The sequence below is a fragment of the Rhamphochromis longiceps genome, linkage group LG5, assembly GCF_057381845.1.
Source record: "Rhamphochromis longiceps isolate RC_006_pf linkage group LG5, R_longiceps_female_GT1.1, whole genome shotgun sequence".
NCBI classification, from domain to species: domain Eukaryota; kingdom Metazoa; phylum Chordata; class Actinopteri; order Cichliformes; family Cichlidae; genus Rhamphochromis; species Rhamphochromis longiceps.
Window position 1 is genome coordinate 28,882,785 of NC_140561.1, and position 116,108 is coordinate 28,998,892.

The 116,108-nt window shown below is 39.3% G+C and overlaps 6 protein-coding genes and 1 long non-coding RNA gene across 8 annotated transcripts; all 7 read left to right on the forward strand.

Moving 5' to 3' along the window:
* Positions 1-16,271: 16,271 nt before the first annotated feature.
* LOC146670275 (H-2 class II histocompatibility antigen, A-U alpha chain-like) lies at positions 16,272-22,672 on the forward strand. Its single transcript, XM_085407996.1, has 4 exons — positions 16,272-16,406; positions 18,832-19,089; positions 20,733-21,014; positions 22,219-22,672. Exons 1-4 carry the CDS (start codon positions 16,346-16,348, stop codon positions 22,338-22,340), a joined length of 723 nt encoding a protein of 240 aa, XP_085264122.1. The 5' UTR covers positions 16,272-16,345; the 3' UTR covers positions 22,341-22,672.
* Positions 22,673-22,912: 240 nt separating this feature from the next.
* ccndbp1 (cyclin D-type binding-protein 1) lies at positions 22,913-32,772 on the forward strand. The gene is made up of 11 exons (XM_085407102.1): positions 22,913-23,045; positions 24,896-24,955; positions 25,199-25,278; positions 25,507-25,588; positions 26,843-26,939; positions 27,760-27,833; positions 29,287-29,363; positions 29,687-29,946; positions 30,232-30,292; positions 31,824-31,870; positions 32,206-32,772. The coding sequence occupies exons 1-11, from the start codon at positions 22,964-22,966 to the stop codon at positions 32,312-32,314; spliced, it is 1,029 nt and encodes a 342-aa protein (XP_085263228.1). The 5' UTR covers positions 22,913-22,963; the 3' UTR covers positions 32,315-32,772.
* A 6,378-nt stretch (positions 32,773-39,150) lies between these two features.
* LOC146670277 (protein-glutamine gamma-glutamyltransferase 2-like) lies at positions 39,151-42,402 on the forward strand. The gene is made up of 5 exons (XM_085408062.1): positions 39,151-39,270; positions 39,841-40,018; positions 40,666-40,796; positions 41,655-41,829; positions 41,977-42,402. Exons 1-5 carry the CDS (start codon positions 39,154-39,156, stop codon positions 42,141-42,143), a joined length of 768 nt encoding a protein of 255 aa, XP_085264188.1. The 5' UTR covers positions 39,151-39,153; the 3' UTR covers positions 42,144-42,402.
* Positions 42,403-48,779: 6,377 nt separating this feature from the next.
* On the forward strand, positions 48,780-62,850 carry LOC146670278 (protein-glutamine gamma-glutamyltransferase E-like). The gene is made up of 15 exons (XM_085407103.1): positions 48,780-48,869; positions 50,096-50,266; positions 51,676-51,930; positions 52,072-52,190; positions 53,089-53,217; positions 53,464-53,641; positions 53,929-54,064; positions 56,136-56,245; positions 56,377-56,492; positions 56,607-56,733; positions 59,853-59,998; positions 60,881-61,055; positions 61,197-61,360; positions 61,946-62,079; positions 62,552-62,850. The coding sequence occupies exons 1-15, from the start codon at positions 48,845-48,847 to the stop codon at positions 62,697-62,699; spliced, it is 2,133 nt and encodes a 710-aa protein (XP_085263229.1). The 5' UTR covers positions 48,780-48,844; the 3' UTR covers positions 62,700-62,850.
* Positions 56,905-59,835, forward strand: LOC146670279 (uncharacterized). Of its 2 annotated transcripts, XR_014911772.1 has the most exons (4): positions 56,905-58,403; positions 58,484-58,596; positions 58,728-58,765; positions 59,203-59,835. It is a non-coding gene; the product is annotated as an uncharacterized LOC146670279 (long non-coding RNA). The 2 variants fall into 2 exon arrangements; XR_014911771.1 differs by having other exon boundaries at positions 56,905-58,596.
* Positions 62,851-78,495: 15,645 nt separating the features above from the next.
* Positions 78,496-92,819, forward strand: LOC146670280 (protein-glutamine gamma-glutamyltransferase 5-like). The gene is made up of 14 exons (XM_085407104.1): positions 78,496-78,645; positions 81,203-81,457; positions 81,600-81,718; positions 82,140-82,268; positions 82,517-82,694; positions 84,058-84,193; positions 85,003-85,112; positions 85,408-85,523; positions 85,666-85,792; positions 86,447-86,694; positions 87,029-87,203; positions 87,309-87,472; positions 91,535-91,668; positions 92,596-92,819. The coding sequence occupies exons 2-14, from the start codon at positions 81,247-81,249 to the stop codon at positions 92,741-92,743; spliced, it is 1,995 nt and encodes a 664-aa protein (XP_085263230.1). The 5' UTR covers positions 78,496-78,645; positions 81,203-81,246; the 3' UTR covers positions 92,744-92,819.
* A 2,301-nt stretch (positions 92,820-95,120) lies between these two features.
* tomm34 (translocase of outer mitochondrial membrane 34) lies at positions 95,121-106,655 on the forward strand. Its single transcript, XM_085407105.1, has 8 exons — positions 95,121-95,348; positions 96,851-97,000; positions 99,852-99,951; positions 100,249-100,401; positions 101,002-101,174; positions 101,385-101,532; positions 102,703-102,829; positions 104,589-106,655. The coding sequence occupies exons 2-8, from the start codon at positions 96,871-96,873 to the stop codon at positions 104,688-104,690; spliced, it is 933 nt and encodes a 310-aa protein (XP_085263231.1). The 5' UTR covers positions 95,121-95,348; positions 96,851-96,870; the 3' UTR covers positions 104,691-106,655.
* Positions 106,656-116,108: the final 9,453 nt, after the last annotated feature.

Consider the following 116,108-nt stretch of genomic DNA (forward strand, 5'->3'; position numbering starts at 1 on the left):
AGATGGGCCTCACTTAAAATTAAAGAACTTAAAGAGTATCAGTGATGGATTTTATTGAATTAAAAACTTCCGGGATTGTGACCATGGTTGATGATCAGTCATGAAAGATAGGTGTTGCTCACTTCCTTGAATTTCAGCTGGTAGGTGAACATAAGGTTCTTAAAAGCAGAGACAAAAGCATTTACTTTCTCCTTTTTCCACTTTCTCTCAGCCATTTCTGCATTCATTCTTTTGATGTCTTTAGTCCTCATTCAACCAACGAAGTGTGAAGGGCTTCAATTTTCTAAAGCTGACTGGGACTATAGAGTCCAGAATACTTGAGTGCAAGCTAATAAGAAGAAGGTCATCCACATCATGTTCACTGCTGATCAAAGTATTTGTATGAATGGTGAAATTCTGACAAATCTTTGGGTAGAAATCCGTGCCCATGATCAAATTATTGTTTGAGATTTAGAGGGAGAAGTGGAGTCTATAACAGCTCACAATTATGGTTTGAGACAAAAAATCCACTAAGCTTATGTCATCTACATGTTCATCAAACTTGTAGTTTACAATGCAGAATAAGTTGATGCCTAAGCCAAAAACAGTGAATATTACATTACACAAAATCTTAGTAGGAGGACAATCAAACTTGGCACACAGGTTCATCTGAGGCCCCTGAAGGTTCTCATCTATATCAGCTAATATTATGTCATCATACTGCCTAGTAACCACCTACCAACTGGCTATTTGCAGCATTTATGCTGCTAATAACACAACAATAACATCTATTTTAAATCCGCAACACAGTCTTTATTCAAGACATATTGTGATGGCTTGACTAGCAATCACCTAACAATGGAGCAAACAGACCAAACAATACTGTACCATATGCATGTATTAGTGAGAGAAATGTACCCATGCTGGTGGGAGTGGATGTGGCTTTGACAACTTTTTTTTACCAACAGCCAATGGCACCCAGCCTCAGAGGGCTGATGTGAACAATAGTGGTAATATTTATACAATGCAATGTTCTGCTGAGATACCGGGGTTCTGTGTTTATGAAGTTTGACTTTGGCATGCACCACCTATCTAAATATTGTTGTAGGCTGTGCTCAATGGCACTTGCCAGTGGCTGCAGCCTGCCTCTGCAGGGCAAGGTTCCCTGCTACAATCCAAAAACTTCTGAGGATTAGCTTGAGGACAAAATCAGAGGTATCAACCCAGCCTTCAAACTTTGTAGTATTATCAAGCATTCACAAGAAGGGTTAGAATGAGACCTATTCTTGGATGACCAAGCCCGCAACCCACAAGACACAAATCTTCCTGTGGGTTGTACTTTCTGTTGCCAGACACCTGAGGACACGCTCAAAATAACGTGTCCATTTCCTAATGAGTCAGGGGTGTTTGGTTGGACAAAGGGGACCTACACAATGTAAGGCGTGTTCTTTTTTTTTTGCTTTTGTTTGTATAAGTCATCATGCCTTTAGAGTCATCAAATCTGAAGGTTCAAGTCCGTTTTTTGTAGATCTCAAGCCTGCATTGTTCTATGGGTTTTTTTTAATGTAAATACGGTGATGTGTTCCTCCTCCCATGGCACAGCACTGAAATGTGTTGTTGTCCAGCATGTACATGTCAACATTTCAAGATGTGTGTGCCAGAGGGAGGGATCGGAGGGAGTGTCTTTGCTTGCACAGTCACATGGCACATGTCCACAAGAACCAATCACTGACAAGGACCTGCAAGCATATAAGTTATAGTAGCATTAGACCGTGTCTGATGTTGCTTCTGTCAGCTAAAAATAATTCAGGTATAATTTTCCTTCACTTACCAAAGTTGGACAATAGAAGATTAGAAAAATGGGAGATACTTTAAACTCCTCAAACATCTTTCAAATTCCACGGCCTGCCATTGTTTTGCTGACCATGTCCACCCGTTTATGACCTCAGTATAACCTTCTTCTGATGGCTGGTTCCACTAAGATAATCTGCTTTATTACAAACCTCAGATCGTCTCAAACTGGTTTCTTCAACACCAGTAGTGCACCTATGCGATGCTGAAACTACAATTGGCCAACCAAAGCTAAATGGTATCAGTTAGAAGCTCATAAAAAAACCAGAATTTAGCCAAAACATCTGATTTGAGCATCCATAAGACTGTACAGGCCAGCCTCCAGGTACGAAAGTTGTGTACCGTGAAGTCATATTTTGACTAATCCATTTGGTTAAAGAAGGACAAAGTTGAAGATTTTTTAAAGTGATAGCATAATTGAATCATTTACTTTTTTCTGACTACATTTTATTGCCCTTTTAATTTTAGTTTTTGGCGAAACTCATTAGTTCAAAATCTATTACTATAACAGCCACTTATTATGCATGCAAAACAAATTGTCCTCGCAAAGTGAGGATTTATCAGCCTTGTAGGTAAATGCTCCCTTCTGGTTTTTAAAGAGGGCAGAATGGTAAAATTTCAATCATAACTGATAGATATGAAAAGGGCAGAGCCATATAAATAAAACCAATATTGAATAAACTGGAATAATCTTTTTCTTCTGCTCTGTGAAAAATACATTCGATAAAAGCTTGACATTTGACTAAAATCTGTGCTCCAGGATATTATAAACAGATTCCCGTCTGGCTGCACACACACAGTGTCACCCTCTCTTCTCACTGCCGCAGCTGTGTGAGGTAATGTCTGTCTGTGTCTCTGTGCAACACCCTGCAAGAATAACAAATCCACCTCTCTCCCTCTCTCATCCTTTTTCTATCTCATTATCTCACCCTCGGTCTGTCTTTCTCTCTGCCCCCCACCTTTGCTTCCCTGTCTCTCTTCCCTCTGTCTACACTCATCTTTTCCTTGCTCGCTCGCTCGCCCACCCCCTACTCCCCCACTTCTGTTTGAGGCTAGACGCAGTAGACTATTAAAAATGTCCTCTGTCGAGAAAAGATTGTGTTGTAAACAAAGAGAGAAAGGGTGCATGAGGGAAACAGGCATTAGATGGGGAGGGTAGAGAGAAATCCCATGGAAAAAAAAGACACTAAAATCACACACAAGCTTAACAATCTTATATCACTATATTCTGCACTTTTCTTAACCTCTGAAGCCTCAAGCATGTTCCTCTACGCTGTATTCAAGGAAACATATATATGTGTTGTTTAGAGACATTTGCATGGCTGTGTTTTGAAGACCAGACAGAGACAACCACAAGATTGAGGAGCCAAGTACACAGAGGGGTAAATATGGGTCAAGTCAGACTGAAGAGCCCAACAAAAACGGTTTTCTATTATTATTCTCAGTGGAACAAATCAACAAAAATAAAATCCCTCAGCAAACCTTTAAAACCCACAGTGAAATTAAAATGAGCAATAAGGCTTTATTTTTCACTGAAATGTTCTGCATGTATGAGCAGGCTTGATTGTAACCTGAAAAAGACAAAAAAAAAGATAAAAAAATGTTCTGAACTTGTGCATTTGCAAATCAGAAGATGTTTCGTTATATTGAAGTGGCTCTAATCAGTATGTTTATATTAATAATGTTTAAAACACCACGGTGTAAAAACAATGTCACGGTGAATGCTGGCTCTTATAATATTTTATCTAATTCCAAACAGAATTATGGTAAATGGCCTAAGGACCCCAAAGCGCTTCACACTACATTCAGTCATTCACACACACACTGGTGATGGCAAGCTACATTGTAGCCACAGCCACCCTGGGGCGCACTGACAGAGGTGAGGCTGCCAGACACTGGCACCACCGGGCCCTCTGACCACCACCAGTAGGCAACAGGTGAAGTGTCTTGCCCAAGGACACAACAACTGAGACTGTCCAAGCTGGGGCTCGAACCGGCAACCTTCTGATTACAAGATGAACTGCCAACACCTGCTTCTGTGGCTTAAATTGGTTTTAAATTGAGCTGTGCAGTTAGTAACCAACTAATACAGATAGTGGAGAATTTAGCTGACATTTTTTTCAGGGATCAGTACAAACCAAAACTAAAAGGGAGATATTGGTGGACTTACCTGCATTAAATGGACAGAATACAAATTCCACTACAAATTCCTCTGAAATCAAAGGTTTATACTTATAGGTGCAGTATTTAATATTTGTGTTTAAAGCAAACGTTCTCAAATTAAGAATGCTGAAGCCCAACCAGCAAACCAATAAAATTAAAGAATGAAAACCTCATGAAACTGAGATTTGCTCAGAGACGTCACCAAACTAAATATTTCCTTCTTTGTGTTTAAGCTTGGTGAGAGGTTGCTGGCTTTCACCAGATAAAATCTGTAGGAAAGAGTGTGCTGCAGCAAAAACCTCCCTGTGATTGCTTTGGTTTTTAGCAGATTTCCACAGTCGCACATAATTTGCATAGAAGACTGAAAATATTCCACAACTAATCACTGAGCAATAGTGAAACTGGAAAGTGTTCATCTCCAAAGTAAAAGTTGTGGTTTACTGCTACCATGCAAACTACTCTTGATTATATCAACTTGCTAGCAACCAAAGCAATTGCAAGGAGGCTTTCGGTATAGCAACATATATGTCTGTCTGACCAGTTTTATACCAGTGACTTCCAGTAACCCATAGAAATCACTCACCAACCAGTCACAGAATAATTGCTTTTCCCTGGCAATACATGGCTACCAGAGGGTCACTGACCAGTCTCTAGACCTGCATGAATGTTGCTTTAAAAATCAATTTCACACTTTTTGCCAGAACCCATTCACAACTGGGCCTGTCTTGCTGAGCACTGAGATTGTTTCTCCACTAAACTTTCCTTAATTAATTTCGAAATTTTAACCTGTTTCACCACCTTCTACTTCCATACCATATCTGAGACTAACTTAAAGAACTCTTTCCAGCACTAACGTTCTAGTCTGACTGTATCTACTCCCTGCTCAATCAACTGTAATTTAGTATGATAGCTTAAACAGCTGCCCCAATACATAGCAATAATTGTGTTTAGCTTGTGATATAGCAGCTTTTTATTTCCTCTTAAAACCTTAACATTTAATAATTATTATATTTTGATGTAAGGGAGAACATTATGATCAAATGATGAAATACTTTGCTGTGATTACTGGCAGTAAACTGACTAATGGTCACTGTGGATGCAAACTAATTGTAAAAGCACCCTGGCATTAAACTTGAGACATGTTGTGTTTGTTTTGTTACTTTAAGTGAACACTTCTTGGTCTTTATTAACAAATTATTAAAGCTGCATTAATCGTGTTAATCTTGCATTTTTATCCTTTGTAGTGGTCTCAGTGGTTAACGCTTTGAGCTGGGAAAGGCTCCAGCTCCACCACGACCCTAGCTGGATAAGCATTTAGAAAATTACCAGATGTATGTTTATCGTAGGAGGACACAAAAGGATGTGAGGGTGTGTGCATTCGGATTTAAAAAAAAAAAAATCTGTGAAGCCGCCATTTTGCGGTGGTGTCTCCGGTGAATGGCAGAAATACAATGTGAGCAGAGGCAAGGCCGGCAACATGAATTAAAAGACTAAAAAACAAGCAGTCGATCTTCCCACACACACGCACACACAAACACAAACACACACACACCATGAAAATTAAAATCAGGTCACACCGAGACACAAATACACACACACTGTATAAGAAGACTTCACATACACAAATCATTTTTGGACAGACATATCAGGCATTCAAGTTATCCAAGCACAAACAACACAGAGGGTCTCTAATTCAGTGTGTGTCTGTGTGTTCAGACGTGTGTGGTAGATTTAATGGTGTCATTGTATAATCAGGCTAATCTTGTTACAGTGTGACAGATTTGATGCCTTTCAATTTCCTGTCCGTCTATCTTGCTACTTTTCTCTATAAATAAAAAGAAATGCCACTTGGATTGCCTGTCTTTCATATATACAACTTACATTGTAATACAGTTGTCTGACTGCCTGATAGCTATTAATCATACACAGGAAAAAAGTCTAATGTGTTAAGCCTAAATCAATTATATATTGTATTTATATTTTATATAGTATTAGTTGCAATCAGTAGAGACTGCGTCTATAAAAAAGTCATACCCGATAGTCTCCTGGAGCTGCTGCCAACAATCCTGCTTCCTTTAATAGACCTGTTCTCGCCTTTTTCCACTAACATGTTTCTTCAACCTAACGCTTGCAGGTAATATCATATTTGGGTTTAAGCTGACCTAACTTTCATGTTAAGAGGCATCACTGGTGACAAGGGTTTTGTTCCAGCATCACCAGACAGGAGTCTGTAGTGAATGACCTCATAGCCTGTAAGCTTGGAGAGGGTGCATATAGGGCCAGGAATGTGATCAAAGCATTTGAGATTTTGCATCAGACTGGAAACACTAAGTTTGAGTTTAATATTCTGACGTGTCTGAAGAAACAACCAGAATTCTTGAGTTTGTCATTCTCTTGATGCTCAGCTGATTTGTCTGCTTGCAACGTTTTCCTTGATGGGTTCAAGTTGAAGGGTTGTCCCTTTTTTACACAAGATCCAGCATGTGCCCCTATGAATTTAAAGGGATTTATCCAACCATAGCAGGAGTACTGTGAACCTTCCACAAGGAGACTGCTATAGAGAGGATAGCAGCCGCTGATTAATTGGGTATGCTTTTACATTTTAACAGGCATAGTCTCTAAATGTTCTGACTGTGCTTCATGCACCATAAATTAGTCTGTAAGTCCTTTAACCTTTGGCAGTCAGCTGACCTGAGGCCACTCTCAGTTGTCTCTTTGGAGACAGTCATGCTCATGCACTCTTGTCCATATCTATCAATTTCTGTGAGTTTTTAGAGGTGTGACAACTCAGCCTTGCTTAATTTCTTTCCAAGTGGCCACTTGTAGTACTGCAACAAAATATCCCCTGCAAACATTTTCCTATAGATTGATTAATCCTCCAGCTACAAAGAATAATTTTTTTCTGTAATCAGTTTTTACATGTATATCTTCTGTTTCATATCGCCCAGGCCCTATAAACCTGAGTTTTATATTCATAACATCAGCCCAATGTAAAGTCAGTCAGCAGGGGATTATTTGAACCGCATTGCGACAAAAGTTGCTTCAACTTTTCAACTTTTTTATCAGGGTTTTTTTTTGTATTGGGGTTCCCACTGCAACAGAGAGGACTAATTGAAATGATGGTTATATTTTTTCTCACGCAAGGCCTTAAACCCCCAAAAGAAATGTCTGCTTCATCCTGTCCATCCTAAGACTCATAAACTGCGATGCAGACTGTCTCACTGTCTGCCTCCCTGTCTCACGTATATATATATATATTTTCCTTATTTCAGTTATGTGTATAGACAAAATTAAAATTGACAGTCTCTCTCTCACACACACAAGCGTAGGAAGGTTTCTTCAGAAGTCAATATTGTTTTAGCAGATACAGAATATTCTTTCATCCTAAACAGCAAAGAAAAAAGTCCCATTTTAAGGACTGAAACTGCAGCGCTGGATAAGCCTATTATAGTGTGTGTGTGTGTGTGTGTGTGTGTGTGTGTGTGTGTGTGTGTGTGTGTGTGTGTGTGTGTGTGTCTGGGAGGTTTTTTGGACTCGTTGATTACTCATCGCAAAGCTAAGACACACACACACATGCACAAAATGAGTAAAGCCTGTGTGACTGATAGGGTTTTCTAACACAGCAGATCAGACTGTGTCTCTGCTCTGGCTCGATGGTGTCTGTGTGTGTGTGTGTGTGTGTGTGTGTGTGTGTGTGTGTGTGTGTGTGTGTGTGTGTGTGTGTGTGTGTGTGTGTGTTTGTGTGTTTGTGTGTGTGCGTGCGTGCGTGCGTGTGTGTGTGTGTGTGTGTGTGATATGTTCCCTTTAGTCTTTTTTTGGCTCATTCATTTAATCTTTCTTTCTTTGCTTGAATTCAACCCTGTCTTTCCTTTCTCCTTTATACCATATTTTTGTTTTCTTTAAACCTTTTTCCTATTGCATTTGTTCTTTACTTTTTCTCTTCACTTCTTGTTTCCTTTCTTGTTTATGCTTCCTTCCAATTTTTTCTTACCTGCAGTCCCTTGTCTATTGCATTTCCTCCTACTTTTCCTCTCCTTTACACTTCTCTCTTTCTGTCTGGCACTCTGCCTCTTCCTTCTCATCTTCCTCCCTCTCTCTCTCTCCCTCTCCCATTTAATGCTCCATCTATCCCCTCCTCCCTCCCTCTCCCTCATTATTCGGTATAATCGGTTGTCTAGACAGTGACTCCCCACACAGATCACACCTGAGAGAGGGAAATGGAGAGAGAGCAATGGAGGGAGCAGCAGAAAAAAGAGAGACGAAAAAGGAAATGAGACAGAAGAGAAGGAAAAAAACTGGTGATAAAATGATTTGCCTTTTTTCATCTGCTGAACTCGAAGGAAAGCTGTCTGACACATAAAGCAGACTGAGTGAAGGAGGGAGATTGAGAGAGAAGGAATAGAGAAAGACAGATGAAAGAAAGGGGGAGGGAGGCTAGAAAAGCGGCAATAAAAAGACTAAAGTGTATAACACACATGCAGACAGACTTTGCAAAACTGCAGATTGATAGTATGGAGTACCTTCATTAGCTCTGTTCCCTACGGTCTAGACTGGTTGATTTTCTGACGTATGCGTGTGAGTGTGTGGTCTTGCACTTCTATTTTTATGATGATCACTTTGCTAGCAATTTGGAGTGAGGTTTAAGAGGCTTCTTTTGGAAAGTCCGGACATCTGGACAACTTTTATAACTAGATTAATATGCAGTCTGTGTATGAATATAAAACAGGCTCTTAAAAAACAATGAAAATGAACTATTTGTCTAAAAGCCATGGAATATTGTTTTTGCTTTTTTGTTTTTTAAATAACACATACCACTAAGTCACGAAGCTGTAGTTTGAGCATAAGCCAGCAGTTTTTGACTGTGATGAATCTGAATGTCCTTGTTTGTGCTCAGCTCTGTTGCAATTTTTTTAAACATACATTTTGTCAAAGGAAATGTGATGAACTTGTAATCAGTAAATGAAAAGTGTTTACAAAGGCATGGGCAAAGGGCTGTTTGCCATGGATTTTCTGTGTGTGTATATATATATATATATATATATATATATATATATATATATATATATATATATATATATATATATATATATATATCCATAGGTCCCTCATCCTATTCATGTAGCCCCTTCCGCCGAGGGGGCCAAGACCAAAGAGTTGAAGTGTACCTCTGGTGCAAATTACTGACCTCTGTCATCATTTTAGGTGGGGGAACTTGCACTTTGCACTAAATACTTTTTTGCCCCACTGTATATATAAAAAAAAACACCCAGCACGCCCCTGTGGGCGGTTTATCCTTCAAGCTCGGGTCCTCTACCAGAGGCCTGGGAGCTTGAGGGTCCTGCGCAGTATCTTAGCTGTTCCCAGGACTGCGCTCTTCTGGACAGAGATCTCCGATGTTGTTCCCGGGAGCCACTCGCCTAGCTTGGGAGTCACCGCACCTAGTGCTCCGATTACCACGGGGACCACCGTTACCTTCACCCTCCACATCCTCTCGAGCTCTTCTCTGAGGGCTCTTCTCTGAGCCCTTGGTATTTCTTCATATATATATATATATATATATAATATATATATATATATATCACAATAGGCAAGACCCCAGGTGCAGGCTGTGCCCCAAAGACAATCCAGCACATAACAGCAGGGTGCAAGATGCTAGCAGGCAAGGCATACATGGAACGCCATAACCAAGTGGCCGGCATAGTGTACAGGAACATCTGTGCCTCTGGTAGAGGACCCGAGCTTGAAGGATAAACCGCCCGCAGGGGCATGCTGGGTGTTTTATATATATATATATTAGGGGTGCAACGATATTCGTATCGATATTGAACCGTTCGATACAGTGCTTTCGGTTCGGTACGCATATGTATCGAACAATACAACATTTGTAATTTATTTTATCAATTTTCCTTCCGACGATGCTGTCTGTGTTGAGCGCTCAGTGAATCTGCGTTCGACTACTCCGCCTAGGCTGCACTGTCGAGCGCAGATCCACTGAGCACTCAACACAGACAGCATAGTCAGAAGGAAGAGCGCAGGGCAAGCTAGCGAGACAGAAGTTAAGCTCTACTTGCAACAGGCAAATTGAACCTCATTCAGATCTGGCGTTTGGAATTATTTTGGTTTTCATGTGACGTATGACCCTGAAGGTAAGCGAGTCATGGACTAAAGTAAAACAGTATGTTGGATGTGCCATGCAATGCTCAATTACATGGGTGGGAACTAGTGTGTTAGCGCAGTTAGCTCGTTAACGTGTTGGCCGTCTAGCCCCACACACGGGGCGATCGGCGGTAGCTCGTTAACGGAGATTTGCCGTGTTGTGGCGTTAAGGTCATTTCAACGAGATTAACCTGAAAGCACTAGTGGGAACACAACGAATATGACTGCACATTTACGCCGACATCATCCTAGTGCAAAGACAAAAACAACAAGCATGCTACTAACTTTAGCCGAGTCATTTAGACAGCTGTTAGCACATGATTCTCCTTATGCTGCTGAGAATATAGCCCAGAAGAAGCGGATAGTATAGCTTTTATTTTGGAAAGAGACATTTCTCTGTAATAAACTCTCTTTTCCAAAGATGAGTGATTCCTCAATCAGATACAGGGCTCGCAATATCGCTAGCCCGACGTCCTGGAGCTAGCGATTTTTTTCAGTCGGGCTACCAAAATCTATCTCTTCCCTGCCCGTCGGGCTATTGTAGGAAAAATATATGTCAATGCTTTTGCATTCTTTCAGAAATGTAGCTGGGTAATTATGTCATTGGCATCGGTGAGCCACTGTCAATATGTGACATATTGAAATCACGTTTGAATTTGCGCTTGTTTTTTTGCTTTCACTTTGCAATCCCGCGAACTGTGTATAGAGAGCGACAGCACTGATCTGTGAGTGATGATAATTTGTGCACCAATTCCTCTGACATCGTCTTATTAATCGTTAGCTTACTATGCAAACATGACAAGTGAAATCTCCCGCAGCTTAAACATGTGAGAGGTTGATCGCGCAGAGAATCGCTGAGCTTATGTGAGTGAGCGTGTAAAAGCATTTCAGTTCTGCTGAGCCAAATAAGACAGGTCAGGGTGAAGAAGTGACAGCCAAAGAAAAGCTTAACACAAAACGGAGAAGTTATGACAAATCAGACTATAAGGCAAAAAGAAAGTGCAGCTTTATGGTTTCATGGACAAAAGAATTTCTGTGGCTGCAATATGACGAGCTATATAACCAGGGCTGCACATAAGTGGTCCGCAGGTGCGCATTCGCTGTCAAAATAAAAAACGCGCACAAGGGTTAGGGTTAAATTTAAAAACTGTACTTTTGAGTTAAAATATATATTTATAATTTTAATAAATGACAAATTAAAAAGGCATGAACATTTTTTTTGTATCGAAAAAATATCGAACCGTGACACCAAAGTATCGAACCGAACCGAACCGTGAATTTTGTGTATCGTTGCACCCCTAATATATATATATATATATATATACACATATATAATAATTCCCCTCTCGCCCCTGCGGGCAGTCTCTCCGTCAAGCTTGGGTCCTCTACCAGAGGCCTGGGAGCTTGAGGGTCCTGCGCAGTATCTTAGCTGTTCCCAGGACTGCGCTCTTCTGGACAGAGATCTCCAATGTTGTTCCTGGGATCTGCTGGAGCCACTCACCTAGTTTGGGAGTCACCGCACCTAGTGCTCCGATTACCCCACTGAGACCACTGTTACCTTCACCCTCCACATTTTCTCAAGCTCTTCTCTGAGCCCTTGGTATTTCCTTCTTTCTGATGTTGCTGTCATTCGGAACTGCATCTATCACTACGGCTGTTTTCTTCTGTTTGTCTACCACAACGATGTCCAGTTGGTTAGCCACCACCACTTTGTCCATCTGTATCTGTAAGTCTCAGAGGATCTTGGCCCGGTCATTCTCTTGGGGGTGTCTCCCATTTTGACCTCGGGACTTCCAGGCCATATTCAGCACAGATGTTTCTGTATACTGTGCCGGGCACTTGGTTATGGCATTCCATGTATGCCCTGCCTGCTGCTGTTATGTGCTGGATTGTCTCTGGGGCATCTTTACACAGCCTGCACCTGGGGTCTTGCCTGGTGTGATAGACCCCAGCCTCTATGGATCTTGTGCTCAGAGCTTGTTCTTGTGCTGCCATGATTAGTGCCTCTGTGCTGTCTTTCAGTCCAGCTTTGTCCAGCCACTGGTAGGATTTCTGGATGTCAGCCACCTCCTCTATCTGCCGGTGGTACATACCGTGCAGGGGCCTGTCCTTCCATGATGGTTCCTCGTCTTCCTCTTTCTTGTGTTTCTGCTGCCTGAGGTATTCACTGAGCACGCTGTCAGTTGGGGCCATCTTCCTGATGTATCCGTGAATGTTTATTGTCTCATCCTGGACTGTGGTGCTAACACTCACCAGTCCCTGGCTCCTTCCTTCCACTTAGCGTACAGCCTCGGGGTGCTGGACTTGGGGTGAAACCCTCCATGCATGGTCAGGAGCTTCCTGGTCTTGATATCAGTGGCTTCTATCTCCTCCTTTGGCCAGCTTATTATCCCAGCAGGGTACCTGATCACGGGCAGGGCGTAGGTGTTGATAGCCCGGATCGTGTTCTTACCGTTCAGCTGACTACTCAAGACTTGCCTGACCCTCTGCAGGTACTTGGTGGTTGCAGCTTTTCTAGCGGCCTCTTCATGGTTCCCATGTGGGATCCCCAGCTGTTCTCTATGTCTGCAATGTTGCCTTCTGGTAAATGGTAAATGGTCTGTATTTGTATAGCACTTTACTTGGTCCTAAGGACCCCCAAAGCGCTTTACACTATACACAATCATCCACCCATTCACACACACATTCACACACACATTCTGGTAGTTCGATCCCCTCAGCTCTGACTACTTTACCTCTTTTTGTTATCATCTGACTACACTTCTCTTGTCCAAACGACCAGAATCCTGGGACCCAGGATTGACCTGTCAAAGACTCCAATCTGGCCCCACTGGACAGCTTTGGAAAGACATATGTTTTGACTTTAAACTGTATTTTCAGTTTTAAAGTTTTACAACTTTTTTTTTTTTTTTACCGATAGACTTTCCACATGGTCTTTCATAACACAACAAAGTAATTTAAACAAATAAATGATGGAAAAGTTATTTTATTCATATTATCCACTGGAGTAATTTGCATAGCAATTTTAGGGACTCCAAATATTAATATTACAATAAATACATTAAAATACTCTGGGAATACTATAACCAAGTGGGTCCATCTCTGAGTGAGTCTTGGTCAGGAAGAATAACTGAAGGGGATTCAGCTAAACTGGAAATTTCCTGCTAAAATCGCAATTATTTGTCTTACATTCAGATATTTTAAGGACTAAACATGTAACTAAATTTCTTTACAGTGACAGAAAGGGCTGTTTCACTGGTCTGGCTCATGATGTAAAATGCATTTGTGCTAATGCTATGCATTAAGAATTGGTTACATGTAAGTTTTGCTTATCCAACCATTTAATCTCCTATATGCCTCATTAAATGAGAATGTAGATACTACTTCCTTATTTGCTTAGTTTTTTAAATTACTGTAGCTAGCGGTTCATTTGTGTAATATGAAATCTCGTTTGTTTCATAGGTGTGACAAACTGGAATTCTGCATTTGTATGTGAAATATATCTCTAAACTTTGCAATAAAAGGCACAATACATTTCTAACGTGAACTGTGTGCTCCAAATCTCAATACATTAAGGTAATACTGTTTTTGGGCTGTAGTCAGTGTAAGGTTAAGTCAACCATGAGTCCAACATGACTGGAAAGATATGACAACGCCGAGGAATAATGTTTTTTTTACTGTTTAGAGCCAATGATATTGACTTCTTGTTAATGACAGGCAGTACATGAATGAAGTAATAAACACAATAAATCTCTGTTACTAGTTCTGTGGAAATTGTAAAGCAGTTCCTGGCTAGGAAACAAAAATTGTCACGTCCTGGGTCAGTGACCCAGTGTTTTGAGTTTCTTGTGCTTCTGAGTTTTTTTGTATTATGTTCTTAGTTCTCTTTGCTGTCCCAGCTTATTCTTTAGTGTAGTGTCTTAGTTTGGTTTTCTTGTATTCTGCTTAGTTCTGAGTATTTGGTAGCTGCCCTCTGTGTTTCTTAGTTGCTCTGTCTCCCCTAGTCTAGTTTGCATCTGTGCTAATTCCTGTTTTACTTTGAAGGTCTGTGTCTCATGTGAGTGTATCCTACTTTGCTCCCTTGTCTCGTCAGTTCTGGTTTCTCCCAGCTGTGCTTTCCTTCTGTGTCTCATTCCCCTCGTTACTTCCCATTGTATTTAAACCCTGTGTTTCTCTGAGTCAGTGTCGTGTTGTCCCTCAAGCTGTGTGTTTTCTGGTGTGCCTCTCTGCAAAGTGTGAGTTTATATTTTCCCAGTTTAGTTTAGTTTTGTATGCTCGTTTTCTGTGACCAGCAAATAAAGCTGTGATTTTGAATTCATCCCCTGAGTCTGAGTCCTGCATTTTGGGTCCAACTTCTGCCTGCTGCACAGTGATTCATGACAAAAATATCACCATTGCACTCAAATCTGACTGGAAATCTGTGGGAGATTTTCATGAAGTTGGTGCTTGGTATTATCAAATAATGCTCCTTTTAGGGTAAATATTTCTCCGTAGTGTGGCTTATAAGATAATGTTAACAATCTACTTCTGTCACAATGTTGCTTTGTGTATTTGAGAAACACAATACCTTCCAGCTGCCATCCAGTTAGTGATAGGTATCAAACAAACTGCAATAAATCACCTCTGCTTCAAGTTTGCAACACGATAAAGCTTTCAGACACTCCTATGACATTAAAAATTCCAACAGCTGAACAAAACAAGTAGTGTCCATGGAAATGCTTTCTTCCCGCACTCACACAATAGAATCTATTGTGACACCACTGCTGTAAAATGATCAGATTAAGATGATTCATAAACATGTAACCTTATGTGAGCTCAGTCTGAGAGTCTATTACATGTGGGCACGCTGAACACATCTGTGACTGAGCATACAAAGCAGCATTCTCTAATAAACTGCTTTTCTATCATGATATCTGATATGGATATGACTAAAACTAAAACTACAACCGTAGACATTTTTTTTTCCCATTAACTCAACTCTCTTATTTTCTACTCTGCTGAGAACATTATTTTTTGAACCTGATACCTCGGATTAACATTTACATAAGTATCTATTTTTTTTTAAAAATCCAAACCTTTCAAAAAGACCCACGTGCCTGTTGCTTCTGAGTGGTCTTTTTGGTGTACTGCATAAACTTTCTTTCCCCAGAACCATCAATCATCTACAGCATCCAACAGCATTTTTTAACTTCTCCTGTTGCAATTGTTATAACTACTGGAAGAACTTTAAACACTAAGAGAAATAAGAAGGGAGTTTGTGAACAATACAGGGACTGTGGTTTTATGACTTCACAAAACTGAGAGCCGATAAGATCCAGACTGCTGAGATTTCAGTGCAGCTGACCTGAGATCGTAAACCTGACAGTTAATGAGACTCACACGATGAGAAATGACAGGTGACTGCACAACGACGCCCTATCTGAACATTTTTCATTTTGAAAATGAAAACACAAATAAATTTAGGGGGAAGATTAAAAGAGATTGTGATTGTCACTCTTTCATGTAAAACAAAATAGAGACCAAGGGGATGTTAACTCTTTTTGACAAGTGACAGAGGCCAGGCAAGAAACAGTATGAGAACGACTGTCCGAGGAGGAAGAGGAAGCCAGACGAAATCAATATCTGCCAACAGGAAACACCTGCAGTCCTCATGATTAGCATCCAAAGGAGGAAGCTTTAACCTCCTGAGTTCAGCTAATACCCATCTAGAATATAGCAATAACATATAGTTATCCAGTGTGGCTACAATAAATACAACAAAACAATTAGAAATAAAAAAAATACACAATCACAATACATCTATCTATCTATCTATCTATCTATCTATCTATCTATCTATCTATCTATCTATCTATCTATCTATCTATCTATCTATCTATCTATCTATCTATCTATCTATCTATCTATCTATCTATCTATCTATCTATCTATCTATCTATATGGATGGATGGATGGATGGATGGATGGATGGATATAACTGCCAAAAAACAAGCATAATTCTTATAACGCTTGAAACAAAATGTGACAGCTTGGCTGTAGTTTCACTTCTAATTTGACTCTTTTCAGCCCTCTACAGAGCTTGCCCATAACTTCCTGTTCTACCCAAATACAGAGGTGTAATCCTTTCTGCTTGGCTGCTGCACACCGTGCTGTTTATCTTTGGAGCTGCTGCTGAGATACAAGCCTTTTAACAGGGATGGCTCTTTCTGTGATTGCACTGATTTTAAGTGCTGGAGCTGCTTGTGGATATATACCAAGTAAGGCTACGACTGTCACTTGGCTTTTTGTGAGTAGCTCAGCTATGAGAAAGTGGAAGTATCCTGCAGAATTAAAAATGACTTAGTGTAGATGTTTGTTGTTTAAGTTGCAGGTATTGCTGTATAGGTGGTCATCATGAAACATGTTTTAACAGCCACAGTTAGTAAAGGATTACAAAAGGTAAAAACAACAACAACATCAGTCTACTTTAGTTATAGAGCTGTGCTACAGTAGGTGAGAATACAAGAGGAAGAAAAAACAAGAACTTGAATTTAAATATGTCTTTCTCAGGAAATGTTTGCTGAACACCAGTCACATGGTAAAATGCGAGTAGTTTGGAATGTCTTGTTGTAATCTGAGCTCAGCCAGTGCTAGTTAAATTTGATGTTTTAAAATTGACAAAATTACAAACTGTTAGATCAAGATGTCGACTCCAATTCTTACATTTGCTTTGTGTTTACAAAAATAATCTGTTGTACATTTAAATGACATTTAGCAATGTGACATTCAACAGTTTTTATTGCATTACATAGCTGGCTGGAAGTAGCGCCTGAAATTCTGGAATTTTTAAAGAGGATTTTAGGGGATTAAAATTCTGTATTGTGTTTGTACCTCTCACAATACAGATGCTACCAACTCACCTAACAACCATAACCAGGCCCATAACTAAATAAAAATGGAGGCCTTTGTATAAAAAAAGGGTGTAATTCCCGAACAGCTAATGCTACTCTTTTTGTAAAGCCCTGAATTTATTCTGAAAGTCTGCGCTTCAGTGACATCTTCACTGTGGTGGTGTACAGAGGCAAAATGACAGAATCATTGGTATGATTTCCTAAGCTTATTAGCACTTTATCATGAAATGGTAAATGAAGACAGAGTTAGGCACAACACCACTTTCTGTTCACTTCTGTTACATATTTAGTTACCTGCAGACACTAAGGTGAAATATGCTAGATAAAATGTGATGTTTTTGATGTTTTTGTGCATTGTGTTCTGCAAAAAAAAAAAAAAAAACATTAGCAATTTATCATATCAGCACTTATATCCATGTATATCTGTGTCAGGCCAGTATTTGCACACAACGTCAGCCAAACAATATGTCTGCCTGGCTCAAGTTGAAAGGTTAGAATAACTGTCATAATGGAATCGTTATATATTTTCACCTTTAAAAAAAAATGTGAAAAATGCTGTTTGAGTTTAAAGTTTGAAATAAAACAAATGCCTCAATTTTACCAAATGATAACAGGCTGCTGGTTTCTGTTTATGTCAGCATATTGGAGTGCATGCCAGTAGCCTGAGGGGTTGTACTGTGAAGAAAGTGCAGCACAGCCAAGCTCTGTATGCATTAATGGCTTGACCAAACCTAAAACCCCAACTGGAGATAATGTGTGCCATGACAGTGTTCCTTAGCTTTCTGCTTTCTGCTTCAGGTTCTGTGCATACTCATGAAAAGGGGTGTTTGACACATCGCATGACTCTTTCCTTACAAAAATTGATCGTTGTGAGTGCAGCCTACGCTGATCTGCCCCAACCATAGACACTGTCAGATAATGATGAGAAAATGGTGATGAACAACATAACAATGTAATGGTAAAATGCAACACTGTTGCAAATAAGACAGGCAATTAATGCTACAGAAAATTAATAATCAGCTGATTTAGTGCACAGAGTGGTAAAATAAACATTTTAATTCAAGTTAATATATTTATTTTAGTGCTGAGTGCACTCACTGTGCTAAGTGTATTTATAATGTGATGGCTCATTAGAGCTCTGAAACTTTAAAGTGCATACATTTAAAGATTAAAGGGTACTGTCCTATAGCGTAATAAAGGAGACATGGAAAGGTATTTTGTCAGCAGATTCAGGTGAAATTAATATGACTGACTGAACAGGTATTCTGCTCTGTGTTCAAGTAGCTGCAATTGGAGCAGTGTGAAAGAGACAGCAGCAGATTAAGCAGATTGGAGGCTGTTAGCCTAAGTGAAGATAAGACGAGCTGGAAACAGGGGAATACAGCTAACCAGGGTTTGCTAAAAGTGAGTGAGGTCTATCATTCCCAGCTAATCACATATGGACACCTGTGAAGTGCTCAGTAAATATGGTAGTTCAAGCAAAGACACAGTGATTTGGTAAACGCAACGATTTTAGTGCCTAAACCTAAAGAACGAGTGAATACAAAACAACTCTAGAAGAAAAGTGTTGTGTCCTCACTTGACATAGAGTTGACTTAAATTAGCCAGTTAGACAGTAATTCATTAATTAACAACAATAAAAACTACTCTTTTATTTCAAACTAGAATATACTGAGTAGAAGAGCTACACCCCCTACCAGCCTGTTGGCTGCAGTTAAGGTCGGGGAAATCAGTGTGTAGAATGTTTGAACTGCTTCCATCATGTATTCATTTTGCACCTTCTTCTTTTCAGCACAGTCCCACAACTTCCATTACATCTATGGATGCTATGAATCTGATGATGTGCGGGTGGACGTTGTTGTTGACGACGACGTGGTTGCATATGCCGATTTCAACAAGAAAGAGGTAGTGTGGGTGTTACCTCACTTGCCACAACCTGCAAAAGACATCCAGAAAATGGCTTATGAACTCGCCAAAGCCAGCACTGCACACTGTCACAGCGTTTTGGGTAAAGCAAAAAATGCTGATCCCGGCGCTCCCCTACGGCGAGGTACTGATCTTGGCACACTTCATTGCGAGCATTCGTTTAGCTCAGCCTGATCGAGGGGAAGAAAGAACACTGTTGATCCAGCTGAAAGCAGATGTAACCAGAAAGAATTAAGAGAGCACATACCGGGTTTAAAATATCTCTTTTCTGTGACTTACTTACACAAGCTGCTTTGAAACTAAGTGCTCCAGGCAGGTGCTAGACTGGTGGAGCCTTAATTACACAGCTAATCAGTGACCTTCTCTCTGGCTTGAAAAATATATTGAGACAGAATCACCTTTGAAAAGTAATTATATACTATTAAATTAGCTTGAAACTTGTGTTACAGTGGCCTTTCTAAACTACTCTAAGGCAGTCTCCTTCCATAAACTGAACTCTTCTGCTTATGCCAGCATTTTCTTAGAAATTATAGATAAGATGAACAAATGCAATGTGTGTGGTGTCATTTCGTGTGGCAAACTCACAGAGAATAGCTGCCTGACTCTGTAGACTGTTATTTTAGTGTTTGGCGTTTCTCTCAAATGAAAGTGCAGCATAGTTGGTGATGATGAAAAACAAAGCTCAAAGAGGGTCAAGTGGCAATGAGAAAATATTCTGGAGGTCAGCACAGGTACAAATCATTTCTTTTCAATCCAGCCCATTATGTCTGTGAATTATAACCATGCACTGCTGGATATCTCATTCTGCTTCTCAGCACAGATTAAATTAAACTGTCAATAGAGCATTTTAGCTTTGTTATTACTCCGCTGACTGCACAACGTAATGTCTACAGAATAATGACACCATTAATGTTTAGATTGTTTCCATATAAGCTTTACTTTTGCAGTCTGTCTGCCATAGCGTATGAACTTTCCAGTGAAAAAGCAGTCGGTTCCCATCTTTATTTATTACCTTTTTATATTTAGTACCTTTATTTACTTTACGAGTTAATTACACAATATAATTTTAAGGAATAAATGTTCAAAAAACTGCCTGATGTAGCAAATATGACACAAGTGAAAACTCTCATATGCAAATTAATATTTGTTTCTCATCAGAAGGCTCAATAAACACTCAGAATTTTCTGGCAATTATTTCATGGTTCAGCCTTGAAATTAATAAACGTATCAATAAGGCCTCCTCACATCAAAATTCTCATATATTTATTTATTTTTTTTTGGTTGGTTTGTAAACAAAGTATTTAGTTTTTCTTTTATCATATTTTTAAATCAGAAGCCTGGCTTATATTTTAATTTTTGAGTGTTTTTTGTGCCTAGTTTTAGTTGTTAGTTTTGGTTTAGTTAACTGCTATAACTTTGTGATGAACATGTAACCTGCAGAAAGATGATGACAGAGAAGCAACTCATTTAAAAATGCTACAGTCCCATTAGGAGCCCCTCTGGCTTCTACTGGCACATTTGCAGTTTTTTTTTATGGTAATAGTCTCGTTTAAATATTAAAATAACCTCCGGCACCAACAATGTTTGGCAAAAAAAAAAAATGCAAAAGAAAATACAATTTTCATTTTTTTTAGATGCTTAAATGTCTCTGTCAATGTCTTACATTTTAAATCTGTGAATTTGTTATATATTCTTAATTCTATCAAGGTAATATTTCTTGGGGGGGATTTTGCTCTAAAAGTATGAAATGTGTCCCTCTTTGACCAGATCCTCCTGACATCTACATCTATACCCGGTATGAGGGGGAGGCTAGTGTGATGAACACACTCTTTTGTGTGGCCAACCACTTCTACCCACCCACCATCAACTTCACATGGACCAAGAATGGAGTGGAGCTCACAGAGGGCGTGGCAAACTTACGTTATCGTCACAATCGTGATGGGACATTCCACATGATTTCTACGCTTCTGTTCACTCCAAAACCTGGAGACTATTATATCTGCATGGTGGAGCATCAAGCTGCGCAAGTGCCTATCAGCAAGAGCTGGGGTAGGATTATTACCTTATAATATAAAGTGCCTGAAGTAACTGCTGTTGTGATTTGGCACTTCATAAATAAAATTGAATTAAACTGAACTGAACTGTTTTTATGAATAAGCCAAGGACTCTTGAAATTCTCCCCAGTAGACAATCAGGTGATGATACCAATTGTAGAAACCCTCCAGCAATACCAATACTGTGTTAGATTACATTTTTCTTTTTACATGTAAGGTCTGCAACATTATCGCTTTCATACATCCTAAATTTGCAACTAAAATAAAGCTGTTTGAAGCAAAAAGCAGCCTCCTAACATTCATGTTCTGTGAATCGGGGAACCCTCCATCTACCGTCTGATGTCTTATATTTAATTTATGCTTCCTATTGTCATCCTTCTAAGCAGTTGCACATGTCAAAAGTGATATCACAATTCACTTGATTTGTATTGTAATATGGTTTTTGTAAACCTCGTTCTTGGTTGGAGGCATGGATCTATGAGAGGGTTCGGTCATGTTAATGCTGGAGCTCAGAAATATCCAGCTTAGATAGAGGGAAGAGGTGCAACAGTTTAAAAAAAAAACAAGGAACCCTGAAGAAATTTTTAAAACATACAAAGAAAAAATCTCTGTGATTTTTTTCATTTGACTTCTTCTTATTCCACACCAGCGCTGATGCAGAGTTGCAGCACTTACAACTTAGGAGAAAACTACAATGAGTCCAAGCGTGCCTCAAGCAAAAAATATGTTTGGCTTTGGTTGATGACATGTGCAACATGCCAATATTAGGGGCTTTTGGGCTAGGAAATGATTTCCTGTTCTCTGTGCTGGTAACTGTTAACAAATGTAGGTAAAATTTTAAAGGCTAAAGAAAAACTGAGTAGCTTTCACATGAAAACCAGTGTTTTCTTGACTGAAGCATAATCCTTTTTTCACACCTTTACCTGCATACAACCAAAGCCTGCTTGAATGCAGTTTAGAAACATTAAAAGCTTTGCTAACAGATTCTTTGCAGTCTTGCACAGATATCTGTTTATTGTGATAAATGCCTCCTTTGCAGACTCTATATTTAAAAAAGTCATCTGGCTTCCTATGTTTACCTTAAATAACAACAGTCATAGAATTATTACAAGAAGGCCTTTTTAGACATAAACAGATGCAATTTTCAGTCATTTTCAAAATACACAAATAAATTTTTTTTTATTTTTTTTTATTTTCAGAGTTGAAGGAAAATAAGAGGAGCAGAGTGAGCCCTGCAGCCGTGTTTTTCGGTGTGAGTGTCGTTTTGTGCCTGATGGGATTCGGGACCGGAGTCTTCTTTTTCATCAAGCAGCCAAATTAATGTCTTCAAATTTGAGATTGAAATAATTAAATTAACGTTAATCATTCAATCTTTAATCCTCTGATTAACTGGTTTTATATGTACAAGTAAAACACATCAAAAAACATCCAGATTCTTGTGCTTACAGATAACCTCTCTATATCACTGCATTAATGATAAATGACAGTTTGTTTACTTAATGTGTTTAATGTGTACTTACAATTTGTATTGTTTTTCACTTGACGATGTGGTGTTAATATACTTTGATTTTTAATAAATAGATAATTACTGGGGTTGTTATACAACAGTGTATGGCTGTATAGCACACAGACCTACAAAATAATTTGTGTAGAATAATTCATCCCTGCTAAGAATTTATAGATAAATAAAGCAAACATCTTGCACAACTGTGAACTAAAGAGTTGTAATGTCTTTGTTTGTTTGGTTTGAGGTAGGTATGCGGGCTTGTTTAATAGTTTTTGAAGACTAGCTCGTTGGCGCCCTCTGCTGCACTCCTGGCTGAATGGCAGCCGGGTAAGCAGGCGGCGGCGCCGTTGTTTCATTTATTTTTGTCCCCCTATCAACGGGCTCCTCTTATGTAGTTCCACAACACGCATGTAACACGATCCACAAACTCTGGCGACATGAGTGCTGATAGTTGTGGTGGAAAAGTGGCTTTGCGGAATCTGGTTAACTCCATCAACTGTATCCGAGACCGAGTCAGAGGTAACTGCGCCACATTATCTGTCTGTGTTGTCACAAATGAAACTGCTTAACCATAAAAGCTTATGTCAAGCTAGCTAAACGTGCTAATATATGTGCTAACATTGGTATAAACTTTATTGTTAACTGTTGTAGATTTACGAGTTTAACTGTTTGTTCAACTCGATTCGTGAGTTTAGCAGCAGTTAACGAGTTTGACTGCTGTTTGTTAGCAGACAAAGACGGGGATTTAACTAATGTAACATACAGCGATAAAGACATTTGGCACTTTATTACGTGACCCAGCTACATTTAGCTGCTAATTCATGTTCGCTTTTATTCAGGTTTGTATTCCCAGGTCTTGTAGAAAATGGAGGTTGGGGCTTTTTGTCTTGCTTTTTCAGTTATATTATCTTGTCCTCATCTTAACTGACCTAAATGTGACATTAGACATCAGTGTTACTCGGTAGATAGAGTGTGTTTCATGAGTCAGTTTTGTGAACAAAAACAACTGCTTGTGCAGGACATAAGAATACTTAAAGGTTTGCTTTTACAAAAGTGTAAATCTGAAATACGAAAATGACAAAATGGACAATATCAGACATTTTAATACGAAAAAAAAAAAATGTTTATCAAGACAAACATACAGACAGGAACTAAAGCGCCACTCAGCCCTAAGTGGCCCTTTAGTTACTGCCATAAATCCAAAACACCTACTTTGTTGTCGTCATCAAAATATTCAGACATTTCATTATGTCCAAAGCAGTGGCTAGCTAATTGTAGTTGATCATTTAATTATTGAATTTTTCAATCTAGTTTATTAATTATTTAGTATGAGGTCCGTGTTTTTCTGTACATGGGAGGTTTTGGTCTTCCCTCTGAAGAAAACCCAGTATATAAAAGCCCAAATATGTTTGTTTTTTTTCTCCAAAGTAATGTCCAGAAACGACACAGAAATGCACTGACTTCTGTTAACACTTGAGAAGATGAGTCTGATCAAAACTGACAGCTTTAACCCAAGAAACCCTTAAATAATAAAGATTGTAAGAAAGAAATATTTTTTGTGCCATGGAGTTGTCTTTAAATCCTATTTTCTGACCACTTATCCATTTCACAGTGATTTTAAACAGCAATAGAAGCTAATTCTCCTTTTTCAGAAGTTGAAATTAGATTATTTAAAGAATAAATTATTTTAATAATTGTTTGTACTGAAAATAATTCTCTGCACTTTGATAACAGTGAAGTTGCAAGGAGTAAAGGTAGTGAAGGTTAGATGAGTAGGCCTGGGGGTCAACCATCCAAAACAACAGACAGTGCACAAGAAGAGATTTCCAGCAGGCTGGAGATGAGGTGTCATGGGTGATCTTTTGACAGAGGGAGAGCAGCAAGAGTGAAAGGGGAGGTTTACAAGATCATAGTTTGAACTTCTATGATGTATGGGTTGGAGACAGTGGGACTAAAGTGGGGAAAAAACAGGAGGTGGAGCTGGAGGTGGCAGAGTTTAAGAATTTCTTTGGAGTTATCAGTATGGACAAGATTAGAAATAAGTACATCAGATGGACAGATCAGACTGAGCAGCACAAAGTTAGAGAGGCAAGGCAGAGATGCTTTGAACATGTGCAGAGGAGGGATATGGAATATCCTAGGCAAAGGGTGTTGTATATGGAGCTGCCAGGCAGGAGAAAAGGACCACAGAGAAGATTCATGGATGTAGTGAAGGAAGACATGCCAAGGTTTGGTATGACAGAAGAGCATGCAGGGACAGGATGAGATGGAGACAGATGATCGACGGAGCAGCCAAAAGAAGAAGACTCCTCTGCAGTTTAGCTTAAGAACTAGAACCAAGAATTTAGAACATTTTTTTTCCTTCGCAGATGGAGAATCAAACGAGTCCGATGGAGCATTCAACCTCTCCAACTTCTGGGACACTTTGAGTTGAGTATCATGATCTCTTGCTGCTGTTTCAGCTCCTAGACTTTTGAACATCCTTTGACAACTGGATGATGTTCATGTCTCGTTACAGTGAATGTTTTGTGAGAAATGTATTTGCATCGTTTTTATAATGTTTTTGCAATGACTCATTTGATATTAAAAAAAAAAGAAAAGAAAAGAAGCATTAGGAGAATTCCTTCCTTCATGGTCTTGTTGTTACATGATGCAACTGTCTGTGTCAACAGATCAGGCAGTGAAGGCAGTGTCCCAGGAAGCCACTAAACTCAGCCTGGCCTTCTCCAAACCTCCTCTGCCATCACAACAGGTCAGATTATTTCTGTAATCATGAAGGTTTCTCACTGAGCTGATAAACAGATTGTTTTGAAGTCTGGTATAGTGTAAAAATAAGAAATGATGATGATGATGTGAGCTGAGCTCTTACTTGGAGCCATAAATTATTGTCATGTATCTCAGGGTCTTGAATTTCCACATAAACCTTCTAAAGACCATTACATCATTTGTTTTCTGTCTGTTTTTCCTCCACAATCTCCAGGATGGAGAGAAGCTGGCAGAGTCCATCATGAAGAGCATCCTCACACTGTCCACAGTGTATTACTGGCTACCTAAGAGCCAAGGTAAAACCCTGTGAACAGCAGAATAGTTATGTTGTATTCAGACGAGCGAGGTGAATATGTTGCACTGCATTCAGGTTTTTGGACCATTTCACAATGCCAGAATATCGCAATACACTTGTCAATCTAATCCAGACTCCAAAAGCCAGAGCAAGTGCCCGTCTGTGGGCTTATCTATTTACTTCAGTGCGACGCGCTTCTGTGTTTACTACGGTAGTACTAACAGAAGTCTTCACTCACCCTATTTTTTTGGAAAATAGGAACAACTTATTGAAATGTGCAATTATAGACTGCAATACAGTTAATGAGGCAAAAACAGTTCGTATAATTCTAACAAGCATCAAAGTCAGTATTTGGTATGACCCCTCTTATTCTTTAGCACAGCCTGAACTCTCTTAGGCAAACTCGTCTTCTATTTGTCTTGTTTCCTCAGACTTTTTAAGGACACACTGTGCATCTCTGTTCCACTCACAGTGAGACAAAGTGAGAGGGGGGAAAAAGAAAGTATATCCAATGTAGCAACAGCAGTATTCACACTTTAGCTCAGTGTTAAAGTCTCACAAATAAATAGCATAAATATATATTTTTGTTATTTTACTACTAAAATCATGCAATATAAATGAAGCAAACTGTATTCGTGGATACATTTATGTGTCACATTATATTTGACAAATTTAGGAAAGAATAGTTTAGGTTTAACCTGATATTGCCTTAAGTATACAGATTGATTTCTAGTCTTTTCCTAGAGTGGTGTGTGAATGTGAGTGTGTGTGTGAATGACTGAATGTAGTGTAAAGCGCTATACAAATACAGGCCATTTACATTCAAGTGTACAGCTTGATAATTTAACACTGGTATCAGTAGGTATCTGAAGCTGAGGTGTCTGAATCGGACTGGAGAAGATTGATGCGTCCTTACCCACTTATTCACCGCTTTTAGCCACTGCAACCTCCAAAGTACAACCAGAGACTGGAATTAAGTAATAGTAACATCATTTTTGAACTTACAGCCATTTCTGTGTGATCACATGGCACAAATACTTCACTTCACATTTGGTTTGAATAGAACAAGTGTGATTCAGTGGTTGCGAACTAAAAAATAAAACTTATGTACAGAAACAGTCATTGTAACTTTCTTGATGCTGATGCTGTCAACATTTATTGTGTTGTGAGTTGATTTGAAATACATGTAGATCTGTACCTTTATTGCGACTTCAGTGTCAGAGTGTTTTGACCTTCTGTTCTCTCGGTGTCTCAGGGCTGGCTCTGCGCCGACTGGTCAGAGATGCTACTGTCGAGGTTCTAGAGGGAGTTGCACAACTGGTAGAGGTCATAATGAGCTCACCTGTAGAAAGGTATGGACACCAAACCCAGAGTTTTACATGTGGGACCTGGGAAATTGGGAAATTTTAATTTTGTCTTTCAATGATTACAAGGTAAAGAAAATAGCATAAGGCTTGCATCAATGCCGACATTTTGTTGTTTGTTGGTGTTATTTGTTTGCAATGGTTTACGTTCCTCCATGATAGAAATCTGTCAGAATATAAAAATCACACCAGGCAAAATAAACAAATTCTGCATATTACAGTTACTTATGTAAGGACATGAGTTTTAAGGTGAATTAAACGATCTGTTTCACAGTGAGATTTAACCGGATCTCTCCTGGCTGGTGACTACATGGTTCAGATGTAGTAATGGTACTGAGTTTGTACGACCATATTTTTCAGAAATCTGTCATGTTTCTGTCATTTCTGAACATTTAATGGGTAAAAAATATAATTTTTAGAATCAACAGGTAGCACCAAAATAGGACTTGGGGAAATCCCGTGATTAAAAAAATGAGTGCTCTCCGCATTAATGCGTTAATGCACCCATGTAAGGGGTTACTCGGTGTTAGTGCAGACCCATCTGGAGTGCAGAATCGACAAAGCTAGGACAAACTGCCTGAAATGCTGTGACAGAGACATTTCAGGGATTTTGAGTCAGTCTGCGCTCCAGGTGGATTAATTGTTAATCGCGTTAATTGTGATGACAGCGTTAACATGTTTAAGCCGCGTTTGATTAGCGGCTTAAACTGTAAGTTGTAAGGTATTTTCTTTATATTCCCCTTTCTGTTTTATTTTCTTCTTAATTTATCATCTTCTTCCTCGTTCTCTTTCCAACACTTTCTTCCAGCCTCAGCCAGGAACAGCTGATGTCAACAGGAGGAGTGTGGTCTGCCTGCGACCAGTTCCCTCAGTTGTCAAAAGGTCCGTTGACAAAGACAAAACAAAACAAACCAGTAAAATGATGTTTAACTCCAGCCTTTCAGGGAGTTGTTTTATGATACTTTGAAACAGTGGGGTTTTAGGAAAAGAAGCAATGAAACACTATAAATTTGGAAAAATTATGCATGAAGTATCAAAGTAAAAATAAGTATTCTGCAGAAAAGTGTTCCACGTCACTGTTAAACTGATTAGTATTATTGCTGCTTATCTTTAAGGTTGAGCTTATTTAAAATATTTCATATTTAAGTTTAATGTTCAGCATCATATTTTATGAAGCATGTCGTGGCTGTCTTGTGAGGACCACATATTGCAGAAAAAACAAAAACAAACCGTTGTTCATGAGCTCGGAAACACAACCCTACAAGTTGGGGTTTTTTTTAAGTATACAGTGCTAGCTGAGCCAGCACCTGGTTGTTTTGCTTGTTTTTTTAGACTAGATATAGTCAGAGATGTCTGCCTTTCTCCATCATGGTCAGCTTTCCTATCTAATGTACTAAAGGCATTATTAACAGTTTTTTCACTCTTCATCTTCTCTATCTCTATATCAAACATGTTGGCCAAGCTGGTTAGCAAGAGGAAACTATGATGATAAATGCCAGGAACCTGTCTACTTGCCAATGCTAGTTGTTTCCACAGGGCGTGCAGATTGTAACTGATCCCAGAGCAGTGAAAGTGGACCCAGTGACCGCTGTCAAAGATCTGAGGTTTATCCACAATGCATATGTGCAAACCACCAGAGAAAAGGTGGCCAATCGGCTCCAGTCATTGTTAATTGAGACAGATAAACTAATAAAATGGAGACAGCTGCAGTTTCCTATGATTATGAAACAAGTGGAGCTTTAAGCGGTGATAACCAGCTGTGGCCACAAGACGGCTTCATGACAGCACTGTGACATAAAAGGACAGAGATTTCTTTACTTTTGTGTGTTTTATGTGCTTGGCCTGACGGAACGCCACTGCTTTGAAGTTACATGTTAATATTAGAAGCAGGAGATATCTTTACTTTGATAATGCTTTATATGCCTTTACATTGATTATGACAGCAATAGCAGTATTACCATTAAGCCTGCAGGTGGGGATGTTTTTCTCCCAGTCTAACTCCCAGTCTGTGTATCAGTGCCATAAGCTATTTCATCAAAACCAAAATGTCTACATTTAATAAAGAACAGGTGTGAATTTTATCCATTTATATCCATTTATATCCATTTATATTCATTTTTGGATTGTTAGAAACATTAAAACAGAGAAAGTACATTTATCCACAAATTTTTAGCGTCACAGTTAAGTGATCAAAAAATCTGCCGTCAGACGAGTGTTTTAGCTGATACACAAAATAAGAAAACTTTAAATATTGATATAGGATTCTAGTCTTTAACTGGTAATTTTGCTCAAAGTTTTACAAGGTTTTAATAATGGGTGTATTGATCTTCTCTAGATAATAAGGCAGCAGTGGTCGTGGTTCTGTTGTGTGAGGTTCGAGTTGTGAAAGATGCCTTAGAGGAAATTGAACAGGTATACACACACTGTGAATTTCATATTTGCTCTGGTGTTTATAACTAGGCCTTTATTTCAACATTATTATTATCATTATTATTATTATTATTATTATTATTCGTTCAGTTTTAGAAGTTTTCTTTGTATATTTTTTTATAATAATAAAGCCAGCAGTGCCAGAAAGTGCACTTGAAGCTGGCTGATGAAAGAAAGTCAGTCCCCATAGACTCCAACTTTACAGCAAAATTGAATATGTTTATATTCTGGTATGGTTTTGGTCTAGTTTCACCTCTCATAAGAACTGTAATGGCAAAAATATGTTGCCTATCAAATCCCATCAGGCATTAGCTGAGGGTGAAGACCCATTCAACGACGTACTCGATGATGACCAGGACGGAGATGAACCCCGAGGCAACCAGGATATGTACTGGTCAGAGAACGATCGGCAGGTGATTGGTGCGTGCCAGGGACTGATAAAAGCAGCAGCAGCTTGTCTGAGGAAACTTAAATCAGCTGTCAAATCCAACGGTGACTTCAGCACTCCCCAGAACGTGTTACAGCTTGACGACTTGGCTGATATCAGCAAAGAAATCAGCCCTGGGTAGGCACATGCATACAAACATACACACACACACACAGGGGTCAAGACTTCACACTAGTAGAAACAAAAAGAACTAAACAGCACAAAATTTCTAACATTTAGACCCTGGATGCTTATACTTCTTTGGCTAATGCAGACGTTCTTATATGTTATATAAATAATTATGGTTTCCATAGTTTTTATGCAAATCAAAATGTGTGTTTGGGGTCATAATTAAGGTACAAGTTTTAATGATGTCACAGTCATGCAGACTCACCTTTGTCGTTGGTTGTCTTTTCTCCTTAGCGTTGATGATCTGGCCCTTTGTCTCTACCCCCCCATGGATTATAATGGCGTCGAAACCAATGTAAGACACACTTTCATCCAATGGGATTAAGAACGTTTTGGTTACAGCTCTGATCAAAAGTTCACAAAGTCAGCCACCTGAAAAAGCTGAGTGATCTGAGTGTTTCATTTTTTAAATGTGGACCTTTTATAAAATCTCCAAATATTTGGTTAGAGTCAGCTTACTTCGGGTTGTAACATCATTGCTCAGAGTGTCATGCTGTTTCCAGGCCTGTGGTGTTGATCTGCTTGTGTAATTTATGTGAACTGTGCTGGTATGTAAAGTGACAAGAGTGCAGGGGAGTGGAGTCAGATGTGCACAGAAAAGCTTTTAACTTCAGTTGATCGCTGTTTCACTGCCTTGCTTTTTCACAAGACGGCATATAGATAATGTAAAGAATCGCAGGGAGCCAAACAACTGAAAATCCCCCCCCACCTGCTCTGATATGTACTGCTGTAAATGGGTAGGAGAAACTACCATTTGTCCACTGTTGCCCGCTTACACAGTTTTCTAAAAATTGCTAGCTTGCCCCTCCCTCCTGATGACCTCATGCATTTTGTGAAAGAAAGTTTGACGTATAAGGGAGCAGCATTTAATCTGTTATGTCTGACAATCATGAAAAGCGATCATTTTATGACTCTGCAGTTGCACAAGCTAACACTGAGAGCAAACAAAGAAATGTTAATATAAACAGGGCATGAGCATTTCTTTGTGGTCAAGAAGGAATATTCTTGACTTTCCTAAAAAGTATATTTGTGCTTCTGAATTTTCTCAGTTCCCACTCTTTTTCCAAAGTATTGAACACAGCTCAGACTGTATTTTTACTAAACAGCAAATTAAATGTATTGGAACTACACTTTTAAATGGGCCTGTTATAATCTTTATTTATCATATTATGGGCTGTGGTGTAGCCTCTCAGATCATCCTCTGTTTAAAAACAAATCGTTTTATTTTATGACTGCTTTTATCGCAACTTTCTTCTGATTGGCCACATTTTGCAAATAAAAGGTTTGGACAGTAGATGAGTGGGACTTCTGTGATTAGAGTCAGAGCTGTGTGCCTGAGATGACGATATTAAGGATGTCCAATCTCTGACGTATTGATCCAAAAAAACATGTTATGAAACAGAGTGTTTAGAGGGGACTCAAGTCTGAATTTATACAGTTGGGGAATTATTTATTTGATCCTCTACTGAATTTCTAAGTTTGCTTACTTACAAACAAATGAACAGTCTTTCATTTTTAGGGTAGTTTCATTTTAATAAAGAGAGACAGAATGATGAGAATGAGAAATATAGAAGAAAAAACACATTACATAAAGTTATAAAGTAATCTTGCTTCATGGGGTAAGGATGATCTTGAAAAAGGTGATGGATCAGTCGAAAACTATATGAAAGGAGCTTGTTGATGATCCAAAGGCAGCCGAGAGTCTCTATGTTCTTTTGTAAGTTGGCAAACTTAAAAATTCAGCAGGAGATAAAATAATTTCTTTCTCTCTTCATGATATATAAACGTAGAACCTGAATAAAGACATTGTTTTTTTTTCTCAACAGGTGTGTAAATTAGCAGCACTTCTAAAGAAAGTTCTGGAAATCATCAGGTAAGAGTCACTACAGTCAAAACAAAATGTTCTTAGACATTAAGTGACACTACAACATAACATGAAAATAAAACTGGAAAGCAGATTGTGCCTGGTCTAATTTGTCAACCAGTTTCCCTCGGGGAAAGTAGTTGGGTGTGTTAGAGAATGTTGAGAAAGAGGTGGGTGGAGTTTCTGAGAATCTGATCTTATCTGATCATGTTGTGTTACATCTTTTCGGGTTGCATGAACACTGAACATGACTTGTTCACATCAATGTTGGACAATCTGGTTTCTTTCTATGAGTGATGTGAGAGGAAAATGCTCTTTTATTGACTCTGTTTATCATTGTTCAGGTCCAGTCACGTGTGTGGGGAGTCAGAACTGACCTGGGTTCAGTTCTTAGATGGAGCCATCGATCACAACCTGCAGAAAGCCAAAGACCTCATTCAGCAGGAAAGCTAGTGTATCTGTGCAGTTACGCGTGTTTCTGTTGTTTTGTTTTGGGGTTTTTTTGTTGTTGTTGTTTTTTTTTGGGGGGGGGGGGGGGGTATAAAAATGCTATGGATTTTGAAACAAGTATAAATGTGTGCAAAAGAAAAAAATAATTAAGAGGTGGGACTTCTTACACTGTTTTTTGTGAGAACACAATGTAATCTGCATAAAATAACATGTCATAGATCTCACTTACTCAAATAAACAGCATTTTCAGTTCTGTTAAAATGAAAGAACAGCTTCATCAACAGATTATGTAAGCAAAATAAAACAAAATCACTCTTTTTGAATCCTCTACCTGAAAGAATGGGGAATGAAATATAACTTTCATGTTGATGGTCACAGAGACATAAAACAGTCTGAAGAATTACAGATCAAATTTAAGTTAAAATGCTATTAAAATGTTTGGTGACTTTGCCCAAAAATAAGGTTATGCATGTGTCAAGTTACTTGTTTTGATGAGATCTTAGGGATACAGTTGGCTAAGAAAAAACGTGAATGCACTTATCCACAAGTGGATAAGGTCTGAAAGCAGAGCGCACAAACACTGGGAAACGAAAGGTTACTTTTCTCACTGTAGAAAGGTGTGTCTACCAAAATTATGCAGAAAGTAGATGTGAGTCCCTTTAGGGGGAAAATGCCACTGTTACGCCACCAACTGGTGTGCGAAGTCCCGTGAAGCTTTGTACTGTCGTCATCTAGCAATTTTCCCTCTTATTCACAGAAATATAGGTATGGTTCACAGCCCAGGTCCTTATTGAACGACAAGTGGAATGTTCTGATATTAAACTTTTAAAAGATACAGTTTAACTGATTTTTTTATTTTTAGTTGACAGTACTGGAATAACTAAATAATCCATATATCTCCTTAAAGCCTAAAATATAAAATAATTGGAGGAAAATTACACTTTTTGTAAAAATGCAGACTGGACCATCTGACTTTTTTTTTTTTAAGTTAATTTTAATTTCCATACATGACAAAAATCACACTGATGATGTAGAAGTCTCAAAAACTCACAGAAAATCTGTGTGTTTGAAACATGATACACTAGGGGTTAAGGGGACATTTATTGGGTTTTTGTGTAGCCCCTCTATTCACCCTCAGCCTTCAGAGCAGAGTTTTTGGATCTCAGGGATTATTTGTACAGTGCATCTGATAGTCACAATGCTTTACTTGTTCCTATATTTCATCATGTTACAGCCTCATTTCAAAATGAGTTAAATTCACAATACTCCGTAATTACAAAGTCATAAAAAGTTTGCTTGAAATTCTTGCAAATAAATTTTAAATAAATAAATAGTATAACATGAGTTTTCACAGCCTTTGCCATGACACAGTTGGCAGCATTGAGCTCAGGTGCACCCTGTTTCCACTGATCATCTGTCTGACGTCTCTTCAGCTTCGGTAATCGACCTGTGGGCAATTCAGTTGACTGGACAGGATTTGGAACTTGTCTATAAAAGATCCCATACCTGACACTGCATATCAGAGAACAAACCAAGCCATGAAATCCAAATTACTACGGGACTGACAGCCCCAACAACCACAGTGGCCTCCATCATCTGTAGATGGAAGAAGTCTGGAACTAGCATGACTCTCCGTAGAGCTGTGTGTCTGGCCAATATCAGCAACTGAGGTCTTCGTGAAAAGCCTGAGTCAGTCAACATGAACCAAAAGAGAGATGGGATAGTCTGATACAACATTAGGCAATATTATTGGTTAGTCAGCTTTAGATGATTCATGCTAATTGCATCCTATTCATGCGTGACTACATTCACCAACTAAGAAGCTGAACTGCATGCTAAGACATGACACAAGCAGTGCCAGGGTGTTCAAGGTTTTAATTTTTTTCAATTTTCTATTAGCTTAGATTCCACATGATTGTTTACAGCGGTTACAACCCAGTTTCTCTGTAGAAAGGGGATTAACATTAATGAACCAGATGGAGAACCACAGATAGTATTTAATAAGTAAAGCTTTAGTTTACTGGACAACCACTGGACACAAATTTTGAGGAACAAAGACTCAAAGTTACCTGTCTCACGTTTGAAAGGTCTCAGTTCTTGGAAGTAAAACAACAGTAGACCTCTAACAGGTTCCGTAATTTTTTTCTGTGAAATGCAGGGTGTGGGCACCGATTGGAAGTAAGGGTTTGTCTACCCTAATTAATGCAGAAAGTAGTTTTTAGTCATTTCAGAGGGAAAAGTGACACTGTTATGCAACCAGCCTCATGCTGAACATTGTGGCTATCACCATCTTAGCTTTTGAAACCAGGTTTAATGAGCAACATGCAAATTGCATATCACTAAAACTCTAAAGCATACCAGATTTTACACTTTTTAGTTCATGGATCAATGTATTTCCTGAAACAGGAGTCTTAACTTTACTTTGTTTGTTTACTTTGTCTTTGTCTGTCTAGCTTCAACTTTAATGAATTGTCATACTTTTACTGCTGTCATATTGGGTTTGTCTGCTCAGCACCAGTAACTGGTGAACACTGTGGAGAATTTAGCGGCTAAGGAGCCTGATATTGCCCTCAAGAGTTGGTAACACTAAGAAAGATGTGAAATATATGGTTCACGATAACATGTGCCATCTGCTTCATCTGTAGGGGGCTATAATGTTTTTGTGACCTGAAACAAAGGTTTTTTGTAAATTTAAAGTTACCTCGAACTGAAAGGTATCTTTAAACTAACCAATGTAAATGTAGTTTAAATGTAACTAGATGTTGATTTAATATTGTAAAAAATAATATATGTAATAGTCACATAAATTTAAGTACAAATTTATGACAATTATTTTTGTCCAGATTGTACAGTATGTCTAAAGTCAAATTAGTCTTTTTTCATAGTGCAAAAACCAAATAGGAAATAAAATTGTGTAAAATCAAGTCTGCATGTCCACATGTGTTTTGTGGACTTGGAGAAGGGATTTGACCATGTCTGTCAGGGTGTTCTATGGGAGATGGATGGGGCTTGAAAGGGCTTGGTCTGCATAGCTGGCAATAAGTTGGACTCATTCCAGGTGGGACTGGATTCCTTCAAGGCTGCCCTTTGTCACTGATTCTGTTTGTCCACTTGGGTGGTCTCACCTCTGCTTTTGGTGGATGATGTGGTTCTGTAGGCATCATCAGGTGGTGGGTTCCAGCTCGCACTGGAGGGGTTTGCGGCCGAGTGTAAAGCGGTGAGAATCAGAATCAGCACCAGTACCTTCAAGTCTGAGGCCATTGTCCTCAGCCAGAAAAGGGCTGAGTGCCCACTGCCAGTCAGGGACGAGTTACTGACCCAAGTGACGGAGTTTAAGAATCTTGGGGTCTTGTTCATGAGTGAGAGGAGCAGGAGAACCATAGATGGATTGGTGATGCACTGGTCCGTTGTGGTCAAGAGAGAGCTGAGTGTAAATGCAAAGCTCTTGATTTACTGGTTGATCTACGACTCCAACCTAAACTATGATTATAAGCTTTGACCGAAAGAACGTGATTGCGGACACAAGTGCCGGAAATGAGGTTTCTCCGAAGGGTGGCTGGCCTCTCCCTTGGAGATAGGGGGAGTTCAGCTATCTGGGAGGGACTCAGAGAGGAGACGCTACTCCTCTACATTGAAAAGAGCCAGTTGAGGTGGGTCAGGCATCTGACGAGGATGTTTCCTGGGCGCCTCCTGCATGAGGTGTTCTGGGCATGTCCCACCAGGAGTTGGCTCCGTGGCAGACAAAGGACACGCTATCCATCTATTTTTTGAGTAATCCTGCTAACAAAGAAAAAACCAAACCCACTGCATGACTTCACTACAAGAGGTGTGATTATTAGACCTGACTGTAACTTGTGGATTACAGTTTGTGATTACTCATGTGATTTAAAATGAGGAAATGCCTGGAAGCATCACACAGTGGGCACAAACACTTGATTAGATGTTTATGCAGTATCTAGACTCTTGTTGATTAAAGTACAATATGCATTAGTTTAAAACAATTACTCATTGATAATTCACAGGTATATTAGTATAATACATTGCACTAATGTGGCCCAATATACAGTCCCCACCATAGTTTTTTATGATGGGGACTGTGATCCCCCCCCCCCTTCTGAAGGAAGGGGATCACAGTGCATGCTTGCATTCATGGTTCCCTCAATTAACTGTAGCTCCCCAGTGCCAGCAGCAGTCATGCAGCCCCAAACAATGACAACCCACCACCATGCTTGACTGTAGGCAAGACACACTTGTCTTTGTACTCCTCACCTAGTTGCCGCCACACACCCCTGACACCATCTGAACCAAAAAAGTTTATCTTGGTCTCATCAAACCACAGGACGTGGTTCGAGTAATCCATGCCCTTAGTCTGCTTGTCTTCAGCAAACTGTTTGCGGGCCTTCTTGTGCATTATCTTTAGAAGAGGCTTTCTTCATGGACGACAGCCATCAGGCTGATCCTCCACGCCTGGCAGCACTCATACATCTATTTTCAAAAGACAACCTCTGGATATGACACTAACCAGTTTTGGTTAGAGCTACATGATGATCATTTTTGTGCAGTTACAAAATTCACAAATGCAGCTGAGGATTGGCAGACTTCTTTATGCAGTTCTCCAGAGAGCTTACATCACACACGAGCATTGTGTTTATTTGTTACCCTGCCCTTTTGAGGCACAAAACTAAAGTTTGTATAATTTTTCTTTTTATTTTAAGTCTCAGTTTTTAAAGGAGTGAATCTCAACTGTGAGACCAACAACACTGAACATCACACCAAAAAAATCTCAAAGGATGAGCTGATTGTGAGGCGAGGCCAGCCGTTCACCGTCAAAGTTGAACTGACAGAACCTTTCAAGCCTGACTTTTACCCACTCACCATCACTGCAGTGACAGGTTTGTATGTTATTAAATAGTCCATTTTTATTAGACTTTTTCAAAAGCGTATAACCATGCTGAGAAAGGAAATTTTCTTTTTATCATTGAACACATGCCTAAGACTAACACCCTGTCATTCTGAATAACTGACAGAAACCATGGATGTTTAATTTATAATGTTGAATTAACAATTGATTTATTAGAATGAATTGTTAATTCAAAGTGTCTTTGACTCGTCTTCCTCCCCTAATAAAGATAGCTGCCCCTTCCTGAGCCTGGTTCTGCTGGAGGTTTCTTCCTGTTAAAAGGGAGTTTTTCCTTCCCACTGTTACAAAAGTGCTTGCTCACAGGCTGCGTGTAGTATAGTATACTTTAAAAAGAGGATTCAAATACACAAAACCAGAATCAGGTATTCCAAGCAGAAAGTGGGTTTTATTAATGAGATGATCGAATTAAAAAAGAGAAAAATAAATAAAGATCAAGAATAATAAAAACAGGTGAAACCAATAAGGGTGGGGCAGACTATAAGGGTGAGGAAAATCCCAGATGTGACAGGTAAGGGAAAGGCTCTTTTATAAGTAATCTAAGCTTTACTTAAAGGCGTTTGCCAACTAGCACAGTTGGATATGACAGTTGATTTTCTTTTTTTGGGTACACACCTTTCAGTCTTTTGCTGGCATCAGGTTCCAGCTCCATTCCTCAATGAAGCCTGAACTCTCTACGGCAAGCTTTCATTAAATTTCTGTAAATAGTCTTCAATATTAGTTTTCCAGGTTTTCTGAAGAGCATTCAAACCTCTTCTTTGGGTTTTGGCTGCCTTTTGTTCTGTTCTCTCTCAAGATGATCCCAGGCTGCTTGTTGGACCCGGCCGGTGTGACATCTTTGACCAGTTTATGGACCACTGTTTTAAAGCCCTGATTTGTCTAACATGTCAAGGGAACTGACTGAGGAACCGTACTTTTCTAATAGGGACTTGTCAATCACAGAGCAGATCCACCCTCAAACATATCTAGCTTATCATTGTTTTTGACGATAATGAAGAAAAAACGTATAACAGGAACATTTTGTTGGATTCAGTAAAACTTGAACATAGGAACTGAGAGTATAAACTCATTAGAAAAGTGTTTACTTATTGCTGTTTTCTTATACTGTTCTTTGCAACTCCACTTTTTTTTAAGCAGTTGCCCCCTGCTGGCCATTAGAAATAATGCAGATATAACTCAGTTTTTCTTCTTTACATCTTTCATGTAGACTCTTTGGTTAAAATTAGTAGCTTGAAGGTATTGTATTGTTATGTTATTGATCTCTGTGAATCCTCTCTACAGGAGAAAATCCATCTGAGGACCTCGGGACAAAGTCATGCTTTGGTATCCCTGACAAAATCCAGCGTTCACCGTCAGCAGAGGCAGTGTGGAAGGTGGAGCTGGAGAAGAGATCCTATCCACTAACAGGCTCCTTAAATTTGACCATTACCCCTCCAGCTGACGCTCCAATCGGAGAGTACAACTTAACTACCAGATATAGGGACGAGGAAACACTGTTGGCAAATCTGGTAGTGCTCTTCAATCCCTGGTGTCCTGGTAGGTTTGTTATCTTTTTGTCTGCCCACCTGTTTGACTAACTGTCCATCAACACTGTTCATCTGTTGATGGGTTTTCATTAAAAAAAACCCCAAAAAAACAACAACTACCAATCACTGATCTGCCTGTCTCATGTTTTTACCCAGATCCCTGTCTCTCTTTAGATGATTCAGTGTCTATCTGTGATGAGGCACAGACACAGGAGTATGTGATGAATGAACATGGCATAATCTACAAAGGAAGTGGAGACTACCTCATATCTATTCACTGGGACTTTGGGCAGGTATAAATATTTTTTTTAAAATCATGATAATAATCTTCTATGTAATAACCTACAACCCTGCAGTTTAAGATAAGCTGCTCTCTTCCTGTCCAGTTTGAAGAGGACATGGCAAAGATTTGTCTGAAGATCTTAGATGTCAACCCAAAGCACCTGGAAAACCCAGCTAAGGATGCTTCTGCTCACTGTAACCCCATCTATCTCAGCCGTGTGGTCAGCGCCATGGTAGGATATATGCTCCGTGTGTCATTTGCCTAGAACATTTCTGCAAGAAGGTGATTTGAAGTGTTTAACATAAAATATAAGGCATTAGGGTAAAATACGAACGCAATATAAAATGAAGGAATAATTAAAAAGTATAGAAAGAAGGAAGGAAATGAAAAATGAAAAAGGGAGTTAGAAGTAGAGTAAATTAAAGGAAGGAAGAAAATAAGTAAGATGTGAAGATAGAAGGGATAAATAAGAAGGAAGGAAGATGTATGTATTTTTCCCTAATTTATATATTTTGACATAATTTATAACAAGTTGTTGGAAGTACATTTTAATTTTTTCATTCATTAGTTTATTTTACGGTGAGCAGCTTGGCAAACCAGAAGAACAGCTCTTCCAGTATTATTTATACGACAAATTGAGAGCTGGCCAAAGAAGCCAACAAACATAAATGGTCCTGTTTTCATTATATAGGAAATATAGCTTGCTGTTAACTAATGGTTCACAGTCATTTTGAGAGGGGACAATGCTCACATGTATAAATCACATTATGAGAGAGAACTTTGCATTCCTTTTTTCTTCCAGATCAACAGTGGAGATGAATATGGCTTCCTGGGGGGACGGTGGGCAGGTCCATTTTGGGGTGGGGATGAACCCTCTCACTGGTCTGGCAGCTATCACATCCTGAAGCGCTGGCACAACATCGGCTGCCACCCAGTCAAATATGGACAGTGCTGGGTATTTGCTGGCGTGATGTGTTCAGGTATATATACACATGCTCAGTAACACAAACTCCATTATGGCCGGACAGGGTTCTAGTTCTACATGCACTAAACGGTTACTTTGCTGGGTACATCTGATAGACTGTTCGTTAATGCAGATATCTAAGCAGCCAATCACATGGCAGCAACTAAATTGATTTAGGCATGTAGACATAGAAAAGCAGACATGGTAGTTCAAAATGAATCATCAGAATGAGGAAGGAAAGATGATGACTTGAAGTGAGATGGTTGATGATGCCAGAATCGCTGGTTTGAGTATCCCACAAACTGCTGATCTATTGGGATTTTCACACACAAACATCTCTGTTTTATAGAAAATGGTCGGCAAAACAGATAATATCCAGTGCGCACCAGTTTCTGGGAGAAAATGCCCTGTTTTAAGAGGTCAGAAGAGAATGGCCGCAGTGCTTAGTGCAAATTGGAGTACAAAAACAACTAAAATAACCACATGTGGTTATATGTGGTTCTGTCATCTGTCTTTTCCTGACACTTTCCATCACTGGGGGAGTGCAACCCCAGCTAGTGGCTTAACAATAAGAACAACAACATTTAAAAATAAAATGAAAAACTAATGTGCAATTTGAGAAATTTCTCATTGACTTTTTTTTCTTTGTGTTTGTGGTTCCAGTAATGCGTCTGTTGGGCATCCCATGCCGTGTGGTCACCAACTATCAGTCAGCTCATGACAGCAACAAGAATCTGATCATTGATGTGTACCATGCTGACTATGGGGTCAGAGAGAAAGAGACCAAGGACAGTGTCTGGTAAGATGACACAAGCTCATATGGCTTACACACACACACACACACACACACACACACACACACACACACACACACACACACACACACACACACACACACACACACACACACACACACACTTCAGAGTTCCTGTTGTATCACTTCATTAGTATTTTAATATTTACTTTTCTCTCAAAGTGTGAATTTTATGTCTAACTGTTAGACATAGACCTTTTTTACTTTATTTTGAATAAGTTAACCAAATCAGTTAACGAATAAAAGCTCATCCAATCCACCATGTCAGTTTGAAATGTTCTCCCTCATATATGTAGTTTGAGAATCATACAGTCATGTTTGACTCTTAGGAAATAAAATCATCAATCGCTTTTTATACTTTAAAGTAGAGCTTTTCATGTCTGAGTAATGTAAACACACACACTGTATGAAACAATAAAAGTAAACTGGATATGAGCTGTACTGCAGCTGAAGATGACATCAAACCTTGCTAACAGCTGTGATGGTAAAACTGTATTTTGTAATTTTTTCTTGTGCATACAAAAGGCATGAAACACACTGATCACAGTCTGATTATGAACCCCAGACCATTAATAGCCAAAGGCTATAAACTAGCTGTGTTTCATGCTCTTTATATTAAATGCAGTTTGAATAAACAAAAACACACACACACACACACACACACACACACACACACACACACACACACACACAACTTAGTCGGACTTTAATTTTTGGAAAAAAAACAAACAATGGACATTACCTACAAAAAATCTAAAAAATCTGAAGCTAAACATGATGCATATTACACCTGGTACACAAGAACTCATACCTTATTACACTATTTGTGGTGCTGCAGGTATCCAAGCCAAAGGACGGTCAGGACGTGAGTCTGAAGCTGGTGCTGAACAGTGAGAGCAGCACTGCCAGGCCTGTGTCCATCAAAATCAGCGTCCAGGCCATGAGATACAATGGCTCACCGGTTGAAAACATCCAGAGTGAGGTGAAGGAAGGGACACTGCTGCCTGGGAAAGGTGGGTCTCTGGACACAAGTACTTTGTTTAATTCTTAGACTAGACATAGCTCAATACCAGATTGACAGTGAAACGTGAAAATGAATCCATCTGTAGGTCATATGAGACACAGCAACAATTATGAACCTCTCTCTCTATCTGCCCCAGATCTGTCCATCCCTTTTTTATTCCCCTTCTTGGTGTACCATGAGCACATGGTGGACTGTGAGAGCATGAAGATTTCAGCTATGGTCACAGATAAGCTGGAGCCGAAAAATGTGTACCTAGCAGTGAATGATGTCATTCTGTTGGATCCTCCAATCTCCATCACATAGCTGTCACATAAGCTCATTGCTGCTGGTATCTTCTGTTTTACTTGGTTTAATGCTAAATATAAAGATAAATATATAATATAATATACAGAAATATAAAGTAAAAGTCTACAGTTATGCCAGCAGCTGCTTGAGGCTGTTCTTGGGTTTAGCAGTACTTTAAGCAAATAATACATAAATAACTATATTTGGTATGTTAATTTTTCCCAATGAGAATGTATTGATGAGAAGCAGAATTTACTCTGACGCGATCATCATCTTCTCATGTGTTAGAAGGATAAAGGCTTATAAACAAAAACAAAAAAAATGTGTCACTCCTGGACGTGCATTTGAATGTAATTGGGTATTTAGTGTTTTAATGTCCACCAGTGTCCATGTTTATCCATTAAGGATGGGACATTTCAATTTCAATGAGTAAATCCGTAAAAAGTAACTCTAAAAATACTTTAGTAGCTTTAAAAAGCAATGTGATAAGAGATTAATAAGAGATGTTTTTTTCTTTACTTTCATTTAGTGATTTTCCAGAAGAAACTTTTTTGAGACTGGCTCCAAAAGGGAGTCTATCCAAACAGACTACTGTGTTAAATTGTCTGTATCATTGTGGGGTCTTTACCTTATAATGTAAAGTGCCTTTAGACAGCTGTTGTTGTGTTTCATGTGTAAAAAGCACTAATTATACTATTACTGGTTTATTATAATCACTGTTTTTGTTTGTTTTGTTTAATTGCATTAATGGTTAAAGCACTGTTGGATGCAGATCTGTTCAGGTGTGACCTCGCACCACAGGCTTGTGCTTCTGGACAGAAAGTGCATCATTGCTGTTTCACAAAAATGTCTAATTTATTTGTATTATATGTCATCATTGGCACCATGTACACTGTTATAAAAGCTCACACTACTGTTTTAAGCTGTTACTTACAGCAATGCTAATGTCAAAACTAAAGTTTGCATAACATAAAGAATGTGGCTAAACCTGATATACAGACAGCAAACTGAAAAACAGACAGACAGACAGACACACACACACACACACACACACACACACACACACACACACACACACACACACACACACTGCAACAATACAACAGTAATATTTGCTGTCAGACAGGCTTGTCATCTCCCAAAGGAACTGGAGCTCTTAAGTGTTTATTAGGTGCCTCCCTGTGGCTGAGAAGTAAACTGAAGAACTACACCAGTCTGTTCTATTTGCACTGCGTAGATCCCCCCCCCCCCCCCCCTCCCCGAATATATAAATAAAATGAGTATTAGTTGTCATTTCTCTCTTAAAATGTGGACACTAAATTGAAATCTCTTTTTCAAGAGAGACCTGACCAAGATGGAAGCACACCTAGAACAGCAATAAATAAATAAATAAATTCTTTATTTTGTGTAGTATTTTATTCTCCTAAATAACTTTCTGTATATTGTTTATGTGATCAAAATACACTGAAACAATCTTTACAAGTAAACATAACATTTTGATCATTAAGAAAAAAAACTAACTAATTAATTTAATTTAAGTGAAGATTTAAGAGCAATCACATGGGCCAAAAGTACTTTTTTATGAATTGATAATTCATAATAACCAGTTCTGATAATTTCAAGTTCTGGTACAACAAATTTTGATTGGATTTTATTTTGAAGCCATTAAAATGAGTAAATGATATTACAATTGTTCAAACACAGAATTACAACTATTTAAAATTTCCTTTTATTAGTTGTAAAATATGGAGATGTCATGAAAGGTTCAATAAGTCAGACAGGTTCAAGTATATATAAAGCTTCTTCAGTATGATTGATAAATTGACTAAAGGAAGAGGAAAAAATTCAATCTACATATAAAATTAGACCATTTAGACCATATAATTAGACATGTAGACGGTTGGTGTGACAGAGGAGGATGCTGGCGATAGGGTTAGATGGAGGCAGATGATCCGCTGTAATAACACATAAAGGGAACAGCTAAGAAGTCTGTACTGCAGTAAAGTCATTTCTAATTTTATACTAAACTTATACTATACAAATGCAGTGAATAATATTCTTGAATGTATTTATTTGTCCAATTATATTGCAAAAAATTAAGAAAGCTATGTTTATGCCTAAACTGATGTTGCCTTACATAAATAGATTGATTTCCAGTTTTTACCTCACATTCAAGTACAGCTTTATTATTTAACACTGGTATCAGTAGATATCTGAATCCAAGCCCATTATCTATTCATGATTTGAATCCTGGGTTGTGCGAAATCCTAGAAATACACCTTGGGCTACACGGGTATTTTTGAAAACGGAGATTTTCCGTTTTCGTTTAAAAGAAATAATCCTGTCCACACGTAAACGCAGAAATGAAGGAAAACGCTGCTAGGAACATGCCAAAGCAACAGGTGGCGATATATTCCTAACCGTGCAGAAATGTTGGCCAATCAGAAGTCTAGAAGCCTCGGTGGGAAATAGTAAACAAGGATGGGACATAGAAGCAGAACCGAGTCGTATGTGTGGAGGGACAGTAACTGTGTGTATATGTAAGCATTTAAACACTGCAGAGAGTAGAATTAACAGTAACAGTATTGTAGAAATTCATTTCACCGAAACAATAACGTGGCGCACAGTGTAACGTCAAAAAAGGCTCACACCTTTGACGCTCGCCCAGGGCGCCAAACAGGCTGGGACCGCCACTGCTCTGGAGTGACAAATCCTGTTTCTCCATTTTGCAATCCAATGGACAAGTCTGGGTTTGGCAGTTGTCGGAGAAGGGTACTCGTCTGACTGCTTTGTGCCAAGTGTAAAGTGTGGTAGAGCAGGGAGTTAGGATCGCCCTCTTAGTTCCGGTCAAAATGAACTTATAATTCTTCAGCATACCAAGACATTTTGGACGATATCGTGCAACAATTTCATTTCATATCAAATTCCTTGTGGTTATGAAATGACCTGCCACAGTTTGGATGGTCCCTTCCTTTTCCAGCACGGCTGGACACCAGTGCACACAGTAAGGTCCTTAAAGACATGGATGAGCAAGTTTGGCTTGTATTAGTCCTGACATCAACCCAATACTACAGTTTTGGATTAGAGTAGAACTTGTGAGGCAGGCATTCTGGTCCAACATCAGTGTCTGACCTCACAAATGTGCTTCTGGAAGAATGGTCAAAAATTCCCAGCACAACACAAAGTTGCCATATTTTATCAAAGTTATATTATTTACATTCCAGGTCTCCAAAAACCCAGTTTCAAAACACATGAAAAGCTGAAAGGTATGTTTTGTTGAGTTAATTAATTATTGTTAAAAGTAACATTCATCAGTGATATAGTGGTGATTAAAATGTGTTCAGAATTCGCAAATTCATCTCATAAGTCGTTGCACACTAATCACAATTAGCTGCCTGAATAACTCTCGTGTGGCTCTCCTGTTTGGCTTCTCTTGTCCTTGTCTAGTCTTGTCTAACTCTCAGAAACTCTCTCCGTCTTGTTCTCTAAATCACGAAATTATGGATTTGATCAATTGGTCTCTTAACGCAATTGACATTTGTTGCTGGATACACGATGGACAACTGGGAGAAGTAGCAGGTTATGTGTCTGGCAACACTCTCAATGGAGGACGTTGAAGACATCTAGCTATTGGGAACCATGATTATCATGATGTTGATTGGAGCTGGCACGGCCCTGGCTTAACTGAGGTGTGATTATGGACATGACTGCAATTTGTGGATTACAGTTTGTGATTTTTAAAACCTGTGTGCTTACTTAAAAATGTACAGACTACTTGTAACATCATTTAAACAGAGTAAACGCCTGCAAACATCACACAGTGAGCATGAAGTTGGATTAGCAACACTGCCTCATCAATCCATGAGGCAGCGATGATTTTGAACCAGTGTTACCAGATCTTTGAAGCTGATTCAATTCCAAGACATAGTTAGGTTACATATCAACTTGTACTTCCTTGTTCTGAACTGAGAAGAACTGGCCTTTCCTTCCCCTCATCAAGAATTCATTTGCTAAGAAAAAGTCTCTCAGTCTTTCAACATATTCAGTCCAGTTGATGTCTCCCTCAGCGAAATATGTGAGCGAGTTCGATCGTATCCACAGTGCTAACTAACTGTAAACTGCTACTTCAAGCCCAAGCTCACAACAAACTGCTTTTTTCTTTTGTTTTTTATTCTCGTCGTCAAAAAGGTGTTATCTCAGGATAATGATAAATGGAAAGTTATGCACCTTTGTAGAACTTTTAATGATTTTTTTTCTTGTTGCTTCTACAGGAAGCCACATCACTTACAGCTGCGTGCTCTGCCAAGCCCAAAGGTTCCAGGATGCAGCACCCACAAACACAGTCACTCTCTTTATATTGGTAAATAGTCTTCCCAAAGCTTCCTGGTTCCTACTCTGGTGAAGTCAATCACTTTTAAACTTGATCAAACTCCACCTTTTGCAAAGATTGTCATCTAAATCCATCTATTGTTTTGAGTAATCCTGCTAACAAAAAAACCAAACCCATTGTATGAACTCACTACCAAAAGTATAATTATGGACCAGACTGCATTTTATGGATTACAGTTTGTGATTTTTAAAACCTGTGTGCTTACATACTGATTGTAACGTCGAAAAACGCCTGGATCTCCTCCGTGTCTGCTTCATACTCTGGGGGGCAGGGCTACGGCTCCCCACTCCCTCCAGCCGATCGTTACATAGAGAAACCTTCTGAATACAAGCGCGCTCACACACATTGTGTGCTGTCGGTCTTACGTGCTGCACAATAAAATTCAATATTTAGTATTTACTGTTACTTACACTTATCTAGGTTATTGCTGTGGTGTTGTGTATATTGTGCTACTTTCTTTTTGCTTTTCATTTAAATCCAGTTGATTTTTTTTAGTGTCTTCTCTCCCTTTCTTTCTTTCTCCCTTTCCTATCCCTCTGTCATGTCTGTCCTGTCTGCAATAGCTTAAAATAAAGTAAATCAATAAATAAATAATGATAACAAAGGTAAATCAAATGGACTAACACGGCAAGCTCTTTGCTGTAATTCAAATTAAATTTTAAATAAGAGGCCCAAAGAGATGTTAGTGCAAGTGATGGAGGTGATCAGACTGAAAAACACAAATAAATCTAACAAAGAGACAGCAGAAACTTTAGAATTGCCCAAATCAGTTGTTAAAACAAGTTAATGGTATTTACTACCTCAGCAACACCAAAAGGCTTGAAAGACCACGTAAGACAACTAGAGTGCATGCTGAATTATTTCCATGGTTAAGAAAAACATCTAACCAAGTCAAGAACACCCTTGAGGAAGCCTGTGTATCATAGTGAAAGCCTAAAAGTAAGAGAGACAATATATAGATAGTTGAATATATAGATAGTTATCTATATAGATAGATGTAGATTATTATTTTTTAATCCCAAATTTAGAGTCCTGCACAATATATTTTTAATTCCTAATCCTGCCCTCTTCTGGAAAGAGATCTCAGATGTCATTCCTGGAAACTGCTGGACCACTGTTGCCTTCACCCTCCATATTTTCTCAAGCACCTCTCTCAGCTTTTCATGTTCCTTTTTCCTGATGTTGCTATTACTTGGTATAGCTACATCTGTCCCTATGGCCATCTTCCTGTGCCTGTCCACAACTACTATTTCTCATTGGTTAGCCATTACCAGTTTATTCATCTGAATCTGGAAGACCCACAAGATCTTAGCTTGGACATTCTCAACCCACCCTAGTATGCCATTTTGACCTTGGGACTTCCAGTCTATACTTGGCACAGATGTTCCATTGTACTGTGCCGGCTACTTGGTTATGGCATTCCATGAATGCCATACTTGATAGCATCTTCCACCCTTCTTCTATCTGGTATATGCAATCTATCCATCCATAATGGTTCTTCTTCTCGCTCATCTTCTTTCTTGGGTTTCTGCTGCCTGATGTATTCACTAAGCACGTGATCAGTTCTTTCTGACGTACTTATGGATGTTTGTTGTCTCATTCTTGATAGGGATTCTGGCACTCACTATTCCCGGCCTCCTTCCTTCTGCTTAACATACAGTCACAAGATGCTTGACTTGGGATGAAACCCTCCATACATAATTAGTGCAATGTATTATACTAAATTACCTGTGAATTATCAGCAAGTATTTATTTTAAACTGATGCATATTGTACTTAGAGTAAATAAAGCAGCATGTAAAGTTCTAATCCAGGTTTGTGCTCATTGTGTGATGCTTGGATGCGTTGCAGGTTAAATCACATTAGCAGTCACAAACTGGAATCCACAAATTACCGTCAGATCCATAATGACACCTCTGACAGTGAGGTCATGCAATGGGTTCAGTTTTGATTGCTAAATGGAATTTGATTTATTTATTTTTTGCCAGGGGTGCGGTTTGATCTTGCTTAAAAGTTATTAATTTCTGGAGTCGATCCAGGTTTTGGTAAGATTCTTTACCCTGTGTGCGTGTGCGTGTGTGTGTGTGTGTGTGTGTGTGTGTGTGTGTGTGTGTGTGTGTGTGTGTGTGTGTGTGTGTGCGCACGCGCAAGCAGCTTTTGAACAACCAGGAAATGGCTAGTCTAGCTGGTTAATCTAGTTTGTGAAATGGGGATGGGTGTAGGAGTTGGTTTAAAATCCACCATGGTTCAGCGTATCCTGTCAGTGTGCTGGTCAGCGCCTTCCAGAGAGCTTCTCGCTGTACTTAAACTGCTGCAGAAAGTCTAGAAAGATGTCATCGGAGACCAGACGGTCAAGTAAGTACAGCAACTTTTGAATGTACATTAACTGAATTTTACCATCATTTACAATACATCGCACCTTATATATATTGTATGCATGAAGAATGTATTGTTATTTACATTTTCTTTTTAACACAAGATGTATTATTTACATAATAAAATGTATTTACATAATATTATATCACATGGTTTGTTAGAAGCAAAAGCAAAATAAAAAAGAGATTTTTAGAAAAGGTTGCATCTGTGTCAGTTTTTATCTGGTAAATTAAATACAATATCATAAAATGCTTATAGATGATATGACTTCAGTCACCTTTGCAGTTTCTTTAAAAAAGCTTCTGGGGAATAAAAATGCATTGGATTAAAGCAAGTGAAGATTTTTTTGTGATATGCTCAACTTTATCACAATAAAAAACAAAACCCAGACAAAGCTAACGGCGTGCCTGTGGTCATTATCTCACAACCGTGAAAATCCAAAATATGTTCTGTAAAACAAAATTAGGTCCAGGTTCAAGTCAGTTTAAATACCAGTATGCCAGATTGATTTTTATACAGCATGCCTCATTCACACACATTACACAAGCACTTTTTTATGCCTCAGTACTTTCTGTCTAATATTTATACTCTGACGGAGACATCAGAGAACAACTAGGGGTTTAATCTTGTCCAATGTTCTTTGGCAGGCAGACTGAAGCAGCCAGGGATTGAATCACTAACTCTCCGATTAGATGACCTGCTTTACCTTCTGAGCTCCATTAAATTATTGTGCTTACATTTATCCATTTCTTGAGCAGACATCTATAAATAACCTTAGAATGAAACATCTGGCTTTTCTTATCTCAAGACCAAACTTACTTCTTAAATGCTGAAATGTGTTGCTGTTTCTGTTCAGTCATCCTAATTGTCCAATTCTTGCATCAACATCATAACTAAAAAGTAGGACATGTTGGAGGAAAGGGGTTTTCAGATTTGAACTCAGCAAGTAAACTTTGTCAAAGTAAAGGTGCAATTCTTGACAGTTTGAAAAGATGGAGTAAACATATCACCACTGTGGGCTTTAGTCCTTAAGTGTGGAATAGTTAATTTGACATTTAAGGCAAACATATGGAGAGAAAAGGGAAAGGAAAACACACACAGACACACACAAAAGACATTAACAGGATGAAGGTTCCAGTATCCTGGAAAACTAGCCACAATTCTTTTGATTTTGTCTGTTTCAGTTATATTTTTATTTTTTCCAGTTTTTAAAGGAGTCGGTCTCAACTATGAGATCAACAACACTGAACACCACACCAAAAAACTCTCAAAGGATCAGCTGATTGTGAGGAGAGGTCAGCCGTTCACTGTGAAAGTTGAACTGACGCAACCTTTCAACCCTGACCTTTACCCGCTCACCATCACTGCAGAAACAGGTTGGTCTGTAGTTATACAATGAAGATGTTTTTTAAATTGCATATAACTTTCTTTTAATAGATTTTGTTTATTGAAGTAATAAAAGAACTGTTTGAAAATTGATTTCCATGTATCAACAGTGTTTTATGAGGGTTTTTTTTTCTTGTTTCTGTTTTCTCTATTTTCTTCTTTTTCTCTGTTTTATCAGCAATATTAATGTTTCGGAATTCTTAATATGGATGTCTATCAAGACCTTTGTGAAACCCATTAAAAATGAAAGATACATGCGTGTTAGTGTAGTTTAAAAAGAGCTCTTAAACACAGGAGCCAGATATTTCAAACAGAGAGCAGGTTTTATATTTATTAATAGAAAGAGAGATTAAGAGAAATTATGTCAGGTGACAGCAATGAGGGTGGAGCAGACAATTGAAAGGGTGAGGAGAAAGCTAGACATAACACAAAGGGGAAAGGCTCTGTTGTAAATAAACTAAGTTTTACTTCTTAAAGGCTTTCACCTACTAGCACAGTTGGATGTGACCAGAGTTTTTCTTTTGCTTTCAGTCATTGGTTGCAATGTCTTTGTTGGCATGAAATTAAAAAGGGAGGCAGTGACTGGCATGATTGAAATGTGCATGGAAGTACAGTACATAATGCAAATTCTAACAAGTTTGAAAGTTAATATTTACCCCAGCTGTCATAGAATGAGAGGTGCAAGTCTATAATGAGACACATTTACTTGTTCTGTGTTGTACATGTATATGTGGTCAATATCTTAGTAAACATGGCTAAACTTTCAAATGGTAACCTATAATGCTCATTTATAGCTCCATAGATTTATTCTTGGACTGTGCTCAACTTTGAACCCATTTCCCCTTTTAATGCATAATTTAAAAAAAAGAGTAATGATGCATCTTTAAGGTACTGATTTATGTTTATTAAATTCTTTTTTTGGACATGGAAGGTCCTGTCAGGGACCATAGACGGTAAGTTAAAGATGGATCCAGTTGGTGTGACAGTTTCCACCAGTTTATAGACAGTGGTGTTTTAAAGCCTTGACCTGACTGACATGTCAAGGAAAAGGACTGAGAAACATGACACACACCTGCACTAGTGACTTGTCACTCATAGAGCATTGTTTCTGATGATAATGAAGAACAACGTTGTAACAGGAACATGATGTTGCATTCAGTAAAATTTGAAAATAGGGACTGCGACCATAAACCATTAAAGTGCTTACTTACTGCTGTTTTCTCATAGTCTTCTTTGCAACTGCACTTTTTTAAACAGTCACCACCTGCTGGTCATTAGAATTAATGCGGGTTTAAGAAGGATAGTTTTCATAATGTCCATCTTTGGTGGTTAAAACGGTTTGATTGTATTGTATTGTTTATCTCTAGTTACCTATTACCTCTGTGAATCCTCTCAACAGGAAAACATCCATCCGAGAACCTGGGGACAAAGTCATGCTTTGGTATTCCAGACAAAATCAGCCGTTCGCCGTCAGCGAAGGCGGTATGGAAGGTGGAGCTTGAGAAGAGATCTTACCCACTAACGGGTTCCTTAAATTTGACCATTACCCCTCCAGCTGACGCTCCAATCGGAAAGTACAACTTAACTGCCAGATATAGGAACGAGGAAACCTTGTTGGCAACTCTGGTAGTGCTCTTCAATCCCTGGTGCCCTGGTAGGTTTGTTATCTTTCTGTCTGCTGCCAGTTTGCCTAACTGTCCATCAACACTGTTCATCTGTTGCTGTTGTTTTCCTTAAAAACACTATCCATTGATCTTTATGTCTTAAGTATTTATCCCTGTCCTTTTTACTGTAGATGATTCAGTGTCTCTCTCTGATGAGGCACAGAGACAGGAGTATGTGTTGAATGAACATGGTATAATCTATAGTGGAAGTGAGAACTACATCAGATCTGTTCCCTGGGACTTTGGGCAGGTATACACCACACACGCGCGCACACACACACACACACACACACACACACACACACACACACACACACACACACACACACACACACACACACACACACACACACACACACATATGTCGGGTGTTGTCTCATTGACATAATGCTTTCCCTAGCCGCTTACCCTAATCCTAACCATCAAAAATGAATGCCTAACCCTAACCCTTCCCCTAAACCTAACCATAACCCAATTGTAACCCTGACACTAAAACCACATTTTGAGTCTGAAAAATGCCTTCAAACTCATGGGGACTTGGGTTTTGGTTGGGCCCCACAAGTATGGTACATTTTAGATTTTGGTCTACACCAAGATAGGAAAAACCAGTACACACATACAAACACACTTTGTGTAGGTTTATTAGATTTTTGACACTGAGTTTAATAAATAGACACCAAATAGCACCATATTAAAAAGGCACAATCTTATCTTTCAAAATGGTAGCTACTGAATAATGCTAAAATTTTATTGCTACTGCATATTTTATTTTAAGGGTTTAAACACCATTGTCTTCACACCACTATAATATTTTATCTTCTATAAAGCAAAATAAAACTGGTTAATTTAAAGGGGTGTATACAGTATCTAGAATAATTTAAGATTCTTGATAAATGTTTAACACAAGAGAAAGAAGATGTAACCACCATCAACCTTTGCATAAGCAAAAAGATATTTATGTTTGCTAATTGCTTGCAGGTAAATTTTAAGAATGTACTCACACAGAATGACTCAGTGAGTCACATAGATACAATCTGACACTACTGTAGATAATTTTTGACGATAAGTATGAATAGACTTGCTCTGCTATGAAGTATGAATGACTTACACCACTGTAGTTTAAGATAAGCTGCTCTCTTCCTGCCCAGTTTGAAGAAGACATGGTGAAGATTTGTCTGAAGATCTTGGATGTCAACCCCAAACACCTGGCAAATGCAGCCAATGATGTTTCTGCTCGCTGTAACCCCATCTACGTCAGTCGTGTGGTCAGCGCCATGGTAGGATATTTATGAATATACATCTGTTCTGTACAGATGTATTTTATTTGCAAAGAACATTTCTGCAAAAGGGTGATTTAAAGGATTATACTTTAAATATAAAAGGAATCAAGGTAACATGTAGGAAGGAATGGTTTATGGCATTTTGTTAATCAATGTTTTATAACCATTTTGAGGGAAACCATAGCTCACTTGTATAAATCACAATATAAGAAGGAGAACTTTGTTTTCCTTTTTTGCTTCCAGATCAACAGTAATGATGACTATGGCGTCGTGGAGGGACGGTGGTCAGGTCCATACTCGGGTGGGAATGAACCCACTCACTGGTCTGGCAGCTATCCCATCCTCAAGCACTGGTATGACATCAACTGCCAATCAGTCAAATATGGACAGTGCTGGGTATTTGCTGGCGTGATGTGTTCAGGTACTTACTAACTCTGCAAGTCCTTACTCACAGTACAACCGCCAATTTTCTAGACCAAAGTACTAATGTAGGATAATACTAGATGTTCTCTGGAAGTTCATAATATTACTGATATGCAGGGGTCTCATCTGTCTTTTCCTTACTTACAACTTTCTATCACTGGGCCAGCTAGTGGCATAGCATTAAGAATAATGATATTTAACAATAAAATCTAATGTACAATTTGACAAATGCTTCATTCACTTCTTTTCTTTTTTTGGCTGTTTTCTTTGTTTTTTGGGATCCAGTAATGCGTCTGTTGGGCATCCCATGCCGTGTGATCACCAACTTCCAGTCAGCTCATGACAGTAACAAGAATCTCACCATTGATGTGTACCATGCTGACTATGGAGTGAGAGAGAAAGAGACCAAGGACAGTGTCTGGTAAGACATCTATCTATCTATCTATCTATCTCTATATATTAGGGGTGCAACATACACAAAATTCACGGTTCGGTTCGATACTTTGGTGTCACGGTTTGATATTTTTTCGATACAAAAAAATGTTCATGCCTTTTTAATTTGTCATTTATTAAAATTATAAATATATATTTTAACTCAAAAGTACAGTTTTTAAATTTAATGTTGCTGAAACAACAAAGTAATAAAATAATAAATCTATCTGATCGAGAAATTACTCGAGAGTTTATTACAGAGAAATGACTCTTTCCAAAATAAAAGCTATACTATACGCTTCTTCTGGGGTATATTCTCAGCAGCATATGAAACATATCAGGTCCCCATAAGGAGAATCACGTGCTAAAGGCTGTCTAAATGACTCAGGTAAAGTTTGTAGCATGCGTGCTTGTTGTTTTTGTCTGCTTCCACTTGTCTTTGCACTAGGATGATGTCGGTGTAAATGTGCAGTCATATTCGTTGTGTTCCCACTAGTGCTGTCAGCGTTAATCTGAAATGATGTTAACGCCACAACACAGCAAATCTCCGTTAACGAGCTACCACGGATCGCCCCGTGCTTCAGCTGGACGGCGTCAACACGTTAACGAGCTAACTGCGCTAACGCAGTAGTTCCCACCAATGTAATTGAGCATTGCGTGGCACATCCGACATACTGTTTTACTTTTGTCCATGACGCGCTTACCTTCAGGGTCATACTTCACATGAAGACCAAAATAGTTCCAAAGGCCAGATCTGAATGAGGATGGGGGAGGTTCAATTTGCCATGTTGCAACGAGCTTAGCTTCTGTCTTGCTAGCTTGCCTGCGCCTCAGTGGATCTGCGCTCGACAGTGCAGCCTAGACAGAGTAGTCAAACGCAGATCCACTGAGCTCTCAACACAGACAGCATCGTCAGAAGAAAAGTTGATAAAATTAATTTAAAATTTAGTATTGTTCGATACATATGCGTACTGAACCGAAAGCACTGTATCGAACGGTTCAATATCGATATGAGTATCGTTGCACCCCTAATATATATATAGATATATAGATATATTTTTTATTTTTTTTCCCCACTCACCCTGCATGTGAGATTTGTTTGTCCTTTAACCTCGGGTCCTCAGCCAGAGGCCTGGCAGTTTGAGGGACCTATGAAGTCTGTGAGTCTTGGCTGGGGAGGGTCTGGCTTTTCATTTAATTTGTACTTTGCACTGCTGATTTACTTGTGGTTCCTGGAATATTTAAAAGTAGAATGGGAGTCCTCAGCTTTCAGGCCCCTGTTCTGTGAAACCAGTTCCTAGTTTGGAACTGGGAGACAGACACCATCTCTATTTTTAAGATTAGACTTAAACCATTTCTTTTTTATTAAGCATGTAGTTAGGGAAGGACCAGGTGGCCCTGAATCCTCTCTTAGTTACGCTGCAGTAGGTCTAGGCTATTGCAGGGGCCTCCCATGATATCTGGAGGATGGCGGGAGGAAGATCGATAGTAACATAAAACTGACTTTTGATTTTTTCCGTTATGGTGGACTAGGCCAAGAGTTAGGCTTTCAAAATGAATTAAAACTCCATCTAAGTCTATGATTAATTTGATTAATAGATTGAAGTAGAAAAGTAGAAGATTGTTGTCACTCTACCTCCTCATCCTGTGTTTCAAGTTTCTGACAGTGGGATGGAGGGGGTGTGGACTCATTTAAGCTAACATGATATAACCTGTTGTAACCAGGTTTCAGTAAGGCAGAACAAATTAATATGTTGTCAGTTATTAAATCATTTAATAAAAAGGACTTATAAGAGAGAGCCCTAATATTTTATAATTCACATTTAACTGTTTTACTCTTTGGTGCAGCTGAAGATGGTATATTATTCTTTCTTTGTAATTGTCCATGTTTAAATTAATTTGTCAAAATCATCAACAACCCCCCAGTTTTTGATCAACCACTTTAATTTCCTTATGCTGTCACTTAGTCCAGCTCTGTTGACTGTTCTGGACTTTCTAAATCCAGTGTTGAGTTTCCACTCACTCCAACATCAGAATGTTGTGTTCTGTATCTGTTTAAGGAACTTCCACGTCTGGTTAGAGTGCTGGATGACCCGAACTGACCTGGCAAAGGATGGAAAATATGACGGGTGGCAAGTTGTGGATCCAACACCACAGGAAAAGAGTGACGGTATGAAATTTCTTGTCTAAACTGTTTCTTCCTTTGTTTTATTACTTTAATTTATTGATAGTAAATATAAGATAAATTTCTAAGTATTGCGTTTGAACACTTTGTCTGAATGAGCTGCTCTACATATGCAGGTGTATACTGCTGCGGTCCAGCCCCAGTCAAAGCCATCTTGGATGGAGAAACTGATCTCAAATATGATGTCCCATTTGTCTTTGCTGAGGTCAATGCGGACTGCATTGACTGGCTGGTTAGTATACATAGCTCGACTCTATGAATACATGGATATCCCATTTAGAAGGAAGTCTTTGGCAGAAATGTTTTATGTCTAGTTTTGTGTTCTAAATAGTTTTTTTGTGTTCAGTGTAAAGCTGATGGCACAATGACGAAAATGCTCTCTGACACCAAGTCAGTCGGACAGAATATCTCCACCAAGACTGTTGGCTCCAACACGAGGCTGGACATCACAGACAAGTACAAGTACAAGGAAGGTGAGTTCAGCTGACAAACTCAAAGATTTGAGCTGACCATTTCGTCCATTGCCATCCTGATATTATGAAACTATACACACGTGGACAAAATTGTTGGTACCCTTCAGTCAATGAAAGAAAAACTCACAATGGTCACAGAAAGAACTTTAATCTGACAAAAGAAGTAATAAATAAAAATTCTATATATCTTAACCAATGAAAGTCAGACATTGCTTTTCAAGTATGCTTCAACTGACTTATTAAAAAAAAAAAATGCATGAAACAGGCCTGGACACAAAAATGATAGTACCCACAGCTTAATATTTTGTTGCACAACCTTTTGAGGCAATCACTGCAATCAAACGATTCCTGTAACTGTCAATGAGACTTCTGCACCTCTCAGCAGGTATTTTGGCCCACTCCTCATGAGCAAACTGCTCCAGTTGTTTCCAGTTTGAACGACGCCTTTTCCAGACTGCATGTTTCAGCTCCTTTCAAAGGTGCTCAATAGGATTGAGGTCAGGGCTCATAGAAGGCCACTTTAAAATAGTCCAATGCTTTCCCCTTAGCCATTTTTGTGTGTTTTTGGTCATTGTCCTGTTGTAAGACCCATGACCTGTGAGCTTTCTGACACTGGCCAGCACATTTCTCTCTAGAATCGAGTAGTCTTGAGATTTCATTGTACCCTGCACAGATTCGAGACACCCTGTGCCAGATGCAGCAAAGCAGTCCCAGAACATAACCGAGCCTCCCCCATGTTTCAAAGTTGGGACAGTGTTCTTTTCTTGATATGCTTCATTTTTCCGTCTGTGAACATAGAGCTGATGTGCCTTGGCAAAAAGTTAAATTTTTGTCTCATCTGTCCACAGGACATTCTCCCAGAAACTTGACATATTCCAGTCTGGCTTTTTTATGATTTGTTTTCAACCATGGTGTCCTCCTTGGTCATCTCCCATGTAGCCTACTTCGGCTCAAACAACAACAGATGGTGCGATCTGACACTGATGTTCTTTGAGAATGAATCTTAGCTTGGATCTTTTTAGAAGTCTTTCTGGGCTTTTGTTACCATGCGAATTATCCGTCTCTTTGATTTGTCATCAATTTTCCTCCTGTGGCCACATCCAGGGAGGTTGGCTACAGTCCCATGGATCTTAAATTGCTGAATGGCATGTACAACTGTAGTCACAGGAATATCTAGCTGCTTGGAGATGGTCTTGTAGCCTTTACCTTTAACATTATTTTCTTTCTAATCTCCTGAGACAACTCTTTCCTTTGCTTCCTCTGGTCCATGTTGAGTGTGGTACACACTAGTGATGGGACGTTCTGTATCGAGGCTTCGGAGCGTGTGTCGAGTAATGGAGGGGGCGTTTCCGCGAAGCGCGTATCGAGGCTTGCTTCATTTATGGGAGGAGCTGAAAATGATGACGTCCGAAGCCTCGCTGCCCGGCTGTACCACGTGACTGGTTCATGAAGTGGTTCGAACTTTGCCGCGAGATATGACAGATATAAACCCCTCAGACTTCATTCAAAATGTGGGTGTTTGATGGAGAGTTGCGGTTAGTGAGAGTTTGGAGACCGTTTGGAGGTTTATGAGAGTGAGGAGAGAAAGTCAGGAGAGAATGGAGCCAGCTAAGAAGAGGAGGATGTCCTCCCCTGTGTGGGAACATTTTGATCTTATTCCTCCCAACAAGGTATTTCTACAGAAGATGTATTTTCATGATACTGATGGTGCAATACAATTTATGTTGAGCTGTCTTGACTTTTGTACAAGGTGAAGTGTTTGCTCTGTGCCAGGGAGCTGGGATATGACAACAACATCCATGCTTAGGCACTACAGAGCTTTGCATGAGAATAAGGGGAACACCGATTGTGGAGCAAGACCAGGTGAGCCATCAAATGTCATGATAATATAGGATGCAGTAATGTTACTAAATGATATAACAATATTATACAACTGTTATAAGTTACGTGTGTGATATTTATATTTGTGCTTTATCTTTATTGTCTTTCCTCAGGAGAACAATCTCAAATAGATGAAGACCTGGTCAGCATGGTGATTGAGGACTCCCAGCCATTTAGCACTGTGGAGGACAAAGGATTCAAAAGATTTGTTAAATCATTAAATCCTAGCTATGTTCTCCCCACTAAAAAGGACGTAAAAGCAGTGAAAATTTAGTTTTTACAGAATAAAATGTGAACAGGCAGGACTGAGGCTCAAAGCCTCAGTGTGTAGCTGTCCATACCTCAACGTTACAAAAGCACAACCACTGTCCACACCCCCAACCACACCTCACCTCACAGTAAATGATCATGTCCATTTTAAGCATTTCCAAATAATCATTTCCCATACTGCCACTATAAATATACACAGTATACTGCCATCACTACAATATACATGTTTTACACACTCCTTTTGTTGTTGACATTTACAGGCTGTGTGCAAAATGCCACACTCTTCAAATTCATGCCAGCTATTATTTTTACGTCCAGTAGGTGTCCTGCTAGAGCAAATGAAGCTTCATGAAGCTTCGCGTTGGGGTGAACCAATTGGATGAAAAGCTTCAGTGCTTCATGGGGCTTCATCTGCCCATCACTAGTACACACCATATCACCAAACAACACAGTGACTACCTGGAGTCCTATATATAGGCCCACTGACTGATTACAAGATTGTGGACACCTGTGATGCTGATTAGTGAACACACTTTGGATTAACATACATGTCCCTTTGGTCACATTATTTTCATTCTTTTCTAGGGGTACCATCATTTTTGTCCAGGCCTGTTTCATGCATTTATTTTTTTAAATAATTCAGTTGAAGCATGGTTGAAAAGCAATGTCTGACTTTCATTGGTTAAGATTTATGGAATTTTTTATTTATTATTACTTTTGACAGATTAAAGTTATTTCTGTGAATTATTTCATAATTTATGTCACATTTTGTATTATTGGGAATTTCAAAATTCAACTATATAAACCTAATGGAGTAATAGGAATTTGCAAAATATATTGCAGATGAAGATGTAATAAACTTCATCAGTAATGAGAAGGTTCATTTCATTATGGTCTGAACATTTGATATTATTTGATAAAAATTAATTTGTGAATCTTGAACTCAACAACATTTTCAATCCCCACAGGCACTGAGAAGGAGAGAACCGTATTTAAATATGCCCTCTCCAGAAATAAGGAGACAATGGGCAATGAAGGGGCCACAAACAGTACCAATGGAACATCTCCTGGGGGCATCGTTCCACAGCCAAAAATAAACATCCAATTTAAAGAGGTACATCACAGAGTTCCTGTTGTATCTCTTTATTTTTCTATTTAAGTGAATCTTAAATATATTTTAGTACTTACTTGGTGTCTGGATTTTCTAAAAAATTTTATTATTACAAATGTAACAAAAAGTTACCTCTGTTGCCTTTTTAAATTAATTTTAATAATTTAACCAAAACAGTTAATGAATAAAAGCTCATCCAATCCACCAGACCCCATAAAACCATAAAAAGGACTGAAAAAAGCACTGTCAATGTGAAATGTGTTATCTCTTATATGCAGTTCTATACTCGTGTCTACAGTATGACCATTTTAGCACACTTGTCCTGCTCTAGCTGAGCAGCCAGTTAGATGAATAACTGGTGGATTGGCTGTTTGCAGGATCATCATCTGACAAGTTTTCTTTTGAAATGTCATCAGGAGGCCCACAAATAGCATTAATGTTAACAACTGTGGTGGTGATTGGGCCAAATGTTTTTGTTGGAACTAAGGATTGCATTCGTCTTTACTGTATGTGCTTTAATGAGAATGAAAACGTTACATTTTAACTATATCTTGTGCATGAAGCACACTGAATGCTGTCTAATTACAAATCACTCATAGTTTATAGCCACTGGCTGAAATTAGCAAAGGCTAGCAAAGGCTGTGCTTAATGGTCTCTACTGTAAATCAATTTTAACAAAAAACCACCCAAAAACCACAACTTATTCAAAAGAGATGACCATTACCGTTGTTACCTAAAAGCAAAGTGCTTATCTAAATTAAGAAAACTCAAATCTCACAAGCTGTTGTTTTAAGCATATCTTTTTAATCATATTTTAAGGAATTGTGCATAATAAACCTGGTGCACAGGGAATTGTACCTTATTCCTCTATTTGTGATGCTGCAGGTATCCAAGCCAAAGGACGGTCAGGACGTGAGTCTGAAGCTGGTGCTGAACAGTGAGAGCAGCACTGCCAGGCCTGTGTCCATCAATATCAGCGTCCAGGCCATGAGATACAATGGCTCACCGGTTGAAAACATCCAGAGTGAGGTAAAGGAAGAGACACTGCTGCCTGGGAAAGGTGAGTCAATTGGATAGGACTGAAGTGTTTTTTGTGGGGTGGGGTTTATTCTTAGATTAGAGATACCTCAAAGACAGATTGAGAGATCAGGTCATATGAGAGACTGCAACAACTATAATTCTCTCCCTCTGTCTGCTCCAGATCTGTCCATCCCTATCTTGGTCCCCTTCTTGGTGTACCATGAGCACATGGTGGACTCTGACAGCATGAAGATTTCAGCTATGGTCACAGATAAGCTGGAGCCGAAAAATGTGTACCTAGCAGTGAATGATGTCATTCTGTTGGATCCTCCAATCTCCATCACAGTGAGTAAAAAACTACCATCTCTCTCACTCTGTAATCATTCTGTAGCTTTGTTCGAAGAACAACTGACACATTAGCTCACAGCTGTTGTTATCTCCTGCTGTACTTGTTTTAATGATAAATATAATTATGTGAAATGAAATAAAGACTTGCTAAATTAGCACAAAACAAAAAGCACCATCGCTGCCAGTTGACATGTCTTGTATTTAAAAGTAATTGGTCATGGAGCTGGTACAGTTAAACTGAAACTGATTGCTACATGAGGAGTTAGGTCACATTATTACAGTTGGCAGTCTTTAATGTATACCAAATTTCATATTTGTCCTTCGGGATGGAACACGTGAGTGTGCCCAAACCTTTATCTGATATCATGCGCGATGGTCAGAGAGTGAGTGTTTTTCTATGTGCATGACTGTGTATAAAACATGCACCTCCTGTATCTGTGGTGTTGTATGATGTGGGCTGTCATATTTATAGCAGAAGTTGCATAAACTGAAAGTGATATACGTGTTGTGGTTTCTAATTTTTGGTTGGGAAAAATATTGCATATGCAAAAGTTTTTGAACTGTAAAATCTTTGTCTTTTAGACTCCCAGTCTGGCAAGCGTGAACCAAAGCACAACTGCTGAAGTGGTTTTCATGAACCCAGTCAACAAGACACTGACAGATTGCACTCTGACTATTTCTGGAAGTGGTCTCGTGGACGGAGAGCAAAATTGCATGTAAGCGTGTGTGCATAATTTAAACTTATCTGGATTCTAAATGCTTGTGTACAGTTTTACACAACAAGTGTTGTGTGCACCAGTTTTTCCTCCATGTAGCAATGGCATTATTTCCGTCTTCACACCACCTGAAATGACACAGGCTCACTAGAAGCTGATCACACCTGGGTGTGGGTCCCTAACGTCTCGGGGCTCAGCTGGGGTCTTTCCCCTTTATCTAGCCACTGACTACAGTGCTCAGCAGTCCCTGAGATTTCTGTAATGGTGTGTAAAACAGTGGAGTAAAACAGTGGATGGGCCATTGAAATCAGGACAGCAAAATTCCAGTGGAGAAACTTCTGCTCACCTCCTTGGCCCATCTTGCAGCTTCCTCCTGTCGTCACAGTTCTAGGAACACAAGCTTTTACCAATCCGGTCTCACAAATTAAACATTAACCTTAACTGTTCTGTTTTACTCTTATGTTTCCCTCAGACTTCCAGACCTGAAACCAAGCCACAGGTTTCGTGTTACGTTTTTCTTACTTCCCAAGAAGACTGGCAAGAAGACCGTCCTGGCTGACTTTGACTGCTCCTCCTTCAGAGACCTCAAGTGCACCTGTACTGTCAATGTCCAACCATAATTCCTCAGAATCACAGGGTAGAAGCTGTGTAATTTTAGTCAGTAAATAAAATTAAAAAAATTAAAAAAAAAAACTTGATGTGGACATTTTATTTTTACACAATTTGGTAAAGGGTCAGTAAGTGATTGCATAATTTTGCCAAATAAACTGTCAAAACCTTGTGGATGTTTGGGTCATTTTTTGTGTACTTTAGAAGTGTCAAGAAAAAAAAAAAAAAAAAAAAAAAAAAAAAGAAGTGTCACAGTCTGGTGGAGGTAGACTGTAGGAATTTGTAAAGAGGACCCAAAATGCAGACACAAAAGGAACGTGGAACCAAAACTTGGGTATTAACAAAAAGCGAGCCGTTTAATGAGGCTGGTAAGAAATGTACAAACAAAGAGCAAGGCTAACTGAAGCAAAACTAACATTAACCTAAACTGGGAGAACTAAACAAACAAGAACAACCTGGACATGAAACATGACGTGAACAACAGACGACCTGACAAAGGACGAACAGAAACACACAGACTAAATACACACAAGGGTGATTAGGGGAAGTGGAAACACATGGGGAAACAGCTGACACTAACGAGAAAAAGGAAGCAAAGCTGACTACACTGACGTAGGACATGGACCTTCAAAATAAAAGAGGCAACGTGAGACGCAGACATGACAATACAAACTTGACAGGGGTAGAAGACACAAGAGGAATCTAATAAACAAATGAACTTAGATAACCTAATGAACTTAAACATAAACCATAAACATCAAAAATAAACTAAAACTCAAAACGCTGGGTCAAACGACCCAGATTCGTAACAAGAAGTCGATCACACCAACACAACTCATTCTTTCTTTGCTGTTTGTTTGTAATCATTCATGCTCAGTATCATTCAGTTTACAGTCTCCTTGTGCTAATAATGTTTCTTATTATTATAAAGGACGACCGTGGCTCAGGGGGTTGGGAAGCGTATCTGTAAGTGGAAGGTCACCGGTTCAATCCCCGGGCTCTCTGTCCTGGTCGTTGTGTCCTTGGGCAAGACACTTTACCCTACTGGCGTTGGCCAGAGGGGCCGATGGCGCAATATAGCAGCCTCACTTCTGTCAGTCTGCCCCAGGACAGCTGTGGCTACAACCGTAGCTGCCTCCACCAATGTGAGAGTGAATGAATAATGGCATTGTAAAGTGCTTTGGGTGCCTTAAAAAGCGCTATATAAATCCAATCCATTATTATTATTTGTTGTTTGGGACACAAGAGAACAGGTGTGTCATAAAAAGAATTATGATACAGAATAACGTGTCTGTTTGCGTCACTCTACATTTACTTTTGTTCAGTCATAAGTAAAGAACATTTTATTTATTATCATTTGGTTATTGTTACCACCATTACTTTACTTAAATTGTTTGCATAGTTACACCATTGTTAGTCACATATCTGCACCACGAACTTGTACAGAAAGTACAGCACTGATGTTTTATATAAATGTCACATTTTGTATTATATGTCATCACTACTACCACATACACTGAAATAAAAGCTGACACCACTGCACATTGTAAGCTGTTACTGGGACATCAGATACAAATTCTGCACTGGTGTTGTCATCATCCCTCAGTGGCCTAAAGGAGACATTAGACCGCAGTGTTACTCAGACCATACAGTGTGTTTCAGAGTCAGATTTGTGAAGAAAAACAACTGACAATATATTTGTTCAGGAAATGCAAAGATTTGCTTTTAAAAGAATGTACAGCTGGAATATGAAAAGTCAAAATGGACAAAGTTTTAATACAAAAAAAGTTAAAAAACATACAGAAGGAATAACCTTACAATGCCACTATTTACTGGGAAAAATCCAAAGTATGTTCTTTATCTAATTATTTTAAGAAATTCTGACATTTCATAATGTCTAAAGTAGTGGTTGGCTAATTGTCTGACCTTCCACCAGATAACAATTAGCAGGGCTTTAATTAAAAAAACAAAAAAACAATTTAAAAGCCCATTATAAAATGGAGTGGGTGGAAACAAGTGTGAGGTGTGTTTTGTGACAGAAGGATATCATCAATAGGGAAAATGAAAGTTGCTATGATGTATGGTTTCAAGACAGTGGCCCAAACAAAAAGACAGGAGGCCGAGGTGGAGGTGGCAGAGCTGAAAATGTTAAGGTTTTCACTGGGAGTGACCAGAATGACGTTTCTGTGTCTGTGGGGTCATCTTGTCTAATTTCAAAGGATAAAATTGTGATTTAATTTGATAGTTTAAAACTAATAAATAAATAAAAAACATATGTGCAGAAACAATCATTTTTACTTGATGCAGTCAAAATTGATTGTGTCTCCATTTGTGAATTGATTTGAAATAAACCTTGTTTTTTTCCAGCATTATAACTTCAGTTCGCGGCGGTTTTCACCTTCTGTTCTCTCCGTGTCTCAGGCCTGCCTCTGTGCCGACACGTGAGATGCACCTCATTGTGGAGGATGTCATAAAAATGGGTGGAGCTCACAGTCAAAGGTTAGAGCTTTATTCACAATGTGCTTATAAAAACTACCAGAAAAAGCTGCTGGCGTCTCTGCTTGCCCATTTCCATCTTTGGTTATCGGAGACTGACATGCCTGTAAAACAGAGATAGCTGCAGCAAAAAAACAATTAGAGCTCTCGACTGTGTACTCAACTCCCCCTGGCTTCTGCTCCACGGCTGCTGAGTGAGCCCTCATCTGGGACTCTCCTCAGCTCTTTCTGGGACAGTGGCGCGGCTGCCCCTATGTTGGTCTTCCTTGGTCTCTTGTGTTCTGGGGGCCTCTGGATGTCTGGAGTTTTGATCTCCTCCATACCTGCTTCATGCCCTGGAGGACGGGGCTGTGGCCCCCCCACACCCTCTAGCAGATCATTACATGAAGGAACCTTTTAAAAACAAGCGCGTCCATGCTCACAGGTGTACACACGGGTGATCACACCCACAAACTACACCCTTTTTTGCTCCTACCTCAAAGCACACTGTGTTCTGTTGATCTTATGTGCTGCACAATAATGTTTAATATTTAGTATTTACTGTCATATTCCCATATATCATTGTGATGTTGTTTATTCTATTACTCTTGTTCTCTTCTGCTTGTTTTCTTTTTTCTTTCTCAACAGGTGATCCAGGTGATTGATATATGCTTTTTTTTTTTTTTTTTTGGCTGCCCATTCTGTTGGTTTTTGTTTTTTGCCCTTCTCCCCCGTCCCTCTTCTCAGCTGTTTCTCTTTCCCTCTTTCTTTCTCCCCTTCTTTCCCCCAGTCAAGTCTGTCCCGTATTCCATCCATCCATCCATTCGCTTATCCTTTTCTGGGTCGCGGGGGGCGCTGGAGCCTATCCCAGCTGTCATAGGGCGAAAGGCAGGGTACACCCTGGACAGGTCGCCAGTCTGTCGCAGGGCTAACATATAGGGACAGACAACCATTCACACTCACATTCACTCGCACATTCACACCTAGTGACAATTTGGATTAATCAATTAACCTATCCCCACAAGCTGCATGTCTTTGGATGGTGGGAGGAAGCCAGAGTACCCGGAGAGAACCCACGCAAACACGGGGAGAACATGCAAACTCCACACAGAAAGACCCCGGCCTGATGGTGGAATTGAACTCAGGATCTTCTTGCTGTGCGGCAACAGTGCTAACCACCGTGCCACCGTGCTGCCCAATAAACGAATAAACAATAAAAGGTGAATCAAATGGACCATTATGGCAAGGCTGGGATGGTCAATTTGGTAAAGTAAATCCGTTGGGCATATTTCTTTGCCTTTAGACAACAATTCTGATGGCAAAAGAGCCAAACGGGACAGGCAAAAAAAAAAAAAAAAAAAAAAAAAAAAAAGAGCTCTCGACTGTGGCCACAAGATGGCAGAAATGTAAAAAAATTAAAAATAAAAAAAGATACTCCCATTATTGGTGAAGTCTTTCCTGTCTTTTTTGAAGATTTTTTTTTTTATTTCCTTTAAAGTAGATTGAAAGCACAAAATGAACAGAAATTAAGACAGAAATGAAGCTGAAATTAAACATGAAAACAAATAAAGGTATGTTTTACCCATAGATTTTGACATCATAATTAAGTGGCCAAAAAAATTTCGTCATTTAGCTAAAAACACAAAATAAAATTTGATTCAATTTTATTCATAAAATGACAAATCGCAGCAACAGTTTCCTCAAGGCACATGATATTCTAAGGTAAAGACCCTACAAAGATAGATATAAACCAGATAAAACCTCAACAGTCTCCCTTCTAATAAAAAGAAATCTCTGGCACAACCAGGCTCAGGGAGGGGCAGCCATCTGCCATGACGGTTTGGGAGTGAGGGAAGAAAGACAGGACAAGAACAGGATACACTGTCCAAGAGGGTCAGAGCTTAACAATAACTAATGACCAAGCTTTACAAGGTTTTAATACAAGTGTATTGATGTTCCGCAGATAATAAGGCAGCAGTAATGGTGTTTTTTTTAATCAGAGGTTTGAGTTTTGAAATTGAACAGGTATACACACACATACACTGTGAATTTTATATTGGCTTCACTTTTTACAAGCAGGCCTTTATTTCAAACAGACCAACAGAGATTATTGTCAATTTTGTTCTATTTCATTTTTTAGAAAAATTATATGAATACCAAAGTGCCAAAAAGTGCAATTGAAGCTGGCTGATAAAAGGGAGTCAGTCAGGGAGTCAAACTCCAACTTTACACAAAACACATGCCCTGTGAGAGAAGGATGGACAGGTAAATGGTGCGTGCAAGGGGGTGATGAAGACATTTAGATGATGAAGAAATTTACGTCAGCTGTCAAATCCAACAGTGACTTCAACACACCTCAGAACGTGTCCCAACTCGATGACTTGGCTGACATCAGTAAATCTGCCCTGGGTAGATGTAGACTAGGAGGTCAAGAAATAAAAAGAACTAAACAGCACTAACTTTGTAACAGTTAGAGACAGTATTTTTATGCTTCTTTATCTAATACAGATGTTTTAAAAGGTCTTTTATAATATATATGTTGTCTTTTATAAAATCTCCAGATGTTTGTGCATATTGGTACATTTAAGATGAGTGTCAACTTATTCAGGTTGTAACTCGATGTAACAGAACCACAGCAGACTTGACCACATGGCAATGCTTTTCACACACACTTTATTTTTACGGTTGCTGTTTTACAATTGGCTACACCTTTGCAGCTCGCAGCCAAACACATTACCAACAACAACAATTACAGCAGAACCAAGTTCAGACTTTAAGCAGGGCATGATTGCAGATGCCGCTCAGGTGTGTCCGTCTGCAGTGCCAACCACAGACCACGGCCCGCCACATACCCCCATCACCCGACTGTGGCCAGCCCCTGGCCTAGTGACAGGTGTCTGTTTAGGTGACCACCCACGTATACAGCGGCGCTAGTGATGAGGTGGGTCCAGGTTCCGCCCGCATGTGAAGCAGCGGTTCCGGAGCTGGTCTGTGGGCCACCAGTGTGGCAATTGGCAGGAGTGCAGCAATTATGGCCGTGAGCCGGGGCTCATAGGCAGCTCAACGGGTGGCAGGTGTACTGGGAATCCATCCCACCTGCCAAACCATCCTACCTGTTGCTTCTATGCATGCGCACAACACGAAATAAAGTGCAAAACCGTCCTACCTTTGTGAATGTGACCTACAAGCATATTTTAACAGCTAAAATTCAGTGGCAAATCATCCTACCTTTGTTAATAAGAGCTAGAAACACACTCTTACGGGTAAAATTAAGTGCCAAACCATGCTACCTACAGCACACGGCCAGTCCCTCCAGCACCCCGACCTCCAGCTCAGGCGGAAAACGTCCTACTTTGTCAAAACATCCTACCGTAGCGTAAATTTATAGTCATGTCTACCAATCCGTGCTGTCTTATCAGAATATACTACCTTACGTGGTTTATGCCTCCATTGTACATATCTATAGGTAGGTATTTATTTAGGCAGGAGGACTAACATTAATTGACAAGGTTTACACTGTACGCCAGTTTACAGAAGTTTAGAAGTACTAAATCAAGACTTCAAATATGACTTCAACTGAGACTCCAAATTGGAGTATTTTTGCACTGGTGAGAATAGATTTCTTAATATACATCAGAGTTAAAGAGAATATAGTTTGTGATTGCTTGCAACATTATAATATTGCGGTTAATGGGTGTAAGAATACAAAATAGAAAATGGGCCTGGAATGGGAACAAAGAACTGGGGTGCAGGGCAGGAGGACAATCAACCCCCACCCTCAGGGCAGGAAGCAAGAGTTACTGAGGGTGAGGGGCAGACAAAGGGCAAACGGACACTACCTTAAAAGGAGATGGGAGTCAGGGTGTCAGCACCCTTGGCCACTGTACTAGTGTATTTCCATTGCGGGGGTGTTTACTGTAGGGGGTTGGGGGGGGACCAGAGGTTATACTGTAACTGTTGTGTGGAGTTCTTTAGAACAGCCTTTAGCATAGGACTGCATAGGAATGCAGTGTGCTGATCTCCAAATGCATCTGTAAGAATAATGGGTAATAAAAGGATTGTGTAAAATATGGAAACATCTCAGCGTGATCTCTACCAGGACCAAAAGAATCACAGAGACCGGCGTTGTCTCAACAGCACAAAAACCAAAATGCATACTAGCTTGAAAAGTTAACAAATTGACAACAGCTTAAGGAAAACTGTAATAAAGAAGTAAAACATATAATACTAACTGTTTTTCACATGCACGAGATTGGAGTAGGATCAAATAATAGGTGTGTGCTATTAACACCGAAAACATGGCCGTTTTGAGTTGTGCGCATGCGCAGTAACAACAAGTGGGACAGCTTGATAGGTAGGGTGTTTTGTCAGGTGGTTGCTCCACCGCCCTCCTCCAGGTAGCGAGCACCTGACAAAACACCCTACCTATCAAGCTGTCCCACCAACCATCAAACCATCCTACCCGTTGTTTCTGCGCATGCGCACAACACAAAATTAAGTGGCGAACCGTCCTGTATTTGTGAATATTAGCTAGAGAAATACTCTGATATGTAAAATTTATTGCCAAACCATGCTACCTTTGTGAATGTGACCTACAAGCATACTTTAACGGGGGGAAATGACCCGTGTGGCACTTAATTTTACTCGTCAGAGTATTTTTCTAGCTAATATTCACAATGGTAGGACGGTTCGCAACTTAGTCTCGTGTTGTGTCTGGACCTCCTCCACTCCCACGCCTTCGGGGTGGCGGAGGTGTCAGCCAGGACCAGATCAGCAGCTCAGGTGCGTCCGCCTCCTCTGCACCGGCACCGCAGACCATACCCCGCCACACTCAACTACCCATGAAAGTGTCATGCTGTTCCCAGGCCTGTGTTGTTGGACTGCTTGTGCAATTTATATGAAATGTGCTGGCATGTACACAAGGATGTAGCTTTTTCAGCAAGGCAGCTTAAATAAGGTAAAAGAGTTACAGAGTCAGTGATCTACATGCAAAAAATAATGTATCATTTAGTTAAACACGACAGTTTGGTGCACCTCCCTAAGAGTTTTACCCTCAAGTTACATCCTTAAGGTTCAGACAGCACGACATCAGCCTGATTATAGCCCAAATTCAACAACGTATGGTGTCACTCTGGATTTTGATCTCCAAAAAAAAATCATACACAATAGTTCATTTTCACCTTATATGCTGTGTCATAATGAAAGGATTTTTGTCTTTTTGAGTCTTTCATGATGGTCATGCCCATTTGGTTCTCCCGGAGGTTTCTTCCTGTTAAAAGGGAGTTTTTCCTTCCCACTGTCGCCACAGTGCTTGCACATAGGGGGTCATATGATTGTTGGGTTTTTCTCTGTATTTATTATTGTAGGATCTACTGTACAATATAAAGCGCCTTGAGACGACTATATAAATAAATTGAATTGAATTTCATGAGATTAACTGTTATGATCACAGAGGATTCAGTTGGCAATTAGGTGAAACGCTTGAGGACTCACACGCAGGACTCAGAGGCACTGTTGGTATTTATTACAGTTCCACCAGGTGTATATACAAATAGTGCAGGGGTAGTGCTATATACAAAGCAGTGACAGGGAAAAGGCTCCGGGAAATTCCAGGTAGGGAAAAGACACTTGCTCCTCTTCTGACTCTCTCCTATCGTGACCAGTCTCTCTCCAAACACTCACAAAAAAACAGGAATCCACTCAGGGAATGCAGGGTCGGGTCCAGGGGATCTATGTACAGAAGGAAACACACGTTAGGGGTTTTGCGCAGGGAAACGAAAGAGAACTTGCTCAGAGCTGGGCTGCACTGACGCAAGTCACACACAACGATCCAGCGATGAGTAGAAGCCACTCCCTGGCTTAAAGGCTGGCTGCACTGATGAGGCCCAGGTGTTTCCTCTTCAGAGGGGCGTGGGCCGAGGGCGTGAACCCGCCATGAGTTCCACCCTGGCGAGAGAGCGAGAGAGAGAGCAAGAGAGAGAGAGAACACTACTAGTCAGCGGCCTGCTGATCCCCTGACCGTGACAGAAACTCTAAAACTTATGCCATTCACACTGCCTCTGTTGTTGTTGTCCATTTATTTCCTTTCCTGTAATTGCTAGCTTGCCCTTCCTCCTGATGTACTTTGTGAAACAAAGTTTGATAAAGAAGCTGCATATAGTCTGTCTTATCTCTCAGTCATGAAATGGCATGTTTTTATGACTTTACAATTGCCCAATCTGACAGAGTTACGCTCAAAACAAAACAAAAAAAATGTAATTTGAATGTGACTTTTGCATTTCTTTGCAGTAAGAAAGGAATGTTCTTAACTTAAGATTTCCAAAATATACTTATGAATAATAATAATAAAACTCCCCAAGTATAAAGCACAAGTCAGGTTTGATTTTTACTAAACAACAAATGAAATGTATTGAAATTACACTTTCAAAGGGACTTGTTATGCTAATTTCAAATTCATTTTTTGAATTCTTGTGCTCTGCTAGCATAGCTGAACAGTTTAAAATAATCCTTATTTATCATATTGTGGACCTTGGTGCAATTCCCTAGTTTGTCCTCGGTTTAAAACAGCCAATTTAGTTAATTTCTAATGCTTAATTAAACTTTCTTCTGACAGTGACAGTGAGTATGCTGGCATTATAAGTCTCCTTAAAAAATTAAAGTTGTAAAACTACATAAAAAGTTCATGGACATGAAAGTCAAAATAATCTGTACTTGGAAATTTTACGTTGACCATGTAAAACCAGTGAAAAATTGGAGGTTTACGAACAAAAGAAAAATGGAAGTGCCAAACAGATTTCACTGGAATCATTTGTGAAGAAGAGGAACGAAGCTTCCCTTGGGTGTGTTGGAGAATGTTGAGAAACAGGTGGGTGGAGTATCTCAAAACCTGATCTTATCTTTCCACGTTGCATTAAACATGAACATGCCTTATTCATGTCAGTGTTGGGCAATGTGGTTTCTTTCTATGTGTGATATAAAAGAAAAATGTTCTCAGGCTGGAACTGGACAACAAACAGTTTCAGATTAATTTTGAAACACAATGTGTGCCCATAGAAAAATAATTAAGAATTATGAGTCCTTACATGGATTATTTTGTGTGAGAAAAACACAATGTAAGCTGCGTACAAAAACATGTCATAGATCTCATTTAATCAGTACAGATAAGAAGCACAGTATGACAGCCTGATTCAAATACATATACAGAGTCTGCCTCAGAAATGGTTGTGTTAGTATTTCAGATAAGTGCATTAAAATTTGACACAGATACAATGAGAAGGTCAACATCAAGAAAACCGAAGGAAACATACTTTCATTTCATGTCAAAAACAAAGAACAGTTCAGGTAGAACATTTAAAGACTATGTAAGCTGTCTCACTGTCTCCTGTGTAGTGGCCAGTGTTGGGCAAGTTACTTTGAAAAAGTAATTAATTATAGTTACTAGTTACTTCTTCAAAGAAGTAACTGAGTTAGTAATTGAGTTACAAGACTCTAAAAGTAATTAATTACTTGAAAAGTAACTATTGCGTTACTTAAAAAACTTTTTTTTTAACCCTCTGGGGTCCAGGGTATAATAGGCCATTTTTCACTACTTTTGATTTTCCCTCCACATTTCACTGTTAAAAACTATTTACTTTGCTTTGTTTGGTATCATCCTTTTCAGCACAATCTCACGTGTCTGAATTTATAGTTATGTTTTCATTTTGACATACTGTATTAACACAATTGATCTAAAATTAGACAAAAAGCATAAAATTTGAGTAGAAAAAGTTATATTTTATGCTGTAACAACCACAAACATGTTTAATGAATTATATTTCATAACTTTAAATGCAAATATAAATTGCCAATTTTAAAATCATATGCACAGGTTTTGCAAACAAAGTTATTTGCAGCCATTTACCTTTTACCCTTTTTAAAATAATCATTTCAAACTATTTACAGAACAATCAGCTGTTCTGCATTCAATAAGATGCCACAAAAATTATTTGTGCCACTCCAAAAAATAATTTCTGTCCACTATAAAGGAGAACATCACAGCCTGACACCTGCAGACAGCAGTCGCCTCATTGTTTTGACACACAACACAAAACTATCCACAACACTACACACTAACTACACAAGACAACACATTAACTACACACTCCAAACATGCTAAACCTCACAAATCTCTCACATCTCAAAACTCGCTCTCTCTCTCTTTCTGCTCTCTCTCACTCTCTCTCTTGCCGTCACTCCTAAAACTTCCCCCTCTTCCTAAACAACCAAATGTCATGTTGCCATATTATTTTTTGATTGGTCAACATGGTGCATTTTTCCACCAACACGAAAGGGCTGGGGAGGGGGGTTTGGTCATAAGCAGAGAGTGCTTGCTAGCGCTGTCCTTAGACAGTAAACGTGATGAAACTATTGAGGAAAACACGGGTATATATTGTTTATCATGACTCTGGTTTTACGTGGCCTATCAACACAATTTAAAAACTGGTATATATCACCTTGTTGCTTTGTCATCTTGAAGTGATTGGCTTACCACGACTACTTTATTGTTCCTCAGCCAAACAGCAGCACTCAAGCGATTGTTTTGCCCCCTTAGCTCTGGGTGTTGTGCTAGAAAGTGATTGTCTGGCAGAAAGTGATTTCCATCCGCGGGAGCGCGCACAGCTTAAAGTTGTAGCGCCCAGATTACTTACGTAGTCAGTTACTTCCGTGCAACTGATATAAGGTGCGTAAACTGAACACAGCTTCAACCGTCTGTTTCTTGAAAAATAGTAACACGACCGCATTTTCTTGGTAACGGCATTGTAACGATACCGTTGTAACGATAGGAATAATAATTAGTTAGATTACTCGTTACTGAAAAAAAGTAACGCCGTTTCTTGTAACGCTGTAATTCCCATCACTGGTAGTGGCAGATCTAACCTGACATGTAAGATGTGGAAAAGCATAGATTGCAAAACCTGTATAATGAATAAAATGTTATTGGCATTTATTTCTTTTGTTTTTCTGTGTGAGTCCTAAATCATTGCCACAATAATGGGGACTAAAACTTGGAACAGGATGTGAATAAAAACATCAACATGGTCTAGAGCAGATACACCAATTCTTACTGGAATTGAAGCATATTTATGCTCCCTTAGTCACAAGACTTTGCCACAGTGGATAGCTTTGCATTTGATTGTATTTTACACTGGATGCTCTTCCAGAACTCGAGGGATAAAGCCAGAGATCTTTTCAGTTATTAGTGAATGTGAAAACTACGCTTCAGTGAAACATAAATGTACTTTTCCATCTCTTATTCCCAGGAAAATAAGTATGGTTCACAGTCCAGAATGGATTCTTACTGAATGCCAAATGAAAATCAGTACACTGAGCTCTTTCAGGGTTGGACTAACTCTCTAAGCAGTGGAAAGTGAACCCACCCCAACTTTCAATCCATACGCAGTTTCAGCACAGACACCTTTTTGATGATTCAAGAGACAAAACATAAACCAAAGAAATTACTAAATAGTCTGACATCATACAATATTAAGCAATTTTATTGCATAATCAGTGTTACATGTTTCAGTTACGTCTTTCTCATGCACAACTACATTCAACCATGAAAGTAAACTGCATGCCAAGACCTGACCTGAAAAGCATTCCCAGGGTGTTCAAGGTTTTCATTTATTTAGTTCGTCATCGGCTTAAGTTTCATGGAGGAGGTGTGCGCACAAAATAGTATAATTACTGTAGAACAGCCATTAGGCTCGGTCACTCAGGCACGGCTGGCTGATAATAGGTGTGTGCTAGATAGACGGGCGCGTCACTGCAACGCCCCCTGGTTTCTGCTCCGCGGCTGCTGAGTGAGCCCTCATCTGGGACTCTCCTCAGCTCTTTCTGGGACAGTGGCGCAGCTGCCCCTCTGTTGGTCTTCCTTGGTCTCTTGTGTTCTGGGGGCCTCTGGATGTCTGGAGTTTTGATCTCCTCCATACCTGCTTCATGCCCTGGAGGACGGGGCTGTGGCCCCCCCACACCCTCTAGCAGATCATTACATGAAGGAACCTTTTAAAAAACAAAAAACAAACGCGTCCATGCTCACAGGTGTACACACGGGTGATCACACCCACAAACTACACCCTTTTTGGCTCCTACCTCAAAGCACACTGTGTTCTGTTGATCTTATGTGCTGCACAATAATGTTTAATATTTAGTATTTACTGTCATATTCCCATATATCATTGTGATGTTGTTTATTCTATTACTCTTGTTCTCTTCTGCTTGTTTTCTTTTTTCTTTCTCAGCAGGTGACCCAGGTGATTGATATATGCTTTTTTTTTTTTTTTTTTTGCTGCCCATTCTGTTGGTTTTTGTTTTTTGCCCTTCTCCCCCGTCCCTCTTCTCAGCTGTTTCTCTTTCCCTCTTTCTTTCTCCCCTTCTTTCCCCCAGTCAAGTCTGTCCCATATTCAGTAAGTGAAAATAAAATAAATTTAAAAAAAATTAAAATAAAAAAAAGAACAGCCATTAGTCAAATTAATGCCACTGTCATGTCACCTGATTTTATGAAGTCCCAATTTTGAAGCCTTGTCCAGAAAAACACAGTTATCTTAGCTTTCTGAAACTAGGCTTAATAACCAATCTCTCAGTTGCATATCACTAAAATTCATACTCCTTTTAGACTCTAATTAGAATCATCATTTAGAAAATGAACAATCTGTTGTATTTAATTAGAGATGGAACTAGCGAAAAAAAACCTGGATCAGCATGTTGCCTTATCCAGACTTATTATTTACACAAATTAGATAGCACTATAAAATACACTTAGGATATTCAGAAACGCGCTAATAATTCAAAGGAAAGAATGTAATGCACTGCAGCATCATATTATCCTATGTGTGTGTTTGTGTGGGTGGCTTTTTGAACAGGGAGGAAATGGTTCATCTAGTTTGTGTAATGTAAACTGGGTGACCTGGGGCTGGGTGTGACAGCTGGTTTAAAATAAATCAGGGCTCAACCACCTGTCAGCGTGGTGCTGAGTCCCAGCCAGAGAGCTTCTCATTGTACCTGAACTGCTGTGGAAAGTCTAGAAAGATGACATCGGAGACCAAACAGTCAAGTAAGTACATTAACTTTTAGACATATATTAACTGAAGTTTATCATCATATCTTTAAGGGCTTAATGTATTCTGATTTAAATTAAATTGTTTAATTTAAATAATAACAGTTAAATAGTCTTGTCAAAAGCAGGATTGCATTTGACAAGAGTTTTAGAAAAGTTTGCACCTATTTCAAAGTTTTTATAGAGTTAAAATAAAATCGTGTTATACACTTAGTTTGCATGACCTCAGTTCTCCCAGTTTCTAGAAATCTTACTTGCAGGTGCTGGCAAATAGAAATGAATGCCTTACAACAACAGTCTTCAGAAAGTACATGCCAGAGAATGTTGTGTGAAAAGCTCACATTGACACATTAAACAGGATTTTTGCAGTTTATTCTCTTTACATACACGACAACATGCCTGTGGTCATCATGTGTCAACCTGGAAATTCAAATATATGTTTTGCAAGTTGAAGTTAATCCAAAGTTTCAGATTCAGGCCAGTTTGGCAGAAAATTTAGTTCAGGAAATCTGGAACACCTTCTAAATTTGATCGATGCCCCCATAATCAGTTTGAGTTTCGTACCCAAGTGCCCATTACATCGACGTAAGAGCAGTTGTTTTTGAATCATATATTAGATTGTTGTGGTTATGTTTGTTTTTTTTATTCGGAAGGCATCTATAAATAATCATAAATATCAAAATATTAGTGCGCGTGATGTTTTGCCTCCCATCCAGGACCACCTCCAATATGTGACACCCTCCATCAGATTGTTTTAGAACTATCAAAAGATAAACACATCGTCTTTGTGGGTTTCAATTGTGCAGTGCAGACAGATTTAAGGCAACTGAGATTCTAGAAGGAACAAAGTAACATTTAGCAGCTCTGGAAACTGAATTAAAGATCTAAATTTTTAAGATATCAATGAGACTGTGTTAGAAATATAAATATGAACTTATGCAAACTTGTAGGCACTGCAAAAAAAATGTATGTGAAAATATTTAGAAAGCGTTCACAGACTGACTTTAATGTCACAGACAGCCAAAACTTTCTATAGATATTAAGGAGAGGTCCCTTAAATGCATTCCCTCTCTCAGGTGTTTCAGTGTGTATTTCAGGCCAACCTTCATGTATGTTTAGTAAAAAAAAATGTGTATAAATTTATCTACCCAAGGGGAGAACTCTACATGCTATAGATTTATAAGTTTAATAAATCTAAAGAAAGTTTATAGTTTTGGGGGTTTTTTCTTACTGTACACCCTTGTTAAAAATGTGAGTAATAGTGACAAAATGTAGACAGTTAACTACAATATGAAAGCAGGTGTGTGCATTTTTCCCTCCCTCACACACACCCAAACCAAACTCACCCACCACGAAATCTAAAAAACTTCATCTCTCCTAACAAAAAGTTATAAATTCACTTTTCATTTCAAACACACTGAGAACCTGTTCAATCTTGTTTCCTAACATTAAAATTAAAAGTTTGACTGTGAAAAGTACTTCTCATATCAATATAGAAAAAGACAAAGTGTTAAGATAGTCTCTCCAAACCTCACTATTTTGTGCTTAAGTGTTTTTATGAATTGTGTCTCAGTTTTCCATGTTACTTGTCAGTGCAGTGCTTTTCTATGGATTCACCTGTTCTCCTGAACATACCCGTAGGCCTTAAATGTGAGGTTTGTGTTTTGTTTTGTTTTGTTTTTATTACCATGCTGTTGGGGTTTGGTCGAGACACGAGCATTGTGTTCATCACTGATTCTGCCCTGTTGAGGCATGCCCAATCCATGCATATTTTTCCTGACATGTAACTTCAACTTTGTGACGTTTGGATGACTCTCATGACAGTGTTTAAATAGTTTTATCTCCACCCTGCCGTGCCCTGGGTTCCTGTCACCAAATTGCTAAATAGAATTGAGACTTTTGACAAGCTGAGGCAGTTTTTTGAGGTGAATCGAGGTCACTAAAATCTTCATCTATTTTAGCATGGAGAAGGTATCGGTGTAGCAAGCTTAAAGCCTTTTGCATCCTTCAGTTGCAAATCTTTCCAGGAAACCAAGTTAAAATGTATCAGGAGATGACAGATATTGGTCTTTTTCTTTTCTTTTTTGTTTGTTTGTTTTTTAAAGTGTCATGCCATTAAAAATAAGTTTATTAAAATAAAGACTTCACTTTGTGACCTGACTTTCAGATATTTTTGTTCACAGTTAACATTTCTATATTTTATTTTACATTTCTTGCAGTTTTTAAAGGAGTGAATCTCAACTGTGAGACAAACAACACAGAACATGGCACCAAAAAAATCTCAAAGGATCAGCTGATTGTGAGGCGAGGCCAGCGGTTCACCGTGAAAGTTGAACTGACACAGCCGTTCAACCCCAATCTTTACCCGCTCACCTTTACAGCAGTAACAGGTTGGTCCACCATTAAATAATGTTTTTTTGTTTGTTTTTTTGTAAAAAATGCAAACATATTGTATGTAAACCCTCCCAAGTTAAATCCTTATAATAAAAAATATGTCCAAAGTGTACAGAAGATGCTGTTTGATGGGCGCTGAACAAACATTTACTGACCCAAAGCTGTTGACTAGGGCTGTCACCGTTAATCACCGTTAATTAACGCCAACACCACGTTAACTCGGCATATCTCCGTTAACGGGTTAATGCGGATCACCCTTTGTGTTGGGCTGGACTGCGTCAACGGGTTAGCGCGGTAGCTTGATTAACGTATTAGCGCAGTGTTGGCGAGTAATGGAATACATGTACAAACGTTGCGTATTTAAAATACAAAATATGAGTAACTGTATTCTGTTACAGTTACCGTTTAAAAAGGTGGTGTTACTCTGTTGAAATAAATGGATTACACGGCGGTCTTTTCCTGTTTCATATGTTAGGCTATGCCCTCTCTGTCCTTGGTAATTCCACGCCAGTGGAAACCCAAACAAAACACGCATTAAAAGGCTCTAATGTCTGTGTCTCAATCTCGCGGCCCATGTCAACTCTACTTGCTATAATGATGTGATGAAATATTTTTTTGAATTATTGTTCAAAAATTATTTAATATGAAGGCAATAGGCACAGTGTTACAGGCATAGGCCTAAACAATGTAGCTTCATGGGCAGTATTAGCCAGTTGTAAGTAAGCTATTAAGACTCTATTCTACACTGTGTTCGTGTTTTCCTCCGAAACAGCAAGTTCCGTTGGAGCAGCCTTTCAACGCCTCTCTCTGTCTCTCGCTAGCAAAGTCGACCCAGACAACAAAGTAAAGCTAGTTTTCGGCTATGAACTCGACACGGAACCTGACGTATTAGCCAGAGGACCTGTTTTATATACACGAAAAACAGTTTTCTATACGAGATCGTTGCAAAAAGCGCAACCTTACCTAATGTCCACCCTACTGTTACTCATTTTATATTAAGATTTAAAAATCTAGTTGGTATTGGTATGGCGAGTAACCTTCAGTAATAGTAATAAATCACACAGCAATAGTACATTCATGTAGTTGTAAAAAGCATGATAATATATTAAGAAATCCAAAGTATTTAGAATACGATACTCTCATTGAGTAATGTAATGGAATACGTTACAAAATACATTTTGGGGCATGTATTCTGTAATCTGTAGTGGAATACATTTTAAAAGTAACCTTCCCAACACTGGCAGCCCTATACAAAGGGTGATCCGCGTTAACTCGTTAATGGGGATATGCTGTGTTAATGTGGATTTGGCGTTAACATCATTTTAACGCGATTAACGCTGACAGCCCTAGTTGGGACTCAAAGCAAAAACCTCCAAGCCCATTGAAGGCACCCTTTTTGAGCTCTGGAAAGGTTTTGATCCAGGAGAAAGTCAGTCTGAGGAATTGATAGCTGCAAACTGTGCATGTTTGGTTTATATAATTTGAATTTATATTTTTTAAATTTAAATATTTAGTTTGCAGTTGTGACACTTTATAGTAAATAAAAGAGATGTTTGAATATTGATTTCCATGTATCAACAGGAGTTTGTTCATGTTTGCTTACTTTTGTTTTCTCTGTTTTTTTTGTTGCTGTTATTTTTATTATTGACATTAACATTTTTGAAAGATCTGTATGGATACATATGAAGAATTTTGTGAAAATCAATACAAAATATAAATTTAAATAATAAATAACAGCTACATGTGGTTAAGTGTAGTTTAAAAAGAGGACCCAAACACAGGAACCAGAATCAGGTATTCCCAACAAAAAGCAGGTTTTACTAATGAGCTGATGGAATTAAAAAAAAAAAAAAAAACTAATTGGGCAATCAGGAGAAATAATATCAGGTGAAACCCATGAGGGTGTGGCAAAAATTGAAAGGGTGAGGAAAAAGCCAGACATGACACATAAGTGAAAGGCTCTTTTTATAAATAAACTAAGCTTTACTTAAAGGTGTTTTGCCAGTTAGCACAGTTGGATATGACCACTGTTTGTCTTTTAAACTATCTTTCAGCCTTCTGTTGCAATCAATTTCAAAATGAGCATTGGGTACTGTGAAAAAGTCTTGAGCCACTCCTGGGAAATACAGCAATGAAATGAAAATTTTTACAATTCTGAGTTTGAAAATCAGTATTCGGTATGGCCACCTCTGTTCCTCGATGCAGCCTGAACTCTATTAGGCAAGCCTTCTTGTAGTTTTAAGTAGCTTTCAATGATTGTTTTTTAAACGTTGGCTGTCATTTATTCTATTCTCCATCAAAATGGGACAGTCTATTAATTTTGTTCTATTATGTGTTTTTCTATGAAGATATACTTTTTCTGCATTGACAGTGTGTTTGGGAACATTTTCATGCAGTAAAATTTTGTCATTTGCCCTGTGTTGACTACTGGAAATGATTCAGGTGTAACTCACACTGGTTAATGATGTCTGTCTTTCATGTCTGTAGTTACAGAGTATTGTATTGTTGGTACTGTATTGTCACATCTATGATCTCTGTGAATCCTCTCTACAGGAGAAAATCCATCTGAGGACCTGGGAACAAAGTCATGCTTTGGTATGCCAGACAGAATCCAGCGTTCGCCATCAGCAAAGGCAGTGTGGAAAGTGGAGCTAGAGAAGGGATCCAACCCACCAACAGGCTCCTTGAATTTGACCATTACCCCCCCAGCTGACACTCCAATCGGAAAGTACAACTTAACCGCCAGACATAGGGATGAGGAAACGTTGTTGGCAGAACTGGTTGTGCTCTTCAATCCCTGGTGTTCTGGTAAGTTATCTTTCTATCTGCCGACCTGTTTTCCAGGCTCTCCACCACTGTTCATCTGTTGCTGTTGTTTTGCTTAAAACCACTATTATCCATCCATTAATCCGTCTGTCTCATGTGGTTATCCCTATTCCCGCCTCTGTAGATGATTCAGTGTTTATGCAGGATGAGAAAGAGAGACAGGAGTTTGTGATGAATGAACGTGGTATAATCTACAAAGGAAGTGGGAACTACATCACATCTATTAACTGGGACTTTGGGCAGGTACAAACACACACACACACACTGTGTAGGCTTAGTAGATTTGTGATTCTAGGTTTGATAAATCGACACCGAAAAGTACCACATTAATCATGTTTTTACCAATCAGTCTTTTATTCTAAGAGTTCTATTGTTCAGTATGGTAGAGGCGCAAAAAAGATGGTCACTGTTAATGGCTTGTAGGTGTAACTCCTTAATCGGAGAGACATATATTTATATGGTGTGAGACTACTGTAGGTCATTATTAACATGCTATTATGAAGTATAGACTAGTGACATTTTTAGATATTAGCTGCTTCAAGTTAATATTTTACTTTAGAATTAATTAGTTAATGTAAATGCTTCGATTATTTTTGACTCTGCCATTAAGTACGAATAACCTACAGCACTGTAGTTTAAGATAAGCTGCTCTCTTCCTGTCTAGTTTGAAGAGGACATGATGAAGATTTGTCTTAAGATGTTGGATGTCAACCCCAAACACCTGGCAAATGCAGCTAATGACGTTTCTGCTCGCTGTAACCCCATCTACGTCAGCCGTGTGGTCAGCGCCATGGTAGGATATTTATGTATATACATGTGTTTTGGACAGATGTACTGAACTGCAAGTTTCACCAAGAAGGTAATTTAAAGCATTTTACATAACGTTTAAAAGGCATCATAAACAAAATAACACATTAATTATAAAGCATTACTATAAAGCATTAATTAACAAAACCTTTTGTTAATTAATGCTTTATAGTAATTTTGAGGGGAGCCAAAGCTCACTCACTCACTCACCTTTGTTTTCCTGTTTTGCTCCAGGTCAACAGTATGGATGACTGTGGTGTCCTGGAGGGACGGTGGTCAGCTCCATTCTGGGGTGGAACTATACCCTCTCACTGGTCTGGCAGCTATCCCATCCTCAAGCGTTGGTATAACATCGGCTGCCACCCAGTCAAATATGGACAGTGCTGGGTATTTGCAGGAGTGATGTGTTCAGGTACTGGCTAACTCTGCAAGTCCTCACTTACATACAGTATCTATTTAGGTGGGTAATATGAATACATACCTAAATATCTGTTATATATACAGTATGTGTTTAGGCAAGTGAAATGAGAAATAAGAAATAAGCTGCCTTATATTGCAGGTGCTTTAGTTTACATACATTATCAACTTTGTTGGGTATACCTTTTTATTCATCCAAATATTTAATCAGCCAATCACAGGGCAACAACTCAAAAACTTAATGGCCTATAGACATGGCGAAGGTGCTCTGCGATAGACTGGCAACCTTCACAGGGTGTACCCTGCCTCTCACTCTATGGCAGGTGGGGTAGGCTCCAGCCCCCCTGCGACCCTGAATCAGATAAGCAAAGGAGAAAGGATGGCTGGATGGACATGGTAAGGAAGACCTGCTAAAGCTCAAACTGCATCAGAATTGGGGAGAAAGGTTGTATCACCTGGATGACTGAGAACCTTCACATTTAAGTGACTTTAAATGTTACGTGGTTGATCCTACCAGTCGGCTGGTCTGAGTATTTCAAAAACTGCTGATCTACTGGAATGTTTTTTCACAAACATTTCTAAGGTTTAAAGTCCTTAAAAGAGAAACTCAATAAGCAGCAGTTCTCTGGGTGAAAATGCCTTGTTGTTGATAGCCGTCAGAGGATAATGGCTTCAAGCTAATAACAGGGAAAAAATAACTCAAATAACCACTCACTACAATACAACTATGCAGAGACCTAAAGTGTAGAAACTATAAGTATAACATAAGCAGAAAACCATAAAGAGAACTAGACCCATGAGCAACAATAAATCAAGGAATATTAATTAAACCTGAAACACATGCGATATGACATCTGTCCTCGTTTGTATCAACGGTTCTGCCTGGTACTTGTGGAGCGATGGTGTCTGGGATATTTTCTTTGCAGACTTTGTCCAATTTACCAACTGAGCATCATTTAAATGCCACAGCCTACCTGAGGGTAGCCACTGACCATGTCCCTTGCTATATGACCACAGTGGATTAGAACAGTTCTGAATTTCTGAGGAATGTCTCTGTCATTTTGTTGAATATATGTATGAAGAATAAAGGCAATTGTGGAGGCAAAAGGGTCCTAGCAAGGTATATGTACCAAAGTCTCAAGTTTGTTTACAATTGCCAATTTTCTAGTGTTAATATAGGATTACACTAAAAGTCTGGTGAGCCATAGCTTTAGTGGTTTACTGATTTGTCTTTTCCTTATAACTTTCCATCACTAGGCCAGTGCAACAACATTTAACAATAAGATGCTAAACTAATGTACAATTTGACAAATATCACATTTTTAAAAAATCTGTTTTTTTAATGTTTGTATTTCCAGTAATGCGTCTGCTGGGCATCCCATGCCGTGTGGTCACCAACTACCAGTCAGCTCACGACAGCAACAAGAATCTGATCATTGATGTGTACCATGCTGACTATGGAGTGAGAGAGAAAGAGACCAAGGACAGTGTCTGGTAAGATGACACAAGCTCATATGGCTTATATTGAGAAAGCAAACAGAGAGAGATACAGATCAGAACTAAATTCTGTGGTAAAGAGTTGAACAGTTCCTTTGTACACACACACACACACACATGCGCGCGCACACACACACACACACACACACACACACACACACACACACACACACACACACACACACACACACAGAGGGAGAGTTTCCCTGAGCATTGTACAGTCTTAATTTCTCACAGAACTAAATAAGGTTAATTTAAAAAACAGAGAGGCACTATATACAACAAACTATAATTTATCCAATTTTCAGTGGTTTTGGAAAAACAAACACCAGAAACGCTATAGAGCTACAGGGTTGACTTTCAAAAGGTTTTGCTGTTTTTTTCTGTTTTATTAGTACTCAACCACCATCTTGTTCTTGATATGTCAGACTGCATAAAAGAGGACAAATGAAATTGTGTCCAAAAGTCTAAAAGGCTTTTAATCTTCACTGTGGTTTTACAAAGTATGTCTTGTGTGCTTTGGGAGTGGTGACTTTGTCTGAAAGCTTTTAATCTGTCAATAGAAAGAATGTCCTTAGTGTGATTTATGGTGCCATTTCTCAAGCTTAGGGTAGGGTTGGGTGTTTACCTTACAATATAAAGTTCCTTGATTCAACTGTTGTTGTGATTTGGTGCTATATAAATAAAATTCAATTGAATTGAAGTGAATCACCCAGCCTTCTTTGCCATGTTCTCGAGTTTTTAAAGCCACTGTTGTGTTTCCACTGACTCCAACATCAGAATTTTGTGTCATGTTTATGTTTCAGGAACTATCATGTCTGGTTAGAGTGCTGGATGAGGCGAACTGACCTGGGAAAAGATGGTAAATATGACGGCTGGCAAGTTCTGGATCCAACGCCACAGGAGAAGAGCGATGGTATGAACTCTTGTCTCCTCAGATTTTCTTCCTTTGTCTAATGACTTTTCTTTTCCTACTTTAACTATTCATTTTTTGCCAGTAAATATACCAACAATTTTTAAGTATTGTTTTTGAATGTGATATTCGATTGTGTGATTTCTTTTCATCTAGTGCTGTTAGTGATGGCAGCTCCATGGTTAGAAAGTTCCATATTTAGTGCCATGAAGTTAGAATAAAAACTACTCTGTATTAGTAAAGCATGTTTCTTTATTTAATGTTCATCTGATGGCTTTTCTTGCTTGTCCTTTTGCAGGTGCATACTGCTGCGGTCCAGCCTCAGTCAAAGCCATCCTGAATGGAGAAATCGATCTAAAATATGATGCCCCATTTGTTTATGCTATGGTCAATGCTGACTGCATTGACTGGCTGGTTAGTGAACAGAGCTGTACTATATAAATCCACAAATAACATAGTTAGCAGCACCAAAAGAGGAGCAGCCTTTAGTATAATAGCAATATTTATTATTTCAAATTTTGGTTTCTATCGTGTTTCTTTCTTTGTGTCCTGGCAGTGTAAAGCTGATGGCACAATGGTGAATATTTTCTCTGACACCAAGAGAATCGGACAGAATATCTCCACCAAGGCTGTTGGCTCCAACACAAGGCTGGACATCACAGACAGCTACAAGTACAAGGAAGGTGGGTTCACCTAAAAGACGTGTTTCTTGAAGACTTAAATGGAGAATTTTGTTCTTTACCATCCTGATATTATGAAAGTAGATCTCACAAGGGACATGACACTGGTAATGATTTGTCAGTCAGAAGTTACCACTGTTATACCACCCCTATTTATAAAATGAGCATTTTGATGTGTCACATAAATCCTGAAATGAGCATGTGAGACCAAAATGTTAATTAAGGTCACAGATCAACAGAGTGGTAGTGTAAAAAAAAAAAATTGTCCTTTATTTATCCAGGTAAAAAATCTCATTGAGATTAAAAATCTAATTTCCAAGAGAGACCTGGCATCATGGCAACAAAAATTAAAATTCATGAACAGAACAGGATGTTGCATCCGCCTTTTTATATACAGTCCATTGTGCTAAGTTAGGCTGTCTTTGGTTCTTTGAATGACAGATAGTATTCGGTTAAAAAAAATACTATATAAACCTTGTTTTAACGGTTCACTAGCGATCTGCAAAGAGATTACAAATAAAAATGGGTTTGGTGACTGTGTTCTCTGTTTTCTGATACTAATAAGAAGGTTAAATAAAACCTTTTGGTCAAGACATAGTAGAAATTCTTTAACAAAATTAATTTTCACTCTCACTCTAAAACTTTCCACTCTTACAGGGTCTAATGAGGAGAGAACTGTATTTAGATATGCCCTCACCAGAGATTACTCCAGAGATGAAGAGGAAAAGAACAATAGAGGGACAAATAATCCAATCCAGAATGGAGGAACAACAAGTGGAACTGGGATTGGAGGAACAACAAATGGAACTGGGAATGGAGGGAGGGGAGGGAACAACACAGAGACTACAAATAATACAAATGACAGCATCCTTCCACTTCCACAAATATCCATGCAAATTGAAGAGGTACATCTCAGTTCCTTATATATGTTTTTATTTTTAGAGCTATTCAAGTAGATCTTAAATATATTTTAGTATTTACCTTTATCTTTGTTGTGTGAATTTCTGTCTACTTTTTACGAATGTAGCAGTGACCTTTTTTCCACTGTTAACATTTTTTCTATTAACAAAAAAATAAGAACTCCCAGAAATACATACGAACAGGGTCAGTGTCAAAAATCTGAGTTTCTCCTCACTGTGCCGCCTGCGTAAATCCCAACAGTACTTTAGGCATTGAGGCAACTGTTGTTGTGATTTGGCGCTGTATAAATAAAATTGAATTGAATTTGTGGTGCTGCAGGTATCCAAGCCAATGGACGGTCAGGACGTGAGTCTGAAGCTGGTGCTGAACAGTGTGAGCCGCACTGCCAGGCCTGTGTCCATCAATATCAGCGTCCAGGCCATGAGATACAATGGCTCACCGTTTGAAAACATCCAGACTGAGACAAATGAAGAGACACTGCAGCCTGGGAAAGGTGGGTAAATTGCTGAGGAGTTTCTCACAAGTGTTTTTATTTATTTGTCCTGGTGGGGGGACTGCAACAACTATAATTGTCTCTCACTCCCTCTGTCTGCTCCAGATCTGTCCATTCCTATCTTGGTCCCCTTCTTGGTGTACCACAAACACATGGTAGGCTCTGACAGCATGAAGATTTCAGCTGTAGTCACAGATAAGCTGGAGCCAGGAAATGTATACCTAGCAGTGAATGATGTCATTCTGTTGAATCCTCCTATGTCCATCACAGTGAGTAAAAAACTACCATCTCTGTGTCTCCTTAATCATTATGTTGCTTTGTTCGAAGTAACTGTCACATTAGCTGACTGCTGTTGATTGTTGATAAAATAATATATTATACTTAATATATACATACTCCTCTAAATACTCTTATAATATAATTATATTTAACTATGTTATATGCCTTTAAATAAATATAGAATATAATTTCTAATATATATATATATATATATATATATATATATATATATATATATATATATATATATATATATATATATATCGGTATAAGAAGGCATCGGTGGGCAAGGGACGAAAACAGGGCGTTGTTGGAATGCTACTACGCAAGTAACCCCGGCGGAAGGGGCTACATGAATAGGATGAGGGACCTATGGATTCTTCGATACCCAACATCCACAATGACGGCGAAACAACTAGTAGCTCAGTGTTCCAACATTCGAAAGAAGGGACTGCTCTCACAGCTAGAGATTGACGAGGTACAACACAAATGCTACGGCAAGGAGGAGTCAGGACGCCAGGTCAGGGGGGAGATATCATCACCCCCACCCGAGATTGGGTACATAGCCCCAAGTGCGATAGGAGAAGGATCGTTGAGTGCGAGAGGAACTGACCTGAAAAATAGGATCATGGCCAAGCTTGAAACCTGGATCCCCCGTAGCCGGTTACCAAGATTACGTGAAGTACCCTCAGAAGGTCTGCTAGATGATGTTAATGCAGCACTACGGGCAATACCTACAACCACGATTACCGACACTAACAAGCTGATCTACAATACGGCAGCAGTGATCAGTGAGATGCTTGGCTACAAGTTGAACAGCCACAAGGGGCAGTACCCTCCATGGAGAAGGAGGCTAGAGGGCAAGATCAAAGTAGCACGGAGGGAGGTTAGCCAACTAACGGAGTTGCAGAAAGGTGCGACGAATAAGGTGCCTAAGAAATACAGCAAGCTGTCCATACCTGAGGCCTTGGAAACTGCCAAGCAAAGACTCACAGCCTTGGCCAGACGCTTGAGGAGGTACACCAGAGAGATAGAAGGCAGGAGAATAAACCAGCTGTTCTCCACAGAACCAGCAAAGGTGTACTCTCAGTGGCAAGGGAACAATAAGAGAACAGCACCACCAAGGCTGGAGACGGAGCAATACTGGAAGAGCATATGGGAGAAGGATGCAACCCATAACGGCAATGCTCAGTGGCTAGTGGATCTGAGGGCAGACCACAGCGACCTCCCTGAACAGGGTCCAGTAACCATCACAGTGGCAGATATCCAAGAAAGGGTCTCCAGTATGAAGAGTTGGACAGCACCAGGGCCCGACATGGTTCACGCCTACTGGCTGAAGAAGCTGACTGCACTCCACGAGCGTCTGGCAGCACAAATGAACCAGCTGCTAGTTAACGAGAGACACCCGGAATGGCTAACTGAAGGCCGGACGGTCCTGATCCCCAAGGACCCCAAGAAGGGACCGGTCCCCTCCAACTACCGACCAATAACCTGCCTCAGTACTACATGGAAGCTCCTGTCAGGCATCATATCGGCTAAGATGAACAGGCACATGGGTCAATACATGAGCGGGACACAGAAAGGAATTGGCAAGAATACCAGAGGCGCAAAACACCAGCTACTGGTAGACAGAACAATCAGCCGAGACTGCAAGACCAGACTGACCAACCTGTGCACTGCCTGGATTGATTACAAGAAGGCCTATGACTCAATGCCCCACAGCTGGATACTGGAATGCCTAGAATTGTACAAGATCAATGGGACCCTAAGAGCCTTCATCAGGAACTCAATGGGGATGTGGCGTACAACACTAGAGGCCAACTCCAAGCCCATAGCACAAGTTACCATCAAGTGCGGGATCTACCAAGGAGATGCTCTGTCCCCACTGCTGTTCTGCATAGGCCTGAACCCCCTCAGTGAGATCATTAACAAGACTGGCTACGGATACCGACTACGGAACGGAGCAGTTGTCAGCCACCTCCTGTACATGGATGACATCAAGCTGTATGCCAAGAGTGAACGAGACATCGATTCACTGATCCACACTACCAGGCTATACAGCAATGACATTGGAATGTCGTTCGGACTGGAGAAGTGTAGTCGGATGGTAACAAAGAGAGGGAAGGTAGTCAGAACTGAGGGGATTGAACTACCAGAAGGCAACATTGCAGACATAGAGGACAGTTACAAGTACCTGGGGATCCCGCAGGCAAATGGGAACCATGAAGAGGCCGCTAGAAAGGCTGCAACCACCAAGTACCTGCAGAGGGTCAGGCAAGTCCTGAGGAGTCAGCTGAATGGTAAGAACAAGATCCGGGCCATCAACACATACGCCCTGCCCGTGATCAGGTACCCTGCTGGGGTAATAGGCTGGCCAAAGGAGGAGATAGAAGCCACTGACATAAAGACAAGAAAGCTCCTGACCATGCATGGAGGGTTTCACCCCAAGTCCAGCACCCTGAGGCTGTACGCTAAGCGGAAGGAAGGGGGCCGGGGACTGGTGAGTGTCAGCACCACAGTCCAGGATGAGACAAGGAACATCCAAGAATACATTGGGAAGATGGCCCCAACTGACCGAGTGCTCAGTGAATACCTCAGGCAGCAGAAACCCAAGAAAGAGGAGGGAGACGAGGAACCATCATGGAAGGACAGGCCCCTGCACGGTATGTACCACCGGCAGATAGAGGAGGTGGCTGATATCCAGAAATCCTACCAGTGGCTGGACAAAGCTGGACTGAAAGACAGCACAGAGGCACTAATCATGGCAGCACAAGAACAAGCTCTGAGCACAAGATCCATAGAGGCTGGGGTCTATCACACCAGGCAAGACCCCAGGTGCAGGCTGTGTAAAGATGCCCCAGAGACAATCCAGCACATAACAGCAGGGTGCAAGATGCTAGCAGGCAAGGCATACATGGAACGCCATAACCAAGTGGCCGGCATAGTGTACAGGAACATCTGTGCCGAGTATAACCTGGAAGTCCCGAGGTCAAAATGGGAGATGCCCCCAAGGGTGGTGGAGAATGACCGAGCTAAGATCCTGTGGGACTTCCAGATACAGACGGACAAAATGGTGGTGGCTAACCAACCGGACATAGTGGTGGTAGACAAACAGAAGAAGACGGCCGTAGTGATCGATGTAGCGGTTCCGAATGACAGCAATATCAGGAAGAAGGAACACGAGAAGCTGGAGAAATACCAAGGGCTCAGAGAAGAGCTGGAGAGGATGTGGAGGGTGAAGGTAACGGTGGTCCCCGTGGTAATCGGAGCACTAGGTGCGGTGACTCCCAAGCTAGGCGAGTGGCTCCAGCAGATCCCGGGAATAACATCGGAGATCTCTGTCCAGAAGAGCGCAGTCCTGGGAACAGCTAAGATACTGCGCAGGACCCTCAAGCTCCCAGGCCTCTGGTAGAGGACCCGAGCTTGAAGGATAAACCGCCCGCAGGGGCGTGCTGGGTGTTTTTTTTTTATATATATGTATGTATATGTGTCTATATGTATGCATGTGTATATATATATATATATATATAAAACTAAAGTCTGCAACTATGCCAGCATCTATTCAGGCTGTTCTTGGCCAAAGGAGGACTTTGAGCAAATAATGCTTCAGCTGACATGTTTCTTTTTGTTTTTTTGTTGTTGTTTTTGTTCACAAGTGCGTTAGATGCATAAAAGCTTGCTAAAGTAGCACAAAACAAATAAATAAAATAACTAGCTATAAGTTGGTATAGCTCAAACTGAGCCTGACCTATATAGATGATGAGTCAGTTCCTATTTATACAGTTCATCTTCAGCAGCTTTGGTCTCTATACCAAATTTTGTGTTTGTCCATTAAGGATTGAAATGTGACTCCTGTATCTGTAATTTTATATGATGTGGGCTATCATGTTTATTTTTCATGCATTGCTAATGGTAAAAAAAGAGGCTGGATAAACTGAAGGTATAATTTGTAGTTTATATTTTCAAGCAGGTTGGAATCAAAACTGGACATGCAAAGATTTTTACATTGTTTTACTGACTAATAAGTAAACAGTGAGATTTTTGTTTTTCAGGTTAATGGTCCAGTGAGACTGAACCAAAGGACAGTTGCTGAAGTAGTTTTCATGAACCCAATCAACAAGATGCTGACGGACTGCACTCTGACTATCTCTGGAAGTGGTCTAGTGGATGGGGAGGAAACATGCATGTATGTGTGAAAGATCTGCTACCTTAATTATTTATTTTGAGCCAAGAGGGAAAGGCAGTAAAAATACTGACTGTGTGAGTGAATGGGTCAATGCTCTATCATTAAGACAGGAAAATCTAGAATTTAATTTTTATTCTTTCTCCTGCAGCCTCTGGAAGTGTTTAAGGGTCTGAGAGTAACATGAAGATTAAATATAAAAACAGAATGGTAAATGGACTGGTTCTTATATAGCGCTTTTCCACTCTTCTGAGCACTCAAAGCGCTTTACACAACTTGTGCATTCACCCATTCGCACAAGCACAACTGACATTCACACACATTCATACTCCGATGAATGCATCGGAGAGCAATTTCGGGTTAGTATCTTGCCCAAGGATATTTGGCATGCAGACTAGGGGAAGCCGGGAATCGAACCACCAACCTTCCGATCAGTAGATGACCTGCTCTACCACCTGAGCTACAGCCACCCAAATTTGAATTCACAAGTACAAATGGGTTGCTTGTCTCTCTAATATTGATAAAAACCTGCTCTGGAGCGGTTTAGGTCTGCAGCATAAGTTACATAACTATAAACAACAGTGAGAAGCAAACCACCTTTATAACGCTGAAAAACAAGTGTTAGCTCTGACGTTACCTGAATAAGCCCAAATCCTGCTTCATAGTACAGGCCTCAGGACTTTCTAAAGAACGTAGCCCCAGCAAAATCCCTTGAAGGAATAATGATAAGAGGGTCATCTCTTTGTAAAAGTCTTTTCCGCAGTCTGAAGTTTTCAGATTTTACCATATCTCAACATTATTTGGATGTCTGGCAAAGTTGTCTTTTCAACAGGCTTCTAGCGAGTTGTTACTGTGTATAAAATGTTATGTCAAATCCACAAACTAAACATCAACCTTAACAGTTCTGTATTACTCTTATGTTTCCCACAGACTTCCAAATCTGAGGCCAAGCAACAGGATACGTATCCAGTTGCCCTTTTTTCCCAAGAAGACCGGAAAGAAAACTCTCATGGCTGACTTTGACTGCTCCTCCTTCAGAGACCTCAAGTGCACCTGCACTTTTGATGTCCTACCATAAAACCTACCAGTTTATTTCAGGCTTTTCATTCATTCATTCATTTTTACACAACTCTGTGTGTGTGTATATATATATATATATATATATATATATATATATAAACTTTTGAGGTTGCTTTAAAAAGCAACCTTTGTGGGATAAGAGATAATAGTTTTCTATGTATTTTTCCTTTCTTTCATTCGCTGATTTTCAGAAGAAAAAACAAGTTTGTGCTTCTGGACAGAAAGTGCTGCACTGATGTTTCATATAACTGCCGCATTCACTGTCACGATGTATTCTGACACAAAAGCTGACACTACTACATATTTTAAGCTGTTACGGCCACTTTAGGTACAAACGCTCAGCTGATGCTCATGTGAAAATGAATGTTTACATATTATTAAGAATGTAGCTAAACCTGTTGTACAAACAGCAAACTGAAAAACAGACACCTGTATTCTCACTGTGTGTTTTATCTCAGACTCTGAGCTTTATTAACTACTCTTAAAATATGTATTGGTTAGTGTTCCTGCAAGCTTATTCCTGCTCCTGAAGGAAGCTACAAGCAAGCACATGGCAATCACAGCAGAACAGTAATATTTTCAAACGCTTGCCTGTCAGATTTGCATCTGCTAAATGAACTGGAGCTCTTCATAGTGTTTACGAATGGTACGACACAGTAAGATTTCCTTGTGTTTGCATAAATTCCTCTGGCCTGTTGATGAGAAGGTGTTAAAGTGCCTCCCTGTGGTTGAGAAGTAAACTGGCCTATACTCATGTGTTTTATTTGCACTGTAGATTTTGTACATTTTTTATGACTATACAAATAAAATGTTTATTGGAAGATGGTTAACATTTTTGTTTTTATTAATAATGCTTCTGGCCTTTCTGTCATACTAATAATTTGTATTTTTCAAGAGAGACCTGAGTGTTCTTACACACTACAACTGTCACTCACAGGGGATATAGGCCTTTGGAGGGCCTGGGAGTTCCCAGAGAGGTGGAGTGTAAGACCCGACCTGACATATATAGACACGGACAAACAGGCACAGACACAAACATGCATTCCCACCCTCATGCACACATATACAAATACTCAGCACTAACCCAACGTAAGGATAGACATACATGGACACTGTACACACAATCACACTCCCCAAACAAACTCTATACCCAAGGCCCAGCCAGAGCCCTAGCATGGAGGCGAAGCACCCCCGAACCCCAAGCCTGCCACACTGGTGATGGCAAGCTATGTTGTAGCCACAGCCACCCTGGGGCGCACTGACAGAGGACACTGGCGCCACCGGGCCCTCTGACCACCACCAGTAGGCAACGGGTGAAGTGTCTTGCCCAAGGACACAACGACTGAGACTGTCCGAGCTGGGGCTCGAACCGGCAACCTTCCGATTACAAGGCGAACTTGTACAACAACTCAACAACTCTTGAGCCACGATCGCTCTTAGAACACCCTCTAAGAGCAACCAGAGCCACTAACCAGGTTATGACTACAACCCCTGGGTTAAGCCCTCCAGGGATAACGTCCCTAGGGATTCTCCAGACGCCCTAAGCCCGTCCCAACCGCCACATCAACCACAATGGCGAAAGCGGGACCAAACCACGACCCCCCACCCCCGCTAGGTGATGGAGCCGATCAAAGGAGCCCAGAGGGATTGATCTAATGTGGTGGCAGAGGCTGTCTTGAGACTGATGTAATCTATTAGATGGTTTCTATATTGGCTAGAATTAGGATCAAGATCCTGAGCACAAAGAAAACATGCACACAGAGACCCCAACCGGCCCAAACATCAAAGGCACACTGTAAACATTCAAAACTGAGCAATTTTTTTAAAATTCTTTTTTACATTTTGCCTGAGTCTCAGACTATAAGTACTTCTTTTGCATATATTTTCTCAACTCCGTTTACAAGGTTTCTAACTCTAATAGGAACTCATGTTTGTACATTTAAATTGTACTCGTCAAACTAGATTCCAAAAATAAAAATAAATAAATACATTTAGATTTAAATAGGACACGATGTACCATCGCGAGATTTATGTCGAAACACAATTTGCTCTCTAAATAGAAACCTAACAACTGCTTCTCCCTATCTCATGAGGCGTTCAAGATACAGAAAGGATAGTGCAAAGGACTTTTCACCACGAAAGTAAAACGAGCTGCGCTTTATTATAGCTTCGCGATCAAAAGCTGAAGCATATATAAAAAAATCTGCATGTATTATCTTATAAAGTTAAAATTATTGTGGCGATTACTGCTGAAAACTCAACCAGTGAGTCATTTGTGGTTTCTGGTCTCTGAACACACTTTGATCAGATGGTCACCAGAGGGCGCGCCATGCAGGTGAAAGTCCTACACTGACCACAGTACTTGAACACAACGTTAAAACGAAGCGAAACCGATATCGCAAACTGAGAAGTTACTAGAGACTGCCGGCAAGTTCCATATACCTCCCCCTGTACTAAACTCTACCCAGGCAGAGTGTGGGTCTCAGCCACCGGGACAACATACATGCACTGAGTAATGCCATTATTAGCAACGTTCATAAGGGCAACAGATAGTTTGTGAAGAGGGGAACTTCCTCGTTGTGATCTCTCAGACTGAGCAGCCGGTAAGACATGCTAATAGTAGCAAAGCTATGCTACGCTATGTTAGCTGCCATAAAACACCATTCAAAACCCACACGAGTTAGCATTACTTAGCTAGCGAGTTAACGCATAGAAAGAGTGGGAGTAAGACGCGTTTTTAAGCAAAATCTCGAGGAAACAAGATTCAGTTGTGGCTCTTTTTGAAAGTAGGATTTAAGTAATGGTTTGGAGAAAATGTCATGAACAGAATATGACTGTGTAACTGTTAGCGGCTAGGTACCAGATTAGCTTACAGTTAGATGAGCAGGTTTGTTAATTTGGTGTGGGGTTTTTAACCTGAGGTTTAACTGATTTAAGTTAAGCCTGTGGTATATGTGAGTGCAAACTATTAGCTGCCATCAAATCTCAGTATTATTATTATTATTATTATTGTTGTTGTTGTTGTAGTAAGGCTACAGAAGCTGAAAGTGGAAAGTATTTTTATTGGTTTGTGGTTATATGTCATATGACATATGTTATATGTCAGAGCTGGGTGCAGGATTTCACTCTATACATTTTTGTGGACACCATGTTAATTAATTAATTGGTTAAAAAGTAAAGGCATGTGGAAGAGAACATAAAGCACCACTGCAAGAAAAAAATGACTTCAACTTAATTGTTTAATTGTTGTACAGTGTAACTAATTGAAAATTTTTTTTAAGATTAGACAAGATATTTTATATTAATTCCAGATTTGGAAAATTCTTTAATTTACAGCCCTGCCAGTGGCCTCAAACAAAAATAAGCCTCTGTGCACTAAGCAAAGCTATTTGATATATATTCTTGTTAGTCAATCTAAAATTGCCTGCATCTGAATGTGACTATATAGTGTTGGTAATTAAAATTACTCTTGTGATTTAGTGTTAATCAGGCAGTCTCATGGTGTGCTTATGGTACAATTTTTTATATTGAAGTGATGATAAAATATATACTTTATAAGTAGTGATTACTTTCAGTATATGGCTTGTTGTGACATTTTGTTTCAGTTTCTCTACAGCACAAAACAAAAGCCGAAGACAATTGTCTAGTTTTGAATGGAGAAAATCCTCTTTGAGAAACTAAAATCTCTAAAAAAGTATTTTTTTCCCTCTAGTTTTACTTAAAAAATGATGAACTAATTGTCAAAATAATTTCACACATTTTTCAGGTTAATTGTCCGTTTCAGACCAACACTGGTGAATACAGTAACAAAATAAAAATAAAAAAACAATGAAGAAGCATCTTTGACAAAAAATATAGATACAAGCTTCTCTTGACTGACACATAAACAAAGCTGTGTGTAACAACTAATATATCAATTTCTTTCTTTACAAAATTGTTGTAGAAACACGTGCCTCATTCAGCCACCACACAGAGGTGGCGAGGTCCACATTATTCCTTTGTATGAATAGAAATCCAGTATTTTATTGATGAGTCATTTCAGTTACATTTGAATTGTCTGATGTTTTAATCCACATATAAACCAACCATTACTGTATCATTCTAGGTAGGAGCCAGCAAGAAGACATGCCACCAAAACAGAAGTCCAAGTCCTGGGCTGAGCTGAAACAAGCTGGCAATGAATGTTTCAAGACAGGCCAATATGGCGAGGCCACAAATCTCTACAGCCAGGCAATCAAAGCGCTGGAGAAGAACAGTAAGTATTATAACCTGAGCGTGCATACACTTCACCGAGAAATGAGTGTGAAGTACGTTTTATGTTCCTGTGACCTTATTTGATATAAATCTGCATTTTCCTAGGGATGGAAATTGATCAATTTAGTGGTTCCAATTCCATTAGAGGTTCATGTTGTCTTCTCATTCGGTTCTCACTGGCTCCTTTGAGACTCACCACCATCATTAAGCAGCATATCCAAAAACATTAAATTCATGCAGATTAATTGCATGTGGTGGTCAAATGTGTGTGCATGCTGGAGGTATTTCCCCTCTTTGTTGATCAGTATTGAGGTTGTTACTCAAAAGATATATTACACAGAACACTTTTCTTAAAAGAAATGCAGTACTTTGTAATGTAGTACTTCACTACTCCCAAGAGGAAGTAGTGAAGTATTCTTTGCTCATAACCTTCATTACTTTAACATTTCACTACTGTAAAATGACCTGATAGTTACCAGTTAACAGTATAAACCTACTGGCACATTCCTGTTCCTCAACAAAAACCCCAATCCTAATGCTGACACACATACAGTCTTTCTCTTAGTATTCAGTTATGAACACAAAGCAAAGATGAAAACTAGCACAAGAAGACTTCACAGTAGGGCTGCCACAAACGATTATTTTGATAGTCGACTAGTCACCGATTATTTTTGCAATTAGTCGACTAATCAGATCATCATCCATTGGACGTAAAACTACAGCTTATTGCACCAGCAGCATCTGCTCTTATATAACTATCATTAGCTTACAGCTTTAAGTGTTTAAGGTCTGTGCTAACTAAAAATAAAGACAAGATGAGAGTTTATTAAATTTTAATGAAATTTGCAGATTGTTTCGGTGAAGTTTAATAAACTCCTTGCTATCTAAAATATAACAGGACACTGGAGTATATTCTGGAGCATCTCACACTTCTGATAATCAGTTGTCTGCTTGACGTTTATTCAGCTGTGTAAAAACTATAACTTTAATCTCAGACAAACTGATTTACTCAGGAACAAATAAAATACTAAAAAAAAAAAAGCCAAACAATAACATTTTAAGTTATCTAAGTGACTCATATATATTTAACCTGAGTAGCGAAAGACGGCGGTGGGTTTGAAAACGATTTGCGGGGAGTCCGGTGTTCTCACGGCGCTAGTGAGCCTAGCCCCCGGCTCGCTAACGAGCTAGTGGGTAACAGATGTCTCCGAAAACGTCGGAGCGCTTTTGAAAATATGTGGTGTCCTGATAAACTGAGCAGATATTTGAGGTTTACACAGCTACATTCTCGCCTGAAAATATGTTAAACGTTTATTTTGTGACCCAGAAAGAATAATAAGAGTAACATTAAAACTAACTAGCTGCCGCCATTGTTGGAAACTGCGCTGGGCCACGCTATGAATTCTGGGACACAGCTGCTGCTTCTTCTTCGGGGTTTAACGGTAGCTGACATCCTTGTACATGCAATGCTGCCATCTTCTGTTTCAGTCCGTTATTACACTCTTAAATCCTGCCACTTATTCCTGCGTCTTTTGTGATCTTACAAAGCTTCAAACGACGCATCGACTATTAAATCAGTCGTCGACGATTTTGATAGTCGACGTAATCGTGACTAGTCGACAAATCGTGGCAGCCCTACTTCACAGTGATTATGATTCTACTGTAGAAACATTACATTACTTTTGTGTTTCTCCATAAAAATAGAAGTAGAAACGGAGGCTGCAGCCTGACTGCTCATCCGTTTTTTACCTTTGAGTTCAGGGGTTGGTATTTACTCAGCTTTAACATCACTCTGGGTCCTTGGCTAGCTTAGTGTTAGTATGCTTGCAAAGGGCCAAAGTTGTATTAGCAACATAATGCAGTTGTTTCTGTGTTGGATGTAGTTTGCACTCTCATCCTTTTGTGCAATAAAAATAAGTACATGCTGTAGACTGAACCGCTATTTTCCTCCTCCAGCACACAGATAAGCAGGATCAATAGGCAAGCAGACCAACAATTCCAAGGAATTGAATTATTGGGAACCTATTACTGGTTCTTAATTCCCATCCCTACATTTTTCTTCTTCTTCTTTTTTAAACTGACATACAAAAAATTGTCCTAGTGGCTCCATAGTGCAATACTGCAGAGTTTGCGCTATTGCGCTGGCAAGAGACAGTTTGCTTGTGGGTTTATATTAGGAAGGGCTTTTGGCATAAAACTCTGCCAAAACAAATATGCAAAGCTACCTGCTCTGGTGACCCCTTGTGAATAAGGGAGCAGCAGAAGATATTTAGTAAAAAAGGTCTTAAACAATAAAATGAAACCCATATGAATGTAAAACCAGTGCTCTTTTATTTTCTTCTTCCTTTCCATTGGCTCTGACTAAAACCTCTTTGGGGAAAATCAGTGTGTGTACACTGACATCCCAAGTGAATATACTCAGTCTAGGTAGTCTCTCTATCTGCTTCCTCCACTTATGTGTGCAGAGCTGCACACATAAGTGCAATTAGTACTGCAATTAGTATTTAGTATTACAGTACAGGCAAAATGCTATAAGAATTGAGTGCAACATTAAATTGTATCAAATCCCTCATCTTCCTCGCTAGTCGCAGTTTCTAACATGGCTATTGTAGCATCAGGGAACAGCAAAGCAGTTTTTGAGAATTGATGCCATGTTGCAACAAGTAGAGACTTAAGACTTAAAAATATTTTACAATGTGCTTGACAACACTACAATGCTGTGTTGTGTGATTTGTGTTTTCTGGTCATTTAATGAATGTTTTCTTTCTAACAGTTGCACATGTCTTCAGATTAATAGGGTTATTTGTTGTTTGACGATCTGCTCTTAAACACATCGTTTTCTTCCTGTTAAGGTAAAAGGAATCCAGAGGATTTGTCCATTTTGTATTCAAACCGTGCAGCCAGCTACCTGAAGGATGGCAACTGTGGGGAATGTGTGAAAGACTGCAATATGTGAGTGTGATGTTGCAATTTGGATTTCATGCATCTTTCTTTCCTCAGATCTTACACCCTGATTTTCTTATTTGGGGTGTTTGATTGTGTGAGAACATCCAACCTTTGGTAATGTAACATAAGGGAGACGCTCAAGTACATGAAATAAAAGCAATGTTTTGTTCTGTTCTGTATATTGACTTCTGTAGTTTTGTCCATTAAACTTATTGTTAAATTTTTAATGACGATACGTCCATTTTCAGCCTGTTCATTATCAAAATATTATCTAAATTATGATTTTAACATGTTTTCTTTCAGGTCTCTGGAGTTATCCCAGTTCAATGTGAAGTCTCTGCTTCGTCGTGCTGCTGCCTCCGAAGCTCTGGAGCGTTATAGGCAAGCTTACGTAGACTACAAAACTGCTCTACAGATTGACTGCAACATAGCAGCAGCTCACGATGGCACCAACAGGTATGTTGTCTGTTAGCTAGCTGAGTGATGGTTATATTTTAGCTTACAATATAATATTCACCATCTCTGAGTTTCTATAGCTGCAGTACCTTAATACGAGCCTTTCCAATCGCACTGTGAACAATATCAACATATTGTGTTTGTATGGCATGTTACTGCCAAGTAGACCAATCACAGTTGTTTCCGAGTTTGATTTTCCAGATCGAAATAAACAAATCTAACCAGTTTACACTTTACAATTTACAGTTTTGCAGAAATATCAGTACAGAAATATCTGTTTTAGGAGGTTTAAAAAAACAGATGGTTTATGCATCTTCTTGGTCTGTTGTAGGTTTTAAACACTGTTCTGTAATCCCCCGTCCCCAAGAAAGAGATTATGAAACCATAATGAAAATACACAGACCTGACATTAGACCTACACATGAGTATTTGTAAATACATTAACAGAAGTGTCTTCACAGTATCTCTAAAAGTAAAAGTGTTGACTCCTTGGTTCCATAGTTCAAGAACAGAACCTGAACTTGTGGGCAGAAGCACAAAAAGTTTGTTTTTCAGCTTCTTCTCTGTTCACATTCTTGTCACTGTTGTACTGTTTCTCAGGATGACAAAGGCACTCACAGAGACAGACGGTCCGTCATGGAGAGAAAAGCTTCCTCCCATTCCCACAGTTCCTCTGTCTGTGAAGGAAAAACTTGCCCAAAAGTCTGCAGGCAATGTCACCCAACAAAGTCCAACACCTCAGCAGAATGGCACAACGCAAACAAAAAAACCTGGTACATAGATTTATGAAAAATTATGTTATTTAAAATTATGTTATTGATTTGAATTGACTGAGTTCCTTGTTAGTGTCAAAGAGTTGACCAGCTTCATGAAAACATAACCATTCATTGGATTTTTTTAAAAGTTACTTAGAGACGGAGCAGCATTATCATATTCAAACTCTCTTTTTTATGCCCCCCACCTTTTCCTTACCTTCTCCTCAGCTCCCAGTGATAAAGAGATAAAGAAAGCTCAGGCCTTAAAAGAAGAAGGCAATGCCCTGGTGAAGAAAGGAGAGCACAAGAAGGCCATAGAGAAGTACAGCCAGAGCCTCAAACACAACCCTACAGAAGTCACCACCTACACCAACCGGTGAGCCTTGATCATCAACACCTGTGTCTCTGCAGTGTTGTATTTAATATTGCTCCAACGAATATATCAACCATCATATATTATTTGGTCCTGTTTTTGTTTGTTTATAAAATAAAGACTCCTACAGATTTAGCTAAATATAGCTTTGGCAGTTATAAAAAAACCTGACTATATAAGAATAGTAATATGTTCACAAAGGTGGATGATTTCAATATCGTTGAAACTGTGTTAAAGGGATTTGCATACCTATGAAAACTTTAAAGATGACATGGTATTCATAATATACATTTTAAGATTTTTGTTTTGATAACTTTTCTCTGCTTTAATATTCAGTTGCTTTATTTAATCAGGAGGCATTTGTACTATGTTGGGCAGTTTCTGTGTAATGCCCATTGCCTATTAAGCCTGTTTTTTAGTGGCTGATGGAAATTTGCAAGCTGTAGCTTATATGGACTAACTGCTGTTGCACAGTAGATGAGTCATGTTTTTCTGCGTGACTGGACAAAAATGCTAAAATCATTAGCTCAGTACACAGATATTACTTTACACTTAAGTCTTTCCTGACTTTTTGACATGAGTAAACATAACACAGTAGCACTAGAAAACAATAACAAACACAAAAAAAAATATTAAAGAAATGCCGGGACTCTATTTCTCTGCCGCACTGTGACATGAATTCGGCCCCTTAGCTTGTTATATTTTCTTTGGAGGATCCTTAATGTGGATTTCTGACAATGAATGGTAAAGAATCAGTCTGAATCACATGATGGCCCTGGACTAAGATAAATATAAATTAAAAAGTAAACAAAAAACACTTTAGCTGGATATTATTTAAAGAGTTCGTTGAAATGGAGTTCACATTTAAAAATATTTCAGTAACAAATGAACAAATGAAGAGGCTAGAAAGCATTTAAAGGTAAAGTTTTAGGTGTGTCAGTCAAATAAAAGCTTAGACAAAAAAATGAATAATCTTGAAGAACCTGAAAATAAATACAAATTCAGATTCATCCATTTTGGAGTGCTCTGATCACAGAGTGTTATACATGTAGTGAAGCATTTTAGATTGATGATTAATACATCATGGCAACATTATTGTTTGACTGGACCTTCAAATAAATAAAGATGCGCCCAGATGTTTTAAATGTGGTTTACTGTGTGTTGTGTGATTAGGGCGCTGTGCTACCTGTCAGTGAAGCAGTACAGAGACGCCATCAGAGACTGTGACGAGGCGCTGGTGATTGACAGCAACAATGTCAAGGCTCTCTACAGGAGGGCTCAGGCTCACAAGGAACTCAAGGTAAGAGCACGAGTCTTCATCACCGCGCTCCAGCTTCTGATTCCCACACAGCGCAATCAGACGTTAGTTTCAAAAGTGTCTGCAGGTTTTCAAGCTAAGCGACAAAATAAAAAGCATTTCCTGCCTTGATAATTACCAGCGTTTCCCCTGACAGTCTCTCCTCATTAGTAGTCAAAACACACAGAGGAGACAGTAAGCTCGGCACTCACAGCTACATGCAGTGAAAAGCTCAAGTCAGTGTTTGGAGGTTTGAGTTGTCAAAAAGACACGAAGAGAGTCGATTCTTCATTTCCACCTCATATTGTTCAATGTGATTTTTATCTAGACATCCAATTATCAGTGTCTCCTCTTCCATTGCCTTGAGTAACAGATAACCTGCCAGCGCAAGAAAACAAAAAGAGGGGGCGGGGGTGCAAAATAAACAAAGATTTATCATGTATTTTCTTTATTCATGTTCTTCTTTTCCTGTGATTGTGAATCTCAATACTACATCATTGATCATAGCTAGCACTATCTCAGCTGGGTTCAAGATCAGGTCACCTAAAGACGTGAATAAAAATAGTAGTTATTTCAGATAGAGAAGAAACAAGAAGGCATTGTCTACCGGTTACCCAGACTAGGGCACTAGTCACTCGTTCACTCTTTTTTTTTTTTTTTTAAAGCTCAGTCAATGCTAACCACCTAGTACCAGCTGTTCCTGTCTTAGTTGTGGGCTTTAAATCATTCAGCTGGTTGTGCAGAGAGGAACTCGTTTTTTCATCGTTTTGGAGGGCATTTTTTTTCCTTGTCACAAAGTACTAAAGGAAATGACTAGTTTTTTTGCTGGGTGACGTTTTGTATCTTGATCTACTTTGAGATGGAATTTAGAAAAAAATCAGTTTGAACATTTATTTTGTCATGTGGGATTACAGTCACACTTACAGTCATAAGTGTGACTGTAATCCCGTTTTAATATTAAATGGTAGCTAAACAGAGGTGTATTTAAACACAAGAGAGCCTTCATTATGTGATTAGTGTCACTTGTTTACCCATGTTTAGTGTTTCCCATAGAAATAGATTGAATTTGTGAATATATAAATAAATAATAAAGCACATATGCTTTGTGACAAAAAGTAATGGGATAGTTATCAACTTCTTCCTCATCCTCTACTGTCTTTGACTGAACCCAAAGGCAGTCGTCCTTGTTCTGCTCTGAATCTGGTCTGTGAGCCTCAAGACTTCCAAATAGATGTCCAGAACAGAACAAGGACTACTGTTGCCTGATGCAGTCCAACGTGGTGGAATCAGACCCTGACCCGTCACAGGATGACAGTCGAGACTGCCACAACAACAGCAATCTGATCAGACTGTTCACAGGGAAACATGAAACAGAAAGTTCAGTTGATGCTCAGGTCCTATCAAAATAATGGCAAGGGGATCTTCTCAAAGTAAACTGATTGAGTTGTTTTCTCAGATGAATGAAAATTTAAAACTAAATAGCAAAATATATGCAAACTATAAGGCAGCGGGCAAGAGACATTATTATTTACTTGTTAGTTCCAAGCTGGTTTGTTTTTAAAAATGTTCAAGTTCACCTTGTGAGAAAGCACATACGTCAACTGTGGATTAAATTGCATTGTTCTGAACTGTGTTGATTGTTTTTATGCAGATATTGGTCACTGACTCTGTTCTACTGAGGTGTTTTTACTTTCAGTTTCTCTGACCTTGTCAGCATTGTTTCATTTTTAATCTCTGAAACTTTTTGCCTTCTCCCCTGCAGGACGTCAGAGCCTGCGTGGACGATCTGAACACTCTGCTGAAAGTGGAACCAAAGAACTCGGCCGCCTTGAAGCTCCTGCAGGAAGTGCAGAAGAAGAAATGAGGACAGGTCAGGGACTAGAGGCAGCAGTAAGGATGTGTCACTGCTCTGAGTGCAAGAAGCCAAAGTCATCTTTTTTTATAAGAATCAGTTGGTGGAAAATAGCAGAACAGTGACATGATTCTACTGTCTGTGAGTCCAAGACCAGGCCCGTGTTTCCCAAAACTCCTTCACTGAATTCCTGTTTGATGTGTTTACTCTCACTTGAACAGACATGAAGTTGGTCTCAAGGTGCTTGTAGAAAACCACATCAGCTCTGGATACTTAGAAATGATGTTGGAATAGGAATGAAGCAGCCTTGGAAATATTTCTTTTACCACTTTTAGCTTGTCAGTTTCCAATCATCCAGTATTTATGGTTATTTATTTTACTCACACACCTCAACCTGGTTCTGAGAATAAACGTTTACCATCGTCATTTGTAAAACTTGAGCAGGCAGTCAGCTATCGTGACGCTCCTGCTGGGTGCCAGAACTTAAATTTGATGTTAATGTATGTTTTGACAAATAAATTTACCTCAAGGGTATGCACCTAAGGACTTTTCCAAGACAAAAAACTATGATCATATTCAAACCCTGTGAAACAGGTCAGTCAACAAGTTTACTTTGCTGATGCAAAATCTGAGATGCAGCTGAATTCTCCAAAAAATAAGCCAAGTTGAATCAGACATGACATAGAAATCTGAGAGACTACAGGAATAGCAAAGAGGGTGGCTCTGTGGGTAGGGTTGGCGCTTACTATCGGAGCTTGAGTGTCATGGTACCACTACATGGCCATAAATGGCATGAGGAAGGCAAAAAAATGCCTTCATATTAGCAGGCTGAGGTCTTTTAGGTAACCATGGATAAAATATTATCTTAAAGTTTGATGAATCCCAAAAGTTTTGACAGAAACTGAAAGAGTTTTTCCTTAGAAATCAGTTGCTGTTGAGAAGCCCACTTTAGAGTTAAATCACAAAGCTTCTGTAAACACTGGTGATCATAGACGTTAAGTTTCAAGGTAACAGCCAATTCAGATGTTTTTACTCTCAGGTAGTGTACTTATTTATCCCATGTTTGGAGTACATGTTTCTGTTTCTAGGTCCTTTGATATTTATAATGTCCATGCCATATAGGATAGCTTGCATAGATTTCCTCAGTAGAGTCTGATCTAGTTAACTTGTGAGGCAGTCATATGCCTGCAGAGCTGTTTGTGTGAGAGTTCAAGTAGCAAGCCTTTTGCAGCATATCACTACAGTATGTATGCTTTGGATTTAATTTCCTGGAATAAAGGAAAACGTTTCTTTGGCATTTCTTCTTAATTACTCCGATGTAGGAAGGTGTAGTGATGCTGCAGATTTTGATGTCAACAAAAGAATTGCCTTTTTGTTTTTGTAGGCCAGCCCAGAAGTTCGTACTGCCCCGGTTCCTTCAGCCAAAACGTGATTCAGACTTTCCCAGGAAGTAGGCTCAGTGGGGAGTAAAATTTTGTAATACCTGTACGTTTTGTACAGAATGATGATCTTTAAAAATTCATGATATGTTTGTGCTTTAAGAATAAGCAGTTGCGAGCTGTAAAATGTTAATGTTAGGACACAAACCAAGGGTGTTCAACTCATTGTAGTTAAAGGGCCACATATGGCGCAATTTGACCTGCAGTGGTCGAGAGCCACTGATAAATTACATTAGCTGACCTGCTAAAGATGTGAAGTCTGTAAATGTTCCACTGTTTTAATGAGCCATCAGTTTTAACGATAGTATTTTAGTTCACTGCTTTTGATCCATGCTGGTATCTCAGCAGTACGTTTTATTGATAAAAATGTAGTTGTTATTGATCGAACTGTCACCTGACATGTAATGGGTGTGTTGGACCCATGTTTGACTCGCTTGCTATAAACAAACCTCACCAAGGTTGCTTCTAACTTTAACGTCACACCACTAGGCTGTTATGGGGCATGTGAGAGCGTAGAAATTCTCAGGTGGCCGTCACCTCCTTGCACATTTTTTACAAGCCAATGAAAGACTTGTTGAACGGGCTGTTTGATGGACGAGTCTTACTGGATTTTTGAAACCATGAAGGCTTCGATGGTGACGACTCAAGAAAAGCTTAACTGAACAAAGTATGAAAATCTGTTAACCGCAGACCTTTTTTGAACATCTAAAAAAGAATAAATAAGATAATACATTTAAAAAAACAAACAAAAAATGCACTGACTTTAAGGCAAGTGAAGAGGAAATAAAACATACCAACTCATTTCCAGGTTGTAAGACTTGTGCAGTCTGTTTATGGTTCAAATTATAACTAAGAGCGGAGTCCTTCTCTGGTTATCTGCATATATTATCTCTGTCACCTATTGGACACCACATTCTTACTACTTTGCTTCATTTCATTTCTCTCTGTCCCAAGTGAGAGAGGTTGGCTTGGTACTTTAGCTTCGGAACGTCGACTTGTTCCCCTTCTCTTGACATATGCAGTATGTGAACCAAGTAGTAGTGTCCTCACACGGGTCCTTATGTACAAAGTATTGCCTCATTCTGTGAACTTTCTATTTCATTGTAGATAGAGTAAAATTTCTTATTAACTTGCTGTAGCTTAGCATCTCCATCCTGACTAAAGTGCCTGTGTCCATCTTTCATCTGCTGAAGCTAAAATCATGTTTTTTGTTTCAGTGACAGCACCTCCACATGTATATCAAGTTATTCATTCAGGGAAACTTTGAAGCACATCTATGCTTGATCCTTTGTTTTATCTCACTGTTGTTTTTGCAGTTTGTTATTTTAGTTTTGTCACTTGCTTCTGTTTTAACTGCAAATAAATTTGAGGGGAAAAAAAGATTGAGCATGCTCTACCTTCTTTTAGTCTTTAAAATAAAATATGACAGCACTTGATCACTTGGCAGAGCATCAGATGAAAGTAAGACAAACTAACTACACCCCTACTAGCTTGGTAGTTATTAGCTTACCCCTTTAAGTGCTAAGATACCTTATTTTGTATATGTGTTGGTGTTGCTGCTTCTAAAAAAGACAAATGACACAAGTGACACAGGTTTACAGTTTCCCCCAATTTGCTAAGCTGACCAGGTGCTGCATACAGCGTCATACTTACTGTAGGATTTGATCGTCTCATTGATTTATACACAACTACACATGGATTTGCTTGTGTCTATGTAACATAAACAGCAAGAAGAAATAATTTTTTTAAAATCTGGATGGCTTTGTGCAATCTTTTTTCAATATGACACGAATTATTAAACTTAAAATCTTTCTTGCCTACAAAATCTTGAATAATAAGGCCCCATCCCATCTTAAAGACCTCATAGTACCATATTATCCTGACCAAACACTTCGCTCTCAGACTGGTGGCTTACATGTGGTTCCTAGAGCTTTCAGACGCAAAATGGGAGACAGCGCATAAAGCTTTAAGGCACCTCTTTTGTGGAACCAGCTCCCAGTTTGAATTCAGAAGACAGACACTCGCTCTGCTTTTAAGATTAGTCTTAAAACTTCCCTTTATTTAAAAAACTGATTCCAATAGTTACAGGCTGGATCAGCTTATCCTGAACCATCCCTTAGTTATGCTATAATAGGCCTAGACTGCTGAGAGGCTTCCCATGATGCACTGGATACTTTCTCTTCTTTATGTGGGAAACTCTGGGAAGATCAGAACCTTCTGAAGTATTCACACCAGGCTGTCTGGCACCAACAACCATACCACTTTCAGAGTCATTAAATTCAGCGGTCCCCAACCCCCGGGCCGGTCCCTGAGTCGTTTGATACCGGGCCGCGAGAGTTGAGGCTCGAGTGTGAAATGTATAGTTTTCAGGGTGTTTACCAGTTTTTATCGTTATTTTTTTTAATCGTTTTTATCGTTAACGCTGTTTCCCTGGGTCTTTTCCCGTGTGTTATGCATAAATTATTTATCTGCAACAACTTAAAGGCCGGTCCGTGAAAATATTGTCAGAAATCATCAGCATAGCTTTTTTTATTTATTTATTTTTTTTACATAAAGATTAGCATATTTTATAGTCAAATGAAAACATCGAATTCCATTTGTTATGTTTGGAGGTTTTCCTCCTCATCTGTACACACAAGTCAGCTTCAAATCGAAAGTGCAACCAAGAAATTGAGATAAGTGCTGTTTTTGTTGGCAGCACACTCAGACATGACTCCTTCCCCAGATCCGGTCCAGTTCAGTCAGGCAGGAGAGAAGCCAACAACTTCACTTAACTGTAAAGCACTTACAAAGAACTACAGCAGCTTGTCTTTCCTCTCAACTAGTTTTCTAAAAGAAAAAGAAAGTATCTGTCAAATCTAATAGTGTTTCCTGTGAACTACAGATAAAAAAAACAAAAAGAAAAACAGGTTGGCATTTTGCAATGCAGTCAATAAAAAAATAAGGTTCACAGACAAAACCGTTCTTCATCAGGCCTGACGTAACCTTTAACACCTCTTTACCTCCTAATGTGTCTCATTATGCTCAGCTTGACTAACTAACTTCAGTAATTCAGTTTCAGTTTTACCAAATTACATAGTTCTGGGCACAAAACTAATGGTCTAATATCTCCTGTACACAAAGAAAGATCCAGAAATCCTGCATAGCCCTTAATTAATAGATGTACAATGCTCAAGTAGCAGTTAACTATCATCTACATTCACACCACTCAATCTCTCACCCCGCTGAGTGTGCGCACAATAAAATATTCAGAAAGACAGCACATCAAAGTGGATTCAACACTCGGAGAGCAAAAACGAGCTCAAACAGATAAAAATACGAAAGACTCGAGCAGCCAGAGCCCGATATATTCAGGGGGTGTTTAGAGGTAGTGCAGACTCTGAGCTGCACACCCGCTGATCCATCCTCTACTTAATATTGACATTTTTAGCTAAATCTGCATTTCAAAAGATCACTGCTGCCATAGTCAGTCCTGAAAAAACATATATAAAAACATGTTAAAATTAAATACAAGTGTATCTGAACCTGCGTCATGTTCATATAGTCAGATATTTCAGAGTCACAAGTTCACATATCACTTTATCTTCTTCACATCTGTGATGAATCCGTTTAGGATCATCAGTGAACCTAGCCTAGCATAGATGTCCTTGGGCTGCAGGATGAAATCGGAGTACCTGGAGGAAAACCACACATGCAACTCCACAGAGAAAGGCCCCAGCAGGGGTTCAAACCAGTTCTAACCACTCCATCGCCATCCTGTCCGTCTTTCACAGGATATTTTAGGTAACTCTCATATTTGGTGCATTGTTTTGTACTTTGATGCTGTGTGAGCACTGGAGGAGTAGATTATTTCCCCTCAGACGGCTTGGAAACGGTTGCAGATTTCATCAGCTCTTAGAGCAGTGGCTCTGGGCGTTACTGGGGCTGAAGCAAATGCCTCAAACTGACGTGACTTGGGACCAGCGTGGTCCTCCATCACAGTAATATTCACTTCAGGGGATACTGGAGGGTAAAATTCCTCCGGCTTTAAATAGTTGTTTGTAGCAGAGGTGCCTTTAGATTCTGTTGGCTCTCCATTTTTCTTGGAAACCAGCTGCCTGAAGCAAACCCTCTCCCCCCTTCCCATTGGTTCAAACATTTAAACTTTTTCCACTGATGTAATTTCACACTCAAGTCAAACCTTTTTAAAAGTGATGGTTGTTTATTCCTTTACTATAACTGCAAACCCACTTATATGGCAACTATAACAATAGTAAAGTTTTCCAGATAGATGGCTGTTTCAGTGTATAAAGTGGAGGTGCTACGTTTGCAGTCTTTTCCAATTCAAAAAGTTTTAGAATACATTTCAAACAGTGAGACCGATGTGAAATTTATAAACATTTCAAAGTGATGTCATGTGCTTTATGTAGTCTATACTGGTCTATTTGATATCCCCGTGTTGGTGTTGAGGCTCCATCATCCTCATAATGTTGGTCCAGGATCAACGGTCATATCTTGGAATGTGGAGGGGAAAAACCCCTTTGTTTATATAAAACTCTTCTGGTAAGCATTTCAGATGTTTTCTTTATTAATTTATACAAAAAAAAAATAAAAAAAAAATTGTATCATCGTTTTCTTGTTAGCCAAATTTAGGCTAGTCATGTTAGTTTCCTAGTGAAAGTTCTTAATAGCTTCTTGGGTAATGCTACCTGAACGCTTAGACGTGACTGGCCAGGTGAAATGTTGATCCTGTACCAACATTGTACATCTATTCAATTCAGTAGTTTTATTTACATAGCGCCAAATCATGACAGCAGCTCCTTCAAGGCACCTTCAATCAACCACTGTTGAGCAAGCACTTGGCAACAGTGGGAAGGAAAAACTAAATTTTAACCAGAAGAAACCTGCAGATCCAGGTTCAGGGAGAGGCAGGTTTGTTTGATCAAGGTCTTTTAACACCCATTGCTCATTCGATCTGAATCAGCTGATGGATCTGCAAACTTGTAGCTTTTTTTTTTTTTTTCTTAAACGAAACTCCAAGGGTGGCCTCATCCAAACCACGTGAGAACATTCATCTTATATAACAATGTAAACACATGACAAAGGGTGGTAACAAGAACATTTTCCTTTAAGATTTATATTTATTTGGAGACCATTTCCAGCAAACTAAATGCACCAGGATAGTTGCTATAGTTTGTTTACTCTGCTGCAGAATGCAAAGCATACCAGCCTACAGGAAGATTGCAGTGTACACCTGGTAGTCAGGTCAGATTGAGCTTGAATCATGTTCTCACCATAGAATAAACTCTCTGGAGATGTAGCTCTGTAGTCCGAGCGGTTGACCCAGATATTGTGATGGCATTTGCACAAATTAACTAATCCCACAGCAAAAACCAAGCAGAGATCAATTATAAGCACCTAAATAGCAGTGGCGTGTCTAGAAAATTTTTGTTGGGGGGGCCAGGTAGGGGCACAGATTTGGAGAAGGGTGGCAGATGTAATTGGCAGATAAAGTTTAAAAAATTCTACCAACCGTTAATCAAAGGAGCTTGCAAGCTCCTTTGACTACGATGACCTGGATGACTGAGAACCTTCACAGACCTACTGTTACGTTTCGGTGTTGTCAGTGTGTTCTTTTTGGCGTGACTGTTATGTGTTTCCTGTTTTACTTTGAAAGTCTGTGTTATCTTAGTCTTTTCAGTTTACGTTTCCCTGTCTCGTCAGTTCTGAGTTGCCCCAGCTGTGTTTCCCTCCTGTGGTCCATTCCCTAATTGCTCCTTCTATGTATTTAAGCCCTGTGTTTCTGTATGTCATGGTCGCGATCTCCCCCCCGTTGTAAATAGTTTGGCGCCTTGTGTTTGGTGATGTAAATAAATGTCGTATCTTGCTTTAAATGTCGTTTTGGGATTATTTTTGTGGAAGCCCGTATTAGTTTTTTCTCGTGTGTTTTTGCCTTATTTTTATTTTCCTGCGTTGCACCCCGGTTGCCTAGGCCGGGGTGTAACACCTACCAACCGTTAACCATAATTCAATAACCCTATAAACCTAATAACCGAATGCGCTTTTAACTCTTATTCGAATGAGATTTTAACCACTATGGTGCAAAGTTTTTAGATACTGTGTTGATAAAGTACAAGAGATACAATCAGTGCTTTGTCAGTGTTTACTCAGTATTCAAGGACATCAATATTTGCATAGTATTTTTACTGACATATAGTGCACATATGTTTTGGGAAAAACATTTTTGAATATTAAAATACGAACATTTGTAACAAACAATTGACAAATTAGCCAATGCCAATGTAAAACTTTATCTGCCTGTTAAAAAAAAGAAGATAATCTTCTCACAAACTGGTGATTTTGAAACAGGAAAAAAGTGGGGAAACAACTGAAAAGACTAACATTTGAATGAAACCTGAAAGCAAGTAAATACTTTCTATGCTGCCTTATGGTAAACTTTGGTAATATTGATCAAGAACAACACTGGCTGATGATGAAATACAGTCAGCTGGCATGGTGACACTGCCAGTATTAACCTGCAGGGCTGGACTGGGACAGAAAATCGGGCATTTTGACTACAGACCGGCCCACCAGGTATTAAAGCCATAAAGCCTTTGAATGAAAACAAATGCTGTTGTGACAGTCCCATATGGAAAAGAAATAGTAAAAACTTACATGATTTACTCATGAAAGTGGCCACTTTCTTATTACTTTCATATGTTGTTTTAGTATCCAAAACATACAAGATTCATTATATAATCTTTCAAGGGATCTTATATCTGTTTTTACTCTTGTATGCTTTTCATACAAGTTTCACACAAGACAGATACAAACTTTATAAAATTTATATATATCTTTTCCATATGTACACCGTCTTGTTGGTATATGTATGATTTCTATACATTTTACATCAGATAAAAACTTTGATTGTAAGATTTAGATAATTATTTAATAAAAGCTAGACATTTTAAATGAGAATAAGAAAGAAAGGTATTTCTTTGTGCCCCCCTTTTGCCTGTTAATGCCCTACCTGGCCCCCCTGGCAAAACTTTCCTAGACCCGCCCCTGCACAGTTACCAGCTGTCAGCTACATAAAAAAGGATCCTGGTGTTATTTGTCTCTCAGAAACAGTTCATAACTTCCCTTCAACTCATCCATGTCACCTAAAAGGTAAACCTGTTTCTCCATCATCTGTTCAGCTCTGATGATCCAGTAAGGACATCTCCTGGTTTCATCTTCATGTTTCCCTCTCACCACATAACCAAACCGACATCATGACCAGCAGGTTTACAGCTGTGGCTCCAGCAAACATCAGCTGATACTAGAAATTAATATTAAATAAATTCTAACAAAAGCTGATCAAGCTTAAACGTGCTGCTGTTGTTTAGCGCGACATCTGCTGGTTTCCTTTCTGGCGCAAAGTGGGCGATAAATAAACAAGAGAAAAAAGCCGATCAGCTGATCATTGATCAGTTTCATGATTGAAGTAGCAACAGGAGAGGGAGGGGGGAGAATGAGAGAAGTTCACTATCAGTAACATCATAGCACCCACCCAGCTGTATAAAAACTCCGTCAAGCTGACTAGAACGCAGTACGAGTTATTGTAACTGACAGTAAAAAGTCAGCACAACAAAAATAAACTCCACCTAAACTTGGTTTATATCTGACCCAGATAGACTGCAGGTCATAACTTCTTACCTGAAGTTCAGTTCACCTGACACTCGGACTGGTGGCCGCCTCGGGGCTCTCCTCCTGCCTCCCCTTCCCTCATCCACCTGCTGGCCTCTGTGGAAGCCCCGCCATAGACACCACCAAACAACTGAGTTATTTTTACACATCGACCTGCATCTGGCCAATCCACCACCTCTCATTGTTCATGCCATTACAAAAAAAAAAAAAAAGTTTACTAAACTCAACAAACTTAATATTACTTACCGGGACATTTATTCTGTCCTCATTTTCTTTCACCGAAAAATTGTTTCGTGCAGTGCCGTCTTTCATGCTTGGCTCTCCTACCTTTGCTAACTTGATGCACATAGCGCAGAAGCCAATGCTGCATTCACTTACACTCGGATATCTGAGCTTCACCGTGAAAACATAATCGTACATTTGATATTTGATTGAATTTTATTGTTTTGCCTTTGGGGTGGCACCTGGGGTGGCCAGTCTGGTTGGGGGGGTGGCCTGTGCCCCCCCAGGCCACCCCGCTGGACACGCCACTGCTAAATAGTACATATGTGAAAACATCCTTAGATTACTCCCTGGAAGTCTTTTCTGGACAGACATCTTCACTTCTCTCCTGCCCCACCCAGCTCCCTCCGAGCTCCTCCACTTCACAAAGTGAAAGTTAAGTTGAAGGATCATGGTTCTGATGTAAAAGAGGCTATACAGTGTGTCGTGCAGACATGCAAGATGTCATAATAGGCCTGAGTGAATGATACATAGAAGAACAACATCTTAATCACGAGATTTGGCAATTTAATCTGGTAAGGTTTTTCCCCCCCCATTCTCATAGACCGATTGATTAAATCCCTACAACTCAGTGTTCAGAGGTTACCATAAATATTCAGTGAAGAGCAGATTTAAAAAAAAAAACAACAACATCCATCCGCTTATCTCAAACACAAACACACACACACACACACACGGGGGAAAAAAAAAGATGTTTGCCAGCTGGTACAAAGTGATTCTGGTTTCCATGGAAAGTACAGCCCCAGTCATCAATGTTTTCAATAACTCATGCACCTGGATATTGGGGTTAGGGGTGGGGCTACTTTTCCTTACAAGTGTCCTGACACAGACAGCTGTAAGTCATCAGTATCTGAGAGGCCTCCCCTTCATCATTTTCATAGAACCAAATGTAACCTATTCGTGTGAGCTGTCGGAGACCTCTGGAGCATTTTTAATTGGTTATCTGACTAAAATTATGACTCACCTTGTGCTTCAGTCTCCGAGTGAAATTCTAGTGTTTTACGAGTCTGTTTTTTAGCCAAAAAAAAGCTGACTTGTGTCTTCACATTCTACCTTCACAGGGTAACGATGCACCTTGCTAAATAGCCTTGAAATAAACTAAACATGGCGACTTCTGGTTCCAAAATCCCAACACTGAGGCTTCAAAATGCCCAGTTCAACACAGTGGCTACATCAGGCTGTGGTAATCATTCAGATGACTGTAAGGGATGCACAGAAGTGGAGTTTTGTTACGTCATATTATGTTCTGCATGTATACAAAGCAAAATTATAAAGGAAGTGAACCACTACACGAGAAATAATATAAATTGAATATAAAAAGTCTGATGCTGATGAAAATTCCCTTCAAGCCATGCATGGATTGAGTCTCTGGATCTGGATACTCGATAAGAGTTTGTAAAGGTGTGATGCTTAATGTCCACAATTTAATCAAAGCCACGTTGAGCTGACGTTTCTTTCTGATAAAATGCAAATCCGTTGATATCTAAACACACCAAAGAAAAACCTTTATGGCTGAAGGTAGAGGGAAGAGAAAAACATCAGAGGCAGAAGTTCCAACTATTGTTACTCGGACCTCATAAAGACAGCAAACATCTGATGCTTCCTTATTTTACAAACGACCGTTCTAAAAGCAGAAGAATACAGCGAGCTCCTGCTGTACTGCTGAATATTTGCATTTTTGCCTCAACTGTGCTTTAAAACTCGTTTCTGACTTTGGCTGTCACTAACTCCCAGATGTGACATCTTGGACGGCGTTCATCTTTAATCAGAAAACTCCACAAACAAAAAAACCCCCAAAACAAACAAAACCATGTGGCCATTGGTGATAATAAACAGAAGAGGGCCGATTCGAACTGATAAAACCTTTATTTCACTTTAAATCGTCTTTTACATTTTGTCCTGTTTATAACATGTAAGGTGAAACTAGAGTTGGAATTTTTTTTTTTTTAAAAGACATACACAAATCTATTATTACGTCAATAACCAGGGAGGGGTGTGGGGTGGGGGGGTATCGAAGGGTGTTTTTTTTTTTTTTTCTTCT

Excerpts from the sequence above, each read along its gene's own strand:
- LOC146670275 (XM_085407996.1), top strand. The coding sequence starts at position 16,346 with ATGGCTCTTTCTGTGATTGCACTGATTTTAAGTGCTGGAGCTGCTTGT. Across the intron at positions 16,407-18,831 it reads TGCTTGTGGATATATACCAA|CACAGTCCCACAACTTCCAT; the intron begins GTAAGGCTACGA and ends TCTTCTTTTCAG. Across the intron at positions 19,090-20,732 it reads CGGCGCTCCCCTACGGCGAG|ATCCTCCTGACATCTACATC; the intron begins GTACTGATCTTG and ends CTCTTTGACCAG.
- ccndbp1 (XM_085407102.1), top strand. The coding sequence starts at position 22,964 with ATGAGTGCTGATAGTTGTGGTGGAAAAGTGGCTTTGCGGAATCTGGTT. Across the intron at positions 25,589-26,842 it reads CTGGCTACCTAAGAGCCAAG|GGCTGGCTCTGCGCCGACTG; the intron begins GTAAAACCCTGT and ends TCGGTGTCTCAG. Across the intron at positions 27,834-29,286 it reads GTTCCCTCAGTTGTCAAAAG|ATAATAAGGCAGCAGTGGTC; the intron begins GTCCGTTGACAA and ends GATCTTCTCTAG.
- LOC146670277 (XM_085408062.1), top strand. The coding sequence starts at position 39,154 with ATGGCAAAGATTTGTCTGAAGATCTTAGATGTCAACCCAAAGCACCTG. Across the intron at positions 40,019-40,665 it reads TGCTGGCGTGATGTGTTCAG|TAATGCGTCTGTTGGGCATC; the intron begins GTATATATACAC and ends TTGTGGTTCCAG. Across the intron at positions 41,830-41,976 it reads GACACTGCTGCCTGGGAAAG|ATCTGTCCATCCCTTTTTTA; the intron begins GTGGGTCTCTGG and ends TATCTGCCCCAG.
- LOC146670278 (XM_085407103.1), top strand. The coding sequence starts at position 48,845 with ATGTCATCGGAGACCAGACGGTCAA. Across the intron at positions 59,999-60,880 it reads TAAACATCCAATTTAAAGAG|GTATCCAAGCCAAAGGACGG; the intron begins GTACATCACAGA and ends GTGATGCTGCAG. Across the intron at positions 62,080-62,551 it reads GACGGAGAGCAAAATTGCAT|ACTTCCAGACCTGAAACCAA; the intron begins GTAAGCGTGTGT and ends TGTTTCCCTCAG.
- LOC146670280 (XM_085407104.1), top strand. The coding sequence starts at position 81,247 with ATGCCAGACAGAATCCAGCGTTCGCCATCAGCAAAGGCAGTGTGGAAA. Across the intron at positions 81,458-81,599 it reads CTTCAATCCCTGGTGTTCTG|ATGATTCAGTGTTTATGCAG; the intron begins GTAAGTTATCTT and ends CCGCCTCTGTAG. Across the intron at positions 82,269-82,516 it reads GCCGTGTGGTCAGCGCCATG|GTCAACAGTATGGATGACTG; the intron begins GTAGGATATTTA and ends GTTTTGCTCCAG.
- tomm34 (XM_085407105.1), top strand. The coding sequence starts at position 96,871 with ATGCCACCAAAACAGAAGTCCAAGTCCTGGGCTGAGCTGAAACAAGCT. Across the intron at positions 97,001-99,851 it reads CAAAGCGCTGGAGAAGAACA|GTAAAAGGAATCCAGAGGAT; the intron begins GTAAGTATTATA and ends CTTCCTGTTAAG. Across the intron at positions 102,830-104,588 it reads AGGCTCACAAGGAACTCAAG|GACGTCAGAGCCTGCGTGGA; the intron begins GTAAGAGCACGA and ends TCTCCCCTGCAG.